The sequence below is a fragment of the Rhinopithecus bieti genome, unplaced genomic scaffold (genome assembly GCF_001698545.2).
Source record: "Rhinopithecus bieti isolate Rb0 unplaced genomic scaffold, ASM169854v2 scaffold_40907, whole genome shotgun sequence".
In the NCBI taxonomy this organism is placed as follows: domain Eukaryota; kingdom Metazoa; phylum Chordata; class Mammalia; order Primates; family Cercopithecidae; genus Rhinopithecus; species Rhinopithecus bieti.
Window position 1 is genome coordinate 24,643 of NW_016816681.1, and position 144,179 is coordinate 168,821.

The 144,179-nt window shown below is 37.6% G+C and overlaps 1 protein-coding gene across 1 annotated transcript; it reads right to left on the reverse strand.

The window, feature by feature from the left end:
* Positions 1-4,019: 4,019 nt before the first annotated feature.
* Positions 4,020-116,684, reverse strand: LOC108517240 (neuronal tyrosine-phosphorylated phosphoinositide-3-kinase adapter 2; the record flags this gene model as incomplete). The annotated part of the gene is made up of 3 exons (XM_017855041.1): positions 116,116-116,684; positions 107,786-108,023; positions 4,020-4,321 (listed from the first exon to the last, which is right to left on the reverse strand). Coding segments are annotated over exons 2-3 (523 nt in total), but the record flags the coding sequence as incomplete, so codon positions are not given.
* Positions 116,685-144,179: the final 27,495 nt, after the last annotated feature.

The window sequence follows — 144,179 nt, forward strand, 5'->3', positions numbered from 1 at the left end:
CAATAGTATTCAGCTATATTTGTATGGCACCTTCTTTGTACCATGCACAATCATTGGCATTAGTTCACTAGGTTGTGAGGGGTGCAGGATCTGATCAATTTTTCCATTATTCACAATCACTTTAAAGGTAAAGAAACAGTCCCATTGGATCACTTGCCTAAAGTCAATGTTTGCCTGTTGGTCCTAAGTACCGTCTCTTTTGCCCAAACTAGACGGCATTTCTAACAATGACATTATCAAGGAATGGCTATGTGTTTACCTGAGGAATGGGGATGACCAATATGAGGGTGCACACCCTCCTTTTGTTGGATCACACGTTAGACACAGCTCATAGAGCCTCTCACTCTTTCTGCTTAACCCCCTTTATATCATCTAATCTTTCCTCAAAATAAGCAGGAACCACACTGAAGCAATAAAAAGGAGTAATTAAAATATTTACAGTATACTGATTGTCAGTTTATGCGCACCAGTATATAAATTTTTAAAGGTGTTACTGTTGTAGATAATCTGAAAATAGAACAGTAATATATATTTTAATGTAACAGAGTTACAATTTTAAACACAAAATTATACTTTTTTGGTATGTGATTTTTTTTTTTTTTTGCTTGTGCTCATCCGTTTTGTATTTTTCTGCTCTGAAAAGCCATTTTGTAGAGTCCAGTTCTTTTTACTTTTATCCACAGGGAAGTCATAATCCCTTACTTAAATAGAAGCTGGTTACCATGGCAATCATTCTAATGGCACTGAATCAATATTTTGATTTTGCTGGCATTTAATGTAAAAAGAAAAGACAGGCTAAGATTTATAAAAGTCATTTTTTATCTTTGTTATACTGTTGATAGCTAGAAAAATTATAAAGAAAACATATGCTCTATAATGAACTCCAGTTATAGCACAATTATACAGAACTGAGAGTTCATAAAAGAACAATCTACATATTTATGTATTAATAATTTTGGCTCTGAGTATACACATACATACACACGCATTTGGACTCAAGATTTTTTCCCCATCCCTGAATTGAGCCCTGTCTCTATGCTATTATTGAGGTCATAAATTGGTAGAAGAGATTTGCATATATCTACTTTTGTAATTGCCATTTTATTAAGTGTTCTGAAGAGAAAGTAAAATTCCCATGAAGAATCAGTTCTCTGTGGAAGTCTACCATTTCTGCACTGGGTCCCGATAACTTATGTAGCCCACTGAACACCCTCAGAGCTCCTTTTTGAGGAGAAATGCTAGATTTGGAGTTGGTGTTTAATGAGCTCACTACCTATCAAGTATTTTTTCCAAGTCTAACAAGTCTTTGCTGCTGCAATTTAACCGCATCTGCTATTTTGTCTTCAGAAGAAATAAAGCTTGTTGAGCTGCTGCCTTCTGCTTGACAAGAAGGCATTGGGAGCCCACTATCCCTGAATGGTGAAGACATCTGAGAGAGAATTATGAGACTGTCTGCCCCAGGAACTAGCTATGAAACATCCCGAATGAATGGGAATCCCTTCTATTTTTAAGACAAGTGAATTGCCACTCAAATTTTTCTTCTGTGGGACAGTAGTCATTATTTTCTCCATACTTTCACTCTAGGTAGCCCAGGTCCCCCTCCCTAAATGGGGGCTTTTCTGAGGTGTGTATTTTACACTCTTTCCAGAAATGTTCCTGCCAACATGACATTGATAACACATCCCTTACTGGCTACCTTTGTCCTTCTCATCTCTCTTCTATTTTTGGGTGGATCTTTTATTCCCCTTTATACTTGAGTTATTCCTGACTGCATTCAGGCCCCCCATCTTTCAGAGATCACTTTCTTACATCAGTAATTTTCTTTTGTAAACAATCTAACATAATTTATTATGTAGTTTTCTGGCAGTAGAAGTAGGAGAATGGTGACTTCTGCACAGAGAATCACAGAAAATAAAGAGAAATGAAAAGCACCATGTATCAAGGAAATCTACGAACAACATTTAAAATTTACAAAAGGTAGGCCTCTGGGGCCTTTTAGTGTACTACCGAGCTAAGGAAACACCTATTAATACATTGTGTCTGAAAGCATCAATGTGTTACAAGCTGAAGGACTTACTGATAACTCTGAATCAAGAGAAAAAGAATCAAATGTCTAATACTCTAAGAGGGCAAAGGAATAACAGTTATATATACACATACACACACATGAATGTTCATTGTAGCACTATTCATTGTAGCTGCAAAACAGAATCAATCTGAGTATTCTTCAACAAGATAATGATTAAATAAATTACTTGACTGTACATTTCTCTGTTAAAGTTGTTTCTTAACAAGTTGTACACCATGGAAATCGGTTACAATCGAAGAAGTGAAAATACAAAGCACAAGACTCTATGCACTATGATGTCAATTTTGCAAATATGCAAACACATACATGTTATTCACATGTGTGTCTTAACCACATATACTTACATGCAAAGCATTTTTTGTATATGTATAGTAGGAAAAACTGAAGCCACAGGAGATTTTTTTGTAGAATTTATGGACTGACTCCATCTCCAGGCATTTATTGGTATTATTCAATATGCACTGAAGATATTGGTTGTTTTTGGCTAAAGGCACCTGGGCACCAATGAGAGAGAAAGGAGAGACAAGGATGATGGCAGAGACAGCACGTACCTCATAGGCATCTGATCTCATGGACTACCTATGAGAATCTGTGGAAAGATTAGGCCAGAAGGCCAAGGGGCTTTCATGAGGGACTAGGGAGCCCATGATACAATGAACACTGCCTAGTTGAAGAAAGGACCATGTGGCTCTCTGAGACAAATATAACACTTGGTACCCTAGGGGCTCAGAGAAGCTTGCTGTGGAGAAAGGAGAGTGGGGCAGAAGAGAAGCTATGGGACCCGGTGGAACTCTCTCAAACTGTCACTGGCAGCATTGGGAATCTTGAAGTGTTTTCCACATTTGCTATGTAAAGATCTGAATGTGCCTATGCAACGAGCTGAATGTTTGTGCTCCCCAAATTAGAATGTTGAAACCTTAATCCCATAATGATTGTATGTGGAGATAGAAAGGGAAGGAGAGCAGTGCTTTCATGAATGGGATTAGTGTCCTCCTATGAAGAGGCCAGCGAGGACTTTCTGCCCTTTGAGGATACAAGGAGAAGTTGGCAGTCTACAACCAGGAAGAGGGCCCCAACAGAGCTCTCAGGCTTCCAGCCTCCAGAACTGTGAGAAATAAATTGCTGTTGCTTATATGCCACACCGAGGCTATGGTGTTATGTTATAGCAGCCCCAACTGACTAAGATAGCTTGTGTCAAGGCGCACTTGACGCAAGTCACTAGAGCAAGGCTACTTTCCCACCAAGGAATTCTTGGGAGTAACTCAGGGAAGCTGAGACTCTACTAAATTCAGTAAGGCCTAAAGAGCTGTTGAGACCTGGTGTTAATGTGACTTAATTTATATTCATAGACCAGCAAGGAGGCTGGGATATATTTGATTTGTATGTTTCATAGCTGAGAAAAAACACAGGCAGGTAAGAGTAAAAACTGGAGATAATAAGTAGAGTTTAAGATTATAATATGCATGCACACACACACATAAATACATAAATTCATATTCACTGGAAAGAAATTCACCAAAATGTTTAAAATGATTATTTCTCAAAGATAAGATTATAAGCTTTTTCTTGATATTTTCCTGAATTAAAATGTTCCCTTAATAATCAAATAATACCTTGAATTGTATAAATAGTATAAGAAAATATAACTTTTAGATATATTTCTAGGCAGAATAATTTTTGAATAATTTGAAGCTTTAAGGGATGAAAAAAACTCATATATTGCCTTCCCTTTCTGAACCATCATAAATACATTCTTCTGGTAATTTGACAACACACTAATAAATAACCTTCCCCTCAATTCTTTTCTGGGACTTCAGGGTGAGAGGCAGCATTATGTGGCCCAGTGAAGAAGGCACTTGCTCCTGGGCATGCTGACTGAACATACTATCTGAAAAACATTTCTAGGCGATGTGGGCATGGCGTGTTTTACCTTCAGTCCTCTCAGGGGGTTTCCCGCTCTTACTGGCTGCAGTGCTGCCGACCGTCTCTGATGAGGTGCTCAGCTTGGTGCTGGGGTCCCGCTTGGGCTTGGGTGGTGGTTGCCTCCGTGAGCCACAGCTGCTGTCATCGTCTGTACCCCCAACTGAGTGCAGGGACTGTGATCTCACAGAAAAGCCGCTGGAGCAAGGATGGGGGAGTCTGTCCTGAGGAGCAGGCATTGTCATGAATCCCATGCGGAAATGTTTGCCCACGTAACTCCCTTCGTGGCCTCGCCCTACTTCTCCACCTATGCTGTAAAAGAAAGCAAACCAAAAACCATGTAGATAAAAGGAGCCAGGATATACAAGAGCACATGTGTGAGCATATTTCTAATATGGAAACTTTCAAATCTTCATTTTAGTCTGGTGAAAGGCTGCCTTTTAAAACAAACTCAAGTAGCATGAAAGCATTCTAACTTTTGTGTTAAATGTTGTTTTCCCCAAAGGAAAGAAAAAATACTGCAGAGAACACTTATCTTCAATCACTTTATATTTACTTTGAGGTAAATCTTATCAGTGGCTTAAAACGTAAACAAGAATTCCACGACAATGACTCATAGATTCCTTTTGACATGTGACTCAGTCCTAGTGGTCAGCACTTGGGACTCTTGTCCATTTCATCAAAACTATTCCTGCTTTTATCTGCTTAACATATTGGAGAAAATGAAACAAACAACAATAATAAATGTTCTGTTACCAAACACAAAAGAAAGAAAGAAAGACGGAAAGAAAGACAGACAGACAGACAGACAGAAAGAAAGAAAGAAAGAAAGAAAGAAAGAAAGAAAGAAAGAAAGAAAGAAAGAAGAAAAGAAAGAAAGAAAGAAAGAAAGAAAGAAAGAAAGAAAGAAAGAAAGAAAGAGAAAGGAGAGAGAGAAAGAGAAAGAAAAAATGAAGGAAGGACGAGAAAGAAAGTGAAAGAAAGTGAAAGAAGGAAGGAGAAAAAAATAAAAGAGAAAGAGAGAGAAAGAGAAAAGAGAAGAAAAGAAAAAAGGAAGGAAGAGAGAGGAAGGAAGGAGAAAATGAAAGAAAGATAAGGAAAGACAGAGGGAAGGAAGGAAAGAAAAGAGAAAAGAAAAGAAGAAGAGAGGAGAGAAAGTAAAAAGCAAAGGAGAGGAAGGGAAAGAAAAGGGGAGGGCAGGAAAAGAGAAAGGAAGGAGGGAAAGGGAAGAAGGAAAGAAGGAAAAAGAAGGGAAGAAGAAAGGAAGAGAGGCAGAGAGGGAGGGAGAAAGGAGGGAGGGACGAGAAAATATTTGCTTAAATTGGTGAAGGTCAACCACTTTTTTGTCAACCACTCTCAGTCCTCCAGAATCTTCAGTTACATTAGAAACAGTTCTAAGAAATCAGACACAGAATGAAACAGCAACATTGAGTAAAGAGGCCTAGTTTAAGTATCATTTGATCCTGAGATTATTCTAAGCACTTCATAAATACTCAGGGTATGCAAAGTTTCCAAATTTAAGGTTAAGTTTCACACTGGAAAGTTTGGACAAAAATGTTAAAATATAAGAAATCACCTCTAATTTTGAAATTCAAGCAATTATTTAGGAAATGACTCTTGGGTCTCTGTCTATGCTATTAAGTAATAATGACTCCTTTATGCAGAGAAGGGACACAAATGTGAATGTAAACTTTTAAAAGGAAGATTTTTCTAGAGTTTCTTTTATCTATGAAGTTATTCACCAAGAGTAAATACAATGTTTTAAAACATCATTACAAAATACATGACTGATTTTCTTAGATATGTTTGAATGGTAAGAAGTACCTCTGAGTATATGAAGTTTGGAAGCTTGTTGAGTCTACCTTTCCAGACATGTAAGTTTATTTAGATCTTCGTTTACTAAAACTAATTTTGGCTGGCTCTGCCTTCATAATATGATGGAATTTTATATCTTTCATATCATTACAATGTTTGTTATAATTTTAACATTCCATTAGGAACAATAATGAGAAATGAGATTTTCTTTCCCTTCTTCAACTGGGGACTTATGACAATTACATGTCCTTTAGGGATATAGCCAGGAAGAATTTAACGAGAACATTAGATTTTTGATTCTGGCCTTTAATACCAATGATAACTTGCCTCTCAACCCAAAATATTTTATATGTATTTTTTTCTATTTTCAATGATATTCAGACACTAAGCACGGAGTACTATCTTTGCAATAAAAGTGGCTGGAATTTCAGTGCACTAAAAATCAACAGTATCCAGAAGCATGAATGGAGTCCAAGTGACAGCTAAGGGGCAGTGTTCACATCATAGCCGAAAGTATCCTAAGTCAGTGCAGTGTTTTTGTGTGTTTTATTCTCTCTCTCTCTCTCTCTCTCACTCTCTCTGTGTGTGTGTATGTGTGTGTGTGTGTGTGTTTTAAAGAATGGCAATTAAGACATACATTAGAAGCTTATCCAAACAGAGTGGTTTGTGAAAAATGAAGAATTTGAGAAAGGATGGGGTAGTGGATGTGAGGGGCAGTCTTGGTATAGGAAGGTCTATCTTCAGTTTATGATGATGTGACTTTGATCTTTCTCATAGATGATATACTTGATGTAATCTAACTTTGCTTTCAATTATTTTTCATCCTAATGTCTTTTGCTCATTTCTGTTGCATCATTGCACAAAAGGTGCTTTAAGGATTTATTTAGCCAGTCATCCCATTTCTGGTAACACAGCCACCTGGGGAAATTTATGCATGTGTTAATGCACATGGGCATTTATGAGAATTACTAAAAATAATTGTATCAGCAATTTCTCAGTTACTTTTGACCTAAATGGAGCCTGAACCTTTTCCCAGACTGATAATTTACTCTGCTGCTTCATTTCAGAATTATCTTTTTTAACAGCACACAACTACTTAATCTAACTCTATCTGCTTTGGTTCATATATGCCTTTTACACACACACACACACACACACACACACACACATTAACATTTCTTTCAAAAGAAATTCAATGCACTAGCAGGTACCACTGCAAGTTTAGTTTGACCAGACTGTAAATGCAAGATGAAGAAATAGGACAATAACTAATTTGGATGCAAAGACCGTTGTTCAAGTCAAGGCTAGGGACAAACAGTAAAGGTGATGGCACATCTACGTTCAAGAGACCCGAAAAGATTACTAGTCCAAAGCAAATTGAAGATTGTGAAATGCAGCATACAAGTAGTTTCTGAATTTGCTAGGAACCTGTGGAGTTTTTTAAATATACAGATTCCCAGACACTATATGAAGGGCAATGATTGAATCATACCTGTTGAATCAGAATCTCTGTAGGTGTAGAAGATGAGTTTGTGTTTTTAAAACTATATCCAGATGTTTCAGATGTAGCTAATCCAGAACCCCCCAGAAATATTAAGAACAATAGTTAGGGCTATTAATGAGTAGATACATCAATTAGAGGCAATCAGGAAGAGGCAAATACTAGGCAAAATATCACAAATGAGAAAACATACAACCTATTAGCCAAATCTTATTAGGTTATCCTGCAGTAACAAACAATCCCCAGTCCCTAATGTTTTTTAATGACATAGGTTTGTTTCTTGCTTGTATGAATGCACATCAACTATGACTCTGTTTCACGTACCTTCTTCATCCCAGGATGTAGCCCCACTGGGACTTTCTCTCCTGGCAGAGAGGGAAAAACACCAACTAACTTATGCAATGTCTCTCCTGGCTTCTGCTCAGATGTGGCTTATAATCTTCCCATCACTCTCCACTGACTAAAACCAGTCTTATGGTCAAGCTTGAGGTCAGTGGCCTGGGCACATATTCTCCTCCAATAAGAAAGTACTGCAAGTCATATGGCAACACATGGGGATGCATATTCCTTGTACAGGTAGGAGATCAAATACCTGGCAGCTGTGATGGTATGCAACTGAGATCTCTTAAGAGAGCACTTGCCATGAGGAATGAAGTTAGCTGACAAGACAACAATGATCCATTGAGTACTTTATGTTTCCAATCCCTATAACTCTGGACTCTACACAGAGTTAAAAGGTCCAGGTCCCCAAAGAGGGCACACTCTTTTTAGAAGATACAGCAAGGGTCCTATTGAACAACAACTTAGAGCTGCCCCTTGGGCAATTTGAACACCCCTTGTGTAGTGGGTAGCAGGCAAGAAGAAGCTGGTCATGGTGGTGTGCACCTGTTTCCCAGACACTCTGGAGACTGAGGTGGGAGGTTTGCTTGAGCTCAGGAGTTCAGGGCTGCAGTGGGCTATGATCATACCACTGCACCATTCCAGCCTGGGTGACAGAGCAAAAGCCTAGCTCTAAAACAAACAAACAAAACAGAAGAGTCATTGCCATTGTGGAAGAGATCCTTGATCCTGGTCAGCAGGAGGTAAGGCTGCTTTTATGCAATGGGGCAAAGAGAAGTATGTGTGAAACCAAGGTAATCCACTTGGGTGCCTCTTGGTACTGTCTTGCCCAAATGTGACTTTGAAAGGTCACATGCAGCAACCCTGGCCCAGAAAGGTTATGGTTACCAGGGGCTCCAACTTCTCATGAAAGAGAGATTAGTCTCTCCACCAAGTAAGCCATTGAGACAAGTGGAAGTGCTTCCTGAAGGTGCACTGAATTTCGGATGAATGACGGAGGAGGGAGATGATGAGAACCAGTCGTAGCTCCCATACAAACTGCAGTGATGAGGACTATAGTTTATCTCCCTAACTGCACCCTTCCAAGTTTCCCCTCAGGAAGAGCCAGAAGGGAGCCAGGAGAGAACTGTTTCCCAAGCCTGCAGGAGAAGGACATCAGCTGAGTCTAGGGAGTGAACTGTGGCAGCTGTGGAGGTGTGTGACTCAGAAATCCCTCAAGAGAGGACCTTCTTTGAGGACAGCAGTCAGCTGACAGCCGCCAGCGGCCATCTTCCAAATCTGGTGCAGCATTTTTGTTGAGGCTATGTTGCCCATGAGCAGCTCCTAGACAACGGATGAGCACAATGAGGTATTACACCTGGTTACTTCTTCCCAGATTCAGGCAACCTTTATGGCTGGCTTTCCCTATTGCACTGGTCAAGACCTTCCTTCCCATCACTATACCACAGTCTGATGATCTTCTTATTCAATTGCTTTTCCTCCCTCTCTCCTTTTACAGGTGCTAGACCTGCATTGTGATCTGAGGATTGTCCTGCCTCTTCCTGCTTCCTCCTTCTTTATCTCTCACAGGCATTCTTCCCAACAAACCTCCCAGACTTCTAACTCTATCATGGTGTCTGCTTCCTGGGAGACCTGAACTGACATACTTGGGAACACTTATACAACCTCTGGCATTCAGAAACCAAAGAAGCAGGGAAAGAGAGAAGGCATCACGACAAATGGAAGACCCCAGAAATAAGGAATGCCTGTAAAAATAGGTCATTCTCCTGCTTCAGACTGAGCATTTAAATGAGGCTTGAGGATTTAGAAGCTAAATGCACTATAGGAATATTTGGCTGGAAGTGAAAGTTATGTGGGCTAAAGAAAGTCTTGTTGCAATAAGACTCCAACACTCAAGATAGATTAAGCCTGACACATCTCATGTTATAAAAATAAAAACAAGTTTCATAATCCTGAATTTAAACAAGTATGCTTTTTCTCATATAATGAAGGCAATGTTGTGAGATCTACTTGTGTGTTGGTTATTCCATTACAAAACACAAAGTGTAAAATATCTAAATCAAGGAGGGTTATTTTTCCAGAAGTAATTGATGCAATATTTGTAAATATCTCCACCAAACAAGTTAATGGCTAGTAGAGAGGCCTGGATATTTGTGCACTGGAATCATGGAGTTATAGACTATCCCAGAGCCATTATTTAGCAGCCATATAACATTAGTTACTGAACCCCTGGGGCCATTTCCTTAGCTGTTTAATAGTGGCATTGGCCCCATCAAACTGGTATCAAATTTATCTGATATACTGCATATGAAGCACTTAGCAGTGTGATATATAAAATGCAGTCAATAATTTTAGCCTTAAAATTCCTACATTTATTTAAGTCTTTTCTTACTGAATTTTGCTTATAGGATAATCATTTGCATTATAAGGCCATGCCTGTAAAGCATGCCATATGGTACCATGTAACCTCAGAAAACTTCACACAAAGAAAGTCAAAATAAAACCCTACATTTAACTCAAGGTATCAAGATAATCTAGGCAACTGTACCCCTCACGTTATTAACTTTCTTAAATACTTGCATCAGTTTTTCAAAGCACCTGCTGATCAGGACTGATAAAGGTACAAAACAAGCACTTCAAAATTTCTCTGACAATGCTAATCAACATGGTTTGTTCCTTGTCTTGTTGTCTCTTGAAATCCATCTGCATTAATGTTGTGTGTTCCCTTATGAGAACTGCTTCCTTCCGAAGATAAACAAAATCCATGAGAAAGGTGAGCTGCTGAGGTGAGACGTCATCTTCAAAAGTGACAGGGGTGTTGTTTCTGCATGCAATTTTGAGGCAAACTTGTCAATATTTTGTAATAGAATTTTCTTTGCCAAGCACTGGGAAAAACATAATCCCACTCCAGATAGATAATGATGATGACAATGATGTAGATTGAGAGCTAGATAATGATGGATAGATAAGTAGATAAAGACATTGATCCTCTTTTATGCACATCTAGAAACTTGAGATACAAACTGAAGGGTTGCCTAGGAGTTTGCTTGCTTGAATAGTTCTTTTCTGTAGTGATACTTTGGAGCTGAGCTCAAAAACCTATCTCTGAAACTGATTCATACTCCAGTATATTTCTACCTTTGCAAACTTTGCAAACCATTTAGGATTTTTTTCTGTTACATTTTCAAAAAGATGTATTTATCTAGTATTAGGGAAAGGGCGCATTCAACCATAAATTAAGTGGGGGAACATCTGAAAGCGAAATGGTGGCAGTTACAGCTGTAAAGAAGAGGATGAGATTTGCCTGTGGGCAGGTGGGCCACTGTTACCTGTGAACTCTTGGAATCTTTCATGTGGGCATTTCACTATGAATGAGTAGAAAGAAACTAATAGTTACACTTTCTTCCTTAAAAGTATGACTTAAAAAGTTTATATTTGATGCTGCCTCCCTGTTGCCTTTTCTTTAGATGCTCAAAGCCAAATGCTCACCTAGTTCTGCCCACTGAACGTCCCCCTGGCCCATCCTACCAGAAGGATCCCTGCTCCAGTATAATGGCCTTTTCTAGGTATCAGTACCAGCTAGGATGAGCTATGTTCATGGAAATTGGCCATTGAAAGAGCCACGAGTAACACCTCTTCCTATCTGACAAGGAATACACCTCAACTCAATGTCAGACTTGAGAGAGGCATAATTAGTTTCATCTGCTTTGATTTTTGGCAGATGGAACTTGTCATACAATTCATCGTGTTCACACACTCTCCACAGCCCCATTGGCCTTGAGTACAAATGGCTGGTCACATTCACTTACCCCCAGATTCATGAGAGCAGACATTCTGTCTCCTTGCTCACCACACTAGTCACTAGCACACATTTGTTTTATGAAGGAAAAATGAATAATGGAAGTAAGTCCACTTTGAAGATAGCCTAATAGAAGGATTAGTTTAAAAAAATTTGTGGACGTATTTCACTTTTGCTTCCCAGGGATGCATTCTCCCTTATCTTTGCAATGGAAATTTCTGTAGGGAAGCTTTTTTTTTTTCTTCTCGGTCCACCATATTGCTCAGTCTCAGCCACACAAATGTTGGATCACCCTGGCCACGGTGACTATTTTAGGAACTGGCAAATGCCTCAAGGTGGTCCAATCAGATTGAACCCAGGGCATGCATGAAGCTGCACTGGCCAGAAATCTGGACCTGCTTCATCCTTTTTCCCATTGTGAAGGAAGGTAAGTGGGACCAGGTCTTCAGGCCTTGAAGAAGACCTGGCTATAACTATGTCTGCAGCTAGAATAATCCCAGAACTGTTGAGGTATGTCAATTACTAAATTCCATTTTGTGGAAGCCATTTATATTTGGGTTTCCTGACAGATATATTGGGAAAAGTCCTAAATGAACCAATGTAATAATCTGCAGACAGTAGTTACTAAATAAATGCTATTGGCTAACTTTTATGAGAAAATGTAACTGGTGTCAGGGATAGACCGAGGATGATACAACATGGCAAACAAATGCATCCCACTTTATTATTTGAAGAAATCCTTCCTATTTAACACTATGAATAAAAATAATTAACTGCTTTACATATTTTCCCTATATCTAGTTTTTAAATCAGGCAGTATACTTGGATATGAAAACTTGGCTTCAGTAAAATTAAACTGTGTTCATATTTTCTTCCAAATTGTTCACTCACCATTGCCCTTAATGTTTTCCCTGAGCCACACATGCTCATTCAAAACCATAATTTGTGGATTTTTTGCCTTAGGCTCAAACACTCATTTTCACCACTTCATATCCTCAATGATATCTATTTTCTACTTTTATGCACCTAATATTTTAACTCTTCTAGTTTTTTTCAGACATTAATTTCCTGTGTCTGGCTGTTTATTGATACTTCTTGGATATGAAGGTCAAGTGTTAAAAATGGGATTTTACACATCTTTTATTAACTGCTGTGATGAACTGTTACAGAAAACATAGTAAAACAAGAAAAAAAAAATAAAACTGTCCTGAAGAGAAAGGACTCAGTTTCTATTAGTTTCAGATATTATATTTTAAGATGATGATGATGATTTCTCACCCCCTCCCCCACCGAGACAGAGTCTTGCTGTGTCACCCAGGCTGGAGTGTAGTGGCGCATCTCGGCTCACTGCAACTTCCACCTCTCAGGTTCAAGCAGTTCTCCTGCCTCAGCCTCCCAAGTAGCTGGGATTACAGGCTCACACCACTATACCCAGCTATTTTTTGTATTTTTAGTAGAGATGGGGTTTCACCATGTTGGCCAGGCTGGTCTCGAACTCCTGACCTCATGATCTGCCTGCCTCGGCCTCCCCAGTGCTGGGATTACAGGCATGAGCCACTGTGCCTGGCCTAAAATGATATATTTTAAACATCAAATACGTTCTTTCTCCTTGGTAGGAGATTTCACCTCTGCCAAAATTCAGTATTTTAGAATTTGAGATATGTAACTAACCAACTTATTTACTAGCTATCCAATTATAGTTAGAAGACATAGTTTATGAACTTCAATTATGCTTATCTTTATAAAGAAACACTTTCCAGGGTTGTTATAAAGTCAAATGAGATAAAACACTTTAAAATAACCTATCAAGGTAGCTGATATAAGTACACGTGCTATAGACTGAACATTTATGCTCCCTGCTTCCCCCACCCCAAATGTATGTGTCGAAACCTAATCCCCAGTGTGATGGTATTTGCAGATGGAGACTTTGGAACGTGATTAGGTCTTGGGGGCAAAACCCTCTTGACTGAAATTAAGGTCCTCATTAAAGAGACCCCAGAGAGTTCTCTTACCCCTTCTATGGTGTGAGGACACAGAGAAAACAGCCGTCAATGAACCAGGGAGCAGGACCTCACCAGACACTGAATCTGCCATCAGCTCGATCTTGGACTTTCCAGCTTCCAGAACTGTGTGAAATAAATGTCTGTGGTATTTACCCTAGCAGCCTGAGTGTACTATGACAGGAGCCTGGACAAATATTAATTTACCTCCTCTTCCTTCCTGACTTATCTAACTCTGTATCAATTTTTATCTTTCCGTTCCCAGTCATCAAATAGGCGTTTTTAATAAGTGTCCACCCTAGAGCACCACGAGGGAAAACATACGCTAATCATATAAATACACTTTGTTTATTTTTGTAAGAGGGCTTCGACAGTATTGTCATACAATATACTTCCAAATCCAGATAGCAAATAAAGAGGAAAAAGTCAAGGAAAAAAAAGCCATAATTATCAGCTGGACATAATTATAGAGTTGCTTAAATCTATTGAATGGATTTTATGGTTATCTCTATCAAATGCCATGATAATTTAAGATTTTTATGAATGTTGGAGCTTAGGGTAATCATGGCTAGGGAGTTATGCTTGAAAAACAAGCACACAACTTATTTATCACAAAGTGCTATTGCCAAGAGTTTGAGGTTAATATTGCTGCCCATTAATGTGATGCTTAATTATAACAAAGTAAGGAGGTCACAGAAGGAAGTAGAGAGATTTTTTTTAACCTCTATCAAAGTTCCTTTTCTTCAGTTCTGAGCTTATAAAGAGGCAGGACAGAAATATAATGCTTATTAAAGCCAGAACAAATTCTATGGAACATCTTTAAGAGACTTATTTTTACTTAAAACATGACAAGTGCTTTTAAGATTAACATATGTTATTATCTACGGTACTTTGGAATCTAAAATTAAAACATCCCTCATTTCTATACATAAGATTCTTCTACTCCTTGAAGTGTCATGGCCTAAAGAAAAGAGGGTATATGGAAAATAAATTATAATATTCAGATTGAACTAAAATACAGTTTACAGAAGTCCACATCGTGGGAGATCTTTTCCAAAAATTCAACCAGAGGAGGAGAAGTTCTGGAAAATATATTTTATTTGTGTCTTCAAAACTGACATAAGCTTTGAATATGGTTTGAGAACATGCCAAGTTTTTAGAAATGAGTTTAGCTAACCATATGTGGCTCATTTTTTTCAACCTAGAAGTAGAAACTAGAACTATAGAATAACATATAATGGCCTTGAACTTCCCAAGCAGAAGGCGTTAACTTAATGTCAGTTTAAAGTATAATAACTGGTTTAGCTTTCTAAAGGTGTAATTTTTAAGGAGGACAAAACAACTCTGTCTTGAGGCATTTATTTACTCACTATTTATTTACAGAATATCCAGGTGTCTACAGTTTGTCAGGCAGTGAACAGAGCAGAGTGCTCAGGGTCCTCAGAAAATCACAGGCTCTTGAACCCCTATGATTTCAACACCTTGTGATCAGATGTTCTCTCAGAGGAAGTACAAGGCAGGTACAATGGAAGAACAAGTCCCGGGGCCCTAACAACCACCGAAGGGCTGGGAAGCCCCATGGGAGGAAGTGGCTTTTCAGCTGATGCAGATCATGAGTAAGACTTCATCAGATGAAGAGAGAAGTGGGGAAGACAGGGATTTGTGAGCAGGCGGTGGGGATCTAGAGAAATTGAAAAATTATGGGTATATTTGGACAAATCTTAATTGGACCTTGTCTGTCTTGTATTTCCAATGGCTGGAACAGTGTTTGGCCCAAAGGAGCAACCAATAAGTATCAATTAAATAAATGAATGTATATGTATATATTTGGGAATAGTTCAAGAATAACACACAGGTTTCTTAAGCTACAGGATGGATGATACCATTATTTAATGACATTCTTCTCTATTTCCTTCTTCAGTGGCCATTTTCTCAATTTATGATGGAGAAAGGAAAAGTTTGTGAGTACTCATACACTCTTAATTTTTGTCCCTGTTGGAACCAGTAATTTGAATGCAGAGATCAGCTTAATCCCCTTCTCTCCATCTCTACTGCTCTGCTTTGGTTTAGGTGCTCATCACTTCTTGGCTAAATTAATGCAATTGCCTCTTAGCTGATCTTTCTCTACAGTGCTGCCAGATTTATCCTTCTAAATGCAGATTTGCTCATGTCACTCTCTAAATTAAAACCCTTTGATAGCTCTTCCATTTCTTTGGACTAAAAATCCAAACTTTTAAGTTATATTCATGGTCTTTTAAGGTCTGGATTCTATGCCAGTTCTCATCTGCAACATGTTCCCTTTCTGACCTCAAGAATTCTCTAATGGAACATGTTCCTGCCTTAACATTGCTATAGGACTCTACGCTCCTCCATGTAATAGCACCTCCTTTATCACACCCTTTAGGTGTGTTCTCTGAGTAGATCTGCTCCACTGGTCTGCGAGCTCCTTGAGACCACAGACTATGCATTGTTTGTAGCAAGTGGAAAGTGGGTAGGAATAGTGGGAGAGAGGGAGAGGGAGAGAGGGAGAGAGAGAGAGAGAGAGGGAGAGAGGGAGCGAGAGAGGGAGGGGGGGGGGGGGGGGAGAGAGAGAGAGAGAGAGAGAGAGAGAGAGAGAGAGAGAGAGAGAGAGAGAGAGAGAGAATGTGACCCATTAAAAACCGCTAGGTAGTTTCAGAAACTTTTGTTTTTGAATTATTTTGGGATAGGTATTTTCAAACTATCATTGGAAAGAAAAATTACAATGATACTATGAGGCTTAGGTATGATTCGCTGATAATTGCTTTCACTGTTGAAACAAAAATATATATGATGGAATGCTGTTTTCAGATATCCCAATGGCCAACTTGAAAAATTGAACATACAATTCTAGCTCTATTACAAACTAGCTCTGTGACCCCAGGCACATTAATTCGTTTAGTTTTTTTATCTTCACCTCAAAGTGGAGGCTACCAATATCTCTGTCTCATATTGTTTTATACATTATTTACTTGCCTGAGATAACACAGTAGAAGCCTCTAAATTAATCATTATTTAACAAATCCCTGGATTAGATACCATTCTCCTTAAACTTTTAAACATCTTAATTGACACCAATGGCATTTTGAATTCCAGAGTCAAGAGGCTACTCTCTTGTTTGTCCACAGACTTATGATCTAGAGACTAGACTATGCTTATGAGATCAGTTATGTATACTCTCAAACCTTAAGCCAGTTTGAAGTTGGATCTAAAGGGAGAACACATGTTCCTATTAGTGAGAACTGTAAAGTCATGCCCTGGATTCGAGAAAGAGCCAAACAACTCAAAGAAGTGGCAGATACCATACGCTTTAGTATAATTTCAGTATGTTTTCTTTTCTGAAAAGTGTCCTATCAGTAACAAGGCAGCTAGTTACTTTCCCAGCCCAGACCATCATCTATGATACAGTATTAGATACTGACATCACCCTTGAATGCTTCCTTTTTTACTACTGTTTTAGGGTGCAAAGCTACCAAAACATGTACCCCATTTTGCAAAATCTCTATTCTCCATAATATTGGAAGAAAGGGATTAGTATGACCCCAAACTATTTCTGGCATGAAATTTCACACCAGAAAAATGAGTTTTCTTGAAACCTGTAGCTCCCAGGTATATTGCCATCTATTCATTGACCTTCTAGCAGAGAGATGGTATGATTTGTCAAACAAAATCAGAAGACTGAGATAAAAAACCTTTCATGTCAGCTCTGTCTTAAACCTACAGCATTCTCCCTTCCCAAACATTTGTAATATGTGCTTCTTCTGATAATAGTGTCTTAAGATTTATTGAAATAATGCTCTAAATTTCTTGAACAAAATGAGATCTAAAAGACTTTATAGAAAGTACCTGGAAATTGAAAATGTTTGAGCACAGTGAAATGCTTCTTGCAAAATATTCTGCTAAGTTCTCAAATATTTTGCAGTTTAAAACAGAGTCATGGAGAGGAAAGAGAAGAACACACCTCAGACAGATATGGAAATCCTAGCCATGTATTTACAGAATCATTGTGAAAATGAACTATCAAGGAAGAAAATAAACCAGTTTCATCTTTCATATCAATCCAAAAATAATTCAATGTCTTTCTAAATAATGAACACAACTTAAACTTACCCTTCTTAAGAATTAAGATAATTCTGCAGTTACATAATACACACTTCATAATGACTGCAAGCTTTAGGAAACCTTGGCTTTGACAAATCTGAGCCTAGTCCCTCAGAATAACACCTCAAGGTCTATTTCACTAAAATGATTGTTGCTCTCCAATGAGAGGTCCCTAGGTCTTTCTCCTCTCCATCTTTCAACTTCTCTACATTATTAACTATATTTTTTCCTCTGGTATGCTGACTCAATCTCTCTTAACAATTTTTCTACATATATTATTCTTTCACTTTATTCTCTATAGTATATTCTTGATTATTCTCATCAGCAATCCTAAACATTTCAGACTGCTTTCTTTAGCAATACTTAGCTAATTCTTTCTCTATTTCTCTCTCTCCCTCCCTTTCTCCTTCTCTTCTGCTTTTTTTCTTCTCTCTCATTCATTAAATCATTCATTCATCTTTAACTCACAAACATCTATTGATCATCTCTTTTGTGCCCAATACATTGTTTGCTGCCAGGGGTGCACCTTTGAACAAGATGGCAAAGTCTCAAAAGGGGTTCTTACCTTATCACTGTTCTTAAGTCATGTGTATCTATTGTACTCTGGCTTCTACCACCAAAGAGTCCACCGAAATGGTTTTCTTAAAGCGGTGGCTCATGCCTGTAACCCAGCACTCTGGGAGGCTGAGACAGGCAGATCACAAGGTCAGGAGATCGAGACCATCCTGGCTAACACTGTGAAACCCCATCTCTACTAAAAATACAAAAAAACATTAGCCAGGCATGGTGGCGTGTGCCTGTAGTCCCAGTTACTAGGGAGTCTGAGACAGGAGAATGGCATGAATACGGGAGGCGGAGTTTACAAGTGAGCGGATGGCACCACTGCACTCCAGCCTGAGGGACAGAGCAAGACTCAGTCTCAACAACAACAAAAAAAAAGTTACCTTTTCCTTGCTAATGGCATAAACTAGAAAGTTTTCTTCATTTTTCTCTAGGTTCTTCTCAACACCTTTAGAGCCATTTTATGTCTTCTAGACTGCAGCTTCTTTCTGGAATGTCCTATTTCCTTGGCTTCCTGAATACTGGCCCATCCTGCTTTTGTATCTTTCCAATTTTTCCTACTTGGTATTTCCACTGACTTCTCTTCTTGCCCTTCCTCTTTCAGTGTAGGTAAAAGTTCTGTTCCCCTTTTCTGATTTTTCTGTGCTTGTCTTTGACAAATACCAATTTTTAAGACTTCAATGCTATCCTGTCCACGTGATTTTCAAATCTAATATTCCATGGTTACCTGCATTCTGAGACATCTATTTGCCCTCCCAACAAAATACTGCACATTTCCAAATGGGTGTTCCTTTGACACTCAGGATTAGCATGTTCCAAACCAATGTCATCGCCATCTTGCTTTTCCCTCTATTGAAACTTTGTCTTCAAAGCATCATTCTCTCAGTCACAGAGATCAAATGCTTCCAAGAAATTTGGCACCTATATACTTCCTGTATATACACACACTCAAATGGTCAACAAATTCTTCCTCTTCTACCTAGATTTCACAGCTATTCCCTATTTTCCAAACCATCTGCAAGACTTTTTATGAACTTTTGGTCCCAGCTACTAAATTATATACTTACTTGGATTATTTGTCTCAGTTTTCCCCAGCAATAATGCATTCATTGACCTAAAAAAAAAAGTCCTAAAAAAGAAACGGGATCACATCAATCCTCCTCTTTAAAGTCTTCGGGATTACCCAAAATAAGAGTCCAGTTCCTCTGTAAGGAATTTAAGCTCTGCTTAATCTGGCTCAGCCTTCTTTCTTATCTTGTCATATCCACTCACATAATTCTTCTTCCCTACACTTCCCTGGGGTCTTTTCCCCTTCAAACTACATCTCCATTTGAAAAAAAAAAATCTCAAGTTATTCAGGGCCTAAACCAATGTCACTTCTTTCTTAAACTTTCATCAATACCCTCTCTCTTGTTTAGTGAACTTCCGTTTTTATTGTCACTATTTGCCTTATATTACAGCTATTATACACAATCTTAACATTATACAATTTTGAAGATAAAATCAAAATGTGCATGATTCTTTATCTCCCATGGCATCTAGTATACTTCTTTGAGTGTAAAAATTAGCATGTAAATATTTATGGATTTAAATTATTTTAGACCTACATTAAAAGGAATACATAGTTAATTATATTATTTCCAGGCATATATTAAAGAGTTACAGAAGTTTTGCTTCAATAGAATAAATCTAGAAGACCAAAAGCTTTTTAAAATAGAGACTTGGCTTGAACAGAAGTGAAGAGATAAAGTAAAATACAGATAATAAGTAAGTTACGTCATCCAGAAATTTCCAACCTCTAAAGGGAACTGAGCTCAGTATCTCTAATTGAATAGTCAAGCCATACATTTTCCAGGAAGTGAAAAAATTCTATCATCTGTGTGTCTATAGAAAAAGACACTGTGGATCACACACACATATGCATGTACACGTACATTGTTTCCAGACAGAAAATTTCATTTCCAACACTGCTCCTAAATCATTGTGTGACCACTAGAGAATTCATTTCCAAATAGATTCATTTGTTTATCCAATGAGATAGTAATACCTTACCCCACGATCCCTCAGGATATTTGTGGGATTAAAATGCAAACATAAATCTAGGTCAAGTTTTATTCATGAAGTTTTTCCTATTTTAACAACAAATAGCATTTTACAAACATTTCTATTGAACACACTACCTTGGCAAACTGATACAGCTGAGAAGCATCCTCTCTGGCATTTTTGAAGTCCATTAAAAAAGTCATGCCTTAGAGTTCTAAAAACCCAGCTTTCAGCCCTCATCCATGTAATCAGAGTGACATGTAAATGTGAATCACTAGAGACAATACTTAAGAGCCAAATACTCATGCATGGATGCATTAGTTACTCTAAATGGAGTGCCCAGTGTGCTGTCTCTATGCACAACAGGTTGCAGATCTGCTTAATGTACCCAAATGTAATAATATGATAGATTGAAATATAGATGGCAAAATTGCCCATGCAGAGTCCAGGAGCCTGTCTCCCTGTTTTTCTAGAATAGCTTTCCGGGAACATTGCGCTTTCCCTGATTGGTTTTCTTCAGACAAAATAATTGAATTTAATGCTCTGTGTCAATGAAAGCACTTGGAGTATCCACTTTATGCTGTAGTCCTAACGGGTGTCAGGGTCCAGTGTTAAACTTTGCCTTTGATCAAACCTCATCTTCTCCTACACATCTTTATTCATAACAAATTAAAAGCTATTATCACAACATATTAGCAGCAGTTTTAATGCTCACAATGTATCTAAAAATAAAACAACAATTCTCCATTACAATAGATGCAATATCTTAGTTGGCCTCATTATAGTATTTATCATCTATTATTTGTTGCACACAACACAGCACAATGAGCCAGTGCTATACAATAAAGATATACACCCCTCAGGGTTTACAGTTTAACTGAGAGTACATTTAAATTTAAGATCTACCCTATTAAAATAAAACCCTCCTGTACACATGGAAGGGGACCAGGGAAATTTAACTTCACAGCTTCCTTATTGAAAATAATTTCTTATTTACTGAAGCCTGGTTCAACTTGAGGACAATTAACTTAATGATTCTTTGGCAAAGGTTTTCTGTGGGGCTTTATTGTTTTTGTTTTTGTTTTTTCCATTTATAACTCATTTGTGGCCATCTGTTTCAGTTTTTTCTTAAAGAGTTTGCAAACCTTGGAAAATACAGGATTTGGATCAGGGTAGGAATCACCAAAAGATATTTTCATTGCAACCCATTTAGTTTAAAAAAAGGAGGATAAAAAATGTAAGTTGTAGGCTAATTTCGGAATGCATGAGACACAGTGTTAAATATATACACATTCCCTGGCCACACACTTTCTTGAAATCTTCTCCCCAAAGATATTATATCTTTTTTTTTTTCCTGTCATAGCCACCACACTCAGGGCCACAATCTGGACCTTTTGATTACCAATAACCTCACCCTCTCCATAACCTCAGTTTTAAACATCTGTGTATTTCACTACTAACACTTGCCCTTTCAGTTTGCGTCCTTTAGTGTTCAGCCTCAGCTCTCCTTTGACCCCCTTTTGGAACTTTCTGTTCCTTGGTCTTGCAGTCTTTTCTGTGTTTCTCAATTGCTGTAAATCTTGTCTTCCTAAATACAGCTTAACTTTTGTGATCCATCGTCTCTATCACTCCCTGGTATATACCTTCAACATGCTTATGCTTGAAGTGGTAAATGTGATGAGCACAGGTGTGTCAAATGTCAAGGTCAAGATCAGTTAATTCGGGTTCACAGCAGGTGGGGCTGTCATTTGCAAGGATGACCTCAGCAGCAAACCAGGTTTGGTCTACAGTCTTCTCATCTATCTTCCATAGCAGCACTAGGTCAGTCTACGGAAGATACACTTAAAGGGAACATCAGTCTACGGAAGATATGCTTAAAGGGAACAAATCCTTGCAACAGCATTTGATTTAAAAATATTACATAATGTGGCAACACTGTACATGTTCAATCTTATTTTCTGCTACAATAATCACCAATATCTATTCTTTGCTGATGGCCCCATAAAATCACAAATATCTTACTTATTAGTTAATTAATTAAACCCATAACTACTGAAGGCCTGTCTGTGCTAGACAGTATGCCAGGCCCTAGTCATTCAACTAAAAACAAATTATCTCTCCCCATAAAACACAGAGATTAGGGGTAGAGCCAGGTGATTAAGATTGATGCTACAAAGAAAATAGAGTGATATGAAAGGGAAAAATAGGGAGGACCCCCTTTAGATGGGAGGATGAGTGAATAATGAATTCTTCTGATAGAAGATATTCTTTCCATTTCTTTAAATCTCACCTCATAAGATCCAGAATCAATTCATCCTCCAGTCGAGTTCAATCTATTCTCATTGACAGCTGTTTTCTAAACTTCTCTCTTTCCTACCCTTGAGAAGCACAAATAGAATAGATTTTCTGCAAAATGCAAAATTCACTTCATAATGTTAAGTTTTTGTTTTTAATAAAGGTAAAGAGTCTTGTGGTGGAAAGGGAATCAGTGCTGTTTCTTATATTCAGGTTAATCCTGTATAGGTCCACATGGTTCTGGGCATTTTACAGAGTATTTAGTAGAAAAATTGACCTACCTACTATTCTTCCCTTGTAAATTAATTAAAATAAATACACGTGTAAAGTGTATGCAATAAAAATTATGTGAGCACTGAGTTTAAGTTCAGCAGATAAGAAAATAAAAGTGTTTTGAATATCTTTTTGCCAAATTTAAAGAATTTGCATAAAGTTCATTCATTACTGGTTTTTACATATACTAGGATAAGAAACACAGACATAAGCTCTATAGTTTTTCATATCTTATATTGAACATTCTTGTGAAATCCAAGCAAACAAATCTTCCCACAAGAATGGAGGTGAAAATGCAGCTGTATTGTGTATACAAACTGCGAGCAACCACCAACCTATTCCACGTCTTTGTTTTTCCCTCTCCACTGCAATCCTCAAAGCATCATTAACAGTAAGAGTAAATAACCTTTCCATAGACCATATCACCAAGCTTAGAAAAATTATAAAAATATCAAACCATACCTTGAGACGACGAAAGCATATGGAAGGCCTATGATCAAATAATTTCCTTCTACACTCTCGTCTCACACTCTCTAGGATCTAATTTTCTGGGAGGAATGAAATGGTATATCTTAATATCTGGTATCTTCTTTTAACAGCTAGGAGGCAGGCTCTGGAGCAGAAATTAATGCCAAATGGGGATGAGAACGTGAATCCAGCAGAACTTGTGGTAAAGCATTAGTAACTGGACCTATACAGTGAATGGGACTGGATGTGACTAAATACACATGGCAACTGATTCATTCTTGCCTTATTAAGTCATCTTCGAAGTCAACCAAAGTAATACTTCCCATTTCCCTGCAGAGGTATCAAGGTTATTCACAGTAAATCAGGTGACAGAAGCCTTGATCTTGTAAATCCCCACATCCAGTTTTGTGGGGAGACAGTCATTGAGTAATTTGTCTTGCTCAGTGAAGGACAGTGATCTATGTGTCACATTAGGGAACTGCCAGTGTTCCCACCAACTTGGATTTATAAAATATTTTTCTTCTTAAGAGCTCTTAATGCTGTCATACATTTTATGTGACATGTTGCTACAGACACATTCCTATTTTACAAAATAACTAAGTAGTAAAGAGCATGAAACAAGAGAGAAGAGTGCAGCATTGGAGGTGAGATAAGAGGTAATTGGAAATCTCATGGGCATTGACTTGACCCATGGTCATTGTAAGAACCTTACTTTGAGTGATTCAAGAAGTCATTGGGGAGACTTTTAGTTCTGTACTGAGGTTGGATTACAATGGGTTGGCAGAGCTGCTTGTGCACGTCTTTCCAACTCTGACATGACTTCACATTGGTAGCTTCAAATCAACCACTGTGAAATATTTCCACCACGGAAATCAGCAAATGCCACTAATAAAGTCTTTTTTCTTTTTCCCTATAAAGGTCATTGTTAAACTTTTCATTCATTTTGAATAAAATAGTGACATGGTATGAACTACATTTCAGGTTAATAACAGGAGTGGGAAGCGAGATCAGAGGCTGAGAAGTCAATTAGGAAGCAATTGCACAAATGCACGAATCCAGGTGAGAGCCACCGGTGACTTAGACCAAGGCAGTAGTGGTAGAGACACTGAGTTTCCTTGTCAATCTCCAGTCAGAAAAACAACTCTACCAAGTGTTTTGAGAAACTATGGAAATCCACACATTTCTGTAAAATCTCTCATTTTTCCTTATGTTGGTCACCCTGTACATGTTAGATAAAAATGACTAAGCAAACCCCATTCATGACCCTGTATCAGCCATGCTTTTTGCTGAGGCAGTGAATGGCAACATCACTATTCACTAACATAGGCTTTGGGAATGCATTTAAAACAGACTTTTTAAAAAACATGAAAGTTGCTACACACCAGGTGTGGTAGCTCACACTTATAATCCTAGCACTTTGGGAGGCAGAGGTAGGCAGATCTCTTAAGCTCAGGAGTTTGAGACCAGCCTGGGCAACATGGCAAGACCCCCATCTTTACAACAAATACAAAAATTAGCCAGGTGGTGTGGCGCACACCTGTAGTCCCAGCTATTTGTTGGGGCTGTGGCAGGAGGATCCTTGAAACTGGAAGGTAAGGCTGCAGTGAGCTGAGATGGTGCCACTGCACTCCAGCCTGGGTGACAGTGAGACCCTGTCTCAAAAAAAAAAAAAAAAAAAAATGTTGCTATAAAAATGTTACATCAGCAGAGCCCACTTCACTCTGGCAGGATATACTGATATAGTTTGAATCTCCCCTCTAAATCTCATGTTGAGGTGTAATTTCCAGTCTTGGATGTGGGGCCTCATAGGAGGTATTTGGATCATAGAGGCAGATCCCTCATGGCTTGGTCTTGTCCTCATAATAAATAACTTCTCATGAGATCTGGTTGTTAAAAGTATGTGGCATCCTCCCTGTCTCCCTCTCTTGCTCCCTGTCTCACCATGCGATACTTCTGCCCCAATTTTGCCTTCTGCCATGAGTAAATGCTTCCTGAGGCCTCCCCAGGAGCCAACCAAATGTCAGGGCCATGCTTGTACAACCTGCAGAACTGTGAGCCAATTAAACTTCTTTTCTATATAAATTACCCCACCTCAGGTATTTCTTTATATCAATGCAAGAATAGAGTAAGACAAACATTATGGAAATAACACCTAAATTATCAAAGCCCTTTATATTTATGCCAAATACATTTCTTACCTATGTGATAAGTTTATTACCATGTCCCTGTTTTGCAAATGGAAAGATGAATTGCAAGGAGCTTAACTAACTGGTCTAAGTTCTCATAGCTTGGAACCAACGTTGGTTTTGAAGCAGGCCCACCTATCCCCAGAGATGTGCAGTTTTAGGACAGGACACAAGGGAATTCTTTAAAAGAAAAAAAAAAATATTCCAAGTGTAGAGTCTTAGGATGTAAATAGACTTCTTGACAAGATGGCTTGGTTAGAACAGTGTTATCTCTGATGGTTCTGACACAGACGCTTCCTACCATCAACAGTCAAAGGAACAGTCACCAGTACACATGGGCCTTTGCTGTTCCAGTCACACACCGGCCCCACGGGCTATGGGGCAGCCAGCACGTGAAAGGGCACATGGATCTTCTTCTGGCCTTAAGCACTCAAGTTCAAGTCTCTGCCTTTGATCTGTTCTACCCAGGCCCTTGACTCAGCCCACACCCCTTGGGTCATACCACCGCTGCTGCCACCTCCTGTATACCTGCTCATCATCTCCTGGTTTCTTAGCCAGAAAGGGTATAGGTTTTTTAAGTCTTTCATTACTGGAGACTGTCCAGCCAATGCATAATGTAAATAAACAACACTAAATGGTTAAACCACAAGCTTTTACAGTCTGGAGAATCTTATTGCTTTAGATGAAGGATCATGCAATCAATGACTTTTGTAGAGAGGGCAAACTTTTCTGAGATCATATCCAATCTGGAAATGTCTCCTGCCAAAAGTCAAGGCTGTTAGTATCTCTCATGACTTGAAATGTCACTAACTGCAGAGTAAAGACCCCCAGTCCAGCCCACTAGAGAGAAGCCATCTGTGGCATACAGTTTTGCGACATACGTATTGGAGGAAGGGAAACAGTACCAAGTTCTTTCCAGAGACAAACCATTGTAGTAAAAACTATAGAGATATATTTGATGAAGACTCTATATTTAAATCTAGGTTTCAAGAAATTGCTGAGAAATTGCAAATTCACAGACACTTAAATTCTGATTTAGAATCCATAATAAAATAAAAATTTAAGATAGGTAGGGCGAGATGATAGTAGTCAACACATAACATGATTTGTGAATAATAAAAGGTGGTAGGACCCAGAAGCCTAATGATGGAGACATAGGTTTGACAAGCAATGGGACACTTCCTCTCACCTCAACCAGGCTAAGGAATTCACTAACTCTTTAAAGAGCAAGTTGTTCAAAATTTCGTTTTGCACTGTTTTCATATAATGTATCATTTATTGCTCATGTAATTAAGCTTAAAGTAATAAACTATAGGCAATTCCCCTTCTGTAGCCAGGAATTTAATTTAAACTTTTTTTTTTTTTTCTTTTTTGCCTTTTTAAAGTCCTGTGTCAGGAACTCTTCAGGCATTATTAGGAAGGGATATTAGACAGGCTGAATGGGATTCAGAAGACCCTAAGGCTTGTCCATCTTGGTTCCCACTCTGTCTCCATCATCTAGGGCAGTGCTTAGAATGTGAACACCTTCAGGAAATACTGGTTAAATAATGGAACAAATGAAAAATCCCATCACAGCAGTCAAGAGTGTAATGCTCCATGCAGGTGGGCAAATCTGAGAAGCAACATCTTTTAACAGCCATGACTTGTGCAACTCTACACACAAATACTCAGCAGTATTCAGGTTGTGGAAACTAATAGCAAAGTTTAAGACAATGTTTAGCAACTCTGCATTTTAGAAAAGACAAAGGCACATCTAAGTTTTAATTTACATTGATTGCAATATGTCTCATCAGGCCCCATGCCCTGTCAGGTTCCTCTCTGAGTCAGCCCTGCAGAGGCTCCCTTCTAGTTTCTGGCTTAGCAATCCTGGATTTGGATTGCCTAATCCTCTCAAGCTACATCTCTTCCTCAGTCTCCATATCATTTTCCTTACCCAGGAGGCCTTGCTGTAGAACAGAAGCTGCTACTTGTAAAATTTAATTTATAAAGAGAGTCAAGCAGATATATTTACATCTACAAGGAAAATCCCCAGTCTTTCTCAAAACTGGTCTTTCTCTTTACTTACAAAAATGCATTTTATATTGATGCTGCACAGCATCCTTCATGAAGATACCTTGACATTTTTCTTAAAAGGATAATGATTATGAGTCTCGTGTTGCTGCTAAGGGAGTCAAACAAGAATCTTTATGTTGTAAGTAATCAAAGGAATACCTTTGGGACAACACCGCATGTGGAATAGTATAGAAGAGAACAGAATGGGATGGAAATTGAGTCTCAGAGCTAGAAGGTGCCCAAATTCCCTAGAGTATTTAGTTCAGTATTTTCTGAAGTGCTCTGACAAATTGAAGCTCCTCTAATCGGCGAGATGTGAATTAAAGGGGATTCATAGTCAAGTCAAACACAGTTCAGGTGGTTTCTTAACTGCAGATCACTTGGATGAACAATATGAGAAAGTGCATTGGGGAACATCTAAGAACCTTTCACAGTTTGCATTGTTTCTCAAACTGTTTTTGCAGGAATCTCACAGAGCTATGAACACCCTTTGGGAAATGAGCTTGTAATTCAGCAGTTCTCAAACTTGGCTATACTTTGGATCCACCCGGGGGAACTTTAAAAAATGCTGGTGCTGAAATCCATCCCCACAGAAATATATTATTTGATCTGGGTCAAGGTTCCAGGGCGCTGGTATTGTTTAGACTATTCTCAAGGGCCTTATGTTTGGCAGTTAGGGTTGAGAATCCTTGCACTGTGTGAGTTCAATCCCCGCTTTCAGGATTAGGATACCCTGCTGGCTTACACATCCCCCATCCTAGCCATGTGACTCCAGATTACTAGAGAAAGTTGGGTATTTCAGAATATGGCAAAAGCTGGTACTTGTTTCCTCTCCCAAAGGGGAAATAAATTATTGGGCTTTTAGTAAGAAAGGAAAACAGGAATCTGTTATCTTATTTTATGATTAATTACCAGCTACAGGTGAATCGTAGAAAAAGGGGAGACTGGGCACGGCGGCTCACGCCTGTAATCCCAACCATTTGGGAGGCCGAGGCAGGCAGATCACCTGAGGTCAGGAGTTCAAGACCACCCTGGCCAACATGGCGAAACCCTGTTTCTACTAAAATACAAAAAAAAAGTAGCCGGGTGTGGTGGCGGGCACCTGTAATCCCAGCTACTTGGGAGGCTGAGGCAGGAGAATTGCTTGAACCCAGGAGGCAAAGATTGCAGTGAGCCAAGATGGCATCACTGCANTACCAGCTACAGGTGAATCGTAGAAAAAGGGGAGACTGGGCACGGCGGCTCACGCCTGTAATCCCAACCATTTGGGAGGCCGAGGCAGGCAGATCACCTGAGGTCAGGAGTTCAAGACCACCCTGGCCAACATGGCGAAACCCTGTTTCTACTAAAAATACAAAAAAAAAGTAGCCGGGTGTGGTGGCGGGCACCTGTAATCCCAGCTACTTGGGAGGCTGAGGCAGGAGAATTGCTTGAACCCAGGAGGCAAAGATTGCAGTGAGCCAAGATGGCATCACTGCATTGCAGCCTGGGTGACAGAATAAGACTCTCTCCAAAAAAAAAAAAAAAAAAAAGGAAAAAGGGGAGCCTCATATATATGAGAAAATCTTTTATAAAAATATAAGTATGATGCAGACTTTGGAGTAAAATGTGCTGCTGAGTGAGCAAAACCTATTATTTCAGTTGAACATTGACATCAGTCATGAAATCATTCTGCAGACGAAGTTGGAACAGTTCTTCTGCCTGGATTCTTAGCAAAGCTGTGCTGTTAAGCATTCATTTCCTTACCTGGGTGGCATACTTCCCTATTTACTATGCGGTTTTAGGCACGTTTGTTCTTTAAAGGAAGTCCGTATTTCGATATTACTGATAAAATCAAACTCACCAACCATTGTAGAAGAATTCATTCCATGACTTGGTTCTGTAGACTATGGAAACTGTCTAAAGTCTGTCCCAAAAGAGTGTCTTTTAGAAGCCAAAGGGCAACCCACCTATTCAGAAAGTTTGGGAAATAAAAATCCCATCAAAGGCTGGGTGCAGTGGCTTATGCCTATAATCCCAGTACTTTGGGAGGCCAAGGTGGGTGGATCACTTGAGACTGGGAGTTTGAAACCAGCCTGGCCAACATGGCAAAACCCTGTCTCTACTAAAAGTACAAAAATTAGCTGGGCGTGGTGGTGCATGCCTGTAATCTCAACTACTTGGGAGGCTGAGGCATGAGACTTGCTTGAACCCAGGAGTCAGAGGTTGCAGTGAGCCAAGATCACACTGCTGCACTCCAGCCTGGGCAACAGAGTAACATTCTGTATTTAAAAGAAAAGAAAAGAAAAGTCATATAAAACAGATGAAATAAGGATTCTGTTATGTTTATGTGATTGGCTTATAAAATGAGCAGTCTAACTTTTTTCTTAAGTTAAATAAACAAAATCTGTTTTATTTTATTTTTAAAGGTTAAGGATTATCATTCTTTTCCTGGCACTTATGACTTCATTAGGCATAAGCTGCCAAGCATGTTTGTTCGCCTTCAAGCTCTGTGGGAGAATGATTAAGATTTTCTGTCATTCCTTTTCTAAGCAGCAGCAGGATTATGCAAAGGAAATACATAAATTCTGATTTAGTCTATATGATGATCAGTGGATATGGGTCAGAAGAAACTTCCTAGGAGAACAAAGAGAACTTTGTGAATGCTGAGCCCAAATTTTCTTTTCTAGCCCCAGATGGACCTTTTGCTTTCCTCTTATACCAAGCACTTTGGGAATGTCAGCTAAGCTTCACTCAATGCCATGAACAGATGTGCCATCATACACAGAGAAAGCTAATAGAGGATTTGGTTAAAACCAATAAAACTTGGAAATGCCACCTATACAATTAATACTCTGTATGTGGGTGTGGGTGGAGGATATCAGAAGGGAGATAGAAAATAGTGACTGCTAAAATATATCTATGTATCTATGAACAGACATCCCCATAAATAAATACTACGTCTATGTTTTGTGGATAAAGCTGGTCTAGCAAAGCTAATTCAAAATTCCTAAGTAAAATCTAATTCAAAATTCCTACATGAAATCTATCAGGTTGAAAGTTGACTGGGATGGTGGCTCACGCCTGTAATCCCAGCACTTTGGGAGGCTGAGGCAGGTGGATCACTTGAGGTCAGGAGTTCAAGAACAGCCTGGCCAACATGGTAAAACCCTGTCTCTACTAAAAATGCAAAAATTAGCCAGGTGTGGTGGTGGGCACCCGTAATCCAAGCTACTCAAGAGGCTGAGGCAGGAGAATCGCTTAAACCCAGGAGGTGAAAGTTGCAGTGAGCCAAGATTGTGCCACTGCACTCGAGCCTGCGCGACAAAGCAAGACTCTGACGAGGAAAAAAAAAGAAAAAGAAAAAAAGTTACCAATTAGAAATCAGAAAGGAGGCTTGAGGCTACAGCAGAGGTCCAGGGGAGCTGTGAGGGCCATCGTGGGCCTGAAGGCCACTGTTCCTGAGAGATCTAATGTACGTGCACTGTCCACTCCATTTACTTCCTGCCCAAATACTAGCTTGTGGCAAAGGACAGGCCAGCATTTACTGGCTCCTGATGCAAAGCAGAGACTATGCCAATATTCTCCTTCCCAATGAGAGGGTAGTGCAGCCAGGGAAAGCCCACTCATTCCCCAGAGGGTGTTCAAGAAAATCTAAACTGGAGGAGATAGGAGCACCTGGCTGGCCTTGATTACCAGACAGCAATATGTGATTTTTGTCTACCTGTAATTTCAAAAGTGCTAGTCATATTTTCCAATCCCAGTGGTGTTCTGCCACACTACTGGCTAAAGTTCCCTTAACTGAAAGACCCTTCCCATTTAAAATGTTTAAATGTAGGGAATTCTAGGGAATAGCTGGAACTCAGATCTGCAGGGAGGAGGAGTTAATGGCTGGTATCTGATAATTTTCCCAAAGGGGAGCCCAGGGAGGTTGAACTGTGAAGGGAGAATATCCTATCAGAGCCTCAAAGAGAGCATGGTCTCCAGCCAACTCACCTAAAAAGTAGGCCCTGATGGGTTTCTCATTCTGCATTATAAAATAGCTACAATTGCTTTGAGTGAGTACAATGAATTTATATGAACAATGCCCAGAAACAAACCCAGAGGTTGTTTATGAGACGCAATTTTTTTCGTGGAGAGAATCAGTGGCATTTGGAAGCAGAGATCAAGTGTACCTAATACCATAAGCCCAGCTCAGCAGCAGGCAAGGCTCATTGCCTGCGCCTGCCTGCTCCTCACACCGGGGCTGTTTGCACAGGCCTTCAGAGAATTCTCAGTAGCATCAAAGCTTAGAACATTTACCTCCTACAGAATCACTAATAGCTGGCAGTTTTCTTTTCAGCTCATGCATTCCTATAGCTCCCACCCTTGGCTATTCTTTCAGAGGCCGCTGTTGCCAGGAGCATAGGAGTGCTGAATACCCTCTTGGTTTTACAGTCTACCTCTCACTGCTGATTTATTTTCCAAGCAGAGCAGCCAAGCTTCTAAAAAATCTGGGTCTCCTCATTTTCATCACACTTGTTCTAAAATAATAGCCAGGAGAAGGAAGGCTTGGCAGATAATGGCTATTCCAGCCAGGGCACCATGCCCCTTGTTCAAGGTGGGTGGCCTCATGATAAGGAGAAAGTGATAAAGGGAGTTCCTCAGGATGCTAGTTCTCACCAAATGGGGGTAGGAGAGAGGTGGGGGCAGTGTTACCACCCCCCCCCGCCCCCAACAAGGAGACATTTGGCAATGTCTAGAGATAGTTCTGATTGTCACGCCGGGGGGAGGGGGCATGGCTACTAGCATCTAATGTGTAGAGGCCATGGATGCTGCCAAATATTCTAACACACACAGGGCAGCTGCATCAGCAAAAACTCATCTAGTCCAGAATGTCAGTCATGCTGAGAAACCTTGATATAGGGCTTCTGAGGCTTTTTGAGGTAATGGCATACTTCTCCCCTCTTTTGCCCAAGTCATTTGAGCAATTTGGAAAATACCCATCTTGCCCTTTCTGTGATTGCGCTGAGTGCAGGGCTGTGAGATTCAGTAAGAGGGGACTGAATTTAAATACATTATATGTGTTTTCCTGGACAAATGAATACCACAGGGACTCACACACACCCCTCCCACCAATAATCTCTGGCTCCTCCCCACCACTGTCCAGCTTTTAAACAGTCCTCTGGAAGATAACATAAAGCCAGAGTCTAAAGGGAGTAAATTCATCTTAGAGACATCTAATTCTGCCTCCCTCTCAAGTAACCTTTCTGAAAATGCTGCTGGCTGAAGGTGAGCACAAACCTAACTTAGGAATGAAGCTGCTAACATGGTTTGAGAGTCAATGACTGTATTAGTCAATCCTCATGCTGTTAATAAAGACATACCCAAGACTGGGTAATTTATAAAGGAAAGAGGTTTAATTGACTCACAGTTCCACATGGATGGGGAGGTCTCACAATCATGGTGGAAGCTGAATGAGGAACAAAGTCTTGTCTTACATGGTGGCAGGCAAAAGAGCTTGTGCAGGGGAACTCCCATTTATAAAACTATCAGAGACTTACTATCACGAGAACAGTGTGGGGGAAACCACCCCCATGATTCAATTATCTCCACCTGGTCCTGCCCTCGACATGTGGGGATTATTACAATTCAAAGGGAGATGTGGGTGGGGACACAAAGCCAAACCATATTAATGACCAACTGCTGTAAGCACTTGAATGAGAATCTTGATAGGCTAGGCTCAGAGAGCCTCAAAATTACTCACAGGGGTTCTTAAAACTCATACTGATGGGCCTCACCCTTATGGTTTCTGATTCAGTAGCATTGCGGTGAAGCCCAAGTTTTCATTTCTAGATGATGCTGATACATTTTAGGTGACACCGATGCAAAGCCATGCTTTGAGAACTACCAGACCAGGCCAATCAACTTTGATTTCAAAGCATGTGTTCAAGTAATAAGATTCACAGTAGAATCTTAGAGCAGAGATTAGCCTTACAGAGAACTCTGTTTCTCATTCTCCAAGTGAGAAAATATGACACTAAGCCAGTCAACATTAAGCAGGAGGCTTACAGCAGAGTAGAAAGAGTAAAGGATGTCTCATCAAGACATCTGGATTCTAAGCCTGGTGGCTCCTTAGCCTATGGGCTAGTTGAACTAACTAGCTTTGGTAAGTCATTTCATCTCTGATCCTCAGCCCCTCATCTGTAATCGAGAGAAAATACTTCCTTGCCTAATTCACACTGTCGTAGAGATTATTAAATGAGATTTGATAAAATGATAAATTATGTCTTAACATCTAGAGGTAAATTAATGTAAGAATGCCTATTACTCAGCAACTAGCCTGAAGCTGCAGATGTAAGTGGCCGAGCCCCAGTGAAGGGCTGCCCTTCTAGCTAACTCAGTTAATCATTTGGGATGTATACACTGAAAAAATACATGTTGGAACACCATTCTTCTTAGAGTCCTACAGTTTATGGCCTGCTTGTAGAACTAAGACAAAAGAGCAAAGTGGACACAGGTCTTTAATTGCCATTGGCGTCTCAGAAAATGTGAACACCAAATGCCACGCCTAGCAAAATGGAATACCTACACACATAAAGCACCAAGTTAAAAACCTGATTTCTCTAAATAGTGTTCATTTACTATGGTGGTGGAGGAAAGCAATCTCACTAAGCTGGAAATACCCAAGACCCTCAAATCCTCAAGTTTTTCCTGTAAACCACAACCTTGGCAAGTGTGAGTCCTTTAAGAAATTTTATTCACATATAGTTCTTTAAAATTTTAAACTAAATTTTATCCATGTATTTATAGTGTATCTTATTTCTTAAACAAAAAAGAAAGTCTTTGACTCCAGATAGTAATTGAAATAATTTAAAAGACACTTTTCAAGAGAGTTATTTTTCCGTGCCTGAAATAGGGAAAGGGCTACAACATTTTTTTTTTCTCATTTAGCAATTATATCATCAAATTATTTCCATATAAATCTTTTTGGGGACTCAAATATAAACAAAACTTTCAATTCCCCATGTAAAACTGAAAATGAACAAATATTTTGAGCAGTATGTTTCATTTCGAATATATTTTCTTCTTAGGTATGTTATTACTCATGCTATTATTTTAAATAGTGTGTGTGTCTGTGTGTGTGTGTGGTGTGTGCACACTTCTCACTTTTTCTAAGAGTAGCTCTTGTGATAATTGCAAATAATTCTTAATGAAGGTATTTTGACCAGTGCTTTTACCCAGTGTTTACCAGTCCCACAAACAGCTGTGGAACTGAGTAAGAAACCAATACTATTTATTTTCAAAGTCTCTGCTCAAACCAGGGCAAGAATTTTGGATAGTGATGGATTAACATATTTTTTTCTTACCATTATTTATGTATTTACATAAAAAGCTGTGCATACTTAATAATTATAGTTTTATGGTTTAAAGATAAGTGGTAATAAAGCCATCCTCACACTCTATATCATGGACCTACCTATTACCTTCAAATGTTTTGCCTAGATCTTATTTATTGTTATTATTTTGTGAAAGGAACACTTAACTCAAGATCTAGCTTCTTAAAACATGTTTAAGTATATGATCCAGTGTTATAATATATAGATGTCATGTAACTTAATTTTTTAAACAATTTAAAATAAATGACAGATTTTCACATTACTCATCACCTGCGTATAAATTACTAGTACAGAATATCCAAACAGGTGCATGATAGCAACATATTTGTTAGGAAAACACAAACCAATCTCTTCTTGGTAAAGAAGTACAATATTTACCAGCTGTCTGAAGAAGTCCTGAACAGTCCACAAAATCCCTGAAATAAAGGATCCATGGGCTTTGTCTTTTCTCTGTATACCATTTCCTCCATTTCTCCCACTCTGTTGTTCTTCCCATTAGCAGTTAAGATTGCACATTTGTTTACCCAAGGAGTTTGTTTGGGGTAGGGCTGGCTGGGGAAAAGAGCTGCCTAGGGAATCCAGCTAAGAGACCTAGAAGAGGAAACTTAATGATCCTAGAAGGGAAGGAAGGAGGTGGCAGTGAGGAAAATAGGCTCTGTGGTGGTGGAACAGCAAGAACATCAAATAACATTTTGGAAGGTTTGATATTTCTGCTGCAGTTGAGTAAGGAGAGAATGAGAAAGGGGTAAACAGGTGCATTTCAGAAGCGTTCAGGAAACTCCACACTCTCTATTGAAGTGACTCGTCATTAGTAGCAGTACTTTTCTTTTAATATTCCCTTAAACATTTTTGGCATAGTGAAGCAGAAAAGAAGTACTGAATATCTTATTTTTGATGCAACAGTGAAAACAAAGGCTAAGACTAAAGGAAACACTGCAAATGAACCTGCAAACAGCCACACTGTACACTACTCTAACAGGCACCATTCTACTTCCAATCCCTTTTGTTCTCGGACCACTCTTCTCATACACATGAATAAAGAAGGTGAGGGCAGCCCAACAAAATGGCCTCACATTTTTATATGCAAAAGCAGATAGGAAGATGTTTTATCAAGTAGAGATCAACAGTCATCATCCTACATTTCTCTGAGTTTTCCCTTTGATTTCATGGAACACATTAAGAATGATTCTGAAATTTCAAAGAGATGTCAACTTAAGGGAGAAATGGGAAGGAAAATATAAAGTTCTGTTCTTGAGATTCTTGTTGAATTATTAGGGAGTCATTACATCAAAGACACTGTAAATTAGCAGAAGGGCTGTTTACTCTCAATTTAAGATAGTTAATCCTGAAAATATCTGGATACATGGATCATGTTATTGAACTAAAGTATAGCAACTATTTTAAAAAAACAATTAGTTTTAATGTAAAAACCAATTATGTAAGAAAGAAAACCAAATTGTCTCCTCATTGTTCAGATCATACTATACAAGCTTTAAGTCATCTTCTCAAACACAGCTCCTATATGTAATTCTCCTGCTTAAATATCTTCAGTGGAATCTATTTGACCATTTATTTTATTTTCCCTTTTAAGGTCCTTCTTGCTATACCCTCAACCACTTTTGCATAGCTTCACAATATATCCTATGTCCCAATCATGCAAATACTTGCCTTTCTATGAAGCCTGCATTTTTGTGTCTCAATATTCCTTTATGCCATTTTCCTTCCTCGGCAAGTCCATCTTGAATGAAGTTTACTTATCTACATTCCTTCAAGGGCTAGCTCAAATGCCCTTTCAGTTAAGAAATATGGCTTAAACTCACCCACTTGGTTTTCATCTTTCTCTCCTTCGTATCTCCATTATGCTTCCAATTTTTAACAGTACATTTTGGTTTGTATCAGAATTTCTTTTACATATCTATCTTTCCCTAGTATACATCTATAAACCTTAGATGGAAGAGACCATTTTTTTCTTTCTAGAATTTTACCACACCCACTCTTCCCAATAACACCTGTCATGATACCCACATGTAGTAGACATTCAATAATATCTATTGAATTTTTAGTCTTAACATGAAATACCTTCCAAAAATTATTTTCTAAAATTAAAATGTCTCAGGCTGCCAGAAACAATTGTCTATGTTAGGAATTCACAGATTTACAGAAGTTTGGATTTTCTTAGAAAGTAATACGTATTTTGATTGATTTAACTTTTACCAAGGTTACTTAACTGGTAAAGTCCAGTGACGTCAGTAGACAAGTAAAAGAAGTAGAAGAATTTCTTAATATATATTCACCTTTGGGATTGTTTGAAAATTGAAGAGAGGAATATGGAGGTGCAATAACATTTTGCATTAAGAAAGATGCTTTGAAGAAAACAGGACTGGGGAAAATGAATCACATTGAGAAAAAAACTGACGAAATTACATATAGAAAAAAATTTAGATGCTTTTCATATCCTAATAATTTAGCTAAATTTAACCTCTGAATCTTCTGAAGTTTGCTCTTAAGAAAAAGGAAATCATAGCACAACATATACAAGGTGACTGCAAATGCAAATACCTTTGGTAATAACTAGTGGATTAAAAAACAAAAAAAACTATGGTACTTTGGAATTCTAAGCATTTTCACAATTCATTGGAACCAATTCAAAAATGCTATTAGAAGTTATTGTTTTGGCTGGACTACAGGTACCATGGAATGCTGAACTTTTGGCATGTCATACTCTTTTATTAAAGAACTTTTGGTCTGCATGTAGAAACAGTGCCTTTTAATTATTTCAATGGGTCACTTAGGATGGTTCAAATCATCTAGACTTTCATTAAATATTCTTGCTCAGATTCATTTAATAAGTAGATCAAGTAAATCATGTTGTCATACTCTAATCTACTGAGGTACAGTGTTAATTTAGGACAACTTATATTTTAAATTAAGAGTCACTCACCTGATTTTACAAGAATAAGAAGTTCTCATGCAAATTATACCAAATTCAAAGGGATGGATTTGTTGGCAGTGGATTTATAACCAGATTTTTCTTCTGGCTGAAGAGTAGGGAGAAGCTTATGTTGCTGGAATTCTTACTCTTTCTTCAAATATCTCCTGTTCCTTTTTCAATCTTTTCCTATTGTTTTTTCCATTGGCTCCCACTCACTGGACTGTTCCCAAGTCACATATAAACATATTTCTCTCCCTCAATATTCAATCACATCTGCTAGTGCAATTTTAAAACATATTAACACCCTAATGCTGAATCTCTTATTTTTTTTCCAATGATTGAATTCTCTAGCATCTTAAATTCACAAGTCAAAGCTTTTGACTGTTGTGTTTGGTCCATGAAGAGTCCTTCCAATCCTTGCACAATATTCAGACCATGCTCCTATACTAATGGGTGATACAAGAGATATTTTGAAATTCCCTGTAATGTTGTTTGAAAAATACTTTTTATATTAGGATGTAATGCCTGCTTTTCTTCACCACTCTCCAACAGGGTTCTGAATTACGCCAATCTCATCTTCCTGAACCCAGCTTTCAGGACCATTGTATTTTCATGAAAATTTGTCATCAATTTTGTTTCTTTCACAGATTAACCTTGAAAATATTTAAGGTCAAATTGCTAAGAATAAAAGCAACACGAGTGACGGACTGATTAGAAAGGGATATCCCCACCTTCAGGCTTAAAGTTGGATTTGGTTCCGGCAAACCTGTCCTATGGTCCAAGACAAAAAGGTAGCAAAGACAAGATTCCTCACAAACTCACAAGATTTATGACCATAAACTTCTTGATTATCATGTTACAAAACCTGCTGTGAGTTCTTCCGTTGAATCACTTCAATTTTGAGAAAAATGAATTCATAAACAGAGTTAACATCTTCTGTCTTTTATTTTTAACTTAGGAAGAGAGAGAGAGAGATTGGCTTCTTCTTCCTGGATTCCTGTTTACGCAGCTGCACCATCATGTTCCCAATTACTGGGGCTCAGCATCCCCGACTCTTCATCCTCCACATCCAGGATCCAGATTCTTCCCAGGTTATTCTTTCCCTTGGACATAGGTGCTTACCACTTACCCCTAGCTTATGGCAAACAGCATCTCTGTACCAAGCGTAGTCTGCCTCACACTTGGATAGCACCTGATTAAACTTCCTAGAGCATACTTTTATAAATTAATGACTTATGTTCCTTAAATGCCTACAGGATTAATTTCAACTGTTCCTGGCTGAAACTCAGGGTTTTCTTTCTTCCCTTATGACCTAACATCTCATCAATCTTGAACTGACTTGGGGCTCCTTGAACATTTCTTTTAATACAAGGATTCATAAGGGCAGTTTCTCCTCCTCCTCTGCCTCCACCTGGCCATCACAGCAATTCCAACTCCCATTTTTTCTCCTGTTTTCTCTACAGAATGTCATTTAATTATATATCATTTTGTTTGAGTACATGGAGGGGCCTGTTTCATATTACAGAGATACAGAAATACATGTGTATGTATATGTGTGTATATATGTGCGTGTGTATCTATGTGTGTAAAAGTGTACCTGTGTGCATGTATGTGTGTGTGTATCTACACTAATGCACACACACACATATGCAGTGAGAGAGAGGAAGATTGACTCTTATAAAGTAAGTTTCTAAGGAAATGAGTCAGGGCCTTTGCTATTCAAAGTTAGGTCCAGAGACCAGCAGTATCAGTAAGATCTGCGAACTTGTTAGAAATAAAGACTCTCAGACCTGCTAAATCAGAATCTGCCTTTTAATAAGATGCCCATGTAATTTACATGCACATTAAAGTTTGAGAAGCACTGCTCCAGAGGTATGCTTCCAAAAGCACACATATAATATGTATACCTCACAAGCGCTGGATATGATGTGTACTACAGATATGTAGGGCATTGTGTAATTCTTTTTTCATATTCCCTTTCCTTCAAAGGCATAGGCAGTGGTGACTTAAAGGTAGTTAATACAGGTCAGCAAAATACAATTGTTAAAATTTGAGAAAGTTTATGAGACAGTTGTTAAACGGCCATTTTTTTAAACAGTCAATTATAGAAATTCACAATTAAATAAATTATATTAAAAACAAAGGTAACATACTCAAATTCACCATTGTATAATTACTGTATTCATTTTACTATTATCTATGTTTTAAAGTTACTTAGGTCTATTATATCTGTATGGCATATTGCTATATAATGATGTATGTATCTCTTCAATTCTGTGTTTGGAGACCACTGGTGTGTGCTTGAAATTCATCACAATAGTAGTATTTACACAATGAAAATCCATAAATACTGTAAGTAAGGGTTTGATTTATTGTTTTGATTGCCTGGATTTAGGAAAGTGATAGAGAAAATGATAATGCAGTTTAAATTTAAAAGTGTGTCATAAAATATATATTTGCACACATTTTTCTTTTTGAAAAGCCTGTTAAAGATTTACCAGCCCATTGCTGGGTAAAGGCACTAGAAATAGAATGTTCCTACAATGAACAAAAACCTGGCATATTTTCAATGTAAAATTTTTTTAGACGTCCATTAAAACTAATCTGCCTCATAGATTTTTGTCGATTCATTTAGACTCTCCTCATAGTTTTCTCTGAATCGATGTTGAGCTCTGCAGCACCACCAGTTATAAATTATTCCATTAAATAGGTTCTGACCCCACTTATTTATTGGAAAATCACCTAATCTCTCCAGTTCTGGAAGCTCTGCAGGCTTCTGTTACTTTCATTGTAAAATGAAGAGTTCCATATTCCACAAGGTGTCATGCTCTCCAGAACCACTATTGCTAGAGAATATTCTAAATAAACAGCTTTTATGAGACACCGGAACAAGTTTATCTGTCAGTTTCTCATTGGGAAATCAGTTCAGTATTATGAAAATACATCCCACAAAACTAGACTAGGAGATTTGAATTATAAATGAAATATTAATTTACTCTCTGGCTCTCTCTACCCAATTGCAAAGCATCTGATTTCTAAAAAGATTTATTTTCAGATATGTAACTTATTCAAATAATAAGCCTCACAACTGAATGCCTAACTAAATAATTTTTCAATCTAGATTTTGGGGAATAACACAAATACAGGAAAATGTCAAAATACCATTCTTGCCTTTCAGACTCAAATAGGTTTTCTCCATACCTTATTTAAAATTTATACTCATAATATATACATCAAATCAAACTTAATTTCACTACTTTCCTTAGTTTATGGCTTTAATATCAGCATTATCAGTAACTAACATTACACAGAGAACTTTAACTCCTCCCACCGGCAAGGGTAGAACAAAGAGAAAATGATGCCTTTTGAAGAAGGAGAATGAATTATATCTGTGCATTGTATTGTAGTGGTTTGGTTTGGCATGGTTTAGCAAAAGTGTAGAATTTGGCCGTGAATAAATAAATAAATAAATAAATAAATAAATAAAACTGAAAAACTGTCAGTTTGGATAAGTTGACATTCTTCAGATGATCTATTCCAAAATGGAAATGCTAAATACATTTGTTTGCTTCACTTACGACTTTATTTTCTTATGCTTTTGCTATAGTTTTCTGTACTTTCAAAAGTTTCTATCACAAGCATGTATACATTTAATATTTTTAAAATTAGAACAAAGATTTCTTCTAGACAACAGAAATACTGATCTTCCTAGAACTGGAGTGTCGTGCAAAGAAATACCGATGCTTTTACAGCTGTATAAAGTCTCACACTTGCACATATATTCAGAAAATAACAATCTTCTGTAACAGATGATGTTTTGAAAAACAAAGAAGTAACACTGTATTTATCTATTGCTAGCAAGAAAAGGGATATCCTATCCAATTTCTTTCTAGATAATTCATACTGAAACAGTTTTGAACCAAAATTTAAATTAAAAAAAAAATTACTCTTTGGACATAAATGTTTCTAAGGATGACAAACTTCCTATGACTTTTACACAGCCCTCCCTGAGCATATCTTGAAAATTGGTCCCTTTTTTGACTACTCAGGGTCATAATTAACAGCATAAATATTGTACCCTGTTTGAAAATAGACCCATGTATTTAGGGACTGTTCAATTTTGAAGGGCTCTTACCTCTGCACCAAATGCTCTCAGGCTGCAATGCACTTATGCTATGCCTCACAGTCAGCCAAGCACAATCACATTCTTCAGGGGTCAGTAGGGCTATGGGAGCAGATTCCTCTTGTGCTGTCTTTTCCCTGTCCACCCCTTTAAATGCCTACTTCTTACTTGCTGCTAACTGAACATGCATAGGCAAACAGGATAATTAGCTCCAAATAAAAGTAAAAAGCAACAAAATGAGAGCCTGAACAATTGAGTAGACACGTGTGACGTCAAAGGTGATGCATTTTAAATGGTTTTTTTCTTCTTGAGAAGCAGGATGAGTCGTGGGAGAAGCAGGATGTGTCATGGGAGCCAGGTTCTTTGGACAGGCTGGGCGGGTCCAGATCCCAGCTCTACCTCTTGCTAGACATGTGACTTTAAGCAAGTCACTTAAAATCTTAATGCTTGGTTAATCCATTGATAAAATGGGTATAATATTCATATCTCCCTCAAAGGATGGTAGGGAGATTAAATGAGGTGATACATACCCAGTGCAGGGAATATAATAAGTACTTACTAAAGAGTCATATTATCATTATTTTTACCTCTTGGTTAAATTTTGTATGTTAAAATTAGTAGCTTTGTGATGTCTGATAGGTTTGCTGCATACTAATGGGTTCCTTGAAGCATTTTAGCTGTCACAGAGAAATAGTTGAATGTGGCTTTGAAGGCAAAGAGAGCTAGTGTCAGTCCTGGTTTTGCCATTTGCTGTGCACATTTGGAAGCAGCTTACACTCTCTCAACTTGTTTTCTCCTGTGTAAATGAGGCAACACATGTTTCACAGGGAATGCATGGAGATTACATAATGCCGACATAAAGCACTTTATCTAAGACCAGGGACTTCATAAAATGCACGACAAATGTTTGCTAAAATCAACTACAGCCATGCAGGTGTTTGGATAGTGTAGCTGCCCAGATATTTCTGTTAATGTATTACTATATGTCTAATTTAGTGATCCACCCCCAATTACAGTAAGATAAATCATTTAAAATTATGTTTTAAATATATCTGTGCCTCAATATTTGCTTGCATGCAGAGAACAAAAACTATTTGAGAGAAAATATTGTTTTTTAAACATCAGATTTTTAAAATACTCATGAGTATAGTCATATTCAAGGATCAAACTCACAAAGAAGCAGGTTTTCTAAGCAGTAAAATAATTAAAATTCATCCAAACCATTCTGCATCACCAAATTCACTCACGTGTATAGACATAGACACACACGAGGACATGAATAGCTGCTCAGGACTGGATTTTAAATTGACAGTTACTTCATTTGAGGACAACCATGTTTATAGTACATGCAGTAATACAGACATGGTATCTGGCAGACATTTGTTGCAAAGCGGCTAGCATCTGTTTCATTTCCACAAACAATGGAGGTTTGTCTAAATCCCTCTACATTGATTTGAAGGTCGATCTTCAATTTTACTTTAACATATTTTGTGGGGAAGTTCAAAGATAAGGAAGCATATTAATAAGATTTAGCTTTTTTTTTTTTTTTTTTTTTGAGACGGAATCTACCTCTGTCCCCTAGGCTGGAGTGCAGTGGCCTGATCTCGGCTCACTGCAAGCTCCGCCTCCCGGGTTCATGCCATTCTCCTGCTTCGCCTCCTGAGTAGCTGGGGCTACAGGCGCCCAACACCACGCCCGGCTAATTTTTTGTTTTGTTTTGTTTTTTTTTTAGTAGAGACAGGGTTTCACCGTGTTAGCCAGGATGGTCTTGATTTCCTGACCTCGTGATCCACCGGCCTTGGCCTCCCAAAGTGCTGAGATTACAGGCATGAGCCACCATGCCTGGCCTAAGATTTAGCAACTTTTTTACATTGCCATCTAAAAAGAAGTCAAGCAGTCCCCTGCCTCAGTCTCCCAGCTGGGAAGGAGGCTGAGCTAGGAGGACTGCTTGAGCTCAGGAGTTTGAGACCAGCTAGGCAGCATAGAGAGACCCCATCTCTCTCTCTCTCTCTCTCTCTCTCTCTCTCTCTCTCTCTCTGTATGTATGTATATATATACACACATACACACACACACACATATACACATAAATTTCATGTAAGATTCTGTATATGTAAAATCTTACATTAAAAAAATAGTTCTTACAAGCCAGTGCAATCATATGTTCTAGGTTTTTGCTTTGCTTTTTTTAACAAAATCCCAAGTAAGTAGTTGGCTAGTCACACTTTACAACACAGTAAGACAGCACGTATAATTTCCTGTATTCTGTGCAAAATGGGGATTTCTCAGCAGGCATTCCCCCCATGATATTTTTATTCCAATTGCTTTTTACCCACCAGAAATGTTGAGTATCCTTTTCCTCAAGTGTGGCACACAAATTTTAGCAAGACTTAACAGACTCAAAAGAACTTGTACCATATATGCCAGACTGCCATGTATGCCCATATACCATATATGCCCTACCTTTGGAGGTCTCAAATTGTGCTCATGAATAGGTCAAAGTGAAACCTCATGCTATTTTACTTTTATTTCTACTAACTGGGGAAATGGGTGTGATGCATATGCATACAATAAAATAATGAAGAGAAGTGAAGAAAATAAAGAAGGGTAAGATTGTTCTATAGTAATATTTCAAGGCAAGAGGCTTATCAAGTCTTTTACTTTAGGCACAAAAAAATCAGGTCACAAATAACATTAGGAAAACAAACCAATTTTTTAACTGTGTGGTGGGTTCTAAGTGGAAAATGCACAATGCAATTACTTACATTTATATATTGCTTAAGAGAGACGACAGATGAAATATACTTCATTGTGAAATCTTCAGAATAGGCCTGTTAGCTATTAGCTGTTAGGCCTGTTAGCTATTAGCTAGTACTCTTTTATTATTCTACTTTAACTTCTGGGTTACATGTGCAGAACATGCAGTTGTGTTACATAGGTATACACGTGCCATGGTGGTTTGCCGCATCCATCAACCCGTCACCTACATTAGGTATTTCTCCTAATGCTACCCCTCCCCTAGCCCCCAACCCCTCTACAGGTCACAGTGTGTGATGTTCTCCTCCCTGTGTCCATGTGTTCTCACTGTTCAACTCCCACTTATGAGTGAGAACATGAAGTGTTTTGTTTTCTGTTCTTGTGTTAGTTTGTTGAGAATGATGGTTTCCAGCTTCATCCATGTCCCTGCAAAAGACATTAACTCATCCTTTTTTATGGCTGCATAGTATTCCATGGTGTACATGTGCCACATTTTCTTTATATAGTCTATCATTGATGGGCACTTGAGTTGATTCCAAATCTTTCCTATTGTGAATAGTGCCACAATAAACATAGTGTACATGTGTCTTTATAGCAGAATGATTTATAATCCTTTGGGTATATACCCAGTAACGGGATTGCTGGGTCAAATGGTATTTCCGGTTCTAGATCCTTGAGGAATCACCACATTGTCTTCCACAATGAACTAATTTACACTCCCACCAACAGTGAAAAAGCATTCCTATTTCTCCACATCCTCTCCAGCATCTGTTGTTTCCTGACATTTTAATGATCACCATTCTAACTGGCATGAGATGGTATCTCACTGTGGTTTTGATTTGCATTTCTCTAATGACCATTGATGACAAGCATTTTTTCATATGTTTGTTGGCTGCATAAATGTCTTACTTTGAGAAGTGTCTGTCCATATCCTTTGCTCACTTTTTGATGGGGTTGTTTTTTTTTTTCTTGTAAATTTGTTTAAGTTTTTTGTAGATTCTGGATATTAGCCCTTTATCAGATGGATAGATTGCAAAACTTTTCTCCCATTCTGTAGGCTGCCTGTTCACTCTGATGACAGTTTCTTTTGCTGTGCAGAAACTCTTTAGTTTTATTAGATCCCATTTGTCAATTTTGGCTTCTGTTGCCATTTATTAGGTAGTATTTTTTTCCTTATTTTTTCCAATTGGAATGAGAGTCTTGAGGTACTACCTGGCCAGTTGGAAGAGAAATTCTTAGTGGCAAGGCTAGAATTCAGTAATTCAAATACATAGTCTGAACTATTACCTTTACAGGTTACACAGAATCCTTATCACAATTAGAAAGAAACTCCTCTGTCTTTTTTGTCCTCTGCATGTCCTCAGTGACTTATTATTCCTCTGTCTCCTTAGACAGACCCCTGTCCAATAGTTTATTAGAATGGCTGGATTATTTAAATCAATGGTTTTGTGTATTGCTGTTAGGTTAATTTTCTAAAGTGCTCCTTTGATCATACCTCTTCTTCTCAATGATTTCTTCATTTATCATTGAATCACACTCTTAATCTGAATGCCAATTCTGTCTAGAATATATTGCCCACTTCAGTTGAAACACTGGTTTGAATGATTGTATTGCTTTCCCCACTTGTTTGTGTCCTGTTTCTTGTCTATCCTTCCTTTCTCACTGTCCTGTCTTGGCTTCCTGTGTTAGTTTCCTAGGGCTGTCATTAAAAGAACCACATGCTGGGTGGCTTAAAATAACAGAAATGTATTCTTTTGAAGTTCTGGAGGCTAGAAGTCCGATTCTTGGCGTTCCTGGGCTTATCAACACATCATTCCAATCTCTGCCTACGTCTACACATGGCTGTTTTTCCTCTTCGTGTCTGTCTCCTTTTCTTTTATTATAAGGAAGCCAGTCATATCAGAGTAGGCCCACCTAATCCAGCATGATCTCATCTTAACTTGACTACATCTACAAAGACTTTATTTCCAAATAAGGTTACATTTATAGGAACTGAGAAACTGGGACTTCAACATCTTAATGCAGGACACAATTCAATCCAAACATTTCCCTAAAAGTGATTATGTTATTCATCTCTCAGTGCTCAATATATGCACAAACTCTATCAAGAGGGTTTGTGTTTCTCCAGTTCATCCTTTTTTGAACTTTCATAGGCTTGAATGACTCCCTGGAGCACTCACTATGTCTGCTTTTTTTCATCCCTCTATCTCAGGATGTCTGGAGTAGTGGCCTGCATGCAGTAGGAACTCAATAAGTATTTGTTGAATGAATGACTGCATTCAACAAGTGAATGAATGTATATACCACATACTTCGGTTATTTTTGTAAATGTGGTGGCATAGTGTTATTTTCTGTCTTTAACTTCTCCTCTAAGGAAATGTGAAAGACATTATTTTAACCCTATTTTGTATCCCAGAGCCAGAGTCTAGCATGGAATTCTCACTTGGATAGTAATCTGATCAATGCTTTGCTAATTGATTGGTCTAGAAAAATGTGATTGAAAGGCAGTGAGACTCTGATAGTCTATTCTGAGATATTTTTTAAAAATGGAAGTCTATTTCAGGGCAAGGCCAAGTAGATTGGGTGATTAATGTTTTGTTTATACTGTTACAGCAGGTAGCTAATCAGACATCGACAAGGCAGAAGAGGCACCAACTGCAGCACCGCCTCTCCCACCCGCAATCAGGAATGTCAGATGACCATCAGTTGATGGTCAGGCAATTTTTAACTGTCTCTCTAAAATAATAATTGGTTGTAGCTGGTGCCAGGGAAAAGTCAGTCTCCCAATAGATAGAAAAAACCTGAAACTGGTGATCAGTGGCTTCTGGATAAGATCTCAGGGCTCACACATTTGCACTAAGAGGCAAAATGGTGGAGTTTAATTGGTATCCGACCTCTAAAGACATTCGGCTGGTAAGGGAAGAATGCCTCAAGTGAGTATGCCTACAACTCCAGTAAACACACTGCGCATGTTCTCCTCCCAAGCACTGACAGGCTACTGCGCAGGCGGACAGCCCCCAACCAAAGAAATAATAAGGGGAGAAGGAACGTAAGATCCGGAAATATGCCAATGTTTAAAACCCCAAGTCAAAAGGTCAAACCGCACATTTGTCTTTCAAGTCACTCACTTGGCCCTCTTCCAAGTGTACTTTCCTTCCTTTTGTTCCTGCTCTAAAGCATTTTAATAAACTTTCACTCTTGCTCTAAAATTTGCCTTGGTCTCTACTTCTGCCTTATGCCCCGCTCAGTTGAATTATTTCTGCTAAGGAGGCAAGAATTGAGGTTACCGCAGACCTGTATGGATTTGCAGCCAGTAACAATACCAAATACAAATTCTCTCAATATTATAAAAGATTCCAGATATCTGGCTGATCATAATTGTTTAGATACCATCTTGACTCACCTTTCATACCTCAAGTTTTGACTTTTTGGATGCAGATGGCTCTTGACTTTTTGGAAACAAGTGGTTCTCTCCTTTTGCATGTTTTATTAGAAATATATAGTGCTAAACAGCATTTTCAACTGGAAAATCGTAAGAACAACTCCTACAGTCTCCACTCTTAACTTTGCATAACCCCTAATCAGTTGCACAATGGGGAGCAGAGCAAAGCTCACACCTGAGGTCTTAAATATGACAAAGAATGCTTGAAAGAAAAGAATTAAAATATTTTTCCACTTTTCTATTAATGTTTTCACTTAAGTAGTCTCTTTATCCCTCAAGTAAGCCCCAAATGCTCATTTTCTAAACCCTGAAGAAAAAAAATCTGGAAAATGTAATAGGCATTCATGACATCCACAGAAAATGAACAAAAGCAAAGAATTCAAACAAAGTCCCTTACATTCCATATATGAATGAGGAAATAGAAAACAGTATTTGTCAAGAGGGCATAAATCTTCAAGTGTTTGAGGAAAAGCATTTTGGGGAAATGGTATATTCAGAAAATGTTGTGTATGTGTTATTTGCTTAGTTTGGTGTGTTATGATAGCACAAAAAGAGAGCGGGCTTCTCCAGGAGTTGCAAAGTGCTCAAGCCATTCAAGTGGCTGGTTCAAGCTGCCAGGCCTACATTTGCAATGTAAATTAGCAAGCAACATGGTGTCTTCAATTGTAGGTGAGCCTTAATAGGCCTGCTGATTGCGTCTTAAGAGTGTGGATTTTGTGCAGAAGAAATTGCTGAATGTTAGGGAACAGAGCATCTCACCAAAAACCCCACAAAGGGCAGAAGTGATTGATGTAGAAGAAAAGCGTAAGTACACTTTAGTAAGTGACTGTTGTTGAAGAAAGAGTTCAGAGTTCTGTCCACTGAAATAAGTCATGGGACACCTGACATGTCTTTCAACAATGCACCCAATGACACAGAGTGGTTTTAGAATGTATATAGATCTAGGAAACACCCAAAAATATAAATTTATTTGTGAGTCTATCCCAGGAGGTGTAACTTTAGCAAAAATGTAAGGTCGCAGAGGTTGACAGAATATACAAATGGACATATCTGCAGGAAGGTCGGGTTCATGCACAAGTATAGATCTGCTTTTAGATAGCAGTCCCAGAATTCAGGTCAAGGGGGCTCCTGGCAAAGAAAATCATGCCCAAAGGGTAAGTCGATATGTCCTCCACTTCTCATCTATTTGCTTTTGGTTTTATGGAGAACCTAAGGAAATTTGCTATTTTTCTTAGATCAGCCCTTTTAGATACTTAAAATGGTATCTTGTATTGCCTTCTAGTATTAGATTCCTAAGTTTGTACCATATAAAGGGTGAGATGAAAATACTCATAACTTTTGCCAGTAATTGAATAAAAGTCTCTAACTAGCTCACCCTCTGCTGAGTTTGTTACACAAATATTATCCCAATATGAAATAGTTTCAGAGAGCAAGCAGCAAAGAGGAAAACAAACACGCATTACAGATAAAAATGAAACCGCCTGACTCCTGGTACCTGCTCAGTTAATGATCAGCTCTTCCCTTTACAAAATGAGGGCACATCTGTGCCTATTGCTCATGTTCTTACTCTCCCCACCAAACCCAGCATGGGATGGAAAAATATAGTTTAATCTAGAACAGAAAACTAACATGGATTGCTTTCCCATAACCTGTACACTTATAAGCATCAGAAATTTCATGTTAACAATTGTTTAGTTTCTCCTTAATGCAAAAGTTCTGGTAACCATGGATCCACAGGCTGCTGTCACTGCAATGGCTGGGAGGTGAGCAGGCTGATGCGCTGCCCAGTTACCTAAAGTCACCATCCCTCCCTACTGGCCTAGCACTGGAATTCCTCCATCGCTCGTGTTCCTTTCCTGGCCCACAGGTATTTTTCCTGTGATCCAGAGGTGTCTACCTACTTCTCTGCACCTTCTCCCACAGGCCTTCTCACTCTGTTTTTCCCCAAGATTTCATGAAATTAAGTTATGAAGATAATTCATGAAATGGGGTTGCAGGATGACACATTGGATGTTTATCACAAGGTGCCCTTGTGTCCAATATTTGCACCAAGGATAAGGAAGAGGCAACTGAGCAGAGGGAGAGGTCCAGTTGCCATGCAGTCTTGATGGCAGCTTGACTGACACCACAGAGAATTCTGGAGCTAACGTGGCTGTCAGAATCATCCTGCATTTAACTTTTAGACCCCTCCCTCAATCAGTCTCTGTTTGTGGGTCTCCCCGCTGCTGACCACACACCCAGCAGCTGGGAAGACAGCCTTTCCTTAAAGAACTTTTGGCAGAGCATCTCTGAGTGCACCACATCTTGCAAGAGAGTTTGCTGGGTCCTCCTTCCACAAACCCTCCCATCTGAGATAGCATTTAAAAAGTCACTGACAGGCCTGTTCTTCGTTGCATTCTAGCTGTAATCTCTACAACTGCTCTAAGGATCCCACGCTTCTGTATCTCCAGAGGGTCACCAGGATAGACTCCACAGCTGCCCCTCCACACAAGCAGAGTTTTCCAGGATTCCCAAAGTGCACGCTGCTTACAATCCACAGCCAGATAAACTCTGTACTTATCCTGCTATTGCCTGCCACTCTTCATCACCCCAGTGCTTACTAAGTCTCCTAAAAAAGAACTGCATAGGGATTTTCTGGGAGCATATCAAGGGAAGGATGAGATGTAGAAGAAAAAAACTCCAAATGATTTGACCAAAGTCATTTTGTCCACACAGCACAATTTACCCAAATGACACAATAAAATCTTGATTGACAATAAAATAAGCCCAGCACTTATTTTGTGTTTGTTTTCATTTGCTGGTGACTTTAAAAGACATTGTGGGCAGGTTCCCCTGCCCTGAAATATTCACTATTACAAACAGAGTTGAATAATACATTTTTCAAAGTAGGATCACTCTGAAAAACAGATCAGATTATTCACAAATAAAATGTTCATCAAAGATACATGAGTGTTACAAATACGAGAAAACACATGATTGATTGACTGATCACCTATTCAATTTGACAGAATTATTTCTGCAAATTTGTTTGCCACTAAATACTCGGCTACAGAATCACTCCAAATGCCACAGATAAAACTGGGCTTGTCTTTATCCCACACTCCAGCAGTGAGAACAGGGCTGCTCAAGGTTTTCATCCTGTTGCGACAGCTAACTTTAAATCCAAGACTGATGCAATACAGGCGTAAGCCTGCCTTAGCAATGCCTGTTTGGAATCCATAGTGTTAAAATGTATTATATGCATATATTATACCACCAGAGGGAAGAGGCAGCTGATGGACTTCATTGGGGCACCCCTCTCTAGTTTACCCATCTCCACCTACTTATTTCTTATCTAACCTGGTTCATAATTTAAGTTACATGTCTGGTCCGTATAAGTTATTTGGGTTTGAATCTTCTGCTGCAGATCATTAATACATAGACACCAGATGATCACAACCATTTAAAAATATTGACGTGGCTAAGATTATCTGGACTAAACAATCAAAATCAATATTTTGAAATGCTTTTGGGGTAAACAGATGCCACTGGAAGCAAAACAGGTCAGTTTTTTAATGGACCAACTGAAGCCACTAGAGGGGGCTCTAAATGATATTTCAATCTGACTAGAACTCGGTATTACTAAAAATACTTCTATTGTCTGACATTCTGATTGTGCTCTGATTCAGGTCATTCACATTTGCAAAGTCAGGGATTTTGATGTGGTTTATGGGGAATCACATTTCCTGGGAGCTGGCCTGGCAATGCATGATCTAATAAGATCAAGAAGACGAATAGGAGATGTGTTTCTCCTCTGACCTATGCATAACATCATCCGGGTTATAAAGTCATTCACTGGGATAGAAGAATTGGAAACTGGACCTTCTAGTCCGGGTGGGTGCACTTGGTCAGGATAATGGGTAAAACTTCTCAAGGCACAAAAGAAAGGTGAAGTCAGGCCTTGATGGAATGATGATGGGAGGAAGAAAGAGACAGGAAGTGAACACACAGAAAGAAAGTGCAAAATGTAAAGAAAGAAAAGAAATGTATTCTACCTTAATTTCAATCATAAATCCAAATTTTCATCATTCTTATGACTTAAACTTTCAGACCTTTTTTCCCAAGTTTAGTAACAATCACTTCCATGTACATTGATTTAGAAATATTTATAGAAATATATTTAGAATAGCAAATCCAATGATCTAAGCTTGAATATTAATTAAATAAACCTATGCAACTATGCAGTGTATATGTACACAATACACATTTATATGTGCAAGTTTGTTTAATGAGATATTATTTCTTTATATGACATACACATACAGACAGACTGCAGGGGGAAATCACTTTCTAATTAGGATCAAATCTTTTTTAAATTTACATTTCTAATTAATTAGTGTTGATGTTGAGACACCCACATTCAATTATACTACAATCTGTGACAGAAGATACACGTTTTCACTCAAATAAATAATAAAACAAAAGTACATAAATTATTGTCTTTCCTAAATTAACAGTGACACTAAACTTGAAAAGAAATTAAAAGTCTATAATAATTATTATCACCAATGATTCAGAACCTAGCAGATTTTTCACTAACAGATCTGTTTAACAGAAAGCCTAAGGACTGGCTGCTTTTGTCAATGAACATTATCTTATCTCTAATCCATGGAGAATAATGAAATTTTAGGGATATACTTTGTAGATAGAAGGATTTTTGGATTGCCCTCCTGCCGTGAGATGGCCTCCAAAATAAAATATGGTACAAGCTATGAAGCAAAAAGTAGGACAGAGACATCTGAAGACCAATGACGAAAGGTAAAAGTTGCAAGGATTTCTACCTCCATAAACACAGAAAGAGACCAGTTTATCTTTCAAACTCACTCAGTCTTCCACTACAAGAAGTATATTCCAGGAACAGACTTTTCTCTATTGGTCCATTCTTATTTGGCAACATTAGGCAGTTTCCTGTTTTCTGTAAAGTGTTCAAATGCCACTTTACAAGGACAGATTGCACAATGAAAAAAGATGTATGGAGGATTGTGCACATCCTGGGTGCAATTTCAGGCTGGGTGGAAATTTCAGTGCTACACACTTGTGTGAAAAAGCCTTGATATGTTTCCAAGTCCCTGAAAGTTTTTGGCACAGGCTTTTCTGGGCCAGAATCTGAGATAACCCAGTTAGACACCTCCACACACAGAACAAATGGTAAGGTGCATCTGGCATTTATTTAGAGGGAGCCATCATTTAGCTTTAAGCAGAACTATTTTCATGGGGAGGAATAATTCTGGTAGAGTTTATGAATAACTCCCACCATGGCAGTGTACAAATGATCACTGATATTCTCTTGGAAAACAAATCTTTTTTTTTTTTTTTTTTGAGATGGAGTCTCACTCTGTCACCCAGGCTGGAGTGCAGTGGTGTGTGTGATCTTGGCTCACTGCAAGCTCTGCCTCCCGGGTTCACTCGATTCTCCTGCCTCAGCCTCCCAAGTAGCTGGGACTACAGGTGCCTGCCACCACACCCAGCTAATTTGGAAAACAAATCTTATCCATGTAATGGATAACCTAACCTCTCTTTCAGTTATCAGAGTAAATTTTGGTCCCTTATTGCTGGGTATAATGAATCCATCCAACAGGAGTAACATATTTATCCTCTGTTTTCTAAATATCAATTTTAAATTCCAAAGCGATGGAGCATAGGCAAACACTTTCTCTCTCTGGCAATCTTAATCCAGAAAGAAAATAAGAATGAGCTAAAGTAAGCATATCCAGATAATTCTTCCAAATGGACCAATCAGAGAGTAACCTCTCCTCTCTTACCTTCAGAGAGACTAGAAATGTGACACTGATCTGATTGATCTTCCTCCACGTGAAGAGGAATATCAAGATTAGAGAAGAATTATTGTTACCCCTCCCAGTATGAAACAATAAACATATCACCAAATGTGACTTTATTTTGTAACTCAGTAAGTTTTCTAATGAAATCTGACAAATAGAAAAATAAGACAAATGGATACATTACAAGTTCAGTGTTTTATCAAAGTAATCAGTCACAATAATCTACCATGAGCAATACTAATAGCAACCGTCACCTAAAATACATATGTCAAACTGATTAATAAGAAATCACTACCTTATTAATTATATCATATCTGTAAGGGAGATTGGTAGCCTCTTGAAATCTTTCAAGAGCTAATATTATGAGTGATAGACAATGTATATACAAAAAAGTCATCATTTGATTGGTTAACTAATTGATGGATTAGAATTCACTCCACACCTAAAGAGGAGTGAATAAGAGACAATGTCAACTTGAATCGTTTGACCTACCTCAATTGCTAACACTTTCTCATTATAATAAGCTACCGTGGACTGAGTTTCCAAAGCACCAAAACATCAATAGAGGCCAGGCGCGGTGGCTCACGTCTGTAACCCCAGCACTTTGGGAGGCCAAGGCAGAAGGATCACAGGTCAGGAGATCGAGACCATCCTGGCTAACACGGTGAAACCCCTCTCTACTAAAAACACAAAAAATTAGCCGGGTGTGGTGGCGGGCACTGATAGTCCCAGGTACTTGTAAGGCTGAGGCAGGAGAATGGTGAGAACCCAGGAGTTAGAGTTTGCAGTGAGCCAAGATTGCGCCACTGCACTCCAGCCTGGGTGACAGAGTGAGACTCTGTCTCAAAAAAAAAAAAAAAAAAAAGACAAGTGTATATCCATAATATTAGCACAATAAGAATGCAAATTAAAACAGATATTAAAAGCAAACATAATTTAAAATCATTACCATCAACATGTTAAACTGTTTAGCTATCTTACATAGATTTTTAAACCATATAACACAATATGATACAATAAAGCAGAAAGTAACTATAAATATTTCTCACTCTTTGTTTGCCCTACATATACTGAAAAATTGGTGAATATGCATCTTTTTGTTTCTAGAAAAATAAAGAGAAACTAGAAAGAGACTAAACATGAGGATGTGAAACTGAAAGCAGAGTCGACCAACGAAAAGTTTAAGCAAAACATGATTCATGTTTAAGAAAAAGACTACTTATTCACACTCTATGTCTGTCCATGGAAAAAGAGGAAATGGATTTAAATTTCACCATCAAAAAAGAATTACTTTAAAACTATCACAGCTTCTTGACTAAAGTGGTAAGAAGGAACTAGATGTTTATATTTCCACTAAAAACATATCATGTGAATTTAAATTTTGAGCTGCTAAAGGTGGGACACATTTAGTGGAAGCACTTAACTGAGCACTCTTACCAAATCTTTCACGCAGACATGTAAACAATGGAAATGAAGCAGAGATCAGGCTTCTGCTCTTGTGGAACCTGGATTTAACAGAATGTTCTTCTTCAGTATGAATCAGAACCCAGAGTTCTGTTTCCCCAGCACAAAGCAGCATTCTTTTTGTTTGGCAATCAGATAAATCTAAGCCTTTGTTATGTTCTATTAAAATAAAAACATTAAGTGGCCTTTTTTTCTAAATGTAAGGATTAAAGCTATACTAACATTGATTCAATCAAAAAAATTGTAATTCAATTTTATCTATAGATTCTGACTTGTATTTTGAAATATTAAAACGAAAGAGAATGCCTTAAAGTATGTAGATTTTCTGTCACCCAGGCTGGCACAATCATGGCTCACTTCAGTCTCAACCTCCCCACTCAAGTGATCCTCCCACCTCAGCCTCCTGAGTCGCTGCAACTACATGTGCGGGCCACCTGCAGTATGCAGAGTACAATAACAACATGTAGAATACAAAAGAGATTCATTTTTAAAAATCATTAAAGAAAATGTAAAATGCATGGGTAATTTTACATTTTCTTCAATGACTCCTTAAATGAATCCCTTTTGTACTATGCATATTGTCTTTTTTTCTTAAGTATCGGTGGAAATTAGTTAAGCTGTAACAATCAGGTAACTAAAGAATAAGGAGATAGAAATAGAGCCCCACAAATTAGTTGCCAGAAAAACATCTTAGAAATGATTCTACATTATTTCTGCATGACCAAATGCTTTTTCTCTAAAAAAACATCATATATGAGTACTGTTGTCCCTGTAGACTCATTTGGGTATTAAGACAGTGGTTTTCCTCTTATGATGTTTAATACAGAAAAGCAAATGTTTCATTAAGCATCTTTTTCCTACCTGCCTGCCACATGACCTTTGGTCTTGATTAACATAGTAATGAATTACATTTATCTCTCTGTGTTCACAAATACACTCTTGGGGCCAATAAAATGGCATATGGCATAATTGAGTCATCTGTTCAGTCATAATTATTATTAGGTAAACACTTTCAGCCTAGTGGAAGTTGACAAGAGTCCACTGTGTTCCCTGGAATCAGAGGTTAAGATATTACTCTGTTCCTTGTTTTAGGTTTAATCGCATTCAGGTTTTCCTCTTTTCCTGACAGCATGTACAGTAGCAGTGTCTGCTGTCTGGTGTCAGACTTTTTGTTCTTTTATTTGGCTCGTGAAAATAACCACAATAAGATATAAAGTGGGATTAGTTCAAAGTGTTTTTTTAATCAATAAAGGAATGTGTCAGTTGAAGGCCTGGTGAAATCTGTTTTACTCATAAATATTAGCATACCTTCTAGAAATAAACCTGAGAGCCTCATTAAAAGAATGTTAATGATTGCATTAAATATATGTAATAAAATTCTATTCTGCACTAGTGTCAGAACTGAGTAGAGACCAACACCAGGCATATAACAGTGATATTATAGGAAAAGCATAGGATTTACATTGCATTCACTCTGCATAGTGTAGGACCAGTGCCTGGTACATGATATGGGCTCAGTAAATACACAATGAATCAATAATGGAAGGTGACAGAACAGGAGCACTGTCATCTTGGACAAATACCACCATTTTAAGTTCCAGCTCCCTTTCCCTCATGCATTTCAAGGAAATCACTTTTCTTCTAACAACAAGCAGCCAGAAAGAGCAGACAGTAAAACACAGATAAGACAGCTTGGGCACAGAAGAAGCAGGGAACGTCTTTTGGGTAATCTCTAAACTTCACACTTATACAATGGGCCCAGTAAAACAGTGAGCCCTAATAAGCACATTCCTTTCTCTTTAGGTGCACTTAGATAGGGAAGCTAGCTGGAGGTATGCCTGCAGCTGCAGGAAGATATATGGGAACAGACACAAAAACTCTACCTCCCAGATAAGCAAGACAAAGAGACACAAACTAAAAGTTGGCCTATGTGGTCTAGGAATGGGATGAAAGCTCATAAAAACTCTTCTCTATACAGATAGCACACCTGGTTGTAACTGAACCATCCGGCCCTAGAAGGGTAAGGCATCCCCTCCTCACCAGCCTCTGAACCCTTAAATACCCTTAGTCTGTAAGAGAGAAGCTCCTGACCTAATTAGGCCAGAAGCCCCTCTCAGGTTTATTCTCCAAAATAAACCTGTCTTTGATTGTTAAGTTGCTTTTTGTGTTTCTTTCTTCCTTCTTCAACTCTTACAGAAGTGAGTGAAGAAAGCAGGGCCAAGGCAGAGACAGAGATTCAAGCCAAATTCATGTTCTCAGTCTCAGAGGAGAAGATGCCAGGACACAAGTCAGCAGGGCAAGTATCAGATCTTGAACTGTGAATCCAAGACAATATGAGGAACTAACAGTGTCAAATGTTTCATCAGGAGATGTAGTCTCATGCAGAAAGTCTGGGCAAGAGTGACTCAAATTCACTGGGCCATGTCTGGTTGTCTCAGAGCTTTTTAAAAAGAGAGGCTAAGCCCATTGCTAATTAAGCAGTGGACTCATATGCAAATGTAATGTGTGACAAATGTCTTTCATCTGAGAACTCCAGCAATAAAGTAATTAAAGTGGTTGATTTTTGTATGCTTAGATACTAGGAGACCAACCTGCCTGGGGAATGAATATGCTGATTCTCTTATGGACCAGTGCCTCTAGAAATCCCAGAACTATTTACATGATACCTGATTAAGAGAATGGACACGTCACAGACTCTTTAAAATTTATTTTCTAATTGCACGTCTATGCATCACTTAATCAACACTGACATTTTAAGAGCTTGTCAATAATCATAAAGAAGTTGAGTAAACGCTAAACCTTCAACCAAAGCACTAAGTTTCTCAAACGTTTCCATCCAGTAGTCGTAAAGTATGGTCCTGGAGAAGGGAAGATGCATGTGAGAGAACCCTACAATTTACCAATATTTTCTTATTCACCTTAAAACTTATGTCAACGTTCCATATTCTTCATAACACATCCATCTGAAAGTATAAAAATAACAAAAGGCTACAGGAGTATACGCCATGCTTATTCTCACTTCATACACAGTAGTCTCATTTGTGTCTAAAATCATGGACATTCTTATTTCCATTTTACACTGAGTCATTGGCCATTGTCTATCCTGCCCATTGACAATAAAATTATTTGATTAATTATGAGGAAAACTTCATTGGACTGTACATTGAAGGGGTACCACTAATTATTTATCAGGCTGTTTGGCATTAAATAGTATATTGTACATAGTGGATAATGTATAGTTGAGAATAGGGATATGGATACAGGTCAGAGGTGCACATTTTGAATGTGCACTGCCTGGCCAATTGTTAAAATAATTATTCAGCCAAAGACAAGTGTATCGTTTCCTATTGCCGCTTATAACCAACGATCAGAACTTAGTGGCTTAAAACTACACAAAACATTTCTCTTCGTAAAGCTCTGGAGTTCAGGAGTCTGAAATGGGTCTAACTGGCTAAAATTAAGGTGTCAGCAGCTCTTTCCAAGGCTCTGGGGGATAATCTGGTTTTTTGGTTTTGTTTTGTTTTTTGGCCTTTTCCAACTTCTAGAGGCTGTCTGCATTCTTTCACTCAAGCTGTTTACTTCATCTTCAATTGCCAGTGAAATTTGCTCAGGTACTGTCACTGTGACACTTTTGCCTCCCTCTTTCCCATTTAAGGATGCTTTTGACTACATTGTGATCACCCAAAAATAAATCTAATTATTTTATGGTCTGCTGGTTAGCAAACCGAATTCCATCTGAAATCTTAATCCCCCTTTGCTATTTAACATAACACGGTGGTACCCAAACTTTTCGGCACCAGAGACTGGTTTCATGGAAGACAATTTTTCCACAGATGGGGAGGGGGATGGTCTCGGGATGAAAGTGTTCCACCTCAGATCATCATCAGGCATTAGATTTTCATAAGGAATGTGTAACTAGATTCTTCGCACGTGTAGTTCACAGTAGGGTTCGTGTTCCTATGAGAACCTAATGCTGCCACTGATCTGGCAGGAGGCGGAGCTCAAGTGGTAATACTCTCTTGCCCGCCACTCACCTTCTGCTGTGCAGCCTGATCCCTGCCCCGATGTAAGATATTAACAGCTTCTGGCAATTGAATGTGGACATCTTTGGGTAGCCCTTACTCTGCCTACTAGACTAAAATTGAAGTTAATATCACCATCATAACTGAATTCCTAGGACACTAGAATAAGTCTATAACTTTATTAAAAATTACATTGAGATTTATTGACAGTAATCTGTCAGTCAATTTTTTAAAGTTTTTTGTTTTTGTTCTGTTTTGTGTTTTGAGACAGGGTCTTACTTTGCCACCCAGGCTGGAGTGCAGTCGTACAATCATGGCTCATTGCAACCTCAACCTCCTGGGCTCAAGTGATCCTTCCACCTCAGCCTCCCAAGTATCATAGCTGGGATTTCAGGCACATGCCACAATGCCCAGCTAGTATTTTAATTTTTTTACATAGATAGGGTCTTGCTATGTTGTCCAGGCTGGTCTCAAACTCCTGGGTTCAAGTGATTCTTCCACCTTGACCTCCCAAAGTGTTGGAATTACAAACATAGGCATGAGCCACCACTCCTGGCTCCAAAAGTTTTACATTATAACACAAAAATATTAATTGCTCTATAAAAAAAAATCAATAGATGTCCAGGTGCGGTGACTCACGCCTATAATCCCAGCACTTTGGGAGGCCAAGGCAGGAAGATCATTTTAAGGTCAGGAGTTCAAGACCAGCCTGGCCAACGTGGTAAAATTCTGTCTCTACTAAAAATACAAAAAAAAAAAAAAAAATTAGCCGGGCATGGTGGAGGGTGCCTATAATCCCAACTACTCGGGAGGCTGAGGCAGGAGAATTGCTCAGACTTGGGAGGCAGAGGTTGCAGTGAGCCGAGATCATACCACTGCACTCCAGCCTGGGCGACAGAGTAAGACTCCATCTAAATTAAAAAAAAAAAAAAATCTTGATAGACTGAGAGTTTTCTAAAAGTATCCCATGAGACCTTAGAAGAATTACTACATGAAATTTTAAAACAGTAATTAAAAGTTATTTTGTGGTATGTAATGATCAAAAAAATCTCTAAAGCTTAGAACTATGATATCTCATTTTGTTTTTTGGCTATATATTTGTATTAATTTTCACAATTAATTGTCACAAGCAGGAGTCAATATTTTTCAGGATTGGCATCACTGGGGAGCTTGCAAGAAATAACAGAATCTTAGAGCCAATCCCCTTGAATTAGATCTTAAGTTTTTACAATATCCCCAGTCAATTTGTGAGCAGAGTCTGAGAAGCATTGATATAGCAAATAGTCTCTTACTTAATATAAACATTTATATTAGCTGTCACTATGTTTCCCTGTTTATTTAAGTGTTTGAATGGCCTTTGCTAATGTTTTGGTATATGAAATTAACAACTTTCATAATCATAGTTCTATTCGTATAAATACACATTTATATTTTAAATCATTGGTAAGATTTTAATCTATAAAGACAGAAGACATACTGAGTTACAACTAGAATTCACCTATATTTGAAAGTGGCTATTCAGACACAACCATAGAGCGCAGTGATATGCCCTGTTTTATCACTCAGCTGGGCATGCTGACTGGATGCGAAGGTATCCTAAAACATTTCATAATGGTTGATTATGCACAAATGTAGCAATTCTGGGAATTCCATTGAAACAGGTATTTGGTTACCATGCCTTCCAAAGGCTAAGGATAAAGCCAAAGCTAACAAGTAGATTTTAGCCAAACACTCCCTGTGGCTGAAATAGAACCCTGTATGCTGAGCTCTATTTTGTGTGTGTGTGTGTGTGTGTGTGTGTGCGCGTGTGTGTGTGTGTGTGTGTGTGTGTGGTGGGGTGTACGCATGCGTGTCTGTATTAGTTGATTGTATTGTCTTTTAATATTGACTTGAAAAGAACACAAATCAAAATAAACAATAACAAAAGACTAATCAACATAGCACTCTAGGCAATCTTGGGTTGCTTAGTTTAGAACGAATCAAATTCAGTGGGAAACCGCAATTGTCTTTATAGATTTGAGGAAAGGAAAGAGGAGTGAGAAATGTCTATTGAGGCCCTAAGTGGTAAGACTGAAACCTATGTGAAGAATTTACAGAGGAAGGATTTTTATCCTCATAAGATATAACTTACAACCACCCAAGAAAGCTGTCCAAAGATAAAATGAGCTCCTTGGAGACTTGATGAATTGTCTTCTGCCTTATATGTTTAGCTTTAGGCAGAGTGCTGGCAGAAGGGATTCAAATTTCATTTGGATGATTAATAATAATAGCTCATATTTGTTGAGCACTCTTAAGAGTGCACTTCCTACAGTGCTAATGCAACTTATAATATTAACTCATTTGCCCACAACAGCTTCTTAAGGTAGATGCTACCCTTCTTCATTTTAAAAAGAGATTTGAAGAAGTTAAAGGACTTAATCTAAGCAATGAGTGACAGAAATAGCATTTGAGTCCAAGTCCCTCAGATTATAGAGCTATAACACATTGCAAATGAAGCAGGATAGATTTGAGCCCTCCTCTTCCCCTCAACTGGAACAATTCTTCCTGGTAATTGGTGTGAAGTGATTATCTTTTAAGAATGATGCTTCACATTTTGACTTTTTCAAGTCATTAATTTCTCAATGACAATTTATGTGTGTATGTGTATATATATGTGTATGTATATGTGTATATATATGTAGAGAGAGAGAGAAATTGGGAGGTTGTCACTACCTTCTGTGTAGTTATTGACAGGATCAAACAAGTTAATATAAAGCAATTCAAGAGTGAATGGTTTAGAAGAAATTCAGGAAATGTTTGTTGAATGTCCAAATGAATGAAATTTCCATTCTTATTAGCCTACCATATAACACAGTTTTGAAGCTAAGAAAACTATTTGACTCACTATTTTTAGCTTATATTTCTGAAATGCCACAGAAACTTATACCTGAGTAAAGTAAGTAAAGGAGGTGGTGTAAGGTTTTGTGATCAACATGAAATAGAATTAGCCAGCAGTTCCTAACAGCTCTAAAGTGGTCTACCTGTTATTCTAAATTACAATCATAGTTATGGTTTCTGCAAAGCCATAACTATATAAAGCCATATCATCTGCCAGGTCTGGTAAATGCATTCATCCTGATCAATCGATCTATCTGTCTGTCTGTCTATCTATCTATCTATCTATCTATCTATCTATCTATCTGTAAGTAGTGATGGCATTGTGCCAGATCTAAATTATCAGAGTATAATTTTAAAAACTCTGTTATTTTAGCTGCAATGAAATTATTTTTTGTATAAAAAGGTATATTTGCATTCCTACAGATGTAATTATTAAAACAAAGAAAACATTAGTATTGACAGATCAAGTACATTTAAAATTCTTAGAAAAAAGCCTTTTTGCCATTCACAGTGGACATGAACAGATGGTGAAGAAAGTTTCAAACTGATCCCGGTAGTTTCTGGTCTTCCTGGTGCCTGGCTGCTGTAGACAGGTCTTCTGCCTCCAAGTTTTCCTCATTTTGTTCACCTGTTCCTTCCCTTGCCAAAGACGAAATCCTTCTACAATCTGGTTCCCACCTTTCTAATTTAATTCATTTTTGAAAATTATTCTCTTTATGGCCTGTAGTAGTAATTTGTGGGTTTTACTATTTAGCATTAAGTCCCCTTTTAGCACCTCTGTTTTGCTTTTTGGAAAGTTTCCCTCCCCCAGTTTAAGTGATATTTCTTCTATTCCAAAAGTATTCTCATGAACAGCATTCAGCCTTGGTCGGACAGGGGAATTTTCTGGCCATAGTGGTTGGTGTAAGAATGACAAGGCAGGGCCTTCAGGGCTCTGAAGGAAGACATACTTTTCTACTGGTCCTCAGCCTTGGAGGTGTTAGATGGTGCACAAATCCTGAGATGGAGAGAGGTGGCAGATACGTAAAGAAACTGAGCCCTAGTAGTTACAAGATTAACATTTGTGGACCATTTACCACGTGGCAGGCACTTTTCTAAGGACTATAAGTATGTAAATGCACAAATTCATTCATCATAAAAATCAGATACCCATTTACAACTGAGGAAACTGAGGCACATAATTTTTAAGAAGGGCCAAAAGATATACAATTATCAAGTAGCAGAGCTGGGGTTTGAACCTGAAAAGTGTGGCTCCAGGAAGTGTGTTTTGTTCACCACTATCTTCTGCCTCTCCAAGTGTCATCATGTGAGCCCAGAGCCAGTTCTATTGCTGTGATTTTCATTTCACAGAGCTCAAAAATTCCACTAGGATACCTTGAATTGAGTTTGCCGTTGCTACTAAAGACCAGATCAGTCTCTTCAGAAACATACACATCTCATGTGCTTCTCTCTTCATATTTACTGATGTTAGAAAAAGTCCATTAAATCTATTCTTTCCAGCTGGATATTTTCTACTGAAATCACATTTTCCGCATGAAGCCACCCTCCCACACTCCAGTCTATGAGGCTGCTCCCTACTCTGTGCTTACTAAACCTACACAAATGTAGGTTATGCAGCATTCTTGACAATATCAAATTCTTCATTTCTAATGTCGATGGCATCTGTTTTTTAAATAAACCATGTGTCCTTACAGTAAGGATCAAGACCACATATTATCTTTCTCTGATTCCTCAGGAGACATACTACCTAATGGTATTTATTATACCTAATAAATACTTATCAGGTGTCAGATTATCAGAAACAGGAATGGTGCATAGGAGATATCTCATGTATGGCTTATCGGCCAGGTGCTGTGGCTCATGCCTGTAATCCCAGCATTTTGGGAGACCGAGGTGGGCAGATCACTTAAAGTCAGGATTTTGAGACCAGCCTGACCAAAATGGTGAAACCCCATCTCTAATTACAGTACCAAAAAAAAAAATTAGCCAGGCATGGTGGCAGGCATCTGTCATCTCAGCTACTCAGGAGACTGAGGCAGGAGAATCACGTGAACCTGGGAGGCACAGGTTGCAGTGAGCCAAGATTGTGCCTCTGCACTCCCGCCTGGGCAACAAAGTTAGACTCTGTCCCACCCCCCCAAAAAAAAGAGAGAGAGAGAGATTGAGAAAGAGAGATCCGGTTTTCTTGGGTACAAGGTAGAAAAGGGTATTGGGTATTTTAAAATGAAAATGTATTTTGGAAAGAATTAATCTAGATTTTACTTTTGTGTTACACATATTTAATGATCTCATAATGGCACTCTTCACTGCAGTGCTTTGTGTTTTTTTCATTGTACTTTAAGTTCTGGGTTCCATGTGCCGAATGTGCAGTTTTGTTACATAGGTATACACATGCCATGATGGTTTGCTGCACCCATCAACCTGTCACCTACATTAGGTATTTCTCCTAATGTTATCCCTCCCCTATCCCTCCCACTCCCCGACAGGCCCCCATGTGTGATGTTCCCCTCCCTGTGTCCACGTGTTCTCACTGTTCAACTACCAGTTATGAGTGAGAACATGCATGCACTGCAGTTTTTGCAATATCAAGAATCAGCTATCATATTCTTAAATAGTAAAGTTTTCATTCTTGAAAATAGTACTTCACACCTATCACATTATAAGAGTTCATATTTGCAAAGCTTGTTGAAGTTTACTTTGTGTGGAATATGTGTTGTTTCACTAGAGCTTCACAATGAACTTGTGAGGTCAGTACTATTACTTTATAATATGGTCAAGGAAAAACACACTTAAGAATGAATGACTCCTAGTGAGTGAACATCTAATATTATGCTGCAAAGCTTTGACACCTACACTTGAACTCATTCCACTTTAAAATTTTATTATTTTATGACTAGGAGAATATCTACCACTTAGCAGATGTTCAATAAATGTATACTTGTTTGACTGTTATCTCTATTAATTATTATAAATATATTCTGTATGATTTATTGAATACTACAAGATTCAATGAAGTGCTATACCACACAGACATTTTTTATTGTCTCCAGGAGTTCATCATGCAGTTTGTACGGAAATGCGCCATCACAAACACATCGCATCCTTTTCACTCACCAGAGTTGGTGTTGATCTGAATATACACAAACCCAAGGGCAATGAATATAAAGATCACCATTTGCAAACTGGTTTAAAAATTAATAACCTAAACTTAGAACTGCTCATTGAATCTCTCTGGCTAATTTTGATTCTGGAGCATGACAAAGGCAATGGCTTATCGCCATTCAGCGCTTCTAATAGTAATGATAATTTGAAAGCTTGATAGTTAGTTGCAGCTGAAAATGTGAGCACTCTGGGGGAAGAGGAGGGCCAGCCCTTCTGGGAATATTTAAACCTGGATGCAGATAGGCACAGCCACAAGAGATATAAATACATATATTAAGTTAGTATAGAAATCAATCACGTAGAATCATTATTTTAGTATAAGAGATTTCTTTTAGGACATATTTATTCACATACTTCTTTTTAAGTTAATAAGAATGGGCACATTAATGCAGGTATTTCATTAAAAGAGAGGTATCTCTTTAGATAATCTGGCATCCTTCCCCACTTCCACTCCCTTAATATTTCAGTTTAAGTAAATCTCCTCTCTTTCTCTGATTAATTCCCCTGGTCGTTTTCAAGTGTGAAGCTACACAATCACAGCCATGTCACACTCTCCTGATCTGTAATAGTTATTGATGACTATCACTGAATTACAGCTCCTACCCACAAAAGCAGGAGGTGGTGTGTTAATTGGCTGAAAAGATTCCAACTCCTCCACTTGGCCCTCTGTCTCTATTTTTCTTTTTCCACCAAAGTGCTTTCTTTGCTCTGCTTTCAGAGAGCTGGATCTATCACTTACCAGCCACAGCCTCACACTTGTATTTTGCCAGCAGAGTTGAGAAGGCCAATCTCAGGTGGCAACAAACCGGGACAGCTTCCCAGGTTCATTAGCTTTTTCATTCCAAGTTCAATCTTCCTAAATTCCACTTCAAATGGAATCCCCACCTGAGTTCTTTTTAAACTAAAAATCAGACCCAAGAACATCAAGAAAATTCACAGAAATCATATTTGTTTGAACAGCTGCTTGGAATTGCTCTCCTTGTAGTCAGAATCATCTTTTATAATCTTTTGGTCAGGGAGCTATAAGTTCAAATTGCTAATATTGAATTAAGCATAAATGATGCAGTAGAATGTAGAAGACATTGATTTTGCCATTCCCTGACCATTTCTAAGTTCCTTCTAGTTTTAGTGCTTTGAGTATCACAGATTTTTTTTTATTTAATCTTTCAACCTCTTCTATTTAATCATTTTGTTTGATTTTTTTCATGCATTCTATATTAATTTAAAGAATTGACAGTAGATTTGAGGTTCTAACCTTCAAGTTTAGAATGTACTCAACATTATTCTTATTTATATTTTCTGATTTATATTTCCTTTTTGGTGCTAGTATCCTACATGAGGTTTAGGATCTGTAATTCAAATTATTTACTATAGAAGCTCCATATTGTCTCAATGTAGAATTCTCTCCATTGATGTAATAAGCTTGGAGTTTATTTGATATTAGCATCAACTATGTTAAGATGTCTTGAGATTAACAAATCTAATATTATAAATGATGTTAGATATTAGTGAAAATTACAGTAGAAACAAACAAACAAAAACAAAACAAAACAAAACAAAACCTCTATATATTTAACAAAACCTGAGGAAGGCTGCAGTATCGGTTATAAGAATGAAAGAACAGTGGGGTCTAATCTAGAGGCAGAAGGGAACAGCTCCACTAGGAAGTATCCTGTTGACCTTTCTTGTCTCCACCTGGGCTACATGGGCAAGGCTGGACCACAGTCTTATTAGACTCCTGGCAGAAGACCCTGCAACTTCTGCTAGAGCCAAGGAAGATAAGCAGTCTGGTGAGGAACCACTGTGAGGCAATTTCTTATCAATCTTGCTTCCCCCACTCATCTTAGGCTATTGATGCAGGATTCCCAGTAAGTCTATAAAACCGCTTGACTGTAGTTTAGTTTGGCTTCTTGGGGGAAGAGACACTGTCTGCTTTGTCTTCAGATGGCCTCTCTGGTTGAATTTCTTATGGGACTAGAAAACGGGGAGTTGACACCATACTGATCTTGTCTTTGCTGTCTGTGTAAGTAATAAACTGTCTGAATCTATTTGGGCTTATTGTCTTTTTACCAGCCAAATCTAACAGGCACAGTAGTCATCCCTGTGGTCCTGTTAATCACCCTTCTGCTGTTTACAGACTGTTTTATTACTTAGGAAAATTTCAGTTGCTTTCAAGTTATGCTGTTTTCGACAAATCAATATTACATAATTGGATTTTACAATGAATCGCTAACCACTAAAGATTGTCACCATTTGTAGGTGCCACAGTACTGGGTCTTGCAATTCTAGCCTGTATTCAGTTAATACTTCCTTCCTCTGTGCTTCCATATAACTTTGAATTTTCATATTTCTTTCTGTATAACTTTCATGCAGCTTCATAGCATTTTCTCATGTTTAGCAGAATTGGCAATGCAATTGGTTTTCGGGTTTTTGTTTTGTTTTGTTTTTTGCATCTTTTTCCTACCCAGTGAAGTTACTCACCCTGGAGAGCATTTTTTGTTTCAGTACTCCAGATTCAGCAGAGTATAATTAATTCAATGAATGAATGAATGGACAATTGTAACAGCTAATATTCATTTACTGCTTCCTAATTCCATATATATATATATATATATAGAGAGAGAGAGAGAGAGAGAGAGAGAGATGGAGTCTCAGCCTGTTGCCCAGGCTGGAGTGCAGTGGCACAATCTGGGCTCACTGCAACCTCCGCCTCCCGGGTTCAAATGGTTCTCCCACCTTAGCCTCCAGGGTAGCTGGGATTACAGGCGTGAACCCCCACGCCTCACCAAAGTTCCATACACTTTCTAAGTCATGTAATTACTTAATAATCACAATAACTCTATGAGTTTTACACTAGTTTTACAATTGAGGAAATTTAGACACAGAAAGGTGACATAGCCCAAGATAAGATTGAATATTATTACTAACAAGTAAATAAACTAATTTTCAAAACTGCAAGGGAAAATGATTATTTTGACCTTTTATTTTATATCTATATACTTCTATAATTAAAATATTTTGAATGCAAATTCTTCTTTGCAATATTTTATAGGACACTCATGCTCTAATTCATTCTTAATTTAGCCCAGCACCAAATTGGGCTGCTCAGGTTTGATAGTAAGCCTTATTTTATTAAGCTTCCTATTTCTTAAGCTTTACTTTTTTAATTTTTTTAAATATATTTTTAAAAGATACCACAGGTCACATAAATCACATCTTAGTGATTCACATTAGAATTTAGTTTTCCCAATATACATAAAATTCAGTATATCTAGTATAAAAAGTGGTCAGAGACAAGCACTGCCTTTCCCAGATGGCACTCTGAAAACTTTGTCATTCTATAATTCTAAGATCTTCTTACTGATTTTATATACATTCAAATTAAGTATCAGAAATATTAGTGAGTGAGAATCATTTTTATGTTCAACTGGTACTTTGTTATTCTTTAACAAATTAAAAGAGGAAAATGTTTATGTACTTTAGCATGATTTCCTAAAAAAACTTTAGGAAAAGTTTAACAAAACCTGAGGAAGGCTGCAGTATTGGTTATAAGAATGAAAGAACAGTGGGGTCTAATCTAGAGGCAGAAGGGAACAGCTCCACTAGGAAGTATCCTGTTGAGTTTTCTCGTCTCCACCTGGGCTACATGGGCAAGGCTGGACCACAGTCTTCTTAGACTCCTGACAGAAGACCCTGCAAGTTCTGCTGGAGCCAAGGAAGGTAAGCATAATTTCCTAAGAAACTTCAGGAAAATTTTTATGTACTTTAGGTGAACATGGTATTTTGGTAAACTTATATACAGAAAATAAGTTGACATTTTGTAGTTAGAGTAGTTGAAACATCTTCTGATGATGTGAGTAACCCAAACATGTTTTAAATGTTTTGCAACAGAAAATATCAGCTACGTACCTCTATATTTTTTCCAAAATACAACACTTTCTGTGGATTAGTTATATAAGCATAGTTAAATGCAAAGCAACATAACTCATAGCCAAGTCAGTAACAGAGAATATGGAATAATTTTTTTCATTCCAAATCTTTTTTGCTGTTAAGGGAAGGGGGGAGAAAACTGTTTCAGATTTTCAATATTTCTCTCTTCAGTTTTATGAGAGGCACTGATCAATGGCACAAGTAAGTGTTATTGTCCTTTAACATGCTATTATACACATTATTAACATTTCCAAAGTCAATTGGAGAAATGTTTTTGCTTCTAAGTTCCCATGATATTTTAGCCTGATGGATGGACAAATGGCGAGGAAAGTAATGTTTTTCAAGTTCAAGTTACTACTGGCCAACGATGACTTCAGTGAACTCAGAAATCCACTTCCCTTGCCTTGCCACAATACAAATGCTGGAAATCCTTCATTATCAAAATAAAGAATCATGTCCCTCAAGAAATTTTCTCCAGGTAAGTTAATTGAAGAGGTAGTATTCTCTTAATTATGATTTCTACATTTTATATTACCATGTCACATGTGGGTGTGTGTGAATGTGTGTGTATATAAACCCAATACATCAAGTATTTCAGGAATGTATAAATTTATAGGCAAATCTTTATGGGAAGATTTAACTTTTCAGAAACATTTCAGTCTGCATCATGATCTTAAATTCCCACTGGAAGCAGTGGAGATACAGATGATGTGTGTGCTAAGAGAAAGAAACACTATACTCAGGGAGAGCGTGGTCATCAGTGCATGTAATTTAACTTGTATTGATTCTGGCCATGTTGGTATACAATGTTAGACCATATATGTTAAGTTTCTACAGGAAATGTCAATGCCATAATGAAGACAGAAATCAAATCTCTCGGAATCATTGGCTTGTATGGTAAGTCTTTCTTAGTTGTCATCTGCCATTTAAATTTATACAGTTTCAGCCTTTTGAAATAATTCCAAGGTTATCTGAAAAAAATGCGACATGAGCAGATGATTGCCATTATGTATTTAACTCACTCCATATGGAAATACCCATTAAGATCATTTGAATCTAAGTAGCAGCTGCCATCATGGCATGGCACAAAACCATGCAAAAGAACGTATAAAACTTCTCGGGGGCTGGTAGATCACACAAGGTCAAGAATTTGATCTTTGGAAAAGTATGTCAACTCAATTGGATCTATGGTCAGTGGCCATTCCTTATATAAGTCTTGACAGGTGTCTCATAAAACTACTTTACTAGTCCACAGGGAAAGGAATAACAATTATATGGAACAATTACCATAAAGCTGTTCTTCAGAAGAAAACTCAAAACTTTATGTGTAATATTTGTATATATTTCCAATAAAAAACAATTGGTTTAGTGATTAATAGAGATGTCTCATTATTTTACAGGTAGTTTCTTGCTGGTCTAGCTCTATTTTTAATTTAGATGTATGATATTTCCTTTTCTTTTCATTTTCTTTGTTTTAGACAGAGTCTCGCTCTGTCGCCCAGGCTGGACCATATGTGTACTAGTACCACCATTTTGTATTCTGTTTGTGGATTGGTTTGGCTCCAGTACAAAGTATTGATGTGTAGAGGGATCCTGGTTTATATCAGCATTAGAATGTCATTTCACGTGGCACCTTATGTCTCCTCCCAGAGCTGCGTGTCTGGGGTCTTAAACTGCTTCTTATCCATGCTTTAGGAAAGGCAGGAAGAAGAGGAACTCATGTTTAAGTATCTTAGTAGGTGTTGTCATTTTTCTATCTTATTAATGCCTTACTATGAGTCTGTCAGATTGGTAATTACCTCAGTGTTATAGGTGAAGAAACTAAATCCCAGAGAAGTAATAATTTGCCCAGAGTCAGTTGCAGACGTGTGATTTGAGCACAGGCTTTTTTGTTTCCCAAGACTTCCCCAGACAGCAGCATCGTGGGGATGATGGTTGTTCAACAAGCACTTTGTCAAATAAGTTTTGTGATTGCTAAGACACAGGACAAAAAATGAAAAGTTTGTTTTTTACACATTTCCCAAACACGTAGAATCAGATAACTTTTATAAACATGGAGCATCCCCCAAAGACTAGAAACCTCGTTGCTTCTTGTTACATCAGTCAAGTGAAGCTCCTTAAGAGAACAGACCTATACAAGCTCTGAGGTTGTTCTGTTATAGATAGAAAATTATGCTATGCAGCTTAGACTTACACAGCTCTTGGATCAATGTAAACTAGATTATCACTGACTGTTCCTGCAACTCAGTCCCCTTTCTTAGGTACCCCTGCCTGGGTTCCCACTTCCCTTATTGTGTAAGCTTGGTCCTTTCCTTGTTGGGTACTTAGTTCCTGCATGTTCACTCACTCTTGGCCTTAGCGTCTTTCTAATTTGGTGCCTGATTTATGGAACTCCTGTAGGTGTATACAACTTCTTTCTTTCTTATTAAAATCCCAGTCACAGTCTCACCTGACTTATTGCTATTCAAGCCTTGTTATTCCATCCTGCCCTTTGGTCCCTATTGACTTCCTAGTCTCTGGCTATTTTTCTAAACATTTACTCTGATGCTGTCAGTATTTGTGCCTTTTGCCTATCTTTAATCAATCATCATCTTTTGATCTAGGATATTGAGGGCTTCCTTTCTCTAGTCTTTAGGCCCCAGATAACCTCTGCCATACCCTACCTGGGTTCTTGATCAAGTCTGGCTAATTGCCCATCTCCCTGTTTATTCTCTACTCTTTGTGTTAGCTTTTATGTTCTGACTCTGTTTCCCTCCCCTGGATCTCCAATTCATCATGTCACATACTCTATGCAAACATCATGTATGTGCATTTTTATATCTTTCATTAATTGAAATATTTTCATTAGAATATATTTTATCAGTAAATATACTTCTTAAATTGTTTAATTTTTAAGGAAAGTAATATGTATTATAAAAACTATAACTACTTCTTAAATTACTAAGCCTGAGAAAAGTCAATTATTTGTCAATGCAATCATTAAGATGTTGCACTGTGGAAGCTTTCTGTGGAAGCTGCTGGAGGTGCAAGTCTGGTCTTAAAGAAGAATTAAGCACCTTCTATAGGGGTTGCCTTCCAATGGCAAGCCCAGTCCCTGTGCACAATGCAAAACACCAGTGTGGCATGCCATCACCTTTTCCAGAATGACATTGACTTAAGTCCACTCAAATAAGTTAATGTTTCTCTTTTAACTAACTCACTTGGCAGAAACAATCCGTTTACATGCCAATTTGAAGACAGACAAAGGGTAGGTCCTGAGCAACAGGGACATTTGGAAGAGGCATCTTACATTGTATCAAGTTATAAGCATCAACTACTTATATTTTTAATCTAAAAATCATTGCCAAAACGTGACACACAATTAGAACTCATACATTTTACAATTATAGATATTTCAAAGCTGAAAAATCCTAATGAACACACAGAAACCCAGAGGAGTATCATCCCAGAAAAACCTGTTGGTTACCCAGATACACTGTCACAGAGGGTCACGGTCGTGCCTGATAAACTCACCACAGTCCAGGGTGAGAATCCCCTTCATATGGTTTCCTCTCATAAACAAACCCAGATTTTCAGCTAGAAGCTTAGGCTGCAAGTGACATGCAACTCTGGTCATGTAGTTGCAATTAAAACTCTTCCTAGCAGCCATTCCCTATGCACTGTTGTGCTACCATCTCCTGGCAAGGGGTTTTGCCCCCCTTCCAGGTCTAGAACTTGATCTGTTTATACACAGGGAGTATATTTGTCCCTCAGTGATGGGCTCAGGTTAGCCAAATTCCCAACCAAAGGCTGATGTATAAAATAAAATAAATTTCTTCAGGCCCACTATCTAAAAAAAGCAAAACAAAACAAAAAAAGACACACTCATTTACAATAAAAAATATAACTGCCAAAGAACATGAACACTCCTATCCTCTGGCTGATCATCACATTCTCTCCATGTGGTCACTACATAGGAAGTCAAATTATAATTGGAATTAAATATTAAATAGTTTACAAGTGTGATATGGTTTGGCTGTGTCCCAACCCAAATCTCATCTTGAATTGCAGCTCCCATTATCCCCACGTGTTGTGGGAGAGACCCAGTGGGAGGTAATTAAATCATGTGGGCAGACTTTTCCTGTGCTGTTCTCATGATAGTGACTAAGTCTCATGAGATCTTATGGTTTTAAAAGAGGCAGTTCCCCTGCACACTTTGTCTTGCCTGCCGCCATGTAAGATGTGCCTTTGCTCCTCCTTCATCTTCTGCCACAATTGTGAGGCATCCCCAGCCATGTGAAACTGTAAGTCCATTAAACCTCTTTTACTGGCCAGGCACGGTGGCGCATGCCCATAATCTCAGCACTTTGGGGGTCCAAGGCGGGTGGATCACCTGAGGTCAGGAGTTTGAGACCAGCCTGACCAATATGGTGAAACTCTGTCTCTACTAAAAACACAAAAATTAGCTGGGTGTGGTGGTGTGTGCCTGTAGTCCCAGCTACTCGGGAGCCTGAGACAAGAGAATTGCTTGAACCCAGGAGGCAGAGGATGCAGTCAGCCAAGATGGTGCCACTGCACTCCAGCCTGGGCAACAGAGCAAGACTCTGTCTCAAAAAATAAATTAATAAATAAAGTAAAATAAAATACAAACCTCTTTTTCTTTATAAATTACCATCTCAGGTATTTCTTCATAGAAGTATGAAAATGGACTAATACAAAGTGAGAAACTCAGACAGGAAACAATGCACATTTTCTTCATCAGTGATTCAAAACAAGTCAAAGTAGCAATATAAGATATTTGGTGATTTGCCTTCATTATTTGGTGGCTTCAGATTTTAATAAGTTGATTATTATTTTCTACACTGGGGTAGAACTACTACTGAAATAGAAAATGTCTCTTTTTCCTTCTCCAGTGCTTAAACAGGATCTGTCAGTTTTTTCTTTTGTGCCTCTGAATTTTGTATTCTTCCATGGCTAATCAACTACTCCTCACCCAACTCCTGCATTGGAACAAATATGGATTATTAGAAACGGTCTGAAGTTAAGACCTGCTGGTTATTTGACTCTTCACGAGAAATTCTCCAAGAAATTGAATGTTGATATAATAAAATTATCAGACAACAGCTCTATTTCCCTTATTTCCATAGACTTGAGAATACCACACTGAAGAGCTGGCAGTGTTGACATTTTGGTTTCTGTTATTAATAATGATGATGGTGATGATGATAATAGCCTTTTATGGAGTGATGACTGTTTACTGGGCACTGAGCTAAGTATAGTACATAGGTATGGATGACATAGGTATTCATGGCATCTCTAATTTACAGATGAGGCAACTGAGCCTCAGAAAAGCTAATGAACTTGTCCAACATTATTTCACTAGTCAGTAGTTGATATGGTTTGGCTCTGTGTCCCCACTCAAATCTTACCTTGAATTGTAATAGAGGGACAGACCTGATGGGAGGTGATTGGATCATGGAGGCAGTTTCTCTCATGCTGTTCTCATGATAGTGAAGGAGTTCTCATGCCATCTGATGGCTTAAAAGAGGCAGATTCTTCTGCACCCTCTCTCTCTCTCCTGCCGCCTTTTGAAATCGTACCTTGCTTCTCCTTTGCCTTCCACCATGATTGTAAGTTTCCTGAGGCCTCTCCATCCCTGCAGAACTGTGAGTCAATTAAATCTCTTTTCTTCATAAATTAGCCAGTCTCATGTAATATCTTTATAGCAGTGTGAAAATGGGCTAATAGAGTAGTCTAGCTGGGCTCTAAAATGTGACCATCGGACTTTGGAATTTACATATTATTTGGACACTGTATCTTATGTGTCTTTACATGAAATGACCAACTAAGATTTTCACTGTTTTGCCCTTGTTAATTATTAGATTTGGTTTATCATATTAAAGACAGCTATTCTATTATTTTCCTAGTTATATGTCTGAGATTATGCAGAATACATGCAAGTTTTGGAAATGTAGACTATTTTGTAGTGTTAGTTCTGTAGAGGGATTCACTGACTTGCAGAGCTTCATGCCTGTGGAATATGTAGCTCTTAAGGACTCACATTAGTTCACAGTATTCTCATACTGCAATCCTTGGGAGCCCAAAGGATGCCACTTGTCACAGAGGATGGCCATGACATAATTTGCATCAGAAAGGAGTTATTGTTAGATGGTAATGTAGATGAGTGCACAGAATGTAACTCATGGAGAGCACCATTGATCACCAAGGCTCTTTGACACCAGCCGCCACTGACACCAGTGTCTCCATTCTAGACATGGAGACAGCCAGATTTTGTTTGACATCTCTAAAGCAGGGAGTCTCCTATCTCTAATCAGGGCAATTCATCCAAGCTGCAGGTTCTCAAAATTCTAGGCACACTCATTCCTACCCACTAGGACAGCTGAATCTTTTGACAAACCAGAGGTTAGATAAATTCAATCCAGCATGCTTCACAGCTCAGTTTTCCTTGGCCACACCAATAGCCTCTTTTTTTTTTTTTTTTTTTTTTTTTTTTTTTTTTTTTGCTCTTCTGCATACTTTTTTTTCTTTCCTCAAGTCTGTGCCTTACATCATGCACCTCAGTCTATTCCACTCTCTCCTTGATCTTGTCCTACATAATTCCTCTTGCTCTTAAGTCTTTTTACTCCACCCTCTCTAACCCATGTTCTACATTAATGAAATCCTCTGTACATTCAGAAGGCTTTATTGAGCATTTATTATTGCTCCTTAGCCTTAAAAACTACAATGCTTCTCCAAGGAAGTTGTTTTGTTTTGCTTTGCTTTTTGTGAAGATTTGAACCCAAACCATCATATTCCAAAGATCATGTACACGATTCACCCTAAGTTATTCAGGTAAAATCAGATTTCATAGCATTGCTGAAGTTATCAGCTAATATTTTCACTGTGTCATTCTCTCATTAACTGTTAGTGTTAACTCAAATCTCTTCATTCTACCCAGTACGCCCTATGATCTGAAGGTGGAATCAGCATCTCCATGCCTGCAAAATGCTGCTTCCAGGCATTTAGTCTGCTAGCCTCATGTGAAAAATGGCTGTTTGGTAAGGTTTTGCTCTGTGTCCCCACCCAAATCTCTCCTTGAATTGTGATCCCCATAATCCCTACGTGTCAAGTGTGGGACCAGTTCGAGGTACCTGAATCATGGGCGTGGTTCCCACATGCTGTTCTAGTGATAATGATTGAGTCTCTAAAGATCTGATGGTTTTATAAGCCTCTGGCATTTCCCCTGCTTGTACTCACTGTCTCTCCTGCCACCCTGTGAAAAGGTGCCTTCCCATGATTGTAAGTTTCCTGAGGCCTCCCAGCCATGCAGAACTGTGAGCCAGTTAAACCTATTTTCTTCATAAATTACCCAGTCTCAGGTATTTCTTCATGAAATACATGAGAATGAACTAATATACTATCCCCTTGAGCTTCCTGACACTTGCTTAGCTTCCCTTATTTTCACCCTCCCCCATGTATTGAAGACAGGGAATGTGGGTCACTGTAGTCCCCCTCCACTCCATGTCTTGCCGTCATTCTGGGTATCTTCAATGTCTCATGGAAACTGAATCATGCAACATTCTCTCATCATCTTGGTGTCCTAATTCCCAACAACATTTGCTTCTATTTAACTTCAGAGACCCACCTCCATGGCTACAGCCTGAGATCTGTAGTGACCCACAACTCTCCACCACTGAAAAACGAGTTCAGACACCCTATTCTGTAATCACAATTTTCCATCCTTTCAGGACTCTCAGTGACTTTTTCTCTTACTCACATTCTACTACCTTGTCCATTAATCTCAACAAAACTCCAAATTTTAGCCTTTCTACTTTTTCGCTAACTATGAGGCCATCAATAGCTTAATTCCCTTCTTTATTTGGCTTAGAATCCATGAACTATTTTTTCAACTATGCTCTTTCCTGTATCTTCAACTTCCTTTCCTCAAGTACATCCTTTAAATCCACCTAATGAAAACCCAACCCTTATACATTTGGGTGTCTGCCTTCTTCATAGCCTAACCCAAGATCCTGGGCACTGGTGTATCCTCCACAGTTCCCAAAACCTCAACTATCACCTCCTCACCCTACAATATTTACACCAACTTATACCAACTCACATGCAGATGTATGCATCCTCTGACTCCCTCTTTCCTCTCCAGCACATCTCACTTACCAGGTACATTCTCCTTTAGTCACACCACTTCTTTGAGTCTCTTAAACATATTATGCTTTTATGCATAGGAGCACTTTTGCACATTATGCAAAGGAGCACTTTTCTTCCTTTGACCTTGAATACTCTTCCACTTATCTTGTAGGTCTTACTTTATATATTTATTTTCCCAGGAAACCTTGTTTGAGACTCGAATTCTGGTTTATGTGTATGACCTGTGTAATTCCAAAACATATACATCCCCATCATAATTCTTACTGCAAAAACAAAGGTCAGTGTTAACTAGATGTGTGTTGAATAAATGAGTAGATGAATGAATAGTTTAGATTGTCTTCTTGTTTTACCATTGGACTTCTGATGATGCTATTTTAAAGATACCTACTATCTTTAATTCTTAATTCTTTCATTTGGAAATACAGAAAGGTATTATGTAAGTTATTATCTACCAAAACTTCTCGGTATTTTTATCTTTGGAAATTAAATAAATGCAAAGTGTTATTGAACAGCAGCAGACATTTGTCAGAGATTTCACAATACTTGCCAAATAGGGCTTTTGAATCTCCAATCCAGGGCTCAGTGGATGAGCCTGTCACCATAATGCCATAGCAGAGGCAATGCACTGTGATGAATTGGGAGGATGTGTCTATCTTTGATAAAGCTAAAGCACTTGCCAGACTCTTTTGTTCTGTGGCAGTCTCTTTACACCACTGCAATAGCATTATAAGTGTTCCCGAGTTTGTCCATGGCATTACTTGATGTGACAGTTTTTCAGATGAAACTCATCTATACTCATAAAGTTAAACATCCAGAACCAATCAGTGGGAGTTTCAACACATTTACTAGATATGCGGTACTGGGCAGAGCAGAATAAAGTATCCAAGAGACATAAGATAAGACATGAAACTTGCTATTAGGAACATATTCAACATCTAACCTTGTAACAAGAAAACAATCATGTTCCAAGCTACTATATTTCTGTCGTAGGTATATGCTATACTAGTTCAGAGAGAAGAGAGAGAGAGAGAGACCAAGAATGACAGTAAGAAAGAGAGAAAGAGAGAGAGAGATCCTTGTTAGGCAGAGTAACTGGTGAAGCTTTATCATGATCTGGTCTGCGGCTATTTGAATTGATGTCCCCATTCATAAATTGTGTATAGAAAGAGAATTGAGATGATGTAATAGATATACGCATGAACTTTGGAGTCAGATGGGGCTAAGTTTGACATGATTTCTGAAACTTACCCGCTGTTTCATGTTGGTCACCTTCCTTAGCCTTTCTAAACCTCATCTGAAGAGATGATTAAATCAGATGTTTATGTGAAATACATAGCCCACTGTTTGAGGCAAGTGAAAGAAGACCTCACTTAAACTTGCAGATATGTTGGTTTTCTTTTATTTGACATAGTGGTGGAGAGGTGCCCTTCTTTTCTGAAATGAGTTCAAAATAGTACCATGCATTGTGACTTTGTTCCAATTAGTGAGAGGAAGGGAAAACATGAAACAATCGTGATCTACAAGCAGTGTGATCTGAAAGTGGGGAAGGTCATGCAAACATCCCCAGGTATCAGAGCCAGATGCAATGATTTTTACTTGTAGACAGAAATAGACTAGCTACCTTATAGCTCGTGCTGACAAACCTCCTTCAGTATATGGTAATACCAACAGTTCATACATGTTTTTCTCTTTAGATGATTAGAACACAGGAGCAGAAAGTATCTTTCACAACTGTCGCATACTGAGTCCTCCAAAGCTTAAGCAGTTATATGATTACCATGAAGCCTTTCCACATGGCTGTGGAGGAGTGCCTGTGAAGTGCCCAAGCTCCAGTCCAGCCCACTACCTCTTCAGAAAAGATAGCTGCTTGGTTTTAGAAACTAGACACCAAATAACAAGATTATTCTAATTTATATTACTTGGGTGCAATATATATATTTTAACTTGGGGCCAATATATATATATATATCTTTTTTTTTTTTTTGATGAATTGTATTTTCCACTTCATAGCTCAGTTCTCCTTTTCCTTTGAATAACGAATTCCATTTTGACAATTGCTCAGGGTGGCTTCCATGGCTACTCAAGCCATGCCTTGCCCTGGTGGGTATACAGTCCCTCAGCCCCACCACCAGCTTCCATTTGAAGGAATGAGGCTCTGATATGGCAAAAGTTCAGAGCAGAGTCTTTTCAGCAGGAATAGGATAAATCCAGAGGCAGTGGGAGTGAAGATGGGGACAAAGAAGGCAGAATAATTTTACCTGAGAAGAAGCCAGGAGGCTTCTTCTTTTCCTTTTCTTTTTTATTTATTTATTTATTTATTTTGGCTTTTAGACTATACAGAAGAAAACAGTCAGAGTTAGGTTAGACAGTGGGGGTTGGGATTAGGTTGTAGCATGTTTTACATTATGGGTTAAATTGTGTCCTTCCCAAAATTAATATGCCTTAACTCCCTGTACCTCAGAATGTGACCTCATGGGTAAATAAGGTCATTGCAATATAATTAGGTGAAATAAAGTCATACTAGAAGAGGGTAGGCCCCTAATCCAATGTGACTGGTGTCCTTATAAAAAAGGGAAATTTGGACAGAGACACACATGGGGGAAATGCCAGGTAAAGATGAAGCCAGAGATCAGAGTAATGCTTCCCCAAACCAAGGAATGCCAGAGATTGCCAGCAAACCATGTCAAGCTAGGGAGGGTCTTCTTCACAGACCTCAGGGAAATACAATGCCAATATTTTGATCTTGAACTTCTAGCCTTGAGAATTGTGAGACAATAAATGTTCATTGTTTAGGCCAATTGGTTTGTGGTACTTTGTTAGGGCAGCCCAAGGAAACTGATATATGTTTAATGTTGGACTAAAGATTGACCTTTATTTTACAGGCAAAAGGAGTGCACAGAAAAAGTCAGGGCAGAGACATGATCTGACCAATTAATCTGATTTCCATATGTTAAATTGACTAAATGGGGTGTTTAGGGGCTAGAGACAGGAAGCCCAGGATGAAGTCCACAACACAACTGCAAACTACAGTATCTGGCACCTAGTAGGTGATCAATAAATAATTATATCTTATATTTCCTAGTTCTTAATATTTGACATAGTTCTTGTATCACTTCGTTTAATTATTGCAACCACCCCATGAGGGAGATAGTATATCTCGTTTACAAATGAGCAAATTGATGTTCAAGAATGGTGAGAGATGGAGCCAAAAATTAAATCCAGATTTGTCTGTTTTGAGGGCCCAAGTTCTTTACTACTAGCATTCATGATCATGTAGTAAATATATGTTTAATAACTGAGTGAATGCATGTGGATGCTTGTGTTTGCATTCATGTGCATAAATATGACTGAGAAATAAGGCTGAAAAGAGTAACTGCCATAATATAAATTCATCCCTTCAGGTTATTGAGGTGGATATTTTACAGGGAAATTAGCTAGAAAAAGAAATACCAATATGTAGAAAATTCATAAGCATTTTAATAATTAGGAATGCTACACAATTTATTCTGCTCAAGGAAAACTAAATTAAGAAGCACACTACAGATACAGGCATGAGGAGATTTGAAATATTGAGTGAGTATTGGGCCAGTCAAGTCAAATTAAAAACTTAAGCCCATTTAAACTCCACTGTGATGACTCCTTTTGAAGTCTTTAACTGATGTGTGAAAGATCATTTGACTCTCAAGCATTTCCATTTCAACTCATGTTCATTTGTATTTATAACACAGGCACAGTTGAGTTTCAGTAGACTTATATTATTTATCTCTTTATATGGGTCACTTTCTGTTTCTTACCCAATTCTTTACTGCCTTATGTACTCAATAAAATAAAATGATGCCTTTATTCAAGTATGCCTTTGCTTAATTTACTTTCTAGGCTTATTTGATTATTCAAGAAATTTGAGGGCAAATAGCAGCTGTCTGGGATATAAACTCAGAGGAGAAGTGTCACCGAAAAAAGCAAAACACACAAAAGATCATGTTTATGAAAGGCCAAAAAGGAAGTCACAAAATGGGTCAAAATGCAGGAAGAGTAGTACCATAAGATAAAATAAACTTTTTATATATCAGGACACTTTTCAGACTTGGCTAGGAAAACACACTCAGCTAGTTGCACAATAGCTTTCAAGAACAATAATGTTCTTCTCAATAAAGAATCAATTCAGCATTGAGGTATTCGACAAGTCTAATCATATATGTTGTATTCGACAAGTCTAATCATATATATATCAAGTTGCTTTTTAAACATACCTATATCAGTTTTACACACGTGTGTGCACACAGATATGTATATATAAAATGGTGATGTGATTCACTTAATGAAACCTATCGAACACATTAAATGATAATATAGAAACGTGTACCATCTACAACAATGGCACTGTCCATGTATTTCTGTATTACGAAGTAAGACAGTGTACAGTTTTCAGAGGAGAAAGTTCACAGAGAAAATGCATTGTTAGGACATACCAGCTGATGTAATGCAGCACCTCTAAGTTCATGGTATACGTTCCAGTGCCCACTAATAAATAATAAGGGCACAGAGTGACAATCAATCAATCAGTATCAGTTGAATGCATGAACATTTTCAAAAAACTGTTTCTCTCTTCATGAAAACTCAAAGAATTAATTTTCAAGCCTCTACTTTTAATTGCACAAGTGTCACACTTCTAAACTCTAAGAACAGCCGGGTCTTGTCCCCCAATACTGAAATTTGTGCTAGAATTTTATGAAATAGGCTTGTTCCCTTCATTTACACGTGGAAAAGCTGGTGCTACTGTGGCTGTGGACTGATAGAAGTGTTTAAGCAGCTTTAAAGCCGCCTGGGATGCTGCTGTAGTGGAGGGCAGAGGGACAGCTGTCTCTGACGCCACTGGACAGCTCCCAATCTTACCTATTGCAGCTCCAGAGTACTGGGCTGTCTTTATGCTGTGTCATTTACATCACAGACAACCTTGCTAGGTTCTCCTTCCTAGCTCTCTGAAGGTAATCTAAAGAGCAATTTCTCTTAAATATTCACACAAACCCTCCCTTACCACTGAACAGAAGAAACTCATGGGCAGTTGTGATGACAGATCTTTTTATTAAAATATATTGGTCCCTGGTTTGGTAATTATAGAGATAAATGCTATTCCAAATCATTTTATTCACATTCCATTTTACACCCCCTAAATACTGATATTTGCAAAATATAGCTTAAGGAAATACCTGATGTTTTATCACTTCAACTGTTTGACTCTAATAATTTTTTTATTTTTTATTTTTTATTTTTGAGACAGAGTCTCACTCTTTCGCCCAGGCTAGAGTGCAGTGGCATGATCTCGGCTCACCACAAGCTCTGCCTTCCGGGTTCACGCCATTCTCCTGCCTCAGCCTCCCAAGTAGCTGGGACTACAGGTGCCCGCCACCACACCCAGCTAATTTTTAAAAATCATTTACTCAGGACTATTTAAAAATATTTGAAGACCATTAAATCACTTAGTTTTGGAACTTCCCTATTCTACTCATACAAACTAAAATAGACATACATATCACTTGATATCATATTTTGCTATATATTTTTAAAATATTTTTTAAATTTGCCCTTTAAAGTATTTGACTATACATTTCTTGTTTAATTTATGGTTAACGATAAGTTTTTTCGGCAAATATGCATATGCCAGGATTTTGGCAAAGGGAGGAAATTCAATGAAAATATTGTTTTCCAAAAAAATTTGCTTTTTTTTTTTTTTTTTAAGAGATAGGGTCTCACTATGTTGCACAGACTGGAGTGCAGTGACATTGACAGTCACAATCTTGGCATATTGCAGCTTGTAACTCCTGGGCTCAAGTGATCCTCCTGTCTTAGCTTCCTGAGTAAGCTGGGACTACAGGCATGCACTACTGCACCCAGTTAAAAATGACTTTTTTAGTGAATACATAATTAGGCAATTAATGAAGTTGGTATACTTACTCATAATAAATATTTGATGAAATATTGATTATATTACATTTTATAGGTTTTTTTAAAAAAGTATTTTGGAACCAATAATTCAAGATGCTCAACCAATATTCGTTTCCTTGCTGAACTAAAAACTATACTTCCCAACAGCCCTCACAGCTAGGCATAGTCATGTGACCCAGCCAGGGCATCTGGTTTATGAGTGAAAGGGAAGTGTACAATTTTTGATCATACTGTAGAATAAAGGAACCTGCCTCCCCTTCCCCCTACTTGACGGCTAAAATGCAGACATGGCAGAAGGAGATGGAGCAGCCTTTTTAGATCACAAGAGGGAATTTGTACAGAGAAGATAGGTGAGAAAAATATGAAGGAGTCGGGACCTAAAACAGGGTGGAGATGCCATATCAGTCCTGGACTGGTTGTGCTTAGACTATCACAGAGAGAAGGGAGGGAAGAGTCTTTTACTTTACTTAAGTCAAGGTTATTTTTTCCTTTGTTATAACAGTCAAACTGGCATCCTAGGTGGTATTTTGGAAAGTACAGAGCAGAATTAGATACAACTCCAGCTCTCAAGATGTTCTGGTAGGGGAGATACCTATATAGCTGTATATTTTTATATAAGCAATTTACCTAAATATAAATTTATATAGCAATATATAAATATATCTCCCTATATATATATTTATATAGCTATATATTATATAGTTATACACACATATATACATAAATTTATAGATATAAAGTTGATTTTATTTACATTGCCTTTTCTATCAAATCTGAACACATATATATAACACAGTACAAATGTATATATAATATCCCTGATCAGTCACCACAGTCAAGAGCTTTAAAACCTATCATTGTTGGCCGGGCACGGTGACTCAAGCCTGTAATCCCAGCACTTTGGGAGGCCAAGACGGGTGGATCATGAGGTCAGGACATCGAGACCATCCTGGCTAACACGGTTGAAACCCTGTCTCTACTAAAAATACCAAAACAAACAAACAAACAAACAAATTAGTCTGGCGTAGTGGCAGACGCATGTAGGCCTGCAGCCCCAGCTACCCGGGAGGCTAAGGCAGGAGAATGGCGTGAACCCGGGAGACGGAGCTTGCAATGAGCCAAGATCACGACGCCGCACTCCAGCCTGGGCGACAGAGCGAGATTCCATCTCAAAACAAACAACAAAAAAACCCCTATCATTGTTATAAAGTATATGGCCAAACACACACACACACACATATATATATATACTGTATATATAGTGTGTATATATATAGACACAATATTGCTTATTATTTTCTCACACTTAATGTAAGTCTGATGACTTTGCTCATTGATAGCAACTTTTGGTCAACTCTTCCCATGTTCAATTCCTCAACATTTCTGTGTTCACAGTCGATGGAGCATGGCTTGCCTTATAAGTGGACTTCTTAATGCATAAATGCATTTTGCTAATGAGTTCCCAGAACACGCTAATGACATTTTGTTCTGGATCATTTCCAAAGTGGTTGCAAGCAAACAAGCTCATTTAAGAGAAAGAGAGAGAGAGTTCAGAGGAAGACATTTATTCAGTGACTATTAACTAAAAACATTTGCACATAAATGTGATTACTTGAGAAATTGCATCAGAGTCTGATTGACTGACACTGGAAATTTAAAATAGACTCCCTTGAAGTTCAAAGCTTTACCACAAATCACAAGAATCATTAATTACCCTACACAGGATCTTGGGAGTTGCCTGTTTGTAAAATCTGCTGCCTTTATGTTCATAAAGCTTAAAGTAGAAAAGCAGAGTCCCAAAAAACAACTAGAAAATGGAATTTTGTTAATTAAAACAATAAGTAAACACAAAGTCTGAAAGAATGCCAAGGGTCTACCGTTTGTTGATGAGGTATGATTTCTCTACAACAGCAGCATATGGAGATCATGTAACTGTGATATATTTGATCCAAGTGGATTAAAATACTAGTTTGGCATTTGAAATAATTTCTGAAAAATACAGAATTACTATAATTTCATCACAATTTCCAAGCAATAGAATTGATATGTACCATAGAATTTATTTTATTTTATCATTTTATTTTTTAGAGTTATTTGAACATGTTTAATGTGAGTCAAATCAGTATAAATGACATAATAATTTGAATACGTGAACAAGCTCTTTTTTGGCCACTAAATTTTTACATCTTTCCTTCTCTCTGAATGTACATTTTCATTGCCCAATCCTCAATTTAATCTTTTACTTTTTTATTTTTTAAATTGACAGATAAAATTAAATGTATTTATTGTGTAAGACATGATATTTTGAAGTATATATACACTGCAGAATGACTAAATCTAGCCAATTGACTTATGCATTACCTCACATAGTCCATCACAGAGTTTAACATCTGTTTTTGTTTTGTTTGCTGTATTTTCCTATTTATGTCTGTATTTTTCTTTGCTTTTAGTTTTAATTAAAAAAAAAAAAACAGCATTCTGATTAGGGTACTACCTCTTGGGTTCAAATCCCTGATATGTTGATTAATAACTGAGCTCTTGGGCCTCAGTTTCCTTATCTGTAGACTGGAGATAATAGCAACTAATTCATAGTGTGGTGGGGTGTGAGTTAACATGTGCAATGCACTTTGTACAGTGGCAGGCACGTTGTCAGTGTGTGGTGGATGTTAGTGGTATCATCCACCATAATAGAAAGAGCTAGCAAATTGAGTATCTGATACATGAATAGATCACTTTTCACCTAATAAATAACTTTGATGCTATTAAAATAATGGCTAAGAAAATAATATCCCATCATAAATTGAAGAAGGGAATCTAAACAACATGTGCAGATTTCAATAATTTGTGCTATAGACATGTCTGATTATTCTGTATTTGGAAAGACTTCATGTCATTCATGTTCTAAGACTTTGATGGGGAAATTAATAAGGTCCTGGACATTGAAAACATTTTATCCAGTCATGTTGAGTTCAATAAAAAGGATTGTTTTGAGAAAATGTAAGTTGGCAAATAAACCTTTAATCATTGTATTCTATATCTAAAAGAAGGAAAAATAAGGAAGAGGAAGAGAAAGAGAGAGAGAGAGAGAGAGAGAGTAATATGAGTGAATAGATTTTCAAAAAGCAGAGAGTCGCAGGAATCAGAATAATCCAGAGTTTATCGGTTTACGCTGACACATTTTCCTGGCAAAGGCCCTGACTGTAGGCAGAGTCACATGACCAGGAGGCTGTGTGTGTGCCTGCTTAAGAGCCCGTGAAGCTCTTTGGCTCCAAACTAGCATGTGTACCATGTGACGCTGGGGTTGCCATGGTAAGTACATAGTGTGCAACTGATGCTTTTTTTCCTGATATGCTGCTCTATCATAAATGCACCAGAATTCAAATTAATACTAAAAAGAAAATCACTGCAAGAGGAAGTTTTATGGGGCTTTGATTAAATATTCAGCACTTATGCGTGAGCTCACCCTAGATTCTGCAAACATATGTGCTATATCTATCATTTTTCCTCAAATATAATTTATCTTAAAATAGTCGATGGATCGTCAGTATACAATTAAATAAATATATTAACCTCAGTTTTATTGTTTTCTCTTTGGCTGTGCTGAGGTTTACTTTATAGTGAGATTTTTAGCTACCTGAATATTATTGATTTCAAAAGAAAATGATTTTTCTTTGTTCTTCAAAATATTTCCATGCAAAATGCCAGAGACATCGCAAGGAATTCTGGGTATTCTGAACTTTGTGAAAATCTGAAGACACTATTATGGATCCAATGTGAAAGCTGTCCCAAATACCAGTTCGTGGCTTTGGAAACTTTCGAGTGCTCAGAAGGTCCTCTTGGTTCTCCACAGTGTCACTATGCAAAATGCAAGCTTAGCATTTGAACTGTGAATTTGGAATCCTGCTGTGGTTTCTTTTGTGGTCTGCCAGATTTGATTCATGTATAAGAAACTGATGGGCAGGCCATTACTTGTCCCTAAATGCCCCTACACACCCCACCCAAATAATGCATTATTTCCTATTCTCTCTTTCCTTTTTCATAACTGTTCTTTGGAGTCAGATACCTTTGAGCTTTACCCTAATTCTGCCACTGGCTAATTATATGATCTTGGAGAATTTCTTAAAGTCTCTAAGACTCAGCTTAAATAAAACAAATGATAGAATCTGCCTCATGGAGATATTATCTGGATTAAACAGATGCAACATGTAAAGAATTTATAGGATATGTTATATAATAAGCACTAAATCAATGTCATCGGTTATTATGGTCTCTTTACGGTCACTTACATTTTTCTCTCTTACATTATGCAAATTTTTAAAAACAGGCAGTCCTAGAACTTTAAACATTTCCTGAAATGTTCTTGAAGTTTTACTGTGCATGTGGATCAATAATCCAAAGAACTCAACCACAAATGCAATTCTAAAGCCCAGTTTCCTGATGCTTTCCCAGGAATCACCTTTGGGAAGGCCAGAATACATTGAAATCCCTTCCAAAGAATTGGCCTAGGTGATGACAATTAGGTCAACAAAATGAACGGATAGAGTAGCAGGTGTTTGAAAGCTATGAACTGCAGGCCAAATTCGACTTGTCACCTGTCTTTGTAAATAAAGTTTTATTGAAACACTGCCACACTCATTCATTTAAGTAGCCTTGAGGGCAATTTCATGCTACAGCAGCAGAACTGGGTAGTTGCTGTATGGTACAAATGCCCAAAATAATCAAATGATCACTATCTGAAAATATTTGCTGAGCTATGGACTAGAGGGTACCTGAGTAGGAAAACACAGAAAGTGGGAGGAAGGTTTTAAAGAGCAGAACTGCCAAATGGTATTCAGAACTCAAGTTTCAAAGTAAGCATTCCAGGTTTCCCCTGGATTCCCATATTGAAAAAGAACTCAAAGGCCAGCAGGGAAGAGAGGACAATAATCAACTATGGCTGGGACAAAAACAAATATTTTAAATTATAAATGACGATAAACTTCATTGATTATTCTCTTCCTGAGAAGGGAGAACGCTTTCTTACTAGGTCAGCCCTACAGAATTCAGATATCTTTCAAAGACTGAACAAGGAAAAATCAACCCCTTCTGCATACCCATCAGATCCCCCAAATCCAGAAATGTTACCTTGATCTGCACGATAAGGAGCTTAACCAGACAGAGGAGTAGAGAGAGGAAAGCCTGGGTTGGCTGGTATGGGGACTCTTAGGAGTTTATAGGTAGGAAGGAGAGTCACTGTTTTTCTGTTTTTTGGGGTTTTTTGTTTTTTGTGTTTTTTTTTGGTTTTGGAATAAAATGCTCCTTTGGATATTCTTCCAGAGACACCAGCAAAGATCTGAATCACTTTACAAATCTTCCAGGTCATTAGATTCTCATTTGTTCAAAAGGGATTCTGTACCAGATCTGGCCATTATTTGGCTCACTTTTAATTTTATGCATGGAAAGAAAATGATTAGACGAGGTGTATTAAACTCAGAATAGAATTATGTGGATTATGTAAAGAATGCTAGTAGACCAGAATAAAAGATAGCAAGCAATAATGTCTGTGAAGACCAGAGAAGGTCTCAGTGAGATATCACTTGGGCTGAGTCCTGAAGGAGCCACACGGACTTGGACAGGGAAGGAGACACACGGGTGGTGAACGATGGAAAGGACACAGACATGAGCAAAGGCTAAACTTGCGGGAGGACTACACATTCTCTATGGCTGGAGAGCACTGGCCCATCCAGCAATAGTGATGTTCCATTTAGTCCTCACTACAATCTGTCAAGACAGGCATTGGGATTGTGATTTTTACAGATGAGGAAACTGTGATATTAAAAGGAAAAATATAGTTGACTAAAATTACACAGTTTGATGAAGTGTCATTATTTGTATCTCACTTAGTATCACCTTAAGAAAATTGTCCCTTTCGTGGACAATCTCTGGAAGGTTGAATTCTGGATGGTGACTATTTGGGGTAAGATTGAATAGTTACCCAATCTGAATATTCCCTAACATTTCTCCATCTATCTTGGAGTTGTTAAGATGCCAAGCAGCTTTTCTGCTCAGAGGTCATTACAAGGTTTTTAAACTTTCCATTTTTCTTACGCAAAGATTCTAGGTTTGATTGCCCAACTGATGGCCATGTCCAATAAAAATCTAAACTAAACAAAATAATTTTGGTTGGAACTAGTCTTATTTCTCTTTTTAATTTAGCAGTGACTTGCTATATGACCACAGGTAACCCACTTTTCCTGCTTGGATGATATTATATATTAATCCAAATCTGAGAAAAATTGTAAAATAGGGAATTAGTTACCGGCTCAGGGCCACTCTTTTTCTTTCACAGTCTTCTTGCTGCTTCTATTTTTCCCTTAAAATTGCAGTGCTCTCTCACCTATTTTATGGAGCGAGTCTAATAAAATCATTCACAGTCAGGTAGAAGAAGTGACTAATAATCATCAAACTATACTAATATGTTATCTCTTTGCTTGTCTTATTAAAAGTGAACAAATATGCAAGCCAAAAGAGTCATTTCATAATTTGGGGATTTATGGCTTCTAGGCATTTCAAGAGAGGTATTTTCTCAGGGTACCAGTTGAGTAAGCACTTCCTCAAACTACACCACATGACTAGCTTCCTATTCATTCATGAATAAAATCTCAGGATATCAATCATTGAATCAATCACTCAGATATACTTATTGAGCTTCCCCTGTTCCAAGTGCAGTGGAAGAGCTAAGCGAGTTCCTGCCCTTGTGTTGTGGGTACGTTAGTGTGTAAGAGTTCACACTGACTTAGCACTTACCATGGATTCTCTTTTATGCTTTCATTGTGTCTAAGTCCGTTTATTTCTTACAACATCCTAATCTGTAGGTACTGATATTACATGGAGAAAACTGCAGCCCAGAGCGTCTGAGTAATTTGTCTGTCATCACACAGCCAGGAAGAATGAGAGTAAAATGTGGCTTGGAAGGAAGTCTGACTCTACAGATCCCACTGTTACATTATATTATAGGTTGAGGTGAAAATATTAAGTAGAATTTTTTTAAAAAGAAAAGAGAAAGAAAGCAAAGATAAGTATAACATGTAACTAATTTTCTAGGGGATGTTACAATTTTTAAATTTCAATTATCAAGAATTAATTCCCATCAAACTGTGTCTTTATTTTTTCATCTTGATGTTTCTCACTGTAATGAATTTAAACTTGAGCTTACCCTTAACTATTCCTCTCCCCCTTCATTTCTTTCTTTCTTTTTCTCTCTCTCACACAATGACACACTAATTCTTTTACACAATCTTGTCATCAAACTGAAAATAATACACTTATATGACCTGTATGTCCCATTAGTACAGTTTCATTACTTAAACAAAAGAGTTTCTCTTGAAAACCTCTTCATTAATGTGCCTGCTAAAATCTATTACAATAAAACTCTTGGTGGTTGTATAAAATCCTAAAGTAATTCTAAAACACAAACATTTATTTCTCTTTGATTATTCTCTACACAACAGTAGTTTCCTTCCTACCACAGAGAGAAAAAAAAAAGTGTATTTTTAAACATATTAGATAGGCCTCTTAGAAAAGTCCATTTTCAAACAGAAACTCGACAATAGAAAGGCCTCTTTAATTTTCCCCTCACATTAAGTTTCCTATTCCAAGTGTGTGTCAAGAATTTAATTGCAGCATGAAATTAGCCAGTTATAAAATACTGTACTTGTGCCCTTGCCTTCTAAAGTAGAATGCACTAAATAATTTGCTTAATGGCCTCTAACATGAGACCTCAATTTAATAACCAGAGTGCCCTTACGTGTTGGATAAATTCCTAGTGAGATATGCTCTGTGTGTAATCCATCAAAACACCAATAGATCAAACACACACACTCACACACACACAGAAACTAAAAGAAAAATATAAAGCTGATATGCCAAGCTGATGAGTTTAAAACGAACCAGCCTGGCAGATGACTGTACCTTTTGTAGGAATGCACGTGATTCCTTCTCTTATAGCTGTGTGAGCAATACCCTCAAGGACTCAGCGGTGGGAGATTACATGGCCAGTCCACAGACATGAGTGTGTTAGGGACCTTACATGTTTCTGTCTCTTTTTTCTGAAAGCTTTATTTTTTAAAAAAAAAAAAAAAAAAAAAAAAAAATCGGTTTCTATAGTTGAGGTTGCCAAAAGGTTGGCTTCCAGAAAAGCAATGTTTCTATAATGATTACGTGTCAGTTTAGACATACCACTTGCAATATGATGGAAATGAATTCAATCCTTTTTTGTACTTCATAGAACTACAAAGATTTCTTTTCCTGATTACTTTTAACAAGCATTTTGCAAACTTATTAGTTCAGAGACTAGAGAAGATGGAAACAAAATCTAGTTGTTTAATGAACAGGCTAACATTTCTTGACCTATAATCTCCCTTTTCACTTTACTTTATGTTGAATTTATATCCACATATTGCTTTGGATTTATGAGAACTAAGTCAATGAGAGTAGCAGAAGATAATAGAATAAATATAAAATAAATTAAATGAAACAGAGGAAAGGATAATTTGAGGGAATTCCAAAACCTTCATATTGACTTTTTGACTTTGTAGTTTAGATGGTAAATATAGGTAAATGCGTTGCTAAACCAATGCATTTATGGCATTTATAGTGAAGATATTGAAATGTAAGGACTTGATAAAAAATAATACTAGATCATAACTCTGGGACTTTAGGTCTCAAAAGCCAATATTAAAAAAATTTAATATTTCTATGTTAATGTATGAGATAAGTAAAATGGATGACTCTTCCTGTAGTACTTAGAAGCGGTGTGCTATATTATTTACGAGGTTATTTGCTTTGCTCAGAGATGATAATTAGGATTTGAATAAAGCAAATTGAAACTGGAGAACATTAAAAGAAAGTATGCAGATGAGATTGATTAATTTGACTTACTTATATCTCAGAAGAAAATAATTTGATAAAACTTAAATTTTAATTAGTTCATTTTCCTGCTATCACATTTAATACAAAATCACATATTCTTAGTTCACTTTTAAAATCTACCTTAATTAATTTGAAAGAGTTGAGGGAGACTCTTTTCCCCAAAGTTTAGGTATGAATGTAAACAAAATAAAATAAAATAAAATGTCATCTTTGAGATATTCAGTCTCAATCTTAAATTCATGATATTGAATTTCATCAAGTATCTTAGGGACTGTGTTATTAACATGAGGAATAAAGTATCTCCGAATCTTTATCTTAGAAAATTTCATAAAAAGATCATATATTTCCATCATTGATAATACCTTCATGATGCATGTAGTAAAAAGGTGAGGTTTTATTAACTAAATTGACTGCTCAAAGAGTTGAAACTAGTGAATGTATCTATTATGTACTATTTCTTGTCTGCCAGAATATGTTGCATTCTTATCAGCAACCAACAAGAGCTGCTAGTTGGCATATGGAGATAGTTTTATTGTGCTGTATCAGGTTGATCATTATGAGCCTGTCACTAAAATAGGGATTTATCTGTGTGACTGAGATAACATAACATGCATGTATTATTAAGCACATCATTAAAAAATAAACATGCATACACTTGTCTAGGTGAACACCAGGCCACAATATGAGAGATTCGTTTATTCCTCCACATGTTCACTAAGGCCATTTCATTTTTTTCCCAGGTTATAGTTCCTACAATAGTTCATACATGCCATCAAGCCTGAATTGAACTCTTCATTCAATTCTGGGGTGACAGAGGTCATGCTGTTTTCACGTTAACTAAATCACAGTCTGTCTCAAACCAAGATGACCAATTGTGTTAAATTAAAGATAGAGGTTCTTTGCTGAAGGCAGCTTACACATGGGGCTGTGTTGACACCTCTAAGCTGACTTTCTTTTAGAATTCTAAGTCACATTGAAAGGGAATGACTTGGATAGACAGGGTCACTGCATTAATGACAAATCCACAAGCCACATGGCATTCATTCCTAAAACCCAATACCATCCTAATCTTTCATTCCCCTTCTTTAATGCAATCATATAACTGCACAGGCTTCACGTTTTCACCTCATTTCAAAATGCTCTCTTGCATGCACCATCTCTCCTTGGCGACTTCTAATTTTGTAAGAAGTGATAGAATCCTTTCCCTTCCACTATAGACTCAGAAGCAAGAGCTTTTATTTTCTAGTCATGTGTGAAACTGATTGACTTCTTTAGAAAACTCACATGGTGTCAACTCAAACCAGAGTATCAGAAAGCCATATTTTATTGTGTCTTTTAATAATGTCTGTTTATAATCATGAGAGCTTCTGATAGCTAGCCATTGGGAAGAATAGAAGTCATAGTATCTATCATTAAAAAGAATTGTTCATGATTAAGATGACTTGATTCATGATTTAATGACTAAGATGCTGTCATTAAAATATTCATGGAAGTGTTCGGTTACTTTGTTTCCTTTTCTCCTTTATTCTCCTTGTTTTGTGCCTGAGAGTTTCCACCTGAAGGGTATCTCTACACTACAGTGATGCCCTCATCTGACTTTGCAAGTTTTGTATTGACTATACTTTTTTCCAGTTGTATTTTTAGCTGACACTGTTGGCAATGGTGTGTAGTTGAATTACTCCCTGCCAGTTTTTTTTTTTTTTTTTTAAATAGATCGGTTCACAGCGTCCTTGCCTATTGCTTATCTGTCCAGTTATCTGTCCTTTTTTGCTGTTGCTGGTGGTGTTCATTCAGACAGACGTCCTTTTTACCTGTTTATTCCAGTCTAACCCTGTGAAAAAAAATTCGTCATGAGTCAGGAGAAATTCCTCATGGCATGTATTACTGGTATTGTGATTTGAGTGGCAGCCGACTGACACTTAGAGAACAATTTATCTACCTGAATTGGACTAGACATCACTAATGCACATGGCAGATTGATTGTACAGCTTTAGTGAACGTATTCTTTATTAATGAGATTCAGTACGATTTGCTAAAAAGCCTTTTACTGGGTAGTCATTTTCCTTCCCCCTTCACAATCTCTTTTTATCCCATTTAATCTGTTGAACCATATACCATGTTTTGAAAATGTGTTTCTTTCCTCTACTTTTATTTGAAATACCGAGACATTTTAAATAATTGCTGGCAAACTGAACAGAACAAACACAAAATAAAAGAAAAGAAATATTGGAATTGAAATGGATTATAAAAGACAGGAAACCAGAAAAGAATTAAAATCCTAAAAGTCATTTAAATGAAGTAAATGTAAAATTATGTGGAAAAGAAGAAAACAAACCAAGAATAACATTTGACATTTGAAATAACTGATTTCTATAAATGAAAGTATTTGTACTGATAGGGGTTGTAAAGCGTCATGGGATTCCTTTCTAAAGAAAATATGCTATTTGTATTGATTGGCTGAGAGTTGTGAGTTGCTGAGGTTTGGGGACTTCAAACAGGCCCCAGCAAAAATCTAGAGAAAAACCATAAACTACACATCTCTTAACCCTTTGCTTCATTATCCAGAGGCCACTAGGCAGGAGAGAATAATTTGTCTTAACTCTGAGTTTTTTCTAAAACACCAGAAGATGATGTAAGGTTGAACTATTTTAGATTCTAGTCTCACCCTGAACAAATATTCCCTCCTATGTAATTTCCAACCTGGTATAGGAGTAGGATAAAAAAGGAAGTGACTTTTCTATTCCTGAGAGAAGAGTCTTCATGTGCTCTGATTACTACAGATATTTCCCCATTATCTTTCTTTTTAAATTTCCCCATTACTGTTTATTTTTGTAAATCACAAAATGTCGTCTGTCCCCTAAGTAAAATAAAATGCTGAAATAACGTTCTCCTAAAAATAACCTAGAAAACAATTTGCTTGACAAATGATTTTCAATCCTATTTTGTCACTTATCTCAAAAACAAATACTGTTTAAATTGTATATACTAACAGGCATCTAAATAATTTTTAAAATTATATGTGACAGTCTAATAATATCAAGCAGCCTAGGTGCTTAAGAAGACTTCTCACTAGGTGCGGGGACTCAAGCCTGTAATCCTAAGAGTTTGGAAGCCTGGGGAGGGAGGATTGCTTGAGTCCGGGACTTCACAGCCAGCCTGGGCAACATAGTGAGATCCCATCTCTACCATCAGCTGGGCATGGTGGTGCATGACTGTGGTCCTAGCTGCTTGGGAGGCTGAGGTGGGAGGATCACTTGAGCCTGGGAGGTTGAGGCTGCAGTGGGCCATGATTGCACCACTGCACTCCAGCCTGGGCAACAGAGGGAGATCCTGTCTCAAAAAATTTTTTACAGTAAGTAAATAAAACAAGAATCCCTCTAGAAAAAAATCCTAAAAACTCAAACTTATCCATGCCATTCTGATTCTCTCTGTAAAAGAGCTGGATATGTCAGAGTTACAATGACTGTATCAAGTACTATATGAATAAAGAAATACAAAAATTAGCCGGGTATGGTGGCATGTATGTGTAGTCTGAGCTACTCCAGAGGCTGAGGTGGAAGGATCACTTGAGCTTAAAAGGTAGAGGTTGCAGTGAGGCGAGATCACGCCACTGCACTCAGTCTGGGTGTCAGAGTGAGACCCTGTCTCAAAACAAAAAAAAAAAAAAGAAAAGAAAAGAAAAAGAAAAAAGAACTCCTCTTTGCCTGTGCAAAAGACAGCTGTCAGTTATTGTTGGGCCAGCTTCCCCTAGCATCCTCAAACCAGTATGAAGCTGAAACCTACCAGTAGCATTTACCCTGCAATGTTGAATATACATTGCTCTTCAGAAAAGAAATCCAACTACAAAAAGATTTAAAAAATTATTTTAGGTTTTAGTTCTTATAGACATAAAGTAGACATTTTATCTTCATAATTCATTACTTCTTTCCCTCTTTAACTTTAGCCTAAATATATGACATTTTCACCAAAACATTTACATTAGTAGAGTAAAAATATAGCAGCTCATGTGCCAAGAAAAAAACCTTTCAGGGTAATTCCCTGAAAATATCTGGAAAGTCATTAGCGAATTGCACTTACAATATCACATGTTATGCCTGCTTATTTACTATTCCCTTGGAGAAGTCATCATCAGTGCACTGAGTGGGTTCAACACAATCTGATTTGACAAATGTTTAATAACCTACTATGCACAAGACACAGCTTCTCTGCTCTTGGAAGCTAGTTTAATAATTAAGACTAAACCTACCAATTATTGCATCCTTTTGAATCTATTCATATGCCAAAATCATCCTCGTGTAATTTTAACTATTTTAGGAGAAAGAACAAAATATGTGTACATTGATAAAATAAAACAAAATGATAAAGTGGAAAATTCACAGTTGGGGGCTGGGTACATGTGTCATTTGCAAATGTCCAAAGCAAACAATCTTCCCGTGTATTGCTTCCTACTCTACGTAGAAGTGGAATCTTTGTAGACATGGTGCCATATGATGTTATTAAGATAGCCACGTTAAGTGATAAAGGTGAAGGTAAAAATGGTGACAGTAACAATAATAATAATAGTAATAATAATATTAATACAAATACAATAATAGCAGCTACCAATTCTATAGTAAGTTGGCTACCCCACTAGTTGTGCCACATGTTCTATCTTTTCTTTCTTTTAACAGCTCAACAAAATGAAGATTGTTATTTCCAATTCAAAAGGAATAAACAACTTTAAGAGTTAAGGGACTCATTATGAATCTCATTAAAGCTAGCAAGTAAAAGAAACTGATTCCACCTTGTATTAAGGCACAAGGAATTTCCCACTACTATGTTCCCTTTCACCCATATACACAGCATTACTCCAAGTTTCATTCTTACAATGAGGTAGTAACCTACAGGTTTATTGAAATACCCAAGAACAGAAAACATCCCCAATTTTCTATCTAGTTGAAAGCATCAACTAGTTATCTATGTATCCATCACTGCAAAAATGTCTTAAGTGAACATCACCAATGCTAATAACTGAATCTTCCCATTATCAGAGCATTTTTCCTTTTTGAAAATGTCAAGCATTCTGTAGGCCTACATCTGCCGTTTACCTTCCTTCTTAGATTACAGGATTTGTGCCTGTCATCTCTGCCCTAAACTGGAAAGCAGCCGAGTGTGTGGATCATTTAGCTCTTAGAATCAGTGTCACCGATTGCATGATTTCACTAACTGCACAAAAGGCAGAGACCTCTAGGCAACTGTTCATTTGTTCTGGTTAATCTGGGTGCTTGCCCTCCATTTCCTATTTAATGAGTGTAAAGTTTCGGTTTTGCAAGATGAATAAGTTCTAGAGATCTGTACCTGTGGTTAACAATACTGTGTTACGCACTTAAAAATTTGTTAGGAGAATAGATCTCATGTGTGATGTTATTACACACATACAATAGCAAAAACTTTCCTGAAGCTTAAATGTGTATATGTATACAGTTTTAGAGTTTTATAAAAGCATTTCAAATTTTTTGACTTTTCATAAGCATATTAAAAGTTTTATAAAAGTATTAACATTTCTATAAAACTGTCAACCTCATACCTACAAATTATCAAAAGCGAAACATGAAATTCTGACAAATAGCAACAAATCATTGAAATCCTAATACATATCTCAAACATACTGTGTCTACAACTTTTCTCACCAAACCTGGTTATTCTGCCATCTTCCACATCTCAGTTAATGGAAACGCCATCCTTTTAGCTTGCTCTCACACTTCCCATTCAATCTGTCACCAAATTCTGTCAATTCTACCTTCAGAATGTAACTACGATTCCATCACATCTCACCTCCTCCAGGGCTGCTGCTCTGGTCCCAGCCACCATCTTCCCTCATCTCTATTGCTTTTACAGCCTCCTGACTGGTCTCCCTGCCCTGCCCCTACTGAGACCCGTCTCATCCCAATTTCACCCTGAGCTAAGCCAGCTTCCTGACAGTAACCTCCATGTCCTCACGAGATTGGACTCCATTGCTTCTGGCCCGATCTTCTAACCCCCACCTCACCTGCTCTGCCCTGTTCGAACCACAGTGATAACCTTCACAGACCTTCTATGTGCTAGGAATGCTCCCCATTATGACCTCTTCTCTCCACATTCCTTCTTCCTTAGAAATCTGTTTTTCCTGAGGTCTGCATGGCTTCTTTATTCACTTATTACTTCAGGTCTTTACTCAAATGTCACATCCTCAGTGAGTATTTCCCTGAGCTTATTTTAAATTGCACTATCCCCATGCTCCTGACCCCTAATTCTCTTGTTTAGTTTCTTTTTTTTTTTTCACAGAATTTATTACATTTGCACTTACTCTGTATGTACTTGTTTCCTTTTTGTCTGCCTTCTCCACCTCCCAACCCCCTACCAGATTGTAACTCCGATGAGGACAAGCATGTTTTGGTATTTTGTTCACCATCTTATCCCAAGCACCTAGAGCAATGACTGACATATAATAGATGCCCAATATATGCTTAATGAAAAATTTAATATGGAAAAAAATAGCTATGCAATACATACAAACATCAACCTAATAGAAAATTAAGAAATCTCCTTGGTAACAGCTCTCTTCATTCTTTGCTGAACCACTTCATTTTTTATTCAACATCAGGATATGCTGAGTGGTATACTTAGCTCCAAATCAGAGACAAAAATGCAATTTACAATTAAAATAATGGATTTTAAATACTGGTCTTTTTATTTTTTAAAACATCTTCCTTGTACATCTTACTGAAATTGATTTTCCTTTTCTTTCTTTTATAAAGTGATCTTTTTTTCTGCTTCCTAGCAGGCTAGCTATATTCACATTCCAGTACGGACATGAGTACTCCATTGTGTATTTCCAAATATGAGCATTATTGGGAATAACTTTTAACTAGAGGCATGTGTTTCAAGCAGAGTTTCATTTTGAGGGGGGACTTGATTTTCCTTTTATCAATTCGTGATTAAAATTAATTTTAAGGTAACCCATACATATATAGTGAAGACATTTTCTTTAGGCAACCTCAAAGTTAGAAGTCTTGAAGCAATTTTATTAGCATGCGCAGGCTGTATTCTAGCAGTTTCATTTGTTACATTAGACACATTCTCTAGGAGACATTGCATTTTAGCAGTTCAAAAGTCCCCTGACTCACAGCCTTACTCCATAATAATTTCTTTTCCTATGGGTTTTTTTTTTTTTTTGGAAACATTTTACAAAGGCCATCTTTGGTTAAAGATATCTTCCAATAGCTAGAAGAATATAAAAAATAGTCCTCAACAGGAAACTATTGACAGTCAGTCTATAACCATCTCTCCACATTTAACATTACTTTTCAAAGAAAAATTACCTTAAATTCTCCAATGGGCTTCTGTTTAATCATTCAATTTGCCATGGTGTTGGATGTTTGGAAGGTCCACTCTTCACTGCAATTTCCTCTGTCAGAAGAGCTTAATTCTCATGCTGACTGAGTAGCTCACATGAGCCTCTGTTCTGAAAGCCCCTCCTCTTGCCAACATCTGTCTATTTATTTCAGATATAGAACAGATATTGAGCTTCTTAAAATGTAAAATAAGTGCTACTTCTAGGATATAATTAAAGTAAAAACAACCAAAAGTATAAATAGCTCTTGAAAGGTACGTGAGAAGACTGAAGGAGGCTTACCCTAACAGGAACCTTTAAAGGACCTTTTTTTTAAATGTTATCTCTACTCTGTCCTGGCAGGTGACTAGATGAAAAATCAAGGATTGTCTCTATTACTAATATAAGCACAATGTGAACTGTAAATTTATAAATTCTGAAGTTTGTATTAAGCATCTTGGGAATCTTGATGGCTCTATCTGAAAACAACAGGCAAGCAGGACAGACGCCATTTTGACTTGTATAAGGGGTCTCCTTAGATTAACTTTCCCCATGAGTACTGAAAAAAAAAAATAGAACACCTATCATAAATTAATTCATTTAGAATCATCCTTGCAGATTAAACACCTGGCTCAATAAAGAATTTTTCTGGTCTAATCGTATGGTTTGAGGAATAAAAACTTGCCCATGCATTTGATTTTTTTTTAACCAAAATTACTCCCATATATGAATATCTTGTTCAGCTTTGAAGAAGAAAATCCGTATGCATGATTTTTACATAAAAACAAGCAAAGCAGATTGTGGTCCCCTGAAATGATTAATAGAAAAGTGATTCAAATTAATCACAAACACAAGAGGAAGCTGAAATTAGAGAGGGTTATTAAGATACTGGCTGCTGTTTAATCTCACCCGTTATCAACACATTAACCTTGTTTTCTCTGCCTGAGCACTAAGTCCTACAGCAAAATTAGGTCAGAAATTCACATCAGATCAGATCAGCTGACTCATTCCAGCAAGACCCTGACATGCTGCAGATTTGAGTTTAATTCTAGATAGGAGGATGGCTGAGGGCTTGTGTGTGTGTGTGTGTGTGTGTGTGTGTGTGTGTGTGTGTGTGTGTTGCTCAAAGCATAGGTTAGTTACACAGTATTTCTGTGCTCCCTGTAGAGTATTCCTAAATACTCTTAGGCAAGCTGGTGGAGTATTTCTTAAAGTTGACAGTGTGTTTCCAAACCTTTGTTTAACCATGTTCACTCCACCTGTGCAATGGGGCTTAAACACTCCTTTTCATGTAGAAATAGGGTATCTCATTTTTCTACATGCCTCCAATTAAAACAAACCTAATAATATTAGCTACTTGTGACCAAAATAGCTATTCATGGTGCAATGAGTGGGTATATCATTCACAAAAATGCTCTTCAATAGATGCTATTTCCACAAAGTCTACTGCCACAAATCATGGGTATGTTCCCAGAAGCCATTACTATCTAAAGAGGATTTATGTAACTGTTAACATTTCTCTAATAAGAGCTCTCTGTGTAATTATGTCTTTGGGTAAAGTAGTCATTTAAAATATTAACCAATTCAAAACTTGGATGTCATAACCATTTGCCTTTTGGGTAGCAATGTGTTAGTAAAGGAAAAACAAATATTTTCTTTATTTTATTTTGCTTTATTTTCTTCATGGTCCAAAGGATGGACTTTAGTGGTTCTTTTTGAGTAACAGAAATAATGACTCTTTCAAATATAGATAGCTTTCAAGTATATATAATAATATGCAATTGCATGTATTTTTTTTAAAGGAGCTGTAAGTAATCTAATTCCATTTCTGTCACTTTTAAAGAGGAAATATAACCTCATATAGATCCCTTGAGGGCATCCACAGGGAACAGAGACATTCCTAATCAGCCTAAGTAGTCCTTTGTGTCAGAACCACTTTGCTAAAGTCGAGAGCTGTCTTCCAGATTCACAATGTTTAGGAAAATTTAACTAATGTAGCATTTGTTTGATTAGAAAAAAAGAAATCCTACCCTTACCTATGGGAGATATGATGCTCAGAAAGACATGTACTGGGAACAGCTTTTCTTGTTGCTTTTAATTTAAAGGATGTTTCCTATATTGTTTTTAAAATACTAGAGCTAATAGCAAAATGAGACAGTGCAAGAACCAGTTTCAGAGTTCACAAAGAAAACTTTGTTTGAAGGGACGTTTTGTGCATTTGGCATATCAGATTATCTTTGGATTGCCTGTCCTTCTCAGGGGATATCGTCACTTGATGGCCTAAACTTGGTGACCTGTAAATAGTCAACTCCCAGGAAGGTGTTCACAGGTACACCCAGGTACTGCCTTAAGGGATGTTTGTGGTTGGACTCTGTTCTAGTCCGTCACTTGCCTTCTTCTCATTGGCTGGTTTCTGAACGTGTCAATGGTTCAATACACTTCTACCCTTCCTGTTTCTTACCTTTTCTCTCAATCACATGATAAACTGGAATTTTGCAACCCATCTCAAGGGAACTCATTTGTGTGAAGCTATAGGTTTTATGTGTTTGTTTTCTTATAGGTTTTTCATAAAAAAAGTAAATCTCATTTAACAGTGCCTGCACAAAGCCATTAGGATTTAAAATAGCAGAAAAGATGAGCTACTAAAATAATTTTCATTCTCCATTAACTTGTTTCCTTTAAGTCTTTTCTCTTTTCACCAAATGTTATTTGAAGCTGTTAGGAAAACATGAAGAGCATCGCTTTTTATTTGATATTTTTTCACACAGCCAGACTTTTGAGTAAAATCCCATTTGAGAAATGGAAGTGAAGGTACGAGAAAGTTAATAGTGACAAGGTGCTCAAGTTAGTTTAAAAATAAGGAATTGGGCTCAGAAAGTCTAAGTGACTTAGAACACTGAGAAAGTGATGAGGATATTCTTTTTCTAAGAGCTCAGTGTTTTAAGCTTCCCAGCATCAGCACAAAAGGCATTTCAGCACATATGTGATCCAGAAGGTCAATCATATGAAATCCTATTTCCATTTTTTAAGCAATCCTTGGCAGTCTGCACGTTTCTGAAATTGCAACTGGCATATTTCACAGAGAATTATCATCAATGCCTTTTCAAGGTCAAACATGCCCCATCTTTAGATTTTTCAGCATGTATATTCTATATACTAAACTGCAGTATAGTTTTAAAAGGCATCAAGCAGATATGTTACATAATTTTAAGTAATTAGACTACGTTTATTAATGCCTCATTGAATTCTCTCTACTCAATGTAAATTGCATGCTAAAAATATTAAAACATGTGTTAGGTTTATATGTGGGTCCTCTGTATCTTTCACCATCCCTGGAATCCCAAAATGCCAGTGTGACTAGCGACTTGCTATGGACTTTCTCAAAATACTAAAAACACATTTTTTATTAAGAACGTGGCAGCAATTCCAAAATTCTAGTTTGAGAAAAGAATGGAGGACTGTTATTATTTTTAAATTGTCAGAACTCCGAGACATCCAGTCACCATATGAATGAAATAAAATTGAATGTGAACGTTACCATGAGTACTGAGACTAGATCATTTGAGATTCCACAGCCAGTCTATCATAAGGAGGTTAAAGACTTTAGCCTCCTCATCCTGTCCTATCATTATTTGTTTGGCCTGTTTCACTTTTCTCTCTCCAACTTCCTCCCTTACCTATCCAGATACTATCTCTGTCCTCACACCGTACGTGGGTCCTGATTTTGGAAAAGAAAGACACCTGAGAAATCTCAACAACCAGAAAACTTTACTAGTATTCTGCCCCCTCCAGAGATATTCATATTTTAAATTAAAATTCTAGAAAACATGGTGGGGAGGGAAAGTAGGAAAGAAAGGAAAATTCTAGTCAGCAAGACACATACACATTTTTCAAATCCTAGTGCATGTGCTTACTGTGAGGACAGTAATAAAATAATGTTTGGGATATGATTGACCTCACCAGGTTTGGGGCATGGCCCACAAATGACTGTCTCCCATATGTGCACCTGGTCAGGGTTCCTGCTGCCATCTGAATCTTTACCTGTGATTGTCTTTGAGGTGAGGTCTGAGTATGTCCTGATGGGAGTAATTCCTCTGTGCCTCCGCAGCACAGGCATGGAACAGACTTCCATCTTGGTTTACTTTCCTAGCCCACTATTTTCCCACTAGAGCTTGTCCTAGACCCAAGGCTCCAGCTCTTCTCCACTTGGCAGCTTTAACTGTACTGAAGCTTTTGGAGAAACAGGGAGAAAGGACTGCTCTTTAATTCCACCTTTCTGTTTCTTTTTCTACTAGTTATTCTCAGCTGCTCTGATGATTTTTCACAAATTTTATCTCCATAATTTGGCTCCTGATTTAAATCTATGTATTGACTTTAGATAACCAGGCTTGGGAACTTTTCATGCCAGTTTTTAGTCTTTCATTCAGTCATGATATATTCATCCACATAACGTGGCATCTGTCCTCTTACCAGGGCTGAGCAGTCTGTGCTCCATCTAGAATGTCCTAGACGCCTCCTTTCCTACCTACTCAAGGACTCTCTAACAGCAACTTTTCCCTTTCTTTAAGTCATCAATATTTCTCCTTCTGCAGTAATCATTCACACCCACATTTTAAATATGCTAATTTTCTCCCTTCTTACGGGAACAAAATTTTTATTTAAAAAAAAAAAGCTGGGTATGGTGGCTCAAGCCTGTAATCCCAGCACTTTGGGAGGCTGAGGCAGGCGGATCGTGAGGTCAAAAGATCAAGACCATCTTGGCCAACATAGCAAAACCTCATCTCTACTAAAAATACAAAAATTAGCTGGGCATGGTGGTGCATGCCTGTAGTCCCAGCTACTCGGGAGGCTGAGGCAGGAGAATTGCTCAAACCTGGGAGGCAGAGGTTGCAGTTATAAATGATAATATAATATTATTATAGTATAATATTATATATAATATTTATAAATGATGTATTTATAAATAATATATATTACATCAAATAAATACATCATTTATAAATATATTAATACATATATTATACATATATGTACTTATAAATAATAAATACATCATTTTATAAATATATACATTTATAAATAACATACTTATTTATAAATTATAAAAATTTATAAATTATAAATATTTATAAATAATAATACGTATGTTATTATAATAATTATTTTATATTCTGTTCAAATCCTTTATTTTCATTCTCTTTGTGAACACAATCTATTCGGTTTTGTTCCTGGCCTTCAATGAAATTGGGTTCCTTATTAATAATACAAATGTGGTAAAAAGCAATGGTCATTCTCAGGCCTTCAACATATTTGATGTATCAGTCAAATGTCTCTCTCCTTCTTTAATCGCTTTTTGACACTTCACTCTAAGGCATCATCTCCTTTGTGGTTATCCTCTCACTAACTGTTTCTTTACTGATTCCTTCCACAGTTCCTATCATATGAGCAATCAGGTGGTCCTCCAGGGGGCAATCCCTGGGTTCTTTTTATCATCTCTATTTAATTTCAGTCCTAGTTATCCTCACATCGGCTCATGATGGTGGAATCTATAGACTACACTCTCATATTTGTACCTTTCAGCTTGGAACTTCTACGTAGCTTCCAGATTCTTTACTCAAACCGGCTCCATCCCTCCACTGGACATTTAAAAGGCTTCATAAAATTGTCCATACCAAAGCTGAGCTCTGTCCCGCCATCACTTCCTAACTTGCTTCCTTTTAGTCTTTGGCCATTGCATTAAATGGAAACATCCTTGCTGGCTACCTAGGCAGAAACAAAATAAAGTGAAAACAACAGCAGAAACAAAACCTGAGAGCTCACCTCTAATTAATTTTTTTCTCTCTTGCTCCACTACTGGGCATCTCATCAATCAGAAAATTCAAATAGTGCTCATAAATTTATTATTTTAGCACCACTTTTACGCTACCATCCCCGCAGTCAAACCGAACATTATCTCTCCAGCAGTTAGGACACAACAAAATGATGTACTTCTCTCTTTTGCTCTGTTCTCAAGTAGGACTAAAATTTTATCTTACTGCTTATGGGTGAGTAGAGCGTGAATGTCTCCAGATAACATGGGACTTCTTTCGATTCAAGTGTGTGATGAATTATCTTTACTTTTTATGGCTATTAACATAGTTCTGGAAAAATATTGCTTTAATCAGACTAGGCAGGAATCAACTCAAAGTTCAGCATAAAATGGATAGCTTAGACCTCATTACTATGTAATGACAGGGGTTTTTACTGTGTCTCCATTTAACCTAAATGCCTGTTTCCTAAGTCCTTGGACTTTAGTCCTCTGAGGTTACGGGCCCCTTTTTGAAGCACTTGAGCAGTTAACCACCTAAAAATTAGCCATTTTTTTATTGTCTTATAACTATCGAATCTTTAAGTAGAAACCTCAGGGGGGGGGGGGGGGGGGGGGGGGGGGGGGGGGGGGGGGGGGGGGGACGAGCTTGTTAATGAAATACAGAAGATAGTACGTACAGTGATAAGGCACACTTCGGGTGTTCTGTAAACAGGCTAATGGAAGTGATCCAGAAAATGAAATTTTTTATTTATATGGCTTACAGAAAAGGATTTATCATTGAGTTTTAATGGCCAAGATTAGCAACTCAGACTTCAGAGTTTTGAGTTAGCTTTCAAAAAACATGTAGGGTCCATCCTTTGTATTTTTGAATTTTAGAAAAACTCGAACTCATAAAACTAAAGTTACCAATGCTCACACAGCGAAAAAAAGTCCCTCAAAAATACTTCAGCGAGAAAGAAAAAATGTCGGCTAAGATGGGCATTATACACTCTAGAAAATTATTGTGATACCAGTTAAAATTGGTTAGAAATCAAAATAACATAGTCCTCAACAATCAATTAATTGACCTTAAATATAAATACATGCAATTGTGAAAATGTTGATCAATTATGCAATTTTTATACCTGATAATATATTTTCATTTTAATAGTCTGGAGAAAAAAGTTCTCTTTTAAAACTATCTTGTACACCATTCCTTTCTATTTCTAGCTTTTTGCTTTCAAATCATCTCTCTCTCCATATAGTTATTTTTAATTAAATTATTGGAGTAGCGTGATCTTACCTAGCTTCTTTATAAGCATGAATAATTCATTTTAAGATAATATTTTGGTTTTTTAAATATCATGGCGTACAGAGATGATAAGCAAAAGTATTAACGCCTGATTAGATGAAAAATCTCCCAATTAACCATCAAAATGTCTTTCATATTATTATTATTCAGTTATCAAGCTAATTGATATAGATTAAGTCCCTATATTCTGGATTTTTCACTTAGTGAATGAACTTTATTGAAGAAACAGGATTCCATCTGACACAGGTGTCTCCCTGTACCACCAGAAGACACACACACATGCAAACTGAAAACGTTGTGACATTCTTTTTAAAAAATCAAAAGATATGCATTCTTCTTTTGGTGTCAGCACTCTAGGAAATTTAACCTCAATTTGGAAGGCCACCCTCTGGGGCTCATCAGCTAGTAGCTGGTAGGTTTTTTCATCATAAAAGTAATTCTGTTTGAACAAACTTGTGGCACTTGGTACCAAACAAGAAATTTAACAGCCATAAAATTCTGCGTAGGGAGAGCACAACGTGAGGATTCTACCTGCCTTCAGAGGCTCACATAAGTATAATTATTGATGTTCCTTGGCCATAATCTAGAAAGAAGATGAGCTCTATTTAAAGGGTAAGAACTATAATCAAAGGCCATTAAAGGTAGGGATTTTCATCAAACTTGGGCTATTGAAGGGTTTGTGTTTTCCCTTGCGCCTTTGCCAAGAGGTTATTGAGCATAAGCTTTTGTTCAGACGAAACTGAATTTTTCCCCATCCCGTCTGTAGCTGCATATGCACGCACATAAGGAAATAACTGTTGTTAACGAAGGATGATATTGGCAGGGTGGGTGGTGTTTTTGTTATAGTTGAGAGTTCACTTTCATATACTCTCGCCAAGTCTAACTGACTCTGAAAGACCTTTTCTGACCAAGCGACAACATCACAGCCTTAACAGCCCTCATGGACTTTGTTGTGTGCACAAAACTCGAAATAATTTTATTTATATTTACCGTTTTATTGCTTCTTCTTGTCTTCGGCGTTTTTCATTCTTCTCTTTCAAATAGGCCAGGTTAGTTTCATTTCTCAAGCGATCATTCTCTCGCGCAATATCTGATGCATTCTGAATAACCAAGCCATCGTAGGCCTTCATCCCCATATCCTCAATGTACTGGAGAAATGTGTCCAAAGGGTCTTCCTCAGGATTAGAACTCATCATCTTGGAGGATATCATGTAAAGAGGAACACTGCCTGCAGGGTGAGAACACATTTTACTTTTATCCAGGGTGGGGAAAAAAGCAAGGTGCTGTTTATTATCCCTAACAACTCAAATCTCCAATGATTATGACCAAATCTGATTGGAGAAAATGTCTCACTAGAATAATTGCAACCAGAATATTTGAAGTAAATATTAAATAAGTGCTACCTGAGTAACAAACCCTCTCTTAAAGTAGCAACACTAGCAGGACAAAGGCCAAAGCTCTTGAACTATAAGATGATGCGAAGGTGTAAATACTGTATGCAAAGTTAAACATTTGGTTTGCATAATTACAATAATAATTTTGTTTCTTAAAATGTTTCTACACAAAGAAGATATATAAGATCCAAGCTTCATGTATTTCTGATTGCCATAAAGACTTTTCTGTTCAATTTCAGGTAAAATGATGTAATTATGTGGAAAGAACTTTTGTACATATATGTGCTTCCCTTAATTTTTGAAATTAAAATGCATGAATCTGAACTATTTATGCAAAATACAGTAGTAGTAAAAGAAAAACACATTTCTAATATAACTGTTCTATAAAAGAATCCTTTTTAACTCTTCATTCCTCTCCATAATGGTCCTCCATAATGTCTTCATACTACAACTAACATATCATAGATCACTAGGACCACATTAATCCTGACCAGTCTGGTAATTCAAGCATTGACAACTGTTGTCTCATTGTTACATGAAGTTTTAAAAACTTGAGCCTCAGAAAGGTTTACTGAGAAACCAAAATTAATCAAAACAAAACAAAAAAGCATAGGAATTTCAATTAGTATATATTACTCTCAACTGTTAAATGATGCTAGTAATAACTCCTACCTCCTGCAGATGTGAAGGTTAGGAGAGGTGAAGACTATAAATAATTTAGAATAGAGTTAAACAATAGTAAGTATGTAATACTATTAGCTAATATTATCATTAAAAAGTATGAACTGGCAGCAATAGTAATGTCAAATGCATATGTGTGGTTAGATGGGTAGATGGACAGATGGATGGAAGGAAGGCTTACTGTACTAATTGCATACTAATTGTGGTATAAGAAACTGGTATAATTGAGTCAGATTAAAAAACCAAAAGCAAAGTCAATTAACAAGGGGGAAAAATTCTCCATTCAAAAGTTATCAATTCCCTTGCATGTTTTACTTTCTTTAAAAGACTTAGAAAAGATATTTTTTTTTTTTTTTTTTTTTTTTGAGACGGAGTCTCGCTCTGTCGCCCAGGCTGGAGTGCAGTGGTCCGGATCTCAGCCTCACTGCAAGCTCCGCCTCCCGGGTTTAACGCCATTCTCCTGCCTCAGCCTCCCGAGTAGCTGGACTACCGGTGCCGCCACCTCGCCCGCTAGTTTTTTGTATTTTTAGTAAAGAGACGGGGTTCCACCGTGTTAGACCCAGGATGGTCCCTCGATCTCCTGACCCTCGGTGATCCGCCGTCTCGGCCTCCCAAAGTGCGGGATTGACAGGCTTGAGCCACCCGCGCCCGGCCGAAAGATATTTTTATAAATACAGCCCAACTCTTTGATGTAAAACTCCCAGACTTTCGCTTTTTCAATTACAAATAATTTTCATTCTGATTTTTTTACAGGTATAATCATGTTCCAAAACCTGGATAATAACTATGGAAATTTTACTTCTCATCAGACTTTATTAGCATTTCAGCTGCCAGTCAATTCATATTTGATTTGGAACCCATGCTGAATTTAAGGATTTTTCTCTCCTATCTAAGAAATTATTGAAACTGGAGTCTAGATAAGGTTGTTTGTTAACTCTTCATTTTCATGTTAAGTTTTTATATGTTTTGTTTTATGTTAAGCTGTAATAGGTTAGCAAATGAAATGTCCTTTTAATTCCAACTATCTGGTGTAATTGAATTGTATTTTAATATCAGTCTGTCAGATTAGATGCTTATGTGATGGACATTAAGAATAGCAAATTAATGCTACAAATGATTGCAATTTGGGGGAAAATACAAGAAAATGATTCTCAGAGAGCTAAAGCATTGCCATTGTCAGGAATTCACTTCTACCAAGGACTTAAGCAATAGTCCTTACTAGTGCCTGGATAAAAAAAGAGCAGCATAACTTCACGACAATTAATTCTACCCAAGTTAAGCAAGCCAAGTCACTACTACAAGAATTCTAGAGATAATGCCTCCGGCTGGATGATGATCACTCCTTCCTGCCCTCTAGCAAAATTGTATATTTCCCAATTGAATAAGGCATTATTACCCAAAGGTTTTTTGTTTTCCTTAAGTTTTCCTCCAACCAAAATGACACCAGAGATTCCTACACAGTTTATGTATTCCAAATATCAATAGGGCTACTTGTTTACCTCTGAAAACTAATTATCTTCCTAAGTAGTCTTTCAAATTGGCTGGAATTTAAATTATTTTTGTTCTGAGAAAATATTAAATAATATTATGAAGTATTTACACTATAGAAAGATGTATTTAACAAAATGGAGATCAATTTTTTGAGATGAAAATGAACCATCGTATCTAGTAAAACTTCAAAGTAATGAAAATTGGATAAATGTTTGTACACATGCTCCTGCCACCTAGTTCTAGAAAAGTATTAAATTCCATGACCATTCATTTATTCGAGTATTTGTTGAGCACGTGTTATGAACAGCCCTCATGAAGGCAGAATTGTGTCCCTCTAGATGTCTTCATGGCAGTGTTAGAGCAAAATAAATAAATAATTGCACTACTTGTGACTAGTGTGGATTTAGGTGGACTTCACTAGTTGGTCATACACATTTTATTTTCACTATTTTTAAGGGTGAGCAAGAAACATTGTTCAACGATTGTGTTTAGTCTCTGAAAATGAACACAGGCCTGATCAATGTTTAAACATCACACCTCTTTGTTTACTTGTCCACACGTAAAAAGTATAATAGTTTGTAATATTGAGGAGGCTGTGAGGCTGTCCTGAAGAGCATGGATAAGGAGGCTGGCAGAATGGCCTATAAACCCCAGTGAAGGCACCTCTAGCTCTAAGACTTCATACAAGTTAATTAACGTTTTTCAGCTACAATTTCCACATTAAAAAAAATAGTGGTTGGAATAGACTCATATTGTGAGTACTGAGTTAGAAATGCAAATTCCATAAATTTAACCATTATTAATAGTCAGTAACATTACTGTTAGTTTCCCAATTCTTAAACATGGCTAGAATTATATTTAATAATAATATAACCCCTTGATAAATGTAATTTTACTTTGAAACAAAGGTAAGTACAATGTTTATTGTAGTGCAACTTCCTTCAACATGCATTTGTAAATGGAGGCCAGGTTAGGAGTTCGTACATTCTTCCCCCAATCAAATATATATGGACAGCTCCACATAACCATTGTCCCCCATTGTCCACATCCAGAAAATAAAGAAACTGGGACATATGGACCACGAAGCTCATCCCATCTCTCAAACCCTAGATCTCCACCCTTCCAAGGCAAAAGTGTTTCTCAGGCAACTGAACTATGAGTAAATAGATTCATGGCCTTACTAGCGAAAAGACAACCTTATGTTCATTGTCTACTTCATTATAGCTGCTACCAAGTCAAAGCAGTGAGAACCCACAGACAGGTACAACCATAAATCTCTGTTTTTTGGAAATTTATATTTACACCTAAGGTAGATATTGAATAAGGTATGTTGTAAACCACCAAAAAGTTGGCTGCATTTTGACTGTTGGATATTAAGTCAAGTTTATTTGTGGTCCTTGAATGACAATAAGGTATGCAAGAATTTTATAAAGGCTTGCCTCGAACATCTAATCCTATGTTGGCATCCTAGAAGACCCTATTTGTTAAGAGGCAAATGGCCCCTCTCCTCCAGGTAGCATCTTTAGCTCTGTCTCCGTAAGTAAGGGAGTCTGACTTACTGAACGACCATTAACTGGTGCATGGGGTATTTGTGACAACAGAGTGGGTGAGACTAAGGTGGAACTCTGGCTTTTCTACAGGCATCCCTTTTAATTGAGTTCATCCCCTTTAATTGAGTTCATTGAGTCTGTTGCCATTTTTGCTCAAAACAAATTATTTTAGCCCCTTCCCTGCTCCCTGAGCATTGGTTGAAAACGAGCATCTTTGGTCTTCATTTAGAAGACAGATGTATTCTCTTTGCAACACACAATATTGATACAAGTAGTGCAACACTGTGTGTGCATTCCTTGAAATTTGTGGCCAACATTTAAAATTTGTGTCAGGGACCCTCCTGGGAAAGCACCTAAAATGACCGAAATCAGATTTCCTGTACAATCTACAGATACCTTCACATCCTCCCTTTCTCTGCCTTTCCTCCACTGTGGTATTCTGCATTCATAAAAGACTCTTTTAGTTTAAGTTTTTAGATTACTGTATCTAGAATCATAGCCATTCTAATGTAAGTTACAGATGTTGGCTTTCACACAGCTGTATGGTTAACTGCTCAACTTTATTTTATTCTTTTACTTTGTTATTTACAACATGTTGACCACACCCTTCACAAAGATCACTTTGTATAACACTGTGACACTTCTCAAAATTTGAAATTTCATTCCACCCAGCTAAATTGCACCAAATTAAACTGATGGAATTCTTACCATAAGTTAAATGCTAAGCATGTAACTGTTTATTGAGTTAACCATTTTCTTATTTTCTTTTGTGCAAGGCCATCATTATACTTTACCAATGCTGAACCTAGAGCTGAAGGTAACATTCCATTTCTTTACAATTGTTTCCACTGAAATAAAACTACCCGTTATATACACATGTGGAGCATAAGCTAAGTATGGTATGTCCAAATGGAATTCATAGAAACACTAAAACATTTAAAAAACACTTCATTTTTTTTTCTGTAGTTTCCTGCTACTGCTTCCATCCAGAGAAGTCAAGAAGCTAAGACACTACGTGACCCTTAGTTCCGAAGCTTAAAAAAAGCAGCATTTTTGAGAAAGATGCGTATGCAAAAGAATTGAACTAAGATTATAGATTTATGTGGGCTATTCCCATTGTAAATTAAGGTATCAGTTGTATGTGGTCTCAATCTACCAGAGGGTATTTATTGTGGCACCAGCTAATATCAAGATTGAGTTCCCCATGGTATAGAGGGTTTTTTATTAATTACAAGATATTGTTGAATCAATGGTGTACAAAGAGTAAGATAAATATTAGGCATGCCATCTTCCTTCTCATGCATGGTTAAGCATTTCTCTTCCCTTTGCTTCAGAACAAATTTCTTCATAAGTATAATTTCATACATTGTTATATCAAGCACTCTAGCTCTATAAGGACTGGCTAGAATAGACATGTACACTGATTTGTCAGGCAGAGCCTTCCAATGGGCAATTTATCTACATTTACCAAAAGCAGAGCTTTATAGGTACTAGTATCATCTGAGTAAGTTAGTCCAGTAGCCTTCATAGGCACAGATCCTTTTATCTTTTATTAAGGTATTTATCTAGAATCTGAAACTTTTATTTTCCAAGATATAAAGTTGTGACAACTCCGTTAACTTGGTTATTTGCCACATATACTAAGTGGTGGAGAAAGAAAAGGCTCTGTCTTGGGAGAGAGTGGATTCCTAATCCTAATACCTGAAGCTCTATGAGAAGCTCCCTTAATTTTAGGCCACAGTTAATCCTACAAGATAATCTTATAGCTATAATAAGATAGTTTATTTTGTACCATTGTTATAATGCTACTTGTGACCAGCCAGAAGAACACAATACATAGAATGGAATAAATATCCTAATTGAAACCTAAATATTTTACTTTTATTGTACTTCACATTTGTGTTTTTATTTTATTTGCAGAGGGGAAAGTTTTCTAGTCTCCACCTTTATATATTTCTGAGCTCTTTAAATCACACCTGTCTCAATGCTGTGAGGAAGTTATTAGAATTTGAGTTACTAAGATTTGAGTTTCCTTCCTACTCCAATCATTGCATCTTCTTTGAGGTAGACAATCCTATTTTTGTTTCCTCATATTATTGATCCAATAAAAGTTTCCCAAGGCAATTTCGACTAATTTTTGTTGTTTTTGTTCAGCAGGAGAAAAAAATCTTTTACAAGTTTTGCATGTACTCAAACCAATTTGAAAACACATTGTGTGTGAAAATGTAAGTATTTAAATAATCAGGCTTCTGATACATATGTAAAATACATATGCAAATTAATATTTAAAATTTGCTGACTTCACATAGGACCAAATCATCAGGCTAGCCTGGTTATAACCCATAACACATGTAAACCATGTCAAATTTTTTTTCTGATAAAAATCTTATAATTTGTCAAGCATTACTCCTATAATTTCACTTTGATTATGCTTGAAATCCTACTCCCTACCCCACAAATGGTCACACTCATTTTCTCATTCTCAGTGTCATCAAAATGCAGCTGTTCTGCCCAAAATGGGAAATGTTGAAGTTACAACCAAGAAAGCTTGCTAAAGTGACTACAAAGACACTGATTGCTTTTTTCTCAGAAAGCAGATTACTTTGCAGTGAGTTTTTCTCCACGATCTCTCTTCCCAAAATGAGTAAAATAGGCATAAATCGTGTTAATGCAGTAGCATCATGAATTGGTATCTCCCCCTCATCTTCCAGGTTGTCATGGTGCTGTATGCCCATGGTGTAAAGGGATTGTACATTTCCATTAATATTAGAGACTCATGCAAAATGCCAGTGGCTGAGATACTTTTTGGAGGCTTGGGCCAAATGGTTCCAGATGCTTACAAGGCATTATTTGCAAAGTAGATGTAGTCAGTCTAATAAATTGCTGACTGGAGCTAGAGTGGGAACCATCTAATTGAATTGGGAGTCTATAATTTATTTATTTATTTAAACAATAGCCAACCTTCTTGTGTCTAGGATTTTTACACTTCTCTTCCTAAACTTGACAGATGTTTCAAGTCCTCAGGCTTCTCCACTGTTCCTTGTGCGGTTGCAATATTTTTCTCTGGTCTGTTTCCACTAATTCTCTAAACTATCTGTGTCCTTCACATAGTCCCTTTCTTTGCTGAGTTGGCTCATGTATGTTGCACTTTCCATAGGAAAACAAAATAATTTCTGCATTTGTGGACCACATTTTCTCATTACTTTGTATAATTGGTGCTTGCTTGACAATATATAAAATAAATGGGAACATTGTCTAAAATGTGAAGAATTAGGAAGAGACTTAATTTTAACTCTTTCTCTATATTTGTTATTCCACACTACTTGGTTATAAATGCTGGATGTTAAAATGACTAAAACTACATCATGTAACCTTTTCATTTGAATTTCATTATTTTTTGGCTATATTTAGAAAAAAATCAAATTATATGGTACCAAAACAACTTTAGTATTTCCTAATGATAGTGAAAATACTATTTTATGCAACAGTTTTTCCAGATATGAAATACCCACATGTCTTGTATTTAAAATATTGCTGAGTAGTTGGAAAAATTAGGATGGAGACACCCCAACAAAATAAGAACATGTCCCAAGTAAAACAAGTCCACCTAAAGTTTTACAGAAAATATTTATTGTGATGAGACTAATAAAATCTTTCTGACATTGAATAGTATTAAAAAATGTTCCTCAAAGTGTGTAATCAGTCAGGAAGAAGCAGTGTCAGCTTTGCTGTTTGTCTGGTAGTTTTGAATTTTGGGGGGTAGTCTGTCTTTTTTTCCTGAGAATGTAAAATTGGGCTCTCACTGCTGACACAAATGTGCTAAGAGGCTGTTGTAAAATATTTATGGTATGGAATAGTGGATAAATAGCTAGCATGAACAACTTGAATGCCAATTAATACCCTGGAAAACATTTTCAATGCTGTTAATAATTCAACATGGCTTATTTTACTAATGAAAATCTAGTTTAACCATTTCCATGGTAATGTAACTAAGTGGGTAAGGGAGTAAAAATAGCCTCAGGCTCACTAAAGCCCTGGATGCCTTCACTGTGGCTTTATTTCTGCTCCACCTAATAAGGCATGCAAACTTCAGCATTAAGTATCCCTAACTAAAATCCATTCCATTTTACCACCAGATTGCTTGATCTATTTAGTGCTGGATTCAATTAGCATGCTTAGAGAATCTGAAAAATGAGATACATACCCAAATTTAAGTCCCCAGGGAGAGCTAAGTGCAATAACCAGAAGGTGACTTGTGTCTGTCAGAGCCCTCTCTCACGGTTGATCTCAGGGCAGTTCTGTAGGAGTAATCCAGCACCATAAGAGATAGACTTGTAGTTCAGCTCAGTGTTTCTTCAATTAAAGTGCATTGTGTCAGGATGGGAAAAGTGTCGACTCCGAGATTCTTCATCACTAGATCAGAGCATTCTCGATGTCCTTCCTATCAGATAAAATGGCCTTTAAAGTTTGCTAGGAAGATGCAGTGGCAGAAGACAGGTGCTTGCTTCCTTAAATCGACATTCGGAGAAAAGAGGGCATAGCTAATGGGTGGGGATGAACACACAACCCCTCTCCTTCCAGGTCCAGCAGGGAAGAAATTGAATGATTTTACCCACTTTGCTACACAGATGATTACAAGACCCGAAGCAATCACCAAGCTGACTAAGGTACTTCATTTGATTATATTCTGCGAAGACAAAAATAAATGAAAACAAAAAATCAGAAACATCCTTTCTAAATGTCTCCTTTCAGCCAAAAAGATGCTCTTTCTCATTGCCACTTACATACAGAAGGTTTGGAGCAGCCCAGCTTGTGGCATAGTCCCTCCCCCGTGACAACCAGCTCTCTCTCTCTCATTCTCTCTCCCTCCACTCCCTCCCTCCCTCCCTCCCTGCCCCTGACTCCCTCCCTTCCTGCTTCTCTTTCTCCTCTCCAGCTGCCTTAGTCTGTTGAAGCTGCTGCTGATTAATCAGGGATTCTGAAACAAAGAACCTACCTTCTGAAATAAGCAGTAATCTTTCTTCTCTGTTTCTGCAATCCGTCTGCATTGAACGGCAAGGCTGCCAGCGTTCTAGCACCTTGGATAGTTCCTGCTCACTAGGCCCATTGGAAAAGGGAGAAGAAGCAACTGAAGAAATTGCAAGAAACCGGAAAGCGGCATCGTTCTAGTTTGGATTTCAGCTCCCTGGGGGCTCCCATCCTCATTAAAGGCCTCACATCTAGGCAACAGAACCTCTCTCTTTTATCTAACTGAGCTGAAGTCTGATTATTAAATAATAAAAGGAAAAGAGGGTAAAGAAATACCCTTCATTTATATTCACTATAGCACTAATTTAGTCTTTATGGAGAGGAAAAATATAAATCCATTGAAAACAAACGTTCTTACTACAGAGAATGGTTAAGTTATAAGCATTTCACCCTTGGTGTGGCTAACGAAAATGAGCAACAACTTAAATGGAACATCTAGATCTCAGTTTGATACCTTTATTTGATATCAATTTTGCCTCCACCCTCCCTGCACAGCCGAACCATGCACACAATTACTGCTGACGTACTTCAGGCTGCTGCTTGGGGAGAGAGGGGAGGAGCCTTTTAACCTCATCAAAACAGCTTCATGCCACCTGCTCCCATGGCATGAGAACAAAACTAGCCCACTTAGAAAGAACATGCACAGTACACACGTGTGTGGAACAAAGATCTCACTCAGACTGCACATTTTTTTAACTAAAATAAGATGCAAAATAATTATGACATATATGTCATTAATTCCTATAGACTCGTTGTTAAAATTAAAGTCATTCTATTTCTGATATTTCCCAAGGACTCTCCTCATTCTGTTCTTAATACTCTACTGAATATATACATATATATCATGTTATATACCACAACTTAAATATGGGAGTGTGTTTGTGTGTATTTGTATTTACTAAGTTCAAAGTTTTTATCATACTTGCTCCTCCTCAGTAAAAACTAAAATGTACATGTTATGATCTATTAACTTTGCACTATGATAAAAGGAACAATATGTAATACATTTCTGATTGATATGGGCTAAAAAAAAAAAAAGCAATTCTGATGGGAGGGGATGTGCTTATTATTTGATAGTGATCAAGTTGATTTTTTCCCCTCACATTCTTTTTCAGTAACTCACTGTAAATGACCTTCAATTGCAGGTTGATTTTCCCAAGAGTTATTTTTAACATCTATATTCATAACCAATGTCTTAGAAAATAGTTTTCTAAATTTAGTTTTTAATGCATTGACAGACCACAAAAATAAACTTAAGTTCACCTGTCTAATTCTTAAATGTCACCTGGGACTACACTATAATTTTCTTAAATTATATTTCTTTTACTTGTAAGTACCTGAGGAAAAATAAAATCAACACATTATATTACTGAAAAGCTTTTCGATTTCACATGTTCTGAAGTTCATTCCTGAAGCTCATCACTTATTTCTTGGTCTTTGTGTATCTAGCTTTTGGTTGGAACAGGACATCTGTTTAATTTTAAGAAGGATTCTGCAAGATGAGATAGATGAAAAGAAAAGAAGGAAGAGAAATACAAATGGGAAAGAGAAGAGGCCACACGTCTCTCATACTCTCTTCCCCCATCCCAATGCTCTCCCTCTCCCTCTCTCTCTCTCTCTGTCTTACGAAGGTTCTAAATACCTAGCACATTGCTGAAGACTGCCTCAAACACCACTTATAAACTAGTAACAGCCACCACACTGTGATCAAGAGGTTTACTAATGTGCCATAATTTTTGGTAGTGAAGTGTTCTCATAGATTTTGTCTTTCAGCACATGACCAAAGGTGGAAAAAATTCTTTACAAAAAAAAAAATTATTGAGACATTTTAGAAAATGGAAATACTTTATCATGACTGATAATTTTGCCAGTCCAGCAGTCTATATTTTGAACTACAGAGAGCTTGAATAAACTGTAGTGTAAAGTCCATTTCTTTATATGAGAAAAATACTGCCAAGATAAGTACACTGACTTACTTCCAAGCTCACGTTTATTGCCTCATTAGGATTAAGACCCAAGGTCACTGGGCTGACTGCAGGTCACCTCATCTTTGGCCAGTACAGTGGTTCTCAGTCCCCTTGATTTCATGCACCAGAATAATCCAAACAAAGTGAGGAGACGCTGACATACCGCTGCCAAGCGTAAAAAATGAAGAATTTGCCATTTCCTTAACACAAAAAATAAAAGGCTTCTTTATATTAGAAGAATAGAGAAAGCATACTTATAACAATAGATGGTCTTTTAAGTTTCATATTTTCAACTTTAGGAAAATATATATTTTCCTTCATTTCCTTCCTTCCCTTCTTCCTTCCTTCCTTCCTTCCTTCCTTCCTCTCCTCCTTCCTTCCTCCCTCTCCTCTTTCCTTCCTTCTTTTGTTTCTTCTTTCCTTCCTTCCTTCCTTGCTTCCTTCCTTCCTCCTCCCTTCCTCCTTTCCTTCCTCCCATCCTTCCTCCCTCCCTCCCTTCCTCTGTCCCTTCCTTTTTCCCTTCCTTCATTCCTTCTTTCCTTCCTTCCTCCCTTCTTCCCTCCCTCCCTTCCTCCCTTCCTCCCTCCTTCCTTCCTCCTTCCTTCCTTCCTTCCCGATTTCCTGCCTCCCTGCCTCTTTTCTTTTTCTTTCTTTTTCTCTTTATATTACAGAATAGGGCTTGAGAATCATCACATTATACCAACCCCATTTTCTCAATCCCACATTTTCCTCATTCTAGGTGTCAATGTCACTGATAGGGCAATATCTTCTCTGGAGACATACTAGTGTATAGGAGTTTATAAAAACCTTTGAGGATCATGCTGAGAAGGACCCCAGAACTACTTTAGGTCTCACTGAATGAAATAGCAAAGGATCTTTACTCTTGCAAGTCATCTTAGAGCCAAATGCAGAACTCACCTCTACTCATTTCAATAGTATCTGGAGAAAACTGCATTGGAAAACTTTAAGTTAAAATCCTCATATCAGGAATAAAGGTATAGAGATATGATACTCATGCATCGGTTTATTTCTTGTACATCTTTACATGGATGTTTCTGATGTCAATAAGAAACAAGTCATTGAGATACCTGATGACTTGGTATTTCTTTTAAAGTTCTTTAGTCAGGGTAGAGTTTAGCTCTTTGGTTACACTGTATTAATGGTGTTTGATGTTTTAGGGGTTAAATAGGTCCTTTCAGTGAACTTGGATAGACCAGAAGAGTCAGCGCCCTGAAAATGCTTCTTATTCTATACATCAGCCAGATAGTGGAAGGTGCTTGATGTATAAAAGTGATGTAAATGAGAAAAGTGGGAATTGAAATAGAACAATTTAGTTACCCAAATTTTAAAGGGTTTATTCAAATACATGAAGTGAGGATGTACTCTCTGAAGTCATATCAAAATTTATTACAAAGCCTTTCTAGTTTTTTTTTTTTTCCATGATCTGTACTCTTTCTATTATTCTTTTCACATTTAGCTTAGGGAGGTGACCCCTCTGTTATAATGAAATTATTCCACTAGGGAAAAAGCTAATCTCCTTCCCATCCAATCAGGATTTCTAACCCTTCTGGTAACAGCATGAAATGAAAGTCTTGGTAGAATGAAAACCATATGCTCCTCGTGATTTTTGCCTGTAACAATGTAGATGTCGACAGAAGTCGCACATATGACTTAGGGGTCGTGGGGCAGCAGATGGCAATATGGGTGCTCCAAGATGCAGCATACTCAGTAGCTAAAAAAGAAAGAAAAAGTAAAAGATTTATGGTCTAATAATACACAAAAAACTGCATTTATAGTGCCAAGGGGGAAAACTGGCAATAAATGAAATATTCCCATGACAAGAGACTTAGGAATAGATCCCAACATCCCTCCACTGTTTTGTCCAACAGATATTTTCTAGTAAAGATTTCAGAAATACCATCAATGTATTCATCGCTATACTAACAATGATAAAAATATTGCTAAACAAGGATCCATATATTCTAGTGAATCAGACACCCCCACTCCAACCAACCATCTCTCTTCTTTGAATGAATAATATCTATACTTTTCAAAAGTCAAATATATCTTACCCTCATAGTTTGTCCTGATTTACCACATTCAAACTGGATGCTTGTTCTCTGTATTATGAAATACCCAGTATAATTAAAAATAAAGTCATGAATTTTTTATACTCTACCAAATATTCCTATTTCATTGTTCAAATGTTTTTGCCTAAGAGTCCTTAAGAGTGGAGCCCTTCCTTTCTGTTCCCATGGCCCCAGCATATAGATTGTGTCTAGTCAGTGGTAGGGATTTTCTGAATGAATGCATGACTGCATATCTCATCTGATGACATGTTCTGCCCAAATAGAAAATTCAAAAGTACCCATATGATGAACATGAGATTGTCTTTTTTAAAATAAAAGTATAAATGGAAATTTAAATATAGAAGTAACCAAACTAAATTTCAAGTAAGTGAGGAAGAAAATATTTCCAAAGGAACTCCATAGTTTTTCTAACTAAAAATGCAAAATAACCAGTTTGAAACTTGCTAGAAATAATAAAATTGCTCCATAGGAAGACCAACTGAATATATAAACATAAGGATCATATTTAGAGAAAACAGTAAGATTCTTCTAAGATACTGTTTTAGTCAACTCAGGCTTTGAAAACAAGATACAATCGACTGAGTGGCTTAAATAACAGAATTTTATTTTTCATGGTTCTGGAGCTTGAGTAGGCCAAGATCAAAGTGCTGGTAGATTTGGTTCCTGGTCAGGGATCCTTTGCTGGCTTGCAAATTGTACCTTCTGGCTGTGTGTCCTCACATGGGAGGGAGAGAGAGAGAGAGAGTCTCTTCCTCTTCTTATAAGGACACTAATCCCATGACAGTGGCCTCACTCTTTTGACTGCTTCTAAACTGTATTCCCTCCCAAATGCCCCATCTGCAAATACCATCACACTGGGCCATAGAGTTCCAATGTGTGGATTTTGAGGCAGACACAAAGATTCAATCCAAAACAGAGACATAAAAAAGATTCGGGAAAGTACAGAAATTCCTTGTTCTTGAATAGGAAGAAAAAATTTAATAAACAATTACTTCTTACTAAATTCACTAGAGTGAATGCAATTCCAATTTAAATAAAACTGTTTTGTAGGCCTTGAAAAGCTATTGGCAGAGATGTTCTTGACTAAATATTAAAACATCCTGCAAAGCTTTATTGATTTTATTGTAGTATGGCACAAGACTTGATTGTGAATCTATAGTATAGGTTAGAAAGTGCAGGGAAAATATATACAACTGTAGGTATTTAGCATTAAATATGTCATTGCATATCAATAAATAATAAAATTGAAAAACAGAGAAATGTATACATACACAATGAATTTTCACAGTTCCTTACATGAAAATAAATCTAGATACTTGCAAAACAAAATGCGGTCTAAGAACCTACAGCATCAGCTCATTATATATGCAATTTGGGTCTCTCCCCAAATTGCCTGTCTTAGTCTGTTCAGGCTGCTATAATAAAATGTCACCGACTAGGTGGCTTAAATAACAGAAATTAGTTTATCACAGTTCTACAGAGTGGAGGTCTGAGTTCAGAATGCCAACATGCTTGGGTTCTGGTGAAGGCTCTCTTTCTGGTGTCCTCACATGGGGTGGGGGAGAGATTGAGAGAGAGAGAGAGAGAGAGAGAGCTCTCATAAAGTCACTAATCCCATCTTGAGGGCCCTACCCCATGACCTAATTACCTCCCCAAGGCCCCATCTCCAAATATCATCACACTGAGAATTTAGGGTTTCAACATATGAATTTGAGGGGACACAAGCACGTAGTCCATGACATTATTCGGGTCAGGATCTGCATTATAACATATGTCTAGGTGATTGGGGATACATATTAACATTTGAGAAAAACTGTTCAAAGAAATTCCTCTGATGATGAAAATGGTGTATATATCTGCACTGTCAAAAATAATAACCGTTAGCCTGATGCAGTAGCATGAACCTGTAGTCAGCCTACTTGGGAAGCTTAGGCAAGACGATTGCTTGAGCCCAGGAATTGAAGGCCAGCTGGGCAGTGTAAGGAGGGCCAGCCCCTGAGAAAATAAAATATAATATAATAGCCACTAGCTACACGTGGCTATTGAGCACTTAAACTTTGGTTAGTACGACTGAGGAATCACATTCAAAATTTTATTTTAATCAATTTAAATTTAAAATCCACATGTAAATAATGGCTACCATATTGAACAATTTATCTCCAGACGTCTGAAATATTTGTATATGAAAACAGTAATTTACGAAAATAAATTTTAACATTATCTTAGAGCGGAGATGGCCTATCTCAAGATAACTAAAGATAAAGTTCGAAACAACTAAGTGATAACAAAGAAAACTGAATACATAAAAACATAAAACTTTTTTTTAAATTTATTTTTAACCTTTATGTTAGGTTCGTGGGTTCATGTGAAGGTTGGTTATATTGGTAAACTCATTTCATGGGGGATTGTTGTACAGATTATTTCATCACCCAGGTATTAAGCCTAGTACCCAATAATTTCCTTGTGCTCATCTCCCTCCTCCCAAACTCCACCCTCAAGTAGACCCCACTATCTGTTGTTCTCTTCTTTGTGTTCTTGAGTTCTCATCATTTAACTACCACTTACAAGTGAGAACATGTGGTATTTGGCTTTCTGTTCCTCCATTGGTTCAACCATTGAGGAATGCAGTAGTGTGATTCCTCAAAGAGCTAAGAGCAGAATTATCATTCGACCCAGCAGTCTCATTCTGGGTATACTCCGAGGAAAATAGATCATTCTACCATAAAGATACAGCACGTGAATGTTCATTGCATTACTATTCACAATAGCAAAGTCATGGAATCAACCTAAACACCCATCAATGACAGATTGCATAAAGAAATTGAGCTACATATACACCATGGAATACTATGCGACCCCGAAAAAGAATGAAGTAATCTCTTTTGTGGGAACATGGATGGAGCTGGAGGCTATTATTCTTAAAAATGTAAAACATTTAAGTAGGAAAAGAGTATAAATAAAGTTAACAGTTACGTATTTCTATATTTTATTATAAATAAACAAGAACTAAACACCATAGCACTTAACAAGGGCAAAGAAAAGGAAGGGGTCAATCATAAATAAGACATTGAAATGGCAAATACATACAAAAAATATGTTTAACCTTATAGTAATAAAATGAAAATTAAATCAACAATGGGTCTTAGTTTTTCATAATAGCTCATACTGGCATAAATGTGGAGAAATGAATAGTTGTGTAAATGCACACAACCAAAATGTGAGGAAATATGATAGTTTCAATTTTTTAATGTGCACAGTCTTTGAAATAATAATTTTACTTTCAAGACATGGTAAGTGTGCCAGACTATATGTTTGAGACTACTCATGGTTTGGAATAGCAAAAATGTTAAAGCTTCCTATATGTCTAAAAACAGGAGAGTGAAAGATAAGTTATTATATAACAATTAAAATTATAATATAGGTTTATATTCATTTATGTGAATGTGGGTATTGTGAGGAGGGAAAGAGCATTAGCTCTGAGAAGGAACCACTGGGCTGGTGTACTGCTTACCCTGTAACCTAACTATGTGACAATGGAAAAGATATATAATTTCTCTCTGCCTCAATTTTTTTATCTGAAAACAGCAATAAGGATAGTATAAACTTACACATTTATATTGAAGTTTAGTTATATGTAAAAGCCTATGTAAAATAACTATATTTAGAATTTAATAAGTATCAATAAATGCTAGCTGATCTTTAATTTTTATTTTTATTTTAAGTTCTGGGGTACATGTGCAGAATGTGCAGTTTTATTACACAGGTAAACATGTGGCATGGTGGTTTGCTGCACCTATCAACCCATCACCTAGGTATTAAGCCCAGCAAGCATTAGCTATTATTCCTAACGTTCGCCCTACCCCCACCTCATGACAGGCCCCAGTGTGTATTGTTCCCCTCCCTGTGTCCGTGTGTTCTCATTGTTCAGATCCCACTTATAAGTGAGAACATGCAGTGCTTGGTTTTCTGTTCCTGTGTTAGTTTGCTGAGGATAATGGTTTCCAGCTCCATTCATGTCCCTGCAAAGGACATGGTCTCATTCCTTTTTATGTCTGCATGGCATTCCCATCAATGATAGACAAGATAAAGAAAATGTGCTATATAACACGATAACTGATATTTCAGTAGATGTTATAACAGTAATAAGAAAGTACTTGGAAAGATAATCAGTAATAGGTCTGCCTTTGCCAAGTCACCCATTGGTTCATGAGTGGCCATTTAACTTTTTTTTTTTTTTTTTTTTTTTTTGAGACGGAGTCTCGTTCTGTCGCCCGGGCTGGAGTGCAGTGGCCGGATCTCAGCTCACTGCAAGCTCCGCCTCCCGGGTTTACGCCATTCTCCTGCCTCAGCCTCCGAGTAGCTGGGACTACAGGCGCCCGCCACCTCGCCCGGCTAGTTTTTTTGTGTGTGTTTTTTTTAGTAGAGACGGGGTTTCACCGTGTTGGCCAGGATGGTCTCGATCTCCTGACCTCGTGATCCGCCCGTCTCGGCCTCCCAAAGTGCTGGGATTACAGGCTTGAGCCACCGCGCCCGGCCCATTTAACTTTCTTTACTATTTCACTTGAAATACTGTTTCATCCTGTCTTTCATGACATTGGATTCTTCTGTTTTTCCTCTTATTTCAATGCCTTCTTCCTCCTGGTTTCTTTTGCTGACTCTCTCCTCTGTTTAAGTTCTAAATGTTGGAGTGCTCCAGATCTCAGGCCTGGCTCTCTGTCCTTTCTGTATCCATATTTTCTTCCTGATGCTTCAGTCTAAAAATGAAAGCTACCAGTCCCTTTATTACATCGACTGGATACATTCCATTTCAAATACATACCACCATTTGAATGATCTTGTTTACACACACATTTGTAGGATATATTCTTACTACTGGTAATTTTATTAGTTTCTCCTTACTAAGATGTAAGTCCCATGAGAATAAGAACCTTGTATGTGCTTGTTCATCTTTGCATCCCAGCATATGGATCAGAGTCTTGTATAAGAGTTCTTGAATGAAAATTTATTGAATAACTGTATTACCTAGGAAAGAACATCTTTTAGAACATGTGCATACCTATAATGCTTTTGCATAAACATAATATTCACAATAACAGTAATAGCAAGCACATACACAATGTTTATTATGTGCCCTACTTATATTAACTAAATCGTTCAATCACCACACTAATTTTAAGAGATAGGCACTTTAATTCTTCTCATTTTAAAAATTAGAGTATTGAGGCAAACAGACTTGAAGTGATGTCTAAGGCTATGCAACTATTACATGTAGAGGAAAATGCAGAAAAAAATAGCATAATTTTGTTTATGTCTGGCATTTGTCTATTTTTTATTCAAAAATAAATGTCTGTGTTGCTTAGGTCTCCCCAATAGGTGTATACTCTTTTTACAATACTTTTATATGGTAATTTTAAGGGAAATGTAAAATCCTATCTTCGCAAAACTACCCCCGAAAGAAGAGCCTTGGGAATCTGTGGGTTTCCACTTATTTTTAAAATAAGAAGGCAAGAGGATTTGTGGAATAGAAATGCCTCCAATGCACTACCAAGTTGGCAGTATCTGCAACAAAGAGATAAAAATTCAAAAGTAAGTACGAGTGTATTGGGCAGATAGGATTTGGGGCAAAGTAATAAAGCAAGCAGGGGATTGCAGGTGGAAACAGAACCTGCCTAATGAAAACATTTAAAACAGAGTTTAAGAGATGATGTCCTTCAGGTTTGGGGGCAGGTTGGTTTTCAGTGACTGGCTTCCTTGATGCTGAGCCAAGTCTTGCCCACTTTTTCGGCTTCTGTCACATAGAATACTATAGCTTGTTTCACCTAAAGTGGGAACACTGTAGTTTTCCTTAAGCTCACACAGAGTTGATACGTATTTGAAAATACCCATCAGTAAATAGAGAACAGTGGAAGAAAAAAAACAGACAGCTGCAGCCTACAGTATATTCTCCAAGTCTATTTCCTCACTTCATTTAGTTAATTCAAGTACAGCAATTTGAGAGAATGTTAAGGCATATGAAGTGGTCACAAGAAATTGATTACTAAAGTAAAACATGAGGACCTAACACTCTCAAAACTTGACAATCAACAAAATAATAAATTCACAATTATATTCCTCCATGCCCTGATTTTTTTAACTCTAGGTTGACTATAAATTAAATTAAAGGTGCTCTCGGATAAAAATTCGGTTTAATTGTTCTGTAGTACTCTCTATATGGCTGGCCATTATTGTGAGGTCAAATTTAAATACAGAAACAGAATTTTGGAGATAATCTAGTCTAACCCCTTCATTAAACAGATCAGGAAAACGAAGCTCAGAAAGTCAGGCAGCTTGCCTAGGAACACAGCACTGCTTCTTTGGGTGTTCAGGACTCATTCCTTCTAGTGTGTAACACTTTATCTTCATTCATAGATCTTCTCCTTAGCTCTCTTTCCAGGAGGTTAAGAAGAATAAACTACTGGATTTCAAATGGAAATTAAGGAGTAAATTAAGGAGTAAACAATTTTGTACAGAGAAAGAGGCACTAAAATATCCACTGGGATATGAGACAGATTAGGCCAGCCTTGGTAAAATTGTGAAGTGGTTTTCTGGAGACCCCAGGAATCTCTAGCTCCATTCTACTCCCTCAGGCAAGTGCCTTACACCCTCTCCTTCACTCCTGAAAGCTACAAACTACAAGCAACAAAACTAATAACAGATTGTCTCTTGACAATCTGTTATTGGTTCCAGTTTTGCACTCATGACTTCCTCTATTTGAGAAGCTTTTCCCCCAGATACCTGTGTGTCTATCTTTGATGCTTTCTCCAGCATCTTTCATGAACACCACCCCCAGTCTCTCATATTACCCAGTTGGCTGTAGAGCTAGATTAAACCAGGTTTACATTATGGCTTTAGTCTTTGTTAGATGTGTAATCTTGAACAATGATTTAATTTCTCTGTGGTTCAACAATCTCATCATTAAAGTTGCAAGGGTACTTACCTTACAGAGTTGTGATAATTAAATGAGTTAGTATTTGCAAGATGCAAAACATTAGCTCCTATTGCCCTATTTATTACCTTTTTAATTTTTGAGACATGGTCTCGCTCTGGCACCCAGGCTGGAGTGCAGTGGCATGGTCATGGCTCTCTACAACCTCTTCTTCCTGGGCTCAAACAGTCTTCCCACCTCACTCTCCAGAGTAACCGGAACTACAGGTACGTGTCACCACACCCAGCTAACTTTTGTATTTTTTTAGTAGAGATGGGGTTTCCCCATGTTGCTCAGATTGATCTCAAACTCCTGCAATCAAGTAATCCACCTGCCTCAGCTTCCCAAAGTGCTGGGATTACAGACATGAACCACCACGCCCGGCCTTTATTACCTTTCATGTATTTGTGTTATGTTATCTTAATATATTTACTCATTATTAATTAATTATTTATCTCTGCTGTTAAGATAAAATTCTAGGAGAGTAGGGAACTTGATTTTCTTTTCTTTTTCTTTTTTCTTTCAAGACAGGTTCTCGCTTTGTCAGCCAGGGTAGAGTGCAGTGGTGTGATCACAATCACAGCTCACAGCATCCTCAACTTCCTGGGTGCAAGCGATCCTCCCACATGAGCCTCCCAAGCAGCTGGGACCACAGGTGTAGACCATTATGCTCAGTTAATTTTTAAAACACTTTTTGTAGAGATGGGGTCTTACTATATTGCCCAGGCTGGTCTTGAACTCCTGGGCTCAAGCAATCCCCTTATCTCAGCCTCCCAAATGATTTTCTTTTTCAGCTTATATCCCAAGTATTCAGAAAGTTTCTTTGCAAAGAGAAGGCCCTCAGTAACTATTTCTTAAGGAGCCAACAGTGATTTACATTTCAGTGGGCACTCAGGTACGTCCTCAGGCTCCATCAGCCCCAGCCTCATTTTTTTTTTTTTTTTTATTTGACTTTAGGTTCTGGGATACATGTGCTGAACATGCAGGTTTGTTACATAGGTGTACATGTGCCATGGTGGCTTGCTGCGCCTATCAGCCTGTCATCTAGGTTTTAAGCCCCACATGCATTGAGGATTTGTCCTAATGCTCTCCCTCTCCTTTCCCCCAGCCCCCAACAGACCCCAGTGTGTGGTGTTCCCCTCCCTGTGTCCATGTGTTCTCATTGTTCAACTCCCACTTATGAGTGAGAACACGTGGTGGTTGGTTGTCTGTTCCTGTGTTAGCTTGGTGAGGATGATGGTTTTCAGCTTCATCCATGTCCCTGCAAAGGACATAAACTCGTTCTTTTTTATAGCTGCATAGTATTCCATGTGTATATGTGCCACATTTTCTTTATCTAGTCTCTCACTGATGGACATTTGGGTTGGTTCCAAGTCTTTGCTACTGTAAATAGTGCTGCAACAGACATACATGTGCATGTGTCTTTATAGTAGAATGATGTATAATCTTTTGGGTATATACCTGGTAATGGGATTGCCCAGCCTCATTTTTCACCACTGAATGAAGCTCTGTTCTGTTTAAAGGTGTTTTAGGCCTCAGTAAGGAAGACTGTACACTCATGTGTACAGGCACAACCAATTCTGTGTCTACATGAGTGACCTCTGAGTGCTGAGCAGTCCTTTCCCCAAGTGGTTTTCCCACGTGAACCACAATAGTTTCTGGAATTCCATTCTTTTCTTCACTTGAGCTCAGTCTTTAACAGAGGTTCACTAAAACATTCAATGCAAGATATCTGTATTCATATATATGTGAATTCTAACTTCTAGGTTATCAACTAGTTTAATCATTTTGCTAGTAAATAGGACTCTGACAACAAAACCAAAGTTTGTGGTTATAATCACCTAATTAATCTGACCAGCACTATGTAAGTATCTAAACAACAGTACAGGCAAAATGATAGAAATGAAATGTGGAGGCAACACATTTGTGTAGGCAACTTTCTCTACACAAACAAAATAAATTTTTTTGCTATGGAAACTTTATATCTTAAAAAATTTCTTCAACTTTTAATTTTTCTCCATTCTATGTCTGAAATAAATGAATATGGAATAGAATGCCAAACAATCAAACAATATATAGAAAGCCATGCCTTGGGAAATGAAATAAACTAGCCTTAGAAAACTCAAGGACGAAAGAAAATCAACTGCTTTCCAAGTTTAGGTCACATTTGACCTAAAGTCTAAGAGACCAGCAATAGGTCTGAAGGAAGTACAGATAATCAGGCCCAGCGTAAATATCACCAGAGGTACGGAAATGTGAAGAGCTGATTTTGGAAGTGAAAAAAACTTTTGAAGACATGGATACCCAACAGCTATCTGGTGCAGGAGCTACAATCAGTAGGCGTTCAATAACTGTTGCTTATTGAATAATGTATAGCATAGAGATAATAGGCTTTTTCCTTCTTTCTTCCTTTCTTTCTTTCTTTTTCTTTCTTTCATTCTTTTTTGCTCTTTCTTTCCTCCTTCTTCTTCATATTGTTGTTATTATTATACTTCCTATGGCCATACAAATTAAAAGCACAATTAAATTAATATTTATTTTGTGCTCCCACCAATTAAGTAAAATAACTTAAAACACATTTTGTGACTGAATTCTACCTGGGCATCTAGTGAAGATGTTTTGAGATGAGGGGGAGAAAGAATGCAGAGATAGAAGAGGATAGACTCAGTGCTTCATTGATTTTACAGTTTAGATTAGAGCTTGGAACAGTAGAGAGATTTTTGTTAAATTTTCACTTATATACCTGCTGATGTTTAGAAGAACCATTTCAATAAACTTGTGTTTCTATTCCCTATTAATAAAATAGGGGCTATGAATTACTTTCTCTACACAAACAAAATAAAACCATATTAAAATTATGAGACTATAATTATAAGAAAACCAATTATGGTAAATGACATAACATAAAGCAGATATATAAAATTAATTTTTCCAATGTCTTTATTTTATAAGAACATGGCACCACAAAATTTGTTATTTGTGCAGTCCACCAATGATCAATCTGTGGTAAGATTCTAATTTTCTCACTCCCACTTTGCTGCTCTTTCTCCCAGAGGGACGAGCTGGAAGAACAGAGGCTAGAATAGATGTGACCAAACTTCTACTTCTTCATCTAGAAAACAATATTTTGTGCTCAGGTGTGTTCCCAGGTACACTCACCTAGAAAATCATGTAGTGAGCAGCTTACTGCAAAGTGTATGTAACTGCATGTATACAGAGAGTCATCCCTCAGTATCCACAGGGGATTGGTTCAAGGACACCTGGAGATATCAAAATCTGTGGATGTTCAAGTCTCTTATATAATAAAATGGTGTAATATGTTCAGTATTTTAAAATTTTTACACATATTCTTCCACGTACTTTAAATCATCTCTAGATTACTTATAATAGCTAATACATTGTAAATAATGTGTAAATAGTTATTATACTGAATTTTGTATTATTTTTATTTTTATATTGTTTTTTGTTGTTTTTTGACTAATATTTTCAATCCATAGTTAATTGAATCCACAGACACATACAAATGGTCAACTATATTCTCAGAGTAAATGCACCACCATAATTTTAAAATCTACCCATTTGTATGTTAATGTAAAGTTATACTAAGATACAGGATTTGAAAAGAAGTGGTTTTTAGTAGATGCTCTAACTTTTATTTTATAATACAATCAGGGTAGGGCATTCAGCATGAATGTACCATTAGCAAATAGGTAGTAAAAATCCAAATAAAAAATAAATTTTAAAAAGTAAGTGAAAGTCTAATGTAATTACAACTGATTTATAGTACAATATTTATTTTGAATGGAGACTCTTATCTCATTTAAAATATTCCAAGCATTGTGTATATGGATTAAAGTTTTTTATCCATTAAAAGAAAGCATACAAATTGCAGGATGCTCTAATAAAGCAAAACCAAACCCCAAATGATAAATGCACACAGCCTATTTTAATCTGAGGCCCTCTGTGAAAGGTTATGCATTTACTTTTATAAAAGAAATAAATGTACAATCATCTGAAATCATCTAAAAGCAACTTTAACTACTTACAGTATCTTTAATTTGGCTATCTTCCATTATTTTCTTAAGGATTTTTTAATGGATATGTTTTGCTATGAAAATGCATGTAAAATTTGACAGGTTATGTTTTAAACCCATTAAAAGCTATACTGTTCGCCTTATACCCAGGTCCTAAAACTAATAATCATATGCAACAAATAATTTATATGTATGAATCCATTCTCACACTGCTATAAAGAACTACCTGAGACTGGGTAATTTATGAAGAAAAGAGGTTTAATTGACTCACAGTTCCACAGGCTGTCCAGGAAAAATGGTTGGGTAGGCCTCAGGAAACTTACAGTCATGGCAGAAGAGCGAAGGGGAAGCAAGCACATTCTTCATATGGTGGAGCAGGAGAGAGAGTGAAGGGGGAGTGCTACAAACTTTTAAACTACTAGATCTCATAAGAACTCACTCACTACCATGAGAACAGTAAGGCGGAAAATCTGCCACCATGATCCAATCACCCCCCAATAGGTCCCTCCCCCAATATTGGGAATTGAAATTCCATAAGAGATTTGGGTGGGGACACAGAGCCAAACCATGTCATTTTGCCCCTGGTCCCTTCCAAGTCTCACGTTCTCACGTTTCAAAATACAATCATGCCTTTCCAAGAGTCCCCCAAAGTCTTAATTCATTCCAGCATTTTACTTAAAAGTCCAAGTCCAAAGTCTCATCTCAGTCCCTTCTGCCTATGAGCCTGTAAAATCAAAAACAAGTTAGTTACTTCCAAGATACAATGAGGATACAGGAATTGGGTAAATGCCTCTATTCAAAAAGGGAGAAATTCCTCAAAATAAAGGGGATATAGGCCCCACGAAAGTCCAAAACCCAGCAGGGCAGTTATTAAATCTTAAAGCTTTCAAACTAATCTCCTTGACTACATGTCTCATATCCAGGGTACACTGATGTAACGGGTAATATCCCAAAGCCTTGGGCAGCTCCACTCTTGTGGCTTTGCAGGGTACAGCCCCTGTGGCTGCTTTTATGGGCTAGTGTTGTGTGCCTGCAGCTTTTCCAGGTGCACAGTGCAAGCCGTCAGAGGATCTACCATTCTGGGGTCAGGAGGACAGTGACCCTCTTCTCACAGCTGCACTAGGCAGTGTTCACGTGGGGATTCTGTGTGGGAACTCCAACCCCACATTTCCCTGCAGCACTGCCCTAGTAGAGGTTCTCCATTAGGGCTTTGTTTCTGCAGAAGACTTCTGCCTGAACATCAATACATTTCCATACATCCTCTGAAATCTAGGCAGAGGTTCCCAAGCTTCAACTCTTGCCTTCTAAGCACCCACAGGCCAACAACACATGGAAGCTGCCAACGCTTAGGGCTTGCACCTTCTGAAGCAACAGCCCAAGCTATGTATTGGCCCCTTTTAGCCACAGCTAGAATTGGAGTAGCTGGGACACATGGCACCATGTCCCCAGGCTGCACAGAGCAGTGGGGCTTTCAGTCCCACAAAAGCATTTTTGCCTCCTACACCTCTGGCCCTGTGATGGAAGGGGCTGCTATGAAGGTCTCTAAAGTGCCCTAAAGGCATTTTTCCCATTGTCTTGGCTACTAACATTTGGCTCTTCTTTACTTATGCCAATTTCTGCAGTCTTGAATTCCTCCCCAGAAAATGAGTTTTTCTTTTCTGCCACATAATTGGGCTGCAAATTTTCCAAACTTTTATGCTCTGCTTCCGTTTTAAATGTAAGTTTTAGTTTCAGGTCATTTATTTGCTTATAAAAATGAACATAGGCTTGTAGATGCAGCCAGGCCACATATTCAATGCCATGCTGCTTAGAAATTCTTCTGTCAGCTACCCTAAATCATCTCTCTCAAGTTCAAAGTTCCACAGATCTCTAGAGCCAGGGCAAAATGTCACCAGTCTCTGTGCTAAGGCATAGCAAGAGTGACCAGTTCCCAGTAAGTTCCTCGTCTCTATCTGAAACCACTTCAGCCTGGACTTTACTGTCCATATCACTATCAGCATTTTGGTCACAACCATTCAACAAGTCTCTAAGAAGTTACAAACTTTCCCTCATCTTTATGTCTTCTTCTGAGCCCTCCAAAACTGTTCCCACCTTTGCCCATTACCGAGTTCCAAAGCTGATTCCACATTTTCATTTCCTTCCACTTTCATTCCACCTTTATAGGTGTTGTCTGATACTCAATATTTATAGGTGAGATGAAGCCAAAAGTACTTTATAGCAATGTCTCACTCCTGGTACCAATTTTCTGTATCAATTCATTCTCACACTGCTATAAAGAACTAAGTGAGACTGGGTAATTTATGAAGAAAAGGTTTAACTGACTCAGAGTTTTGCAGGCTGTACAGGAAGCATGATTGGGGAGGCCTCAGGAAACTTACAATCGTGGCCGAAGGGCAAAGGGGAAGCAAGCACTTTCTTCACATGGCAGAGCAGTAGAGAGAGTGTGAAGGGGGAGTGCTACAAACAACAACCAGATCTCGTGAGAATTCACTATCATAAGAACAGTAAGAGTGAAACCTGTCCCCATGATCCAATCACCTCCTGCCACATCCTTCCCACAATATTGGAAATTACAATTTGACATGAGATTTGGGTGGGGACACAGAACCAAACCATATCATTGTACAACCTAAACAAGTATTCAATTGAATTGAAAGATTTTGCTGTTCCAAATATACATTATATATTATATATATATAATATATAGTATATAATATATATATAATATATATATATATATATATATTAATATATATTATATTAATATAATATATATAAATATAATATATATTATATATTAATAATATATATTATATATAGATTAACAGTATATATATTATATATATTTATATATATATTATAATATATTATATATATATATATATATTTTCTAAACTCATTTATGTCTTCCTATGTAGGTAAACATGAGAAAAAAGAAAATTGTCTGATACTCAATGTTTACTTAATGTTTCTTCTAAGTTTTCACCTCGAGTCACACTGGAGGTCCCACATTTTTTCACTCTGCTATATGGTGTCACTAAATACTAATAGGGCAATTCCATGGGGATATAGTCACAAAGTCTACTATTTTTGTTATAGAGTTTATCCTGATTTATGAATGAGAACTCTCGCTTGTGGCAGAAACAAGACTTAATGAACTTAGAAAGGGGAGTTATTTTTTCTTTAAATCATGGTACGTTGTTTTCATCTTCAGTGTCTGAACAATCAATGGTCTGAGGGCTGGATTTGGTGCACACAAGAGAAAATAGACATGGGGTCAAATGCCAAAAGGAAAGTCTCATGCCATCTCTTGCATGTTCTTTCAGTTCACCTTGGCTTGATTTTCTCTAAATACAAAGTAGTTTTCTTCACATGACAGTGGACATGGCTGTCAATAGTTCTCAAGATCCATAGCATACAGTTTTCATCACCAAGAGGAATTATCCATATTTGAAGTACCAGGAGAGAAGGGAGAAAGGACAGAACACATCTGTTTTCCTTAGAGCCATTACCTGAAAAATCCACAAATCACCAGTCCTTAAATGCCAGTCCAAAAAAAGTCAGATTTTTGACCCATGGCCAAACTTATCTGCAAGAAACACTGAAAAAGTTGTCATAACCAAGGCAACCATGTATCCCCATAAATTTCAAGAAATCTATTAAAGAATAATATGAATATTAAAGGACAACTAAAATTCCACAATTATGGCAATGAATATAAGAATAACTCAAGCATTAATAGATGGATGTAACTGAGTTACAAAGAGGAACCAAAAGAAATGTGTTTCCCAAAATAAGACAGAAGGCTTTAGAACAGGGGTCACCAATTCCATGTTCTAGAGCCCCACGGGTACCAGTTCGTGCCTGTTAGGAACAAGGCCACACAGCAGGAGGTGAGTAGTGGGCAACTGTGTGAAGCTTCATCTATATTTACAGCTGCTCCCCACTGCTCACATTACCGCCTAAGCCCCGCCTCCTGTCAAATCAGCAGTGGCATTAGATTCTCATAGGAACGCAAACCCTATTGTGAACTGCACATGCGAGGGATCGAGGTTGCTTACTCATTATGAGAATTAAATGCCTGATAATCTGTCACTGTCTCCCATCACCCCCCACATAGGACCATCTAATTGCAGGAAAACAAGCTCAAGCTCCCACTGATTCTACATTATAGTGAGTTGTATAATCATTTCATTATATATTATAATGTAATAATAATAGCGATAAAGTACATAATAAATGTAATGCACTTGAATCATGCTGAGACTATCCCCCTGACCCACCCCAGTCTGTTGAAAATTGTCTTCCATCAAACCAGTCCCTGATGCCAAAAAGGTTGGGACCTCTACTTTAGAAGGCATCCTTTAAAAAAATTCATTTTTATGGCTGAATAGTACTCCATTTTGTATAAGTACCACATTTTCTTTATTCATGGATGAAACTGAAGGTCATTATGCTAAATGAAATAAGCCAGGCACATAAAAACAAACATCGCATGTTCTCACTTATTTGTGGGGTCTAAAAATCAAAACAGTTGAATTAATGGAAATAGAGAGTAGAAGAATGGTTACCAGAGTCTGGGAAGGGTAGTGAAACAGGGGTGGGGAGGTGAGCATGGTTAATGGGTACAAAATTAGTTAGAAAGAATAAGACCTAGTATTTGATAGCACAACAGGGTGATTTTAGTCAATAACAATTTAGTTCCACATATAAAAATAGTAAAAGAGAATAATTGGATTGTTTGTACCACAAAAGACAAATGTTTGAGGGGATGAATACCCCATTTTCCATAATGCAATTATTACGCATTGCATGCCTGTATCAAAACATTTCATGTCGCCCATAAATATATACACATACTATGTACTCATAAACATTTAAAAAATGTTTTAAAAACCTCATTACTGCAAATAAGGCTTTTACTTTCAAATTATTTTTTACAACATTTTTAGCTGGCTAACAAAATTAAGGTCAAAGCAGTTTAGTTTTGGTTTCCTCCATTGTATTACAGTAGTTTTGTTTAAAAGGTTAATGAATGAGTGCTCTTGTCAGGAAACTCAGGAACCTGTTTGCTTTCGGAGAGAATATTGCTTCCTTAATAATAACATCTGAACTTCTGAAAGCTTCTGATTAAGAGATTAAAAAGAATGTGCTAGACCCTGCCAGTTGAGTTTCTACTCACTAGGTGAAAAAGTAGGACATCAGAAACACAGAGTAATTTTCTCCAACAAGTGTTAAATGGTACTTCAGTGAAGCCGTGCTGACTCCCTCATTCTAAGTACCTATTTAAGACCTTGGAGCAGCTGAGTCACACAGTAGAGCCTGACCCAATCCACTTTTCAATTGCTCTCCTGGTTCCATACAAAAAGCAGAAACAATTAAACCTCTTTCAGGTACCCAAATCAGAGACACCCCCAAAATATTGTCAGCACCTGATGTAGTGCCTATGGCGTTCTCTAATGGAGATATATTATGTGCACCTAAATATCTTTCACATTTTAAATCTGATGAGTAATCCTTTGTATCACCTCCTGCCAAAATATCTATTGTATATTTTAACTAGGAGAGGATGGCTGCCATGTAACTAAATTGGAAGCATGGATATTTTTAGTGCTTGGTGAAAAAACTTACATAAAGAGCAACTCTATTCACCCTATTGAGATCTTCTTATATAAAAGGCCTGGCACGAGTGTAAAGTATTATTATGACTATAAAAGCGCCTCAATCTGTAATCATAGGAAAGGCAGTATTATAGAGAAATACCATTCAGTTGCATGGCAACTGAATCCTAGTGGAGTTAGTTGCCACGCAGAGGAGTTATTATGAGTGCTTAGATGCAGCCCAGCCAAAAGAGCACTCAGACCACAAGCAGGTAAACACCTACCTGTTGCCTGAGGACATTTTCTTCTCCACCCTGGTAGTCAAATAAAATTGAAGATGAAGATGTGGGTTTGCTTCCCGATGCAGGGCCTGAATACCAGTTAAGGTTGTTTTTTTGACAAATGTCTAGCACCTTGGTTTACTGTGTAAGCAAGAAAAAGCACGCACATCACAGTGTCAGCAACAATGGGAAATCCACAGCAAGAGCTTGTGCCAAATTCAGATGATTCTAGAAATGTAAATGTACCTTACTAGCCTCCAAAATGGGTGTGATGTAAAAGCTCAAGGTTTTCTCTTGTTAAAAAATAAAAATGTAAGTGCTTGATATTGGGTCATTGTTATGTTTTATCTTCTAGTATTCGTTCTTTTTGCAAGGAATAGCAATTTCAGCTTCTTTTGAGAACTACACTTTCCTCATTGTCAATCATGCAGTTTGGGTGAATCCCATCTGCAGCAGGGATGGGCAGGTGATCCAGACCCGGCCCATTCATCTATTTCATTTATCTGATAACACTGAAATTGGGTTAGGGTTGGGCATAAAACAAAGCCAGGTGAATAAGACCCATTCTGAGGCTTCTGATGGAAGTTTTGTGAAAGAAGTGCTCTCTTTCTGCTGGGCAGTCTTAGTCAGCAGAGGTTCCTCAGGAGGTGGCCACCTTGCCTCCTGTGGACATGCTTTACTAACTTACCCAGAGTGAAGCCAGCTCTGAGGAATGCAGGGCCAAGAGATGCAGGAGACAGCTTGTTAATTGCATCATTCCAACACCTGCATCCTGCTGGGACAAAAATCCCACACCCAAACTTTGGCAATAGGCAATTTATTTGTCTTTTAAATTTAAGCTATTTTGAATTAGATTTCTGCCCTTTGCAAGAAAACAGGTTCCTACCAATATTCAGCACAAACTTGAACTTCGGAGTTTACATCTGCTCTCTACCACTTACTAACCGTGTGACCTGAGCAAACTACATACTTTTTCTGGGCTGCAGAATCTTTGTTTTTAAAATGAGCCTAATAATGGTACCTTGTTTGTGTTAAATGAGACAGTGCATGTGAAGAACTTATCCAAGTTCCTGGAATAAAAGATGAGCTCAGTGTCAGGCCTCTGAGCCCAAGCCAAGCCATCGCATCCCCTGTGACTTGCACGTATATGCCCAGATGGCCTGAAGTAACTGAAGAATCACAAAAGAAGTGAAAATGCCCTGCTCCGCCTTAACCAATGACATTCCACCACAAAAGAAGTGAAAATGCCCTGCTCCGCCTTAACCAATGACATTCCACCACAAAAGAAGTGAAAATGGCCGGTCCTTGCCTTAAGTGATGACATTACCTTGTGAAAGTCCTTTTCCTGGCTCATCCTGGTTCAAAAATCTCCCCCACTGAGCACTCTGTGACCCCCACTCCTGCCTGCCAGAGAACAACCCCCCTTTGACTGTAATTATCCTTTACCTACCCAAATCCTATAAAACGGCCCCACCCTTATCTCCCTTCACTGACTCTTTTCGGACTCAGCCCACCTGCACCCAGGTGATTAAAAAGCTTTATTGCTCACACAAAGCCTGTTCGGTGGTCTCTTCACATGGACGTGCATGACACTCAGTAAGTGGTATTTATTATTTGTTAAAGATATACAAGTGTATTTCTATGAGTTGAGTGGAGTATGTGATGTGCAGAGAACATGACCCTTTCAGGGATATCCTCCATCACTCATATACTACTCTCTGGGCCCCTAGTTCTTGAATTTCATTTTACCCAAGAAACACTAGTGAGCCTTTAATAGGTTCAAAAAATTCCTCTTACACCAAGGTCCTTGGAGCATTGCAAGACAGTAGTGTAGGCCACTACTATTCAAGCAACCTATGGACTTGCATCTTTGTCCTATGATGGAGGGAACCCTCCCTGGGTCTTGTTCCCTCAAAGCACACTTCCCTCTCTTCTCTCTTAGAAAACTGATAGACTCTTAAGCCTTCAAAGCCATGCTGGAAGTCCACTGCATAAAGATTTTGCTCTGCCATGCAAAATTTCTTTGTAGTGATAAAACACCAGGTACAGGGATACATCATTGGAAGGAGAATGTGACAAAAGAAAAAATACAGAAAGCACAAAATAGAAATTAATATCTCAATATATTGTTCCTACCAAACAGTTAATATTCAGTGAGTTGTCACAACAACCCCTGTGCTAAGCAGAAATACCCACCCTGCTTATATCAGTAACTTTTTCATGGCACCTGTAGGCCAAATAAATACCATTTATTAAAATGGTTAGGTCCAAATGCCTAAATAACTACATTGTAATAACCTAATATCAATTTGAAAAAATAATACATTAATATTGAACAAAAATATTTTTATTTTATTTAAAAATATCCACAATGATTTACTAAAATGCTGTGCACACATATCAGATGTCGCACAATTTCTCAAAATGCAAAACCAGTTTGGGCATTGCCAACCTCATTTCCTGTTCCTCGTTGACTTTTGCATGACACTTGCTTTTTATCACAACCACTATCAAAACCCAGCTTCACAAAGATATGACAGCATCAAAAATAATGTTGTCCAATCCTACATTTAAACCCAAAATCTCTCTGCTATAAGTTTGCTGCTAGCACTCAGGGGCACCTGGGCACAGTTTGGGGACTGTGATACAAAGACATTTCCAAATGTTACCGTATGTTAAGGAAAAAACAGTCTTGTGAGGAGTGGAACTTTAGTCAGTTGTCAAAGACAAAGAAACCAGATTTTTAGGTATAATAATTTGTTTAAAGTTACTAAATAGGGGAAGGCAGGTACTACACAGGGCTTCCAAAGTCCCTGCCTTCAACCATTACTCTGTTTTGTCTAAAGCAGGAAAAAAATGTATTTATGTTTTTCATGATGTTGTTAATTTCACTCCTTAATTTATACAGTCACACATAAAATATCTCATAAACACTAACTTTGTGCTCACTGCCAAGCTTGGGTCTGCAAATTCAGAATAAGTAAGAACTCAGAAAGCACAGGGGATAAATAAGGACAATAAACGTTTGTAAAGGTGCTGTCACAGAGTATAGAGGGTACCATGGGGATCCACAATCATAAAAGCTTCATTGAGTATCTCATGCCTCAGGAGAAGTTGATATGATTAAGCAGCATCAAGGTACCATCACATTGTTCAAGAATGTCATCTCCAGGCAAAGCAGTAATACACACAAACTGCCAAAGATCCTAAACCGTCTGAGAAAAGGGGGGTGCAGAATGTTAGGGAGGCAGGAAGGATGAGGCATATCTAGATATAGGGCTGAAGAATAAGGGAGGGGTCCGATTATCAGCATTTTCCCAGGAATAGCAGTACATCAGTGTGTCTCCAAAAAGTGACATCAATGCTGGAAAGTTGATTCCTAAAAACCGGAACCCCATAACTGTTGAAGAACCACTCTTGGGTTTCAAAATGAACAGAAGCATTATAAAAGCTTTGAGAATATCTGCTGCTTCAACAAAAAGCAACAGTAACCAAAAGCTTTTCTCTGAGTGTTTCTAGTCCTTGGAAACAGTGCACTCTAGGAGCCACTGCTTGTGGCAACAGGGAGCTTTGCCTTCTCACTCACCTCTGACAATGACACTTCTTTAAACTGTTTCAGATAAATCTGTTTTTCTTTTAAAAATGCACATGCTGACTTTATTTATTTATTTATTTTGGGGATGTTGGGAGGAGATGATAGGTTGATATAAGGATGATGCTTATAATCCAAGTGGTCCAGTGTCTATGACCTCCAGCCCAGGGATGCAAGTAACTACCAGAAATTTTAGGTATAACAGTGAGTTTGCAACCTGAGCAGCTCTGATTCAGTGTTCTGAACAGAAGCCCGTGTGACTTCAGTTACAAGTTCTATCAAAGAAGCAGAGCCCTGTAGACAGGGTGGAGCTGAAATAAATATGTATGCCAAAATCTCCTTCAAGGGGAGAGCAAGGTTGTCTCTACTCAAGGGTAGAATTGGCTCTGTTACAATTCAAACATACCATAAAAATGCTTAATGATGCATTTTCACAAGGCTTGCCCATCAAAGTCCCTGCGTGCCTGATCTTACAATTGCGATGCTAATGGATCAGAGTTTGGAGGGAGATTTATTACCAAATTAATGGGGAAGTGGCAATATACCAATAATGGTTATAATATATTGAGCATTTGCAATGTGCTAAGACCTGTATGAAATGTTTTACAGGCCTCTGCTCAAATATCAAACAACTCTGAAGAGCAGATATAAGCAGTTCTAATTTTACTGACAGGGAAGTGAATTGTAAAAGCATCATGCCCATGATGTTAGCGGCTGTAGCAGGATGGGAATATAAATATGAAGAAGCCCAAGTCCATGGTCTTCATTGTTATTTCTATTTTTTTTTAACAAACATATTACAATAAAGCCATTTCCAAAAATGTGTGCTTTATTTTGTGTAATGACACCAAGAGATTCCAGCATTCAGGTCCCAAGGAGGCTTTGATGTTTGACGCTATGTTTCAGGCATCAGGATCCCTGCCTCAGTTGAGAGGAGAGAGGGGAGAGTGCCTGACTGATCTTTCTCACGTTGTTTCCTGACAACATCTGGGATCTGATCCAACAAGGGCGGATGTGATTGGAAGCTCTGCATATCAATAATCCCTTCATTAAAGGTTTTAGACACCTGGCTTCACTGAAATGCTTCACGAAACTTGTGTGTGAAAAGATCCCTGGAGTCTTCTGCATGGCGAAAGTATAGTTAGCAAGCAGGTCTAACCTGTACTTCTTGATCAAACTCTTCTGGTTATCAGTATACTAAGATATTTGAAAAGGAAAAGGAAAAGAAACAAAACCACTTAACAAAGAATATGCATGTTAAGATTTTGGTCACCATTTTGAAGGGAGCATCAGGAAGAAAAGTAGATTTGTAAGTCATTTCTGAATTTATTTGTGTATCAACACAATTCAGAANCCCCACTGAGCACTCTGTGACCCCACTCCTGCCCGCCAGAGAACAACCCCCCTTTGACTGTAATTATCCTTTACCTACCCAAATCCTATAAAATGGCCCCACCCTTATCTCCCTTCACTGACTCTTTTCGGACTCAGCCCACCTGCACCCAGGTGATTAAAAAGCTTTATTGCTCACACAAAGCCTGTTCGGTGGTCTCTTCACATGGACGTGCATGACAGTAAGTGGTATTTATTATTTGTTAAAGATATACAAGTGTGTTTCTATGAGTTGAGTGGAGTATGTGATGTGCAGAGAACATGACCCTTTCAGGGATATCCTCCATCACTCATATACTACTCTCTGGGCCCCTAGTTCTTGAATTTCATTTTACCCAAGAAACACTAGTGAGCCTTTAATAGGTTCAAAAAATTCCTCTTACACCAAGGTCCTTGGAGCATTGCAAGACAGTAGTGTAGGCCACTACTATTCAAGCAACCTATGGACTTGCATCTTTGTCCTATGATGGAGGGAACCCTCCCTGGGTCTTGTTCCCTCAAAGCACACTTCCCTCTCTTCTCTCTTAGAAAACTGATAGACTCTTAAGCCTTCAAAGCCATGCTGGAAGTCCACTGCATAAAGATTTTGCTCTGCCATGCAAAATTTCTTTGTAGTGATAAAACACCAGGTACAGGGATACATCATTGGAAGGAGAATGTGACAAAAGAAAAAATACAGAAAGCACAAAATAGAAATTAATATCTCAATATATTGTTCCTACCAAACAGTTAATATTCAGTGAGTTGTCACAACAACCCCTGTGCTAAGCAGAAATACCCACCCTGCTTATATCAGTAACTTTTCATGGCACCTGTAGGCCAAATAAATACCATTTATTAAAATGGTTAGGTCCAAATGCCTAAATAACTACATTGTAATAACCTAATATCAATTTGAAAAAATAATACATTAATATTGAACAAAATATTTTATTTTATTTAAAATATCCACAATGATTTACTAAAATGCTGTGCACACATATCAGATGTCGCACAATTTCTCAAAATGCAAAACCAGTTTGGGCATTGCCAACCTCATTTCCTGTTCCTCGTTGACTTTTGCATGACACTTGCTTTTATCACAACCACTATCAAAACCCAGCTTCACAAAGATATGACAGCATCAAAATAATGTTGTCCAATCCTACATTTAAACCCAAAATCTCTCTGCTATAAGTTTGCTGCTAGCACTCAGGGGCACCTGGGCACAGTTTGGGGACTGTGATACAAAGACATTTCCAAATGTTACCGTATGTTAAGGAAAAAACAGTCTTGTGAGGAGTGGAACTTTAGTCAGTTGTCAAAGACAAAGAAACCAGA